At 53.7% G+C, this 142,906-nt stretch overlaps 3 protein-coding genes and 1 long non-coding RNA gene across 42 annotated transcripts; 1 reads left to right on the top strand and 3 right to left on the bottom strand.

Moving 5' to 3' along the window:
• Nucleotides 1-7,626: 7,626 nt before the first annotated feature.
• LOC103791701 (uncharacterized) lies at nt 7,627-11,196 on the bottom strand. The gene is made up of 4 exons (XR_013532375.1): nt 11,060-11,196; nt 10,314-10,347; nt 9,708-9,775; nt 7,627-8,359 (listed from the first exon to the last, which is right to left on the bottom strand). It is a non-coding gene; the product is annotated as an uncharacterized LOC103791701 (long non-coding RNA).
• A 12,407-nt stretch (nt 11,197-23,603) lies between these two features.
• Nucleotides 23,604-64,121, bottom strand: ZDHHC11 (zinc finger, DHHC-type containing 11). Its single transcript, XM_078365717.1, is given in 11 exon segments — nt 23,604-23,955; nt 26,324-26,364; nt 30,841-30,959; nt 35,757-35,912; nt 38,107-38,231; nt 42,435-42,536; nt 43,296-43,471; nt 52,352-52,564; nt 58,969-58,991; nt 60,276-60,375; nt 63,983-64,121. Coding segments are annotated over 10 exon segments (1,194 nt in total). The 5' UTR covers nt 60,295-60,375; nt 63,983-64,121; the 3' UTR covers nt 23,604-23,735.
• A 690-nt stretch (nt 64,122-64,811) lies between these two features.
• On the bottom strand, nt 64,812-103,197 carry BRD9 (bromodomain containing 9). 38 transcript variants are annotated; one of them, XM_035291826.3, is made up of 17 exons: nt 103,005-103,197; nt 102,101-102,315; nt 101,589-101,727; nt 100,015-100,075; nt 99,456-99,600; nt 97,561-97,671; nt 96,806-96,981; nt 96,068-96,145; nt 92,828-92,960; nt 89,748-89,823; nt 87,993-88,088; nt 86,502-86,634; nt 83,628-83,739; nt 79,472-79,510; nt 74,060-74,162; nt 68,065-68,232; nt 64,812-67,235 (listed from the first exon to the last, which is right to left on the bottom strand). In XM_035291826.3, the coding sequence occupies exons 1-17, from the start codon at nt 103,054-103,056 to the stop codon at nt 67,135-67,137; spliced, it is 1,938 nt and encodes a 645-aa protein (XP_035147717.1). In that variant the 5' UTR covers nt 103,057-103,197; the 3' UTR covers nt 64,812-67,134. The 38 variants fall into 38 exon arrangements, with proteins under 38 accessions (XP_035147717.1, XP_035147722.1, XP_035147726.1 ...); XM_035291831.3 differs by having other exon boundaries at nt 96,806-96,921; XM_035291835.3 differs by having other exon boundaries at nt 96,068-96,127; nt 96,806-96,921.
• A 58-nt stretch (nt 103,198-103,255) lies between these two features.
• TRIP13 (thyroid hormone receptor interactor 13) lies at nt 103,256-130,091 on the top strand. Of its 2 annotated transcripts, XM_035291853.3 has the most exons (14): nt 103,256-103,460; nt 105,962-106,127; nt 107,977-108,106; nt 113,716-113,771; nt 113,921-114,031; nt 114,360-114,450; nt 116,589-116,661; nt 119,548-119,611; nt 120,448-120,534; nt 120,768-120,874; nt 123,095-123,248; nt 126,457-126,569; nt 127,665-127,734; nt 129,133-130,091. In XM_035291853.3, exons 1-14 carry the CDS (start codon nt 103,369-103,371, stop codon nt 129,226-129,228), a joined length of 1,410 nt encoding a protein of 469 aa, XP_035147744.1. In that variant the 5' UTR covers nt 103,256-103,368; the 3' UTR covers nt 129,229-130,091. The 2 variants fall into 2 exon arrangements, with proteins under 2 accessions (XP_035147744.1, XP_035147745.1); XM_035291854.3 differs by lacking the exon at nt 113,921-114,031.
• The last annotated feature ends 12,815 nt before the right edge of the window (nt 130,092-142,906 follow it).

Here is a 142,906-nt window from a genome sequence, read left to right as displayed (position 1 = left end):
AAAAACGGCAGAAGGAAGTGGCAGGATTCAGTAAGCAAAGGAGAGCTGAGGTGTCACTAAAGTGACCCCAAAATTACTGAGAACAAGGAGAAAGTATAAAGTTAATTTGAAATGAAAATAAAAACATGACGAAGTATGACAGGCGAAATGGTGCAGGACTGTGAAATAGAGGTTGGTGTGGAAAGAATGTACATGATAGCCGTGTTGTAAAAGTGTTCCTAAGAATGTATATAAAAATGCAGAGGGAGTTTCCCTAAGGACAAAAAGGGATTGTAGAAAGCTACAGAGGCTGCTCCTTCCACTGGAGAACCATTCAGCTAGAAAGAGCAACTGCAATACATTATTTTGAAACTCTGGAACCCGGTCAGACATGTATGGGAGAATGCTTGAGGGAGGGAGGAGCTGCTGGTCTTCTGTGAGTGGTGTACATGAGCCAGCTACCACCTCCATTTCTTAGTCCTGCTGTGCTATAGGGGCAGCAACCCACTTCCTGGAGCAGCTGGCTGGTGTCGGAGTGAGCAGCAGGAACCTTGTTCTCAAAGGATGTGAGGTGCTACGTTTGGCTAGTCGGGTGGCGCCCTGAGGATGAACGCAGAGCCTTGCCTTGGTTTTGATCCACTTAGTGGCAGTGGCTTCCTCCAGCAGCACCTATTGGAAGATTTTAAAAGACAGACCTTCCCCCTTGTTTGTAGCTAGATATTTGAGGAAGTCTTTGTTAGTTCACTAAGTGGTCATGACAAATGAAGAGCAACTTCAGTGACAAGAAATACACATTTTGCAAAAGTGGTTTGAAAAGGTCACAGACTGATGGTTCCAGCCCGTAACAAGAGAAAATCCACAGTCCCGGAGGGGAGAAGCCCTTGATTTTGAGAGTTACCACATTATGATACTCAGAATATCCAGTTCTTAACAAAAACGTTATAGAACATATAAAGAAATGGAATAATATGGCCCATTCACATGAGGAACGACTTGGCATAAACTATGTCTGCAAAAGCTCAGACATTTGAATTACTCATGAAAGACTTTAAATCAACTGCTTTAAATGTGCTCAGTGAACTAAAGGAAGACACTGACAAGTAACTAAATAAAAGAGGAAAATGGCATGAGCATATTAGATTATCAATGGGTACAGAAATCATGTATTTCTATATCATATGCAACACAGGAGTCTCCAAAGGAGAAGAGACAAGGAAAGAGGCAGGAAAAATAGAGTGGTCCCCCATTATCAGCAGTTTTGCTTTCTGGATTTTCAGTTACCTCTGGGCAACCAAGGTCCAATAATATTAAATGGAAAATTCCAGAAATAAGCGACGGACAAGTTTTAAATTGTGTGTGGTTCTGAGTAGCATGATGAAATGTCATTCTGTCCTGCTCTGTGCACCCACGACATGAATCATCCCTTTGTCCAGCATATCCATGCTGTATACACTATCTGCCCATTAATGTACAGGAAAAAAACATAGTGTATACAGGGTTTGGCACTTTCTACAGTTTCAGATACTTACTGAGAGTCTTGGAACATATCCCCCAGAGATCATGGGGGAGCAGGAGACTACTGTATTTAAAGAAACAATGACTGAAAACTTTCTTAATCTGATTAAATAAATGAATCTACACATCCAAAGAACTCAATGAATGCCAAGCAGGATAAACTCTGAAAGATTCATACCAAGACACATTACAGTCAGATTGTCAAGACATAGACAACAAGAGAATTTCCAAGACAGGCAGAGAAAAGTGACTAATTACAATCAAGGGATCCTTAACAAAATTAACAGCTTGTTTCTTATAGAAACTATGAAGGCTCAAAGGCAGTGGCATATTTAAAGCCCTGGAAGGAGAAAAATACCTGTCAACCAAGAATTCTATATGTGACAAAATTATTCTTCAAGAATGAAGCAAAAACTAAGACATTCTCAGACAGATAAAAGTTGAGGGAATTCATTACTGGAACTGCCCTAAAAGAAGTGCTAAAAAAAGTGTTTGGTCTTACATGAAGAGACACTAGACAGTAACTCAAAACCATACACTGTTTTTGGTGGAACGATTGCTAGAGCCCAGGAGTAGGAGGTTGCAGTGATCTATGGTTGTGCACTCCAGCCTGGGCAACAGAGTGAGTCCTGTCTCAAAAAAATCTAAGTTGGGGCTGGGCATGGTGGCTCACACCTGTAATCCCAGCACTTTGGGAGGCTGAGGCGGGTGGATTAACAAGGTTGAGAGATTGAGACCATCCTGGCCAACATGGTGAAACCACGTCTCTACTAAAAATACAAAAAAATTAGCTGGGCATGGTGGTGCACACCTGTAGTCCCAGCTACTTGAGAGGCTGAGGGAGGAGAATTGCTTGAACCCGGGAGGCAGAGGTTGCAGTGAATTGAGGTCATGTCACTGCACTCCAGCCTGGCGCCTGGTGACAGAGTGAGACTCTGTCTCAAAAAAAAAATAATATATATATAAATAAATATATATATATATATATGTTGGTATTCAAACTAGGGTGTTATAAGTTTAAGACATTAATTATTATCCCCAACATAACCACTAGGAACTAGAAAGTGAACAAAAAAGGAAAGAACAAAGAGACCAAAATGGAACTTCATAAACATTCAACTAAAGATTTTAAAAATGGGCAGGAATTGAGAAATAAAAAATATGTAAGATATACAGAAGGCAAAAAGCTAAATAGCAGAAGTGAATCCTTTCTTATCAGTAATTACTTTAAACATATATGGATTGAACTTTTTATTAAGAGTCAGAGACTGGCAGATTGGATTTTTAAAAGGCTGAAGTGCCTGTGGATAAAGATGCTGAGTTATAGGAGGTTGTCTTCCCGACCAACTGGGAGAAGCTCCAGGACACCAAGATGTGGTGGGTCCCAGGGGCAAGGGTGAGGAGTGAGAGTGGGAGTGGGATGTGAGGTTAAGCACAAGGGTGGTAGCTAAGTGTCCATATGTGGAACATGTTGCTGACCCCACAGAGCAAGCAGCCAGCCTCTGCCACCCCACAGAAGACAAGGAGGGTCTGACATCAGGACACCAGAGGTGTGGCAGGTAGGAGAATGGAGGAAGCTCTGGACAGGAGAGAGTGGGGCTAGTGACCATAATACTGAATAACCAGAACCTTTCTTGGGAGAGAGAAGGGAGTACTTACTTTTTAGAACTTATGAAGCTATGGGAATTAAGATGATAAGAAATTAGTGCAGGGATAGACAAACTGACCAGTGGAATTGACAGCCCAGAAACACACTCACATATGTGCATAAATGGAGCTCTGGTACAGGACAGAGGTAGCTTTTCATGCTAGTAAGGAGAGGACCTCTTCAATGAATGGTGCTGGAAACAACAGGAATCCACAGAGAAAAGAATGAAGTCAGATCTCTACCTCACACCATACACTCAAATCAACCAAAGATAAAGAACAAAGTCAGATCTCTACCTCACACCATACACTCAAATCAACCAAAGATAAAGAATGAAGTTAGATCTCTACCTCACACCATACACTCAAATCAACCAAAGATAAAGAATGAAGTTAGATCTCTACCTCACACCATACACTCAAATCAACCAAAGATAAAGACTTGGCCCACAAAATCAAAAACTTAAAACTCTTAGTAGAAATAATAGATGGCTATCTTTTGGATATTTTGGTGGAAAGATTCATTAACCAAGACCAAAAAGCATTCTTATACAATATGTATAAATGTGACTACCTTTTAATGCATGCTCTATTTATAGAATGGTATGTTAAATTAAACACAAGTTAAGCTGCACATAGACTTTACCTGTAATTCACCCAACTGACAAAAGTTTTGTATGAAGAATATATAGAAATTCATATAAATCAACAAGAAAAGCACAAAGAGTCCAGTGGATAAATGGACTAGGAACATGAGCAAGTGCTTCATGGAAAAGGAAACTCATGTGGCTCACATGTGTTCAGCTCCATTCACAGTGAGGGAAATACTGAAATAGGCCAGAACAAGCTGCCAGTTCACACTACCTGAGAGTCAACTCCAAGTGTTGGCGAGGACACGAAGGGATAGGACTTCTTATACCTTGCAGTGAGAGTGTAACATGTGCAGCACCTTTAGAAAACAGTGGCCTTGTCTCTGTGAGCTGGACATTGGTATACCTAGCAATTGCACCCCTAGGAATAGCCCCAGGAGAAATGCTTGCACCTGTATAACAGGAGGTCTGTCAAGATTGGGCAGCACAGCTGTGGAGCAACAAATGGGAAACCGTCTCAATGCACAACCATGGCAGAGCGGGTAATTAAGTGTGGCGTGGTGTGGAACAGCCACAGAAGCAAACGCAAACAGACTACAGCAACGCACAGTAGGGACAGGCCTTTGCAATTTAGTATTAAGCAAAGAAGATGATTCCCCAAAGATTCCAGATATTACATATACACAATGATCTTTCTGTAAAAAAGAAAAACTAACCAATGTATTGCGTGTATGGACTTTTTAGGAATACACATCTGTATCTACATAGATATCTAAGGAACAAAATTTAAAAGAAAGCTAAAGAGTAAAGAGCATGAGCAGGTGCAAGGACTTGGGCCGGGGCCGCAAGCAGACAAAGGCCACCTCAGACTCTGCTTTTGTTCTTGGTACTTCTTTCATCATTGTAAATAAACCACACATGGAGTCAATGGAGAAAGCAGGTCACTCACAGATCAATGACGAATCCGTGCTCCCAATCCAGGACTGGGGATTCGTGTGATTCTGGGCACCTGAGGCCCAAGCTCAGGGAAAGAGGCAACCACCATTCACTGAGCATCCCTGAGCCAGACCCGGGCGGTGGCATTCGCAGCTCCAGGAGCACATACGACCTTCCCGGGAAGAGATGTTAATGTCCCCCGCTTCCTTATGCGGAATAGGGGCTCAGGTCTAAAAGCCTACTTGAGTTTATAGAACCAGCAGCATCTCCACGCTAGCCCAGAACCCAGGTCTGACTGGCCCCCAAGTCTAAATGCAAGTTATGCTGCCAGGTAGTTTCTAATCACTCTGCTAAGAGCTGCGGGCTTTGGATTCCTGTGAAGAGTGAGAGAGGTAGGCCTGGGAGGCCTCTGGGACATATCAGAGCAGCAGATCAGACACAGATGGAGCCTCACAGGCTTGGTCTGGGGTGCAGGCCAGTCCCCATCAGACTCTCAGTGACTGTGGCCACTGGGGTCAAGGGCCGGGGTGTGACCTTCCATGGCCAGAATGGGGCTCTCCCAAGTGGAGCAAAAGATAAAGCCTAGATCTTCGGGTGAGTCTTTCTGAATCTCTGGTGCCACAGAAGGAAAACTGGGCACTGCTGCCCAATGGGGACAGGAGGGGGTCAAGCTGTGCAGCGCCTCCTCTTGCTGCGCAGCCTTTTGGGAGGGAACACCCAGGATACCTGCCAGGACCTGCACCCTTAGCCTTATGCCCTTTGCTGGGTGTATGTGTGCTCAGCTCTTGGTGCAGAGACACAGTTCTATGGTAGCCGCACCTTCCCTCCTCTCCTCTCCAAGCTCCTCTCTGCCTGAGCTGCCCTCTGGGTGTGGGTCCAGACCTGCCCACACGTATGTGCTGTGTCCTCAGTGCTCCCGGCTGAGCCTCACCTGCAGGCCCCCTCACTCAGTTCCCCTTGGACGTCTGCATGTGTCCCCAACACACTCACATGCTCCATGTTTTACCATCAGTTACATACACACACACGCGCACGCGCACACACACACGCACACGCACACACACACGCATGCACACACACCATCTTTAATCCCCACCTGTCTCCTACATGCAGTTTTCCCAACATTTTCTTAAATTTCAAACATAAACAAGACCGGAAGGGGCTTTACAGAGAAAAAACCAAACCCTAAATCCAGCACCTGCATGCTGCCAGGGCTACTGTTTGTCCCCCGCCCCATCGCAGGACTCTCCCCCGCCCCGTCACAGGACTGTCCCCCCCCGACGCAGGGCTGTCCACCGCCCCATCGCAGGACTCTCCCCGGCCCTGTCGCAGGACTCTCCCCCGCCCTGTCACAGGACTGTCCCCTCTGCCCCCCGAGGCAGGGCTGTCCCCCGCCCCATCGCAGGACTCTCCCCCGCCCCGTCACAGGACTGTCCCCCCCCGACGCAGGGCTGTCCACCGCCCCATCGCAGGACTCTCCCCTGCCCCGTCACAGGACTGTCACCCCATTGCTCTGCAGTCGGCTGCTTTGCAGACATCCACACACCTCACCGAAACACACACAGCACTTCTGCCACAGCAGACCTGATTTTGCATTGTGTCTGCTTCTGTCTCTCTCTTACACACACACACACACACACACACACGCTTCACAGTTGGAAATATTTTCAGTCCCTGATGTTTTCTTGTACCACACCCACCTTTGTTGCTGGTGGCACGAAAGGACCCTTCAGGACCCTTCCCGTAGACGCAGTGTCTGTGTCCCCCAGATTCACATGCTCCAGTCCTCACCCCAGGGTGGCATGTCCTAAAGCAGAGCCTTTGGTGTCAGCTCCTGAGCGTGGGGTCCTGATGGCAGGATTTGTGACTGCCTCTATGAGAACAGGCACACGAGTCTGATCTCACTCTCAACGCCGTGCCCTGTGAGGACAACCAGAGGAGGCCGTCCGGGAACCAGGAAGTGGCCCTCACCAGATACCGAGTCTGCCGGCACCTTGACCTTGGACCTCCCAGGCTCTGGAATGGTGAGAAATAAATACCTGTGGCCTAAGTCCTAGAGTTGAGGGTTTTTATTTTTGTCTGTAAAGCCCTTTCCAGTCTTGTTTATGTTTGAAATTTTAATAAAATGTTGGGAAAATTGTGCACATAGGAGACAGGTGGGGATTAAAGATGGTGTGTGTGTGTGTGTGTGTGTGTGTAAGTGATGGTCAAAGACGGGCCTAAGCGTGTGGTATTTCTGTTGAAGAAGGCTGAACAGACTGAAACACCTATGCGTACTCACAATTAGTCAAATAAGCAACTGGGAACACCTTGTAACCCCACTGTGCAGGAACACTGGTGCTCCCTGCAGGGAAGAGGCCAGCGGCTTCTGGCATACCCCAGGCGACCAGGTCCTTTCCAGATACCAACAGCGGCAGGGCTCAGGCTCAAGCCCTGGGAGGGAGACAGGAGCTCCTCCTGACCCTCTCTGCTGGAAGCGCAGGAGAAAGGAAAGACACGTGCCAGCAAAGCGGGGTCTTGCTTTGGGGAGGAGCTCACAACAGGCCACTGAGGGCCGCAGAGTGCTGGACAAGCACCATTACCGTGTCAGTAGGAGCCCGGGAACGCAGCTCCTGGGAGGCCGTGTGAGTGCTCAGAGGTGTATTCCACAGCAGACACCACCTGGCATGCCACGCACATGGAAAGCACTCTGGATGCTGCTGGCGGGACCAACAAGACGGAAATAAATGTGTAGAAACAGATCTGAGTCCAGTGCTCATGGGAAGCACTAGAAAAGGGGGGCTTTGCATTAGATGGGGAAGGGTGTATTATTTCATAAATGAGGCAGTGACCGTTAGTTAAGCCTTCAAGATAAAGTAATGTTAGCTCTCTTATTGTATGCAAAAGTATGTTCAAGATGGCTTGAAAATCAAAGTATAAGGAAAACCGAAAGAGAAAAATTATGAAAACATCAACAAAGAGTTTTGATGATTTTTTTATAACCCTGGAGTGAAAAGACTTTTTAAAGCAAGACAGGGACATTTGACAACTTCGACTTCAGAAAAATGTATGACCTTCACATTGCAAAAGACATGATAAACACACACTTTTAAAAGACAGACTGAAAGAAGTGTTTGAAACACACAGATCAGAGAATCCTTATCCCCAATGTGCAAAGACCGCTTAATATTGATAATCAAACACCACTTTTTAAAAGTGCACAAAATCTGAAAAGCCAATTCACACAAGAAGAACTGTGAAATGGTAAAAAAAAAAAAAATGGCATTATGTCCAGTCTCATCAGTAATAAGGAAAATGCACATTGAAACAATTAATGTGTTATGTGGACAAAACTAAAAATAGCCTGTTAATATCTGGTGCTGAAAAGAGTGAGGAAACTGAAGGAAACTTTCACTGTTCCAAGCTTTTGGTAAAGTAAGCAAAAAGAAACTAAGAAGAATTAAAACGCAAATGCCCTTTGCCTTTCGAACGTTGTACAGAAGCAGAACAATGTTGTCAGTACCTGACTGCACAGGCACAAAGGCGCTTTTTGCCACGTTGTTTGCAAACCTAAAGTTGGTCGTAAACTGAATATCCCTTGCTGAACAATGGCTGACTAAGCCACGGTACATGTACATCATGGAAGAGGATGAAGCTCCCGACGAGAGGAAAGCACATCTGCATGAAGCGTCAGGAGCGTGACCCCTGCCGTCCTGTGGAAGAAGCCAGAAAGGAGGCTGCAGAATAGTTCACGTGGTGCACGTTAACCTCTCTGTGTGAGTGAATGTAATTGTGTATGCTGTATTCACCCTCTGTTATTAAAATGGCATTTGGAGGTGGTACTCAGAAAGGGGGCTGCAGAATATTTTTAACTTATGTACTATTGTATTCAAACTGACACAAGCAGCATGTGACAACGTTGTAGGTTCTAAGCATAAGTTAGGTATCGAATTCTCCCCCATCTAAACACGGCCAGACACGGTGGCTCACAGGTGTAGTCTCAGCACTTCAGGAGGCTGAGGCAGGCAAATTACTTGAGCCTAGGAGCTCGAGACCAGCCTGGGCAACATGGTGAAACCACAGCATGGTGGCATGAGCCTGTGGTCCCAGCTACTTGGGAGGCTGAGGCGGGAGGATTGCTAGAATCCAAGTGGCAAAGGCTGTAGTGGGCCGAGATCATGCCACTGCACTGCAGCCTGGATGACAGAGTAAGATTCTGTCTCAAGAAAATAAATAAATAAATAAATGCTGCTCCCCGATCCAGGGCAGCTGGGTTGGGAGGATGAAGCCAACTGGGAGCACTGATCTGTGAGGGGGAGACCTGGGAGCCATGTGGTGCCCTCAGCAGTCTGGGGTCCCAGGGGCCTCCAGAGGAACCCCAGGCAGCTCTGAGTCATAGGGTGTGGGTGCTTCTTCTCTCCAGCACGAGGAGCCTCCCTCACACACCCTCTTCAAATAATGTTTGCTCTGTCTCTGGGCTTATGTCCACTGGGACCTGCCCGGTTTGGTTGTCTAGTCGCCCTCAGCAGCATGACCTACTGGGATGGTGGCAGAGACCCCAGAGGTCCTGAGCCAGGACAGCTGCAGCTGCTGGGCACCCAGAGTGGAGGACAGGGCCATTCCATGCAGGCTGGGGCAGGTGCTTCCCCTGTGGGACCATCGGGGACTCCCTGAAGTGATGGGGGAAGTATGGCAGGCTGGGTGGGACCAGGACGTGATGGAGGGCAGGAGGGAGGCTGTGCCAGTGTGAGAGAGTGTGTGCATGCGTGTGTGACTATGCGTGTGACTCTGTGAGACAGTGTGTGTACATATGTGTGGTGGGCGTCCCTGTGTCTGCGCACCTGGGGTGGTTTGAGTCAAGGACTTACTTTTCCATTTCGTTTTATTTGAGATTGTATTAAATGGTTCTAGATGAAACTTACTGCAGAGGGTAGGAATGCAACATCCCTGAAACCCTGGGAAGTGTTGTACAAAGTTGCTTTGTAAAATGTAGAGTTAATATGTGTTCATGTTATGGAAAGAAAAACGAAAGGGTAAACAAGGAGTAAACAACCGACTCACCGTCATGCGTGAGTAGGTTTCCTGTCACTCCACCTTCTGTGAGAAGCGCATCCTGTACTTGAGGTTCTCTGGAAAGAGTACGTCCTTGTTACGCTGCACACAACTTTATTTCATTGTGGAACAGGGAACCCTTAAAAATGTGTGCTTAAAACTGGGTCAGGCAGCTTTCGTAGTTTGGAGGGGAGAGAAGTCACAGGCAGTTGAGCTGGATTTGTGCAGTGTTGGGGCAGACCTGGCATCAGGGACAATTTACAGGTGAAATGATAAGACCTGACTCTCGACAAAACACTATGAGAAACATTAAAAACCATTCAGACTCACACAGTGCACGTGTTGAAAGGAAGTCTTAGAAAATAACTATGCTTGGCCTTATTTTTGCTCGTGAATTCAGATGCTAGTTATGAAGAATTCTATAACGTTTCCAAGTAAAATAAGTGCGATGAGCTACATGAATACCTACAAACGTTAAGTGAAACCTTTTTATTTTCCATTATGTCATCGGTTTATGTGAACATGTTAAATAGATGACATATTTCCTTAAGTAATTTAAGACACGTGTACAACTATGTGACAGACAGAACATTCCCAGGAAGCTCACAAACGTACCCACATGAAGACGGACTCAGGGCACCCTCTGCTCCTGTGGGGAAATGAAGCAAAATTCATAGGATGAAAAACGACACTGTCGACATTAAACTTAAAATTCAAGCTCGTTGCTAGTCAGTTCTGGGTAACGCTCCTTCAAGGATGGCTGGATCTCAAGATAGGATTTAAGTGATGGCACAGCCCCCTTCCTCCCCATGCTTGTATTACGGGCTGAACTGTGTCCTCCAAATTCATAGGCCGACATCCCAACACCCAGCATCTTAGAGTGTGTTGTGTGTGGAGACAGGGTCTTCAACGAGGTAACGGACACATCTCTACTCCCATCTGCCTCCTACACACAGTCCTTCCTCAGCATTTATTTTTAAAATATGGCACATTGATTCTGCCACAGCTAACAATTTCTCTCCATCCTTTATCACAGAACTGTCCCAAGCTGCGTGTTCTGGGTCCTTTAGAGCCTGCCCTGGGCTCTGTGTTACCACAGCCTGATCAGCGCACTCCAGTGCTAGGGGCTCCCGCTTTGGCACCTGTCTGTCTCTCTCACGCTCAGCTGGGAAGCGTTCCTGCCTCTCACTGGATCTCTCTTCTGTGCTCCACCCACCATCATTCCCATGTGGGTAGCACCCTTGGACACAGAGTGCCTCCATTCTGAATGCTGCCCTAACCTCAGCCTGGGGGGACCTCAGACCACACATTCTGCACAGGGCTCTGTCCTCGGGGCCCAGTGCCCGGCGGCCATAACTTACCTGTGCCAACGAGACCCTGTCCGGGGTTACGGGAGTGGAGACGGGGCACAGGCAGTTGGGCATCAGCAGGGACTTGTTGGCCTCGACTCTGGTGGGACGGGCAGGAGGAGAAAAACCCATCTCAGCTTTGTGGGGGGCTCAGGACAGTGCTGGGGGCTGCAGTGTGTCCTGTAAACACCACTGCTGTGGGGCCATGTGTCTCAGAACCTGGAGACCAGCAGCTCCTAGGAGGTTGTGTGAGTGCTCCCGGGTTACTGTGCAGTGGGAAAGGGAAGGAGCTTCTCGTATAAAGGACCATGACTCCCTCCCACTGGGACACTGTAAAGCAGGGCCTCCTCCCACCGTGTGGGCCCCACCCCAGACCAGTGCCTCAGCCAGGTTCTGACGGGTGATGGCAGATAGGAAACAGGTCTGATGAGCACCTCCCACTAGGACAGAGGACAGCAGGTGGAGACTCACAGCGCGGACTTTCACTCTGGGAACCACATTACGGGAGTGTACCAGGAAAACCAAAAACATTCACAGAGCCTTTGGAAGAAGCTGCAGGCCGCTGTGAATTCCACAGGACGGGCGACTACTCTGCTGCTCTCTTAGAAGTGCCACTTCCTGGCTTGAGGCCACCCAGCTCAGGACATGACAGCAACTCATGACAGAACCACCCTGCTCCTGGGAAGGAGAAAACAAGAGCTAATTCCTCTGCAACAACCAGAATAACCAGAGGTCCCGAGTCTGCCCATGTGACAACTTCACTGCTAGAATCACCAGCGTCTGAGAAAGTCAGCACAGTAAACCCAACCACAGCCCAGGACCCCCACAGAGTCCACTTCACTCCCCTGCCACCTCCGCTGAAGCAGCTGCTGGCACCCACAGCTGGGAGACCTGAAGGCAGATCACATCATAGGACTCTGTGCAGACATCCCCAGCACCAGCCTGGAAGCCCTGATGGGTGGAGAGACCCAGAAGAACAATAACAATCGTTGCAGTCTCATTTGCAAGAAGCCCCATCCCTAGGGTAAGGGGGAGCGCCCCAGTCAAGGGACCACCCCATGGGCAAAAGAATCTGACCAGCAGCCCTTAAGTTCCAGCCCTTCCCACTGAAATAATCTACATGAATGAGAAGGAATTAGAAAATTAATCATTCTACCCTCAGAAGACCACACTGGCTCCCCAGCAATGGAACCAAACCAAGAAGAAAATCTCCGGATTGCCAGATAAAGAATTTGAATTATTCAGCCACTCAAGAGAATACCAGAAAAAGATGAAAACCAACTTAAATCAATAAAGGATATAGCTGAAACTTAATTCAGAAGAATAGAGATTATAAAGAAGAAACAATCACAACTTCTGGAAATGAATGACACACTTAGATAAATAGAAAAATGCACTGAAAAGTTTCAACAGTGGAATCGAACAACAACAAGAAAGAACGTCAGAGCTCAGAAACAGGCCTTTTGAATTAACCCTGTCAAATAAAGAGAAAGAAAAAATAAATTTTAAAAAAAGCCTCCAAGAAAATTGGAATTATGTTAAATGGCCAAACCTAAGAATAATGAGTATCCCTAAGGAAAAGGACAAATCTACAAGTTTGGATCCTCAAGGAAACCTTCCCCGGCCTTGTGAGGGTTCTGGACATCCAAAGGCAAGAAGCTCATTGCAGACAGATCATCACCCAGGCACACAGTCAGCAGGCGACCTACAGTCAAGACAAAGCAAGGAGTCTTCAGAGCTGTGTGAGGCAAAAGCAACGTATAAAGGAAACCCTATCAGATTAGCAGCACATTTCCCAGCAGAAACTCTACAAGCCAGAAGGGATCGGCCTCCTATCTTCAGCCTCCTCAAACAAGTTAACTGACAGCCAAGGATTTTGTATTCAGTAAAACTAAGCTTCATAAATGAAGGAGAGATCATGTCTTTTTCAGACAAACAAATGCTGAGGAAACTAGCCGTTACCAAGCCAGTACTATAAGAAATGCTAAAAGGAGTTCTAAATCTTTTTTTTTTTTTTGAGATGGAGTTACGCTCTTGTTACCCAGGCTGGAGTGCAATGGCGCAATCTCGGCTCACCGCAGCCTCCGCCTCCTGGGTTCAGGCAATTCTCCTGCCTCAGCCTCCTGAGTAGCTGGGATTACAGGCACGCGCCACCATGCCCAGCTAATTTTTGTATTTTTAGTAGAGATGGGGTTTCACCTTGTTGACCAGGATGGTCTCGATCTCTTCACTTCATGATCCACCTGCCTCGGCCTCCCAAAGTGCTGGGATTACTGGCGTGAGCCACCGCGCCTGGCCAGGAGTTCTAAATCTTAAAACAAAACCTCAAAATATACCAAAATAGGACCTTCTTAAAGCTTAAATCTCATGGACTTACAAAACAGTAACACAAAGAAAAAACCAAGGTATTCAAGCAACAACTAGCATGATAAATAAAACAGCAGCTTATGGAGTATAAATGGCCTCAATGCTCCACTTAAAAGATACAGAAAGGCAGAATGGAGAAAAATTCACAACCAAGTGTCTTCTGTCTTCAAGAGACACGTAATGTATAAGGATTGACAGAAACTTATGGTAACGGGTGGAAAAGATACTCCATGAAAACAGAAACAAAAAGCAAAGCAAGCAGGAGCAATTATTCTTGTATCAGACAAAACAGACTTTAAAGCAACAATTAAAAAAGACAAAGAGAAACATTATACAATGATAAAAGCATCACTCCAACAGGAAAATAGCACAATCCTAAACAGATATGCATCTAACATGGAGGATCTAAAATTTATAAAACAATAAGAAACTGGACATAAGAAATAAGATAGATGGCAACCCAGTACTCGTGAGGCACTCAGTACTCCTGACAGGACTGGACCGCTCATCGAGACAGACGGTCAAGAAGCAAACAGTGGACTTAAACTCTACCCTAGGACACATGGACTTGATGGGTATTTACATAACATTCTGCCCAACAGCTGCAGAATCTACATTCTTTTCATCAGTACATGGAACATTCTCTAAGGTACAGCATATGGTAGGCCACAAAACAAGTCTCGATGAATTTAAGAAAATCAAAACTGTATCAGGTATCTTTTCAGATTATAGTGGAATAAAATTGGAACTCCAAAAGGAACCTGCAAAGTTACACAAATACATGGAAATTAAATAATTGCTCCTGAATGATCTTTGGGAGGAAATTTAAAAATTATTTGAACTGAATGAGAACCGTGACACAACGTATCAAAACCTCTAGGACACAGCAGAAGCCATGCTAAGAGAAACGTTCGTAGCATTAAATGCCTACCTCAAAAAGTCCGAAAGGCACAAATAGGCAATCTAAGGTCACACCTCAGGTCACTAGAGAAACAAAAACAAACCAAGCCCACACCTAACAAAAGAAAAGAAATAACAAAGATCAGAGCAGAATTAAATGAAACTGAAACAAACAACACAAAAGATAAATGAAACAAAAAGCTGGTTCTTTGAAAAGATAAAATTGATAGATCATTAGTGAGATTAACCAAGAATAGAAGAGAGAAGATGCAAATAAGCTCACTTAGAAAGGAAATGGGAAATATTACAACTGACACCACAAAAATACAAAATATCATTTAAGGCTACTATGAACAGGTTTATGCACACAAACTAGAAAATCTAGAGGAGACACATATATATCTGGAAACATACAACCCTCGTAGATTAAATCAGGAAGCAACAGAAACTCTTAGCAGATCAATACCAAGTGGTGAGATTAAAACACTAATAGGCTGGGCGCCGTAGCTCATGCCTGTAATCCCAGTACTTTGGGAGGCCAAGGTGGTCAGATCACCTGAGGCCAGATGGGCAAGACCACTCTGGCAACATGGTGAAACCCTGTCTCTACTAAAAATGGAAAAAATTAGCTGGCCATGGTGGCACATGCCTATTATCCCAGCTACTTGGGAGGGTGAGGCGGGAGAAGCGCTTGAACCTGGGAGGCAGAGGTTGCAGTTAACCGAGATCATGCCACTGCACTCCAGCCTGGGCAACAGGGTGAGATTCCATCTGAGAGAGAGAGAGAGAGAGAGAGAGAGAGAGAGAGAGAGAGAGCGCAAAGCAAAGCAAAAAGAGAAACAGTAAATAAAAAGTGAAATGTCCAGGATGAATTCACAGCTGAATTCTATCCAGCATTCAAAGAATTGCTACCAATCATATAGAAACGATTCCAAAATTAAAGAGGGAACTCTCCCTAAATCATTCCATGAAGGCAGTAGCACTCTAATACCAAAACCAGGAAAGGACATAACAAAAACAGAACACTACAGACTGATATCTCCCACAAATATGGTTGCAAAAATCCTCAACAAAATACTAGCTAACTGAATCAACCAGCACAACGGAAAGATAATACATTGTGGTCAAGTGAGTTTCACACCAGGGATGCAGGAATGCTTTAACATATGAAAGTGTGTAAATGTGATACCTGACATAAACAGAATTAGAAACAAAAATCATAGATTATCTCAATAGACGGAAAAAAAAATATTTAACAAAATCCAGCACCCATTTTACAATTAAAACACTCAGTAAAATCAGCATAGAATGTACACGACAAGGTAATAAAAACCCTATAGGACAAACCCATAGCCAACATTATACTGAATGGGGAAAAGTTGAAAGCAATTTCCCCTGAGACCTGGAACAAGACAAGGATGCCCACTTTCACCACTTCTATTCGACATAATACTAGATGCCCTAGCCACAGCAATCAGACAAGAGAAAGGAATAAAGAGCATCCAAGTTGGTGAGCAGGAAGGCATACTGCCTCTTCTCTGATGATAGGATTGTATAACTAGAATACCCTACAGACTGAATGAAAAAGCTCCTAGATCTAATAAACGAATTCAGTAAGGTATCATGATGCAAAATCGGTGTACACAAATCAGTAACACTGCTATATGCCAACGATGAGCAAGCTGAGGAACAAATGAAGAAGTCAACGCCCGTCCCCACAGCTGCAAAAAACAGAGGCAAACAAACAGAACACTTAGGAACATACCTTACCCAGAAGATAAAAGATCTCTACAACGAAACTACAAAATACTGCTCAAAGAAATCATAGACAACACAGATAAATGGAAACACACGCCATGATCATGGATGGGTAGAATCAGTAGCGTGACAATGACCATATTGTCAAATGCAATCTACAAATTCAAGGCAATTTCCATCAAAACGCCATCATCATTCTTCACAGAACTAAAAAAAAAAAATTCTAAAGTTTATATGGAACCAAAAAAGACCCCATATATCCAAGAAAGACTAACCAAATAAAAAATGTGGAGGCATCACACTACCCGACTTCAAACCATACTACAAGGCTACAGTTTCCAAAACAGCATGATACCGATATAAAAATAGGCATGTAGACCAACGGAACAGAATAGAGAAGCCATAAATAAAGCCAAATACTCAGAGCCAACTGAGCTTCAACAAAGCAAACAAAATCATCAAGTGGGGAATGGACACCTTATTCAACCAACGGTGCTGGGATGATTTGCAAGCCACATGTAGAGGAATCGAGCTGTATCTTCATCTCTCACCTTATACAAATATCAACTCAAGATGGATCAAAGACTTAAGTCTAAGACCTGAAACCATAAACAATCTACAAGATAACATCAGAAAAACTCTTCTAGATGTTGGCTTAGGCAAAGAGTTCCTGACCAAGAATCCAAAAGCAAATACAACAAAAACAAAGATACATAGATGGGACTAAACTAAAAAGCTTCAGCAAAAGAAACAATCATCAGAGTAAACATAACCCACAGAAAGGGAGAAAATACAATCTATAAATCTAACGAAGGACTAATATACAGAATCTAAAAGGAACTCAAATCAGCAAGAATAAAACATACAGTCAGGTGTGGTGGCTCATGACTATAATCCCAGTACTTTGGGAGGCTAAGGCAGGTGGGTCACTTTATGTTAAGAGTTCGAGACCAATGCCCATCGATGATAGACTGGACAGGAAAAATGTGGCACATATACACCATGGAATATTATGCAGCCATAAAAAATGATGAGTTCATGTCCTTTGTAGGGACATGGATGAACCTGGAGACCATCATTCTCAGCAAACTGACACAAGAACAGAAAATGAAATACTGCATGTTCTCACTCATAGGCGGCTGTTGAATAATGAGAACACATGGGCACAGGGAGGGGAGTACTACACACTGGGGTCTGTTGGGGGGAATAGGGGAGGGACAGCCGCGGGGTAGGGAGTTGGGGAGAGATAACATGGGGAGAAATGCCAGATATAGGTGAAGGGGAGGAAGGCAGCAAATCACACTGCCACGTGTGTACCTATGCAACTATCTTACATGTTCTTCACATGTACCCCAAAACCTAAAATGCAATTAAAAAAACAAAGAGTTCAAGACCAGCCTGGCCAACATACTGAAACCCCATCTCTACTAAAAATACAAGAATTAGCCAGGTGTGGTGGTGGGCATCTGTAATCCCAGCTACTCGGGAGGCTGGGGCAGAAGATTCACTTGAACCCACGAGGCCAAGGCTTCAGTGAGCCAAGGTCATGCCGCTGCACTCCAGCCAGGGCAACAGAGTGAGACTGTCTCAAAAACAAACAAAGAAACCAACAAAAAACCCCAGCAAAAACTGGGCAAAGGACATAAATAGAAGATTCTCAAAGAAGATATACAAATGCCTAACAAATACATGAGAAAAGGCTCAATAGCACTAATTATCAGGGAAACGCAAATCACAACCACAATGCAACCTAACTCCTGTGGGAATAAAAACAGAAACAAACAAAAACAGAGGCTGGCACGGATGCAGTGAAAGGGACACTTTTACACCGCTGGTGGGAACGTCACCTAGTGCAACCACTGTGGAAAACAGTATTTAGACTCCATAAAGAATGAAAGGTAGAACTATCATTGGATCCAGCAATCCCACTACTGGGTATCTACCCAGAGGAAAAGAAGTCATCTTTTGAAAAAGAGACTTGCACCCACATGTTTATAGCAGCACAGTGTGCAATTCCAAGACTATGGAACCAGCTTAAATCAACCAGCCTATACATATATCACCTTTTCTCTATCCGCTGATTTGTATGTATGTATACACAATAGAATACTACTCAGCCATAAAAAGGAATGAAATAATGGCACCCACACAACCTGGATGGAGCTGCAGACTATGATTCTAAGTGAGCAACTGAGGAATGGAAATCCAAACATCACACGTTCTCACTTATTAGTGGGAGCTAGGCTACGAGGATGCAAAGGCATAAGAATGATAGAAGGGGCACTTGCTATTTGGGGGAATGGTGGGAAAAGGGTGACAGTCAACGACTACACAGTGGGTACAGTGTACATGGCTCGGGTGGAGGGGGCACCTAAATCTCAGAAATCAACACTAAAGAACTTTTCCATGCAACCAAACACCACTTGTTCCCAAAAACTATTGAAATAATAAAAAGTATGACTATATAAGCAAAGAGTATTAGATGATATTTGTTTACCCTTAGGGTAAAGAAGTTTTTCAAAAGACAGTCAAAAGGAAATTATAACAAATTTTGCTTCAGAAAAGCTGACGACGTCTACACTGTGAAAGACGCCATCGGGTCCCTAACATGCAAAGCGCTCTTACATTTGATAATTCAAGTAAGCAACTAATTCATGCAAGAAAAATTGTAAGATGGTCAAAGCATGAAAAAATGTCTTCCTGGTTGTAAAGAAATGAAATGTTACATTTCACTGAAATAAAACCAAATATACTTTTGTATCTCATGCTAAAGACTGGCAGAGTTGAAGGAAGTGCGAACTGACCTGATATTCCGGGAAAGTCATCAGAAATAGTCTGTGGAGATTGAAATGCATGTGCCCGTTGACTCTCAGCCTCCAAAATAAAATGACCTACATGGCACAACACTCGCTCAAATATGATATAGGAGTTCTTGAAACCATGTTTAAGAAGCCAACGGGACGAGTATATAACTATGTCACGGAGAGAGAAAACCTTCCCGTGAAGCCCACAAACTTACTCATGTGAAGATGAACTTGAGGAGGCACCATCTGCTTCCTGTGGGGAAGTGAAGCGAAATTCATAGGATGAACAAAGACATTACTGACATTACATTTCTTCTTAAAGAATATTCAAGTTCATTTCTAGTCAGTTCTCAGCAATGGTACCTCAAGGATGGTTGGATCTCAGGACAGGATCTCAGTGGTGGCACAGCACCCCTTCCTCCCAATCTCATTTAACAGGCTAAACTGTGTCCTCTTCTAAATTCATACATCGACATCCTAATACCCAGTACCTTGGCATGTGACTATACGTGGAGACAGCATCTTGAAAGAGGTAACTGATGTTAGATGAGGCTATTAGGGTGAGCCCTCATCCAGAGTGACTGGTGTCCTCATAAGAAGGGGAGATGACAACAGAGACACAAACAGAGGGAAGACTGTGGGAGGACGCAGAGAGCAGGCGGCCATCTACAAGCCAAGCAGAGAGGCCTCGGGAGACAGCAACCCTGCAGACACCTGCCCTGGGACTTCCAGCCTCCACGATGAGCAAATACATTTCTTGTTTCCACCCCATGTGTGGTTCCTGCTTGTGGAAGCTCTAGCAATGAAAAACAGCTGCTCCATGTGCACATGCTGTTTCAGTGCCCTTGGGAAAGAACCTGGGAGTGGGCGTGCTGGGTCATATGATAAGTGTATGCTCGCATCGGAAGCTTCGTGAAACTGCATCATTCATCTCCATTAGCAAATGGATGAGACTGCCAATTCTCCCACCTCTTCATCAACACTTGGTATTGTTCATCTTTCTTTTTAAGTATTATTATTTCTTTAGAGACAGGGTTTTGCTGTGTTGTCCAGACTGGTCTCAAAGCTCCTGGCCTCTAGGGGTCCTTCTGCCTCATGGGTCACCAGAAGCTCTGAGACATCAGTGGAACCACCATGCCTGGATGGTGGCGTTACTCATTTTTCTTGTGGCCATTCTAAGATGGGCAGAGCAGCACCATATTGTGGTTTAGCTTGTGGTTCCCTGATATCAAATGATGTTGGGCACCATTTTGTGTGCTTTCCTTCTCATCAGTATCGTTGCCTTGGAGAAGACTATGCTCAACTATTTTGCCCATTTAAAAACTGAACTGTTTCCTTATTATTGAGTTTTCATGATTCCTTAAATATTCTGGATATAAGTATATGACTTACAAATATTTTATTTCAATCTGTGGCTAATATTTTCACTCTCTTAATGGTGACAACTGAAGAAATAAAAGCAAATGCTTAAAGTCACATTTATCCTTTTCTTCTGAAATAGTGTCTGTGGTGTCTATAAAAAAATCCCCTAACAGAAAATCTCAAAGATGTTCTCTGATGTTACAGAAATGTTCAAGTTTCCCCTCTTACTACGAGGTCTGTGATGGATTCTGCATTGCTTGCTGAGGAGCTGAGCTGTGTGTGTGAGTGTGGCATGTGGTCATCCTGCTGCTGCAGCACGTTCACTAAAAACGCTTCCATTTCCCCCACTGCCTCGCCACCTTCCATTAGAGCCAAAGACCGGAAATGGAGAGAAGGGCTTGTTTCTGGAGTTTCCAGTTTGTTCCATTCACCAACTCAGGGTGTGTTCCCTGCGCGACGCTGTAGGCAGCTGGGGCCCACTCCGAGGGGAGGCCGTGGACTGCAGGTCTGTGGAGCTCAGCACTGGGCTGTGCCATGGACACGGGTCAGTGACGTTACGCTCATTTTCAGATGGAATTCTCCTCCCCGATGTGAACAGTGAACCAGCAGTGTCATTTCCACAGGATTCCCCTGGAGCCCACGGAGACACAGGGTTGAGATTCAATGCTGACAGACCTTCTCTGCTTCGGACCGGGCACCATATTGCTTCACACAAGGGTGACTATAAGTCGTCATCCACCCCGAGATGCTGCAGAGAGACCGAGGGGACTCACAGTTGCACCCAGGCAACAGGTGTCAATGCGGACGATCCCAGGCAGAGAAAATCCCATGAGTCCATGTGCCACGTGGAGGGAGGGAACTTTGGTGGCTGAGTCTGGGCTGGGGCTCCATCAGTTCCCACTGAGTGTGTCTCCCTCTTCGGTGGAAGTGCAGACAAGGGGCAAGGCTTGGACGCCAGTGTCACTGTTCCTCCAGGCCGGGGCTGAGCCGTTTTAATTTCCAAGTCTCTGGAGCCCATTCCCTGAAGTCATGGGGAGTACGGTGAGGTGGCACTGCCTGCACAGGGATGGAGAAGTCACCTGTCACCCCCAGAAGCTGAAGATGGCCTCCTGACAAAGCCTGCTCAAAAGGGCGCTCCCCACCCTGTGACCAGGTGCGATGGCTCACACCTATAATCCCAGTGTCATGAGGCCTGAGGGTTGCTTGAGACCAGAAGTTACAACCAGCCTGGGCAACAGAGTGAGACACCTGTTTATTTGTTAATAAAAAAATAAATTAGCTGGGTATGGTGGTACCTGCCTATGCTTTTGGCTACTCTGGAGGCAGAGGTGGGAAGATCACCTGAGCCCAGGAGATGGAGGCTGCCTTGAGCCCTGATCCCACCACTGCAATCCATCCTGGGTGACAGAGTGAGATCCCATCTCTAAAAAATAAATAATGACCCAGCAGAAAGAACTGAAAGCCGACCCTGCGCAGAAACAGAAATAGGTGGCCCTAAAGCCAGCAGCCATGCTGGGCTCTTCCTGTGAAGGACGGACACAAGTCCATGGAATAAACACACACCACTCACATACATATACACATGACCACACCCCACACACGTAACCACACACCACACACAAAACCACACACGTAACCACACACCCGGACACAAGTCCATGGAATAAACACATACCACTCACATACATATACACATAACCACACACCACACACGTAACCACACAGCACACACAAAACCACACACATAACCACACACCACACACAAAACCACACACGTAACCACACACCACACACGTAACCACACACCACACACAAAACCACACACATAACCACACACCCCACACAAAACCACACATGCAACCACACACCACACACAAAATCACATGTGTAACCACACACCCCACACAAAACCACACACATAACCACACACCCCACACAAAACCACACATGTAACCACAAACCACACACAAAACCACACACAAAACCACACATGCAACCACACACTACAGACATGCACATGTGACCACACACCTCTATTCCCACCTGTCTCCTACACACAGTCCTTCCTCAGCATTTATTTTAAAAACAGCACATTGATTCTGCCATGACTAACCACATCCTTTATCAGAGCACTGTCCCCTGCTGCGTGTTCTGGGCCCTTCAGAGCCTGCCCTGGGCTCTGTGTTACCACAGCCTGATCAGCTCACTCCAGTGCTGGGGGCTCCCGCTTTGGCACCCGTCTGTCTCTCTCACCCTCAGCTGGGAAGCATTCCTGCCTCTCACTGGATCTCTCTTCTGTGCTCCACCCACCATCATTCCCATGTGGGTAGCATCCTTGGACACAGAGTGCCTCCATTCTGAATGCTGCCCTAACCTCAACCTGGGGGGACCTCAGACCACACGTTCTGCACAGGGCTCTGTCCTTGGGGCCCAGTGCCTGGCGACCACAACTTACCTGTGCTGATGAGCCCCGTCTGGGTGTACGGGAGTGGAGAGGGGGCACAGGTAGTTGGGCATCAGCAGGGACTTTTTGGCCTTGACCCTGGTGGGACGGGCAGGAGGAAAGAAACTCATCTCAGCTTTGTGAGGGCCTAAGGGTAGCTGGGGGCTGCAGCGTGTCCTATAAGCACCACTGCTGTGAGGCCACATGTCTCAAAACCTGGAGACCAGCAGCTCCCGGGAGGTTGTGTGAGTGCTCCCAGGTTACTGCACAGTGGGAAATGGAAGGAGATTTGCGTGTAAAGGACCATGACTCCCTCCCACTGGGACGCTGTAAAGCAGGGCTTTCTCCCACTGTGCAGGCCCCACCCTAGACCAGTGCCTTAGCCAGCATGTATAGCCTGGCTCACTGCTACATGGCAGAATGGCGTCTTGGGGCCCACAGTGTTCCACATTTGTGGCAATCTCTCACAGCAGGCAGAGGACCCTAAGACAGGAGCAGGGACGTGGATTGTCCTCACAGGCCCCAGTAATCACCTGAGCCTCAGAAAACAGAAGTGAGAAGGAAGAACCCGGAGAATGAAAGCAGGAGGAGGATACTGCGACCCCCTGTGCTTATGGGGGCCTTATGGTGGTGCCTCAGAAAACCGTGATGCCCAGCGCATCCTGAAGGAGCTTGGGACAGATTCTTCCTCAGGAGCCCCAGAGAGCACTCTGGCCCCTGACCGTGGCTGCTGCCCTGCAAGGCCCTAGGCACAGACCCTCTGGGCCAGCCCAGGCCTGAGACCCGTGGAGCCGACATGCCTGGATCTGTGGTCATTTGTTGTGGCAGGTGGGAAGCTAACAGCAGCCACTTCGTGGACATGAGCCAATGGGAGCCCCCTGAGGCTGTACAGAAAGCCTGTGGGACCCTGCTGGGTGTCCGTGTTTCCATCCCACCCCCGTGTTTACTGATCCACAGTAGTGCAGAGCAACACAGGCAACGACAGACCGCTCTCGGTGGACTGGCCTGAGAACCACCATTGGAACAGACTGTCCCCTCTTCCCGAAGCTCCCACCTAGCTGTGCCCGGGCCCGAATCCTCGCTCTCCACAGGCATTTGGTGACTGGATTGTTCTGTACTGAAACAATGTCACGGGTGTAGATGACTTTCCCCATCTGGAAGAACTCTGACTGTGATGGGCTAGGTCAGGCTTGCACTGAAGACGAAGGCTGAGAGTCGTCAGGTGTCCATGTGGTCCACTGTTCCAAACGCCCAGGTGGCCCCGCAGGCAGTTCCTGTGGCAGAAGACGGGCACTGGAGTCCTGCTGCCCACCGCGCCTGGGGACTCATGAACTTGCATCGTCCACTATCCCATTCAAACACCCTAACCCTCCCACACAAGGCCAGCTCGGCAGTCTTTTGGAAAAGCACAGGATGACTGAAAGTCAAACACACGATTCCAGAAATAGGGACTATCACAGATCCCAAAGCTGCGGTGATTTATACCCACACAAGCCACTCTTTCTTCCTTTATCAGAACAGTGTTCACAGTATTTGAAGTTGAAAAAGCAGGCTCGGAAACAGTTGTACAAGGTGCCTGTGGTCGGATGAATCAGCACATTATGCACGTCAAGCACAGAAGAAACATTCCAAAGGACAACCTGAAAGAGGCCAGTCCAGATGCCCACAGTAGCTGCTGGTGGGTCAGGGACCCTGTGTGACTTTCACTTTTACCTGGGAATCTTTGCAATTCCCCAATTTCCTATAATACACACGATGATCTGGCAATCACTAAAATTTTTTTCATTTTGTTTTGGTTTTAGAGTGGAAGTTTACAATTCTGGTCATACTTAGGTTTCTATTAATCTTGCCCAAAATGCATAACAGAGAAAGCATTTTTGTATTTTACTTAAAGGACCATGGTTCCGTGATCATACAAAGTGAAATTCAAATGCTTTGCTGCCTCTCTGTGGGGGCTGGATGCGGGCCCCTCCCAAGGGCAGGCCTGTCGCTGATGTAACTCCAGTTCGAATTCCACGTTTCTTGGAACTAGACAAAGTGATTTTAAAGCTCATATTTGAAAATAGATGTGGGGCCAAGCGCGGTGGCTCATGCCTGTAATCCCAGCACTTTGGGAGGCCGAGGCTGGTGGATCACAAGGTCAAGAGATCGAGACCATGCTGGTTAACATGGTGAAACCCCATCTCTACTAAAAATATAAAAAATTTGCTGGGCACGGTGGTGCGTGCCTGTAATCCCAGCTACTCAGGAGGCTGAGGCAGGAGAATTGCCTGAACCCGGGAGGCAGAGGTTGCGGTGAGCCGAGATCACGCCATTGCACTCCAGCCTGGGTAATGAGAGCAAAACTCCATCTCAAAAAAAAAAAAAAGAAAAGAAATGTGTAAGAACTATCTAAAGTAAATAGAAAAAATCTTTAGACAGAGGTTTGCCTGCCAGATACTAAAATATGGTAGCTAAATGAGGCCCTGTAATTTAAAGAGGTGGTGCAGCCCCAGGACGCAGACCCACGAGACAGACATGAGCGCCCAGACAGACCTGGGCCTGTGCTTACGGGAACACAGAGAACCAGAAAAGGCCTTTCGACTTGAGGGCTGAAAAACCAAGCGTTACTTTGTTGGGATGAAATGACCTTCACTCCTCTGTCACCAAATACAAAGATCAATGCCCTCTGGCCCGAAAAGTCAAAAGGTAAAGGTACAAATAAAAAATATGACTATATTAACAAAGAGTATTGGAGGATATTTGTATAACCTTGGAATAAAGAAGCCTTTTTAAAGCAAGACGAAAGGAAATTGTAACACATCTGGCTTCAGAGAAGTCTACAGCATCTACACTGTGAAAGATACCGCAGGATTCCGAAAGCACCAAGAGCCGTTATGTTTGCTGGTCCAGTAACCCAGCTGCTGACCGCTAATTCACACGAGAAAGCTTGGAAACTGGTAAAACGTGAAAAAAGTTCAGTCGTAATGGTATTAAGGAAATGCATACTAAAATACTACATGTTTCATTTGCATAAAGCTAAATATACTGTTAGCACGTCATGCTGAAAGGGGGACAGAGTTGAAGGAAGTGTGAAGTGTGTCACCCTTTTGGGAAAGTCATCGGAAAGAGTCTGTGAAGACTGAAAATGCACATGACCTTTGACTCAGCCTCTAAAATAAAATGACCAGCACCACACAACACTGGCTCACAGAAGCTTCTTGAAACCTGTTTGGGAAGCCAAGCCTGGGCCTCCTGGGCAGCGCTCTGGGGTGAAGGCATCATCAGTGCCCACATTTACTCAGCATCTTGGCTCAGGAATGGGTGGACCCTCAGAGCTTACGATGGACACCAAACACTGCTAGAGGCCATAAGAAAAACACTGAGACTCACAGCTCCCACGGGCTCATGGAGAGACGTAGAAATGAATAAGCTGGTCTTATTCTTGCACCTACTCTAGATGTTAGTTATGACAAAGGGACAGAAAAACACAGTTTCTGCAAGTAAGAGAAGCGCGACGAGACAGAGGAATCGGAATAATTCAACAGAACTCTTTAAAATATCTCATCGTAGGTGAATTGTTTTCCAAAGTCATTCGAGGTAATAAAGGAACAGAGCTATCCTTCAGAGAGATCATGCACCTGCAGGAAGCTTACAACTTACCCCTGTGCGGAAGAGCCCAGGGCGCCGTCTCCTTCTCTTTGCTGTGGGGTAAACGAAAAGTTGTAAAATGAAAAAGGAAGATGCTGACATGCAGTTTACATTCTTACATAAAGGACAAGACTGTTAAGAGTGAGTTCTAATAGTACCTGGAGATGTCCTGAGTCCTGAGCCAGGATCTCAGAAACACTTACATGTGCACCTGTTTTCATTTCTCTCTGGTTAGAAATGGGAGTGGAATGGTGGTCCCATAATAAAACATTATCTTTTGATGAAATGCCAAAAACCTCTCCAGAGACCTGGCAGTTGACACCCTCATTTCACTTCCACTAGCCACATGAGACACTTTACACTCTCATTTCACTCCCACCAGCCACAGATGACACACTTAACAAACTCATTTCACTCCCAGTAGCCTTTTGTAAGACACTTTACAATCTCATTTCACTCCCACTAGTCACAGATGAGACACTTTACACTCATTTCACTCCCACCGGCCATAGATGAGACACTTTACACTCATTTCACTCCCACTAGTCACAGATGAGACACTTTACACTCATTTCACTCCCACCGGCCATAGATGAGACACTTTACACTCATTTCACTCCCACTAGTCACAGATGAGACACTTTACACTCATTTCACTCCCACCGGCCACAGATGAGACACTTTACACTCATTTCACTCCCACCAGCCACAGATGAGACACTTTACACTCATTTCACTCCCACCGGCCACAGATGAGACACTTTACACTCATTTCACTCCCACTAGTCACAGATGAGACACTTTACACTCATTTCACTCCCACCGGCCACAGAGGAGACACTTTACACTCATTTCACTCCCACTAGTCACAGATGAGACACTTTACACTCATTTCACTCCCACCGGCCACAGATGAGACACTTTACACTCATTTCACTCCCACCAGCCATAGATGAGACACTTTACACTCTTATTTCACTGCCACTAGTCACAGATGAGAAACTTTACACTCATTTCACTCCCACTAGCCACAGATGAGACACTTTATACTCATTTCACTCCCACCGGCCACAGATGAGACACTTTACACTCTCATTTCACTCCCACTAGCCACAGATGAGACACTTTACACTCGTTTCACTCCCACTAGCCACATGAGACACTTTACAGTCTCATGTCACGGCCTCCAGCCATGCTTGAGACTTGCAATTTCTCTAGTTTTACCCACCCTTGCTGGTGTCTGTCTTTTTGCTGACTGGCATTCTCCTGGGTGTGTGGTCATATCTGACTGTGATTAAGTTTGTGGCTACCTGATGTAGAATGATGCTGAGCATTTTTCCATGTGCTTATATGCCATCCATATATCTTCCTTGTTAAGGAGTTCATTCACATCTTTTGTCCATTTTACGTATGTTTGTGTGTATGTATTTTTATTTTTGTCGAGATGGGGCATCTCTCAGTTGTCCAGGCAGGTCTTGAACTCCTGTCCTCAAGCAATCCTCTTGCTTGGACTCTCAAATTACTGAGAATATAGATGCTTGTCACTGTGCCCAGCCCTGTTGCCCATTTTAAAAACTGGGTTTTTGGTGTTTTTTTTTACAATTGCCTTTGAAAGCTCTTTGAGTCTGTGTATTCTCGCATCAGCCTAAGACTTGAAAATACTTTGTTTCCCTGTAGCCTGCACGGGAATGAACATCTCACTTTCATGTGTTTGCTTCACCGCACTTCACAGATACTGTGTTTTTGTTTTTACAAATTGAGGGTTTACAGTGGCCCTGGTCAAGCAAGTGACCGCTATCCCAGCATATCGGTGCCATGTTCCTGGCAGTGTGCTCACTTCGAGTGTCTGTGTAAGCCGCTTTTAGCAATAAAGCACTTTTAAGTCAGACAGACACTGCTTTTCGACGTGACGTTGCTGCGCGGGGGTAGCGTAAACATGACTTTTACATGCACTGGGAAGCCAGAGAAATTCATGGGACTTGGTTTCCTGAGATGTTCACTGTATTGCGGTGTTTTACAGCAACACCTGCCATATCTCTGATGTGTGCCTGTATTTCTATTTTCTTAGTGGGGACTTTCGAAGAGCAAATAGTTTCAATTTTGATAAAGTCCAAACTATGATTTTTTTTCTTCCATAGGCAGTGATTTTGGTGTCATATCAAACAAAAGCTTTGTCTCACTCGAGATCACAGAGATCTCATTCTATGCTTCCTTCTAGAAGTGTTCTATGTTCAGCTTTTAAGTGTCAGATAGATTTGGGGCCAACTATTTGTGTGGGGAATGAAGTGGCCCTGAGCCATCTTCATACAGCTTTGAAGAACTCAATTTCCTTTTTTTGTTTCCCATGTGGACATCCAATTGTCCTAATATCACTTGTTAAACTATAATTTCTCCCCATTTAATTATTTTAGTGCTGTTATTTCACGTCAACTGGCCATAAATGAAATGTTTAATTTTGGACGTTTCTTCTGGTCCATTTATCTATGTCCCTCTCTTTGTCAATGCCACACTGTTTTTATTACTGTAGCTTTATGTCTGTCTCTATGTCAGTGCCACACTGTTTTTATTACTGTAGCTTTATGTCTGTCTCTATGTCAGTGCCACACTGTTTTTATTACTGTAGCTTTATAGTAAAATTTAAGGTCTGGCTGTGTAAGTTCCCCAATTTCATTTTTTCTCAATATTGTTTTGGCTAATATCGTAGAGTAGGTAGCCTAGGTCTTTTAAATTTGCATAGACATTTTAGCACCACCTTGCCATTTCTGCTAAAACAAAAGCCTGCTGGGGTTCAGCAGGGATTGTGGTGAATTTGCAGATCAGTTTTGGGGAAAATTGCTCTTTTAACAGTATTTTTTTCCAGTGTATGAATGCTGTGGACCTTTTCATTCGACAGATTGTCTTCAACTTCTGTCAGTGGTGGTGTGTAGCTTTCAGCGTATGTATATGCACACAGTTTGTTGAATTTATTCTTTTTTATAAGATTGCGAATCGAAGTTATAAAAACGTAACCTGGATTTTTCATTGCTGGTGTACAGAGATCTGTGAGTGTGTATTTTAATATGTGCCCCACATCCTTGTTAAGTGGTTTTATTATCTCAACTAGGTTTTAAAACATAGTTTTTAGGATTTTGTTGCCTGCAAATAGACATGGTTTTACTTTATGTTCTGCGTGCCTTCATATTCCCTGCGGCACTGGGCTGGCCAGAATGTTCCTGCTAGGTCAGAAGTAGGGGGAAGGGGTGTCCTTGCCTGTCCCCAGCCTCGAGGAGAGCGCCCTCAGCCTTTCACCAGGAAGTGTGACATCAGGCGCGCAGAATGCTTTCCTATCATTCCGAGGTCGCCGAGATTTAAAATCATGAATGGGCACTTGAGGGTGGCACACCTTTTCTGCACTGATTGGCGTGATCACATGGTTCCTGTTCTCTGTTGTACTAACATGCTGAGCTACAGTCACTGATGTCCAGGCCTGAAGCCACTGTAGCACCCTGGAGTAACAGCACCTGGCTACGGTGCGTGAGCCTGCCCTGTGCTGCTGGGATTGGTTTGCCAGGGTCTCGTCAGTGACCTTTCCTGTGTTTCTGGAGGTTACTGGCTCATGAATATCTGGCTTTGATGTCAGGTTGGTACCGGCACTGCCGAGTGAGTGGGGAAGTGTTGCTTCCCTCTCCATTGTCTGAAGGAGTGTGTATGTAGTTGGTATTACATTTTTTCTTAAAATCTTTGCTACAATTCATCCATGAAGACTTCAGGGCCTGGAAATTTTTCTTCACTGGAAGATTTCAAATCAATAGTTCAGTCTCTTGGCTGTTCTATGTCTATTGAGATTTTCTATGTCTTCTTGAGTTAGTTATAGTAATTAGTGTCACTTAACTGGAAAAAAAACTAACTACCTTAAGTTAAAAAGCATTGCTTCGGGCCAGGCACAGCAGCTCACGCCTGCTATCCCAGCATGTCGGGAGGCCAAGGTGGGAGGATAACTTGAAGCAGAAGTTTGAGACCAGCCTGGCATGTCAAAACCGCGTCGCTACTAAAAATACAAAAATCAGCTGGATGTAGCTAGATCTGCCATCCCAGCTAGTTGGGAGGCTGAGGCGGGCAAATTGTTTGAACCCGGGAGTCAGAGGCTGCAGTGAGCTGAGATTTCACCACTTCACTCCAGCCTGGGCAACAGAGCGAGAGTCTGTTTCAAAACAAAATGAAACAAAACACGCAAAAAGCATCTGTGTGCTGACACTACGGCTGGTGAAGAGAAAGAAAAGCACACTTCAACCTTAGAGGGTCGATAATGAAGCATAGAAATGTTTAAGAAACCCAGTTCCATTGCTACATTTGCACTAGGAAGTCATCTGTGCATGTTGGGTGTTTATGTTCACAAAGACACATCACGCACAGCCTCACACACACTCACAGCAGAGTCCATGGGCCACACCAGCACTGAAGCACAGGAGAGTGGCTGAGAGCTCCCAGCCACAGAGCAACTTGGACATGGTCCCAGGCCTTGACAAATGGAGCAGAGAGACAGGTGGTACCTGAAGATATCCTTCCCCCATTTGCACGGATGGATCTTTCCTCTCTGCTTAGCATTTTAAACTCTCTTCATTTTCACGGGTCTGAGTGAGATAATCAAGGGTGGTCAACTTCTTGACCTCTAGAAAGGGGAAAGGAGGAACAGGACAAGTCACCCACCCTGCCACCTTGCACTGTGCCCACACAACAGCTCAGCAGGGCGGCCAGCGCCCCACCTACCCACCAGGGAGCACTGCTCTGCCCACCATGCAGGCCCTGTGAGGCCAGGGTAGATACAGGTACCTTGTGGGCCCAGCTCTGCAGCTGGCTGATGGTCAGCAAGAGAGGTCTGCAGGTGTTAGGTGGGGACCGGCGCTGGCCTGCGTCCCACCGCCCACCAAGGCCTCACTGAGCTGCATTGTCAGTGGGGTCAGAAGAGAAGGGGCCTCTCATGGGCCTGGGTCCCCCCACACCACACGGCCTGAGAGGTTGCTCCGGATCCCCCGGGGATTGCTGATGGGGTGTGAGGCAAGCTCCAGAGGGGCCACTCTGTCTGAGGGTCCAGTGCCCTGTGGGGGTCCTTACATCTGGACAATGGATGGGCACACTTTGGGGGAGGCACAGAGACCCCAAAGTCAGAGGACCATGTGGTACAGCAGCCACCCCTATGCGCTGGCCGGCGGGTCCTGGGACCACACACTCCTGCGGGTGCTCGGAGCCCCAGGCCCAGGAGGTGAACCCAAGTGCCACAGGTGTCACTCAGCACAGCCTCTGATGGGGCTGAGACAGGTTACCACAGACAGCTCAGCAGGGTGGCCAGCACCCCACCCACCCAGCCAGCCCTGCAAGCAGCAAAACAGCCCAGGGAAGCAAAGCAAAACTCGAGACGCCCATTTATCTAAAAGCCGTGTTAATAAATGTTAATAAAATGGGCTCTGCATCAATTTCAGCCACGAGCTTCCACAGAGGGGCCAAACTCTCCATGCTGCTTTCCTGAAACACCAGCACCGTGAGAGCCGATGGCTCGTGACTATTCCTGGAGAGCCAGGTGGCCGTCCAGGGAGGAGCAGATGGCGGCAGTGGGTGCCCTGAGGAGCTGCCTGTGGTGGCACAGCCCTGTTGCCTGCAGCGGGTGCTCTGCTCTGGCCGGGTCCTGAGCCACTCGATGTGGCTCTGGCTAGTTCTCCATACTCCCCAGAACCTGTCGTGGTTTCAGCACACAACCTCATGCTTGTTTATATTCGAGTTAAAATATATGTACTTTTGCCCAGGTTTGCAGAAACACATCAAGAGCACATCTTCAGTGTGCTCCGTGCTCCCGGGGGCTGCATGGTACGGGCCAAGCTCCATAGAAACAGTTAACCTGAGTGTCACAGTGACCTTGAAGGCTTGCAGGGCAGCCGCAGAACCTCCAGGCAGGACCAGGCTCTCCAGCGCAGCCAGTGCTCCCTGGCGGGCCGAGCGACATGGGGAAGGCTATGCTTCCTGGACCTCATTCAACAGGTTTTCTCTGCTGTCTGCCGTGCACGTGGCTTCCACCCACCTCTGGAAGGCAGCCCCACATCACACGCCTGCCCAGGAGATCACATCCTCACCACACACACTGAGCACTCATCAAGGTCTGTCCTCCAAGCTTCAAAACAGAGACTGAGTGAGCAGCTGCTTCTGACCCGGCTCCCCACAGCCTCCCATGGGGCTCAGGCAGAGCAGGGGCCACACCCAACACCTGCCCGCAGATGAACAGAGCACGCACACATGCCAGGATACGCCTCCAGGAGCCTGCATGGGAACTGGCGACCTCACCCTGAGGACCGCCCTCCAGAGTTGCCTCAACCTCATGGAACAGGAGGCAGACTGCCCGTCGGGCCCCCGGATGAGAGCGCAGCGCAGTGCCCAGGGGGACGACTCTCCAGGGACCCTGGCAGAGACCCAGCTCAGAGGTGCTGCCCTCCTGACGACAGAAGCTGAGGTGATGAGGTGCTGTTCTGAGCACTGAGTTTGCGGCAGTTTTACCAGAACTAACAATAAATCTCCGACATTTTCCTAGATCTCTGCTCTTTGAATCAACACATTCAGCCCTGGCTCCTTCGGGGTCTGAGAGGCCCCTGGCCCTCGTTCGGCTCAGGGAAGCATCCAGTCCCAGGTGCCTGGGTTGGGACCCAGGGGCCCACGAAGGCCCTGTCCTCACGGCGACCTCAGTGGGCCTTTAAGTGCCGTTGGTTTTGCGTCCAGGACAGCTCCCAGCCCACCCTTCCTCATATCTGAGAGCTTGCCATGACGTCTGGATGACCGAGAAGGCTGCCTGCCAGCTCCCTGGCCCTGGCTTCTCTCCCGGCTGTCGGGCACAAGGTGGCCAGCACTCCTCACTGCCTGCCCTGCCCACATCCAGACCCTTCGGGAGGCATCTCAGCTCCTCGCTGCCCCCATGCCCGCCGCTGCACCCCCCACAGCCTGAGGCGTGGGCCAGCTTCTCCACAGCACGAGGCCATCCACACGCATTCACGCCTCATTTTTTGTCCCCTCCACAACGTGCAGGCGACCATGCCCAGTCCACAGAAGCCTCAGCCCCTATGCACTCGGCACACAGTGGGTATTTGCCCTATGTTAACCCGGGAGTAAGTTTTGTGCACAAAGTTGGAAAAAACTGACAAGTACAGACTTTGTATGCCTGGGCAGTCTGGGCATGTGTTCACCTGTAGCACAAGTGGAAAAAACCACGTGGGCCCCAAGACGCGCCCCGTGGACGGCCTGAGCCCAGCTGAGTCTTGTGTTGTGGGGAACTTGCTCGACTCTGGGCATCTGAGGGGCACAGATTTTCTGATAATGACAGATGATAAATTCTGGGTGAGGTGAAACTCCAGAAAAGCTTTCAAAAAAATTAAACAGAGATATTTCTAGATAATTCTAGAAAGTACTTTAAAAACTATTCCTGGTTCTAAGAGGGGTGGACAGTTTTGAACAAATAGGCCTCGCTCTGAAGGGTTTAAGCTGCAGGAAGGGGCGGCCCGTGCACCTCTGTGAAGTCACAGCTGAGACTTCCGTTCCATTCCGTTCAGTAAACATACCCCAAGCACCTGCTTGACGCAGGCACCAGCCTTGACACCAGAACTAAAACTCTGAAAGCATCACACTCAGCACTGCGTCCATAGGGTTTCATCCGTTCATCTTCACTGCACTTTCTTCCTTTTTTTTTCCGAGACAGAGTCTTGTTCTGTCACCCAAGCTGGAGTGCAGTGGTGCGATCTCGGCTCACTGCAACCTCTGCCTCCCGGATTCAAGAGATTCTCCTGTCTCAGACTCCCACCCCAAGTAGCTGGGATAACAAGCACACATCACCATGTCCAGCTAATTTTTTGTATTTTTAGTAGAGATGGGGTTGCACCATGTTGGCCTGGCTGATCTTGATTTCCTGACTTTGTGATTCCCCCGCCTTGGCCTCTCAAAGTGCTGGGATTATAGGCGTGCACCACTGCGCCTGGCCCACTGCACTTTCATTAAGAAACAATTCAAGCCTCAGGCAAGACAACAGTGACTTGCTAGAAAACATTCCCAGGGCCGTGTGCCACCGTGGGTTGTGGGGTAACCTGTGGTTCGAATAGGAGCCTCTTGGTGGGGCGTGCTCATTTTGAGCTGGGCCTTCTCGCCACAGGCGCAGGCAGGGGCTGTTCCGGAGATGCAGTGGTCTTGGTGAGCCCACCCGACTCCCTCTGCTCTGAGCTGGGGTTGGCCAGGCTGTCAGGAACAGGGTATTCTCGGGGGCTGGGCCTGGACACACTCTGCAGCCCATGCCGAGAGATACCCCCTGAGATGCCGCAGCTAAGGGCAGCCACTGCCCAGAGAATGGAAGACACTTTACGGGTGGCCTGCCATGACCAACAGCTGGTGCCAGGAGGAGGCAGGTGGCCGTTTCTTCCAACAACAGGTTTCCTTGGGGGTGGGGAGGAGGTTGCCCTCCCTCATTCAGGAACATGACTGACCACCTGCCACTGTGCCCGAGGTGAGACAAGATGCAGCAAGACCGGAAGCTCTGGCCTCAACTGCCTACCGCTGTGCCCATTGTAAGACCCAGCAGGACCAGAAGCTCTCACTTCAACCACCTGCCACTGTGCCCGCCGTGAGACTCAGCAGGACCAGCAGCTCTGGCCTCCACCACCCGCCGTTGTGCCCGCCGTGAGACTCAGCAGGACCGCCAGCTCTCACCACCACCCGCCACTGTGCCCGCCGTGAGACTCAGCAGGACCGCCAGCTCTCACCTCGCTTGTGTGGTTAGTGGGCAACCTGCTCGTACTTTCCGTCATTGGAATTTCTATTTGGTGCTCTTCCGAGTCCACCTGTTCTTATTTCATAATGTCCTGTTCTTGCCTAAGAGATGCCATTCCTTTGTCTCTGAACATTTTAAACTTGTTACTTCAAGCACCTGGCACCGCTCCTGAGGTCTTGGGTGTGAGTTCAGTTCCTTGCTGGGTCTGCTGGGCCCTTACGGATTTCATTTCTTCCTGTGATTTGCCCTTTTTGCCCATGATCTCATTTCTGGCAGAGGCTGACCGTGAACACGGTCAGGGGAGGTGGCAAAGAATCCAGCCCCAAGTGTCGGGGGCTCAGGGCAGGGGATGTACTCAGGTGGATGTGGAAGATGAGCAGCTCTAACCACCCAGGCTCAGGGGTTTTGGGGGGCTTGGGGGGTGCAGGGGACGTACTCAGGTGGATGTGGAAGATGAGCAGCTCTAACCACCCAGGCTCAGGGGTTTTGGGGGGCTCGGGGGGTGCAGGGGACATACTCAGGTGGATGTGGAAGATGAGCAGCTCTGACCACCCAGGCTCAGGGGTTTTGGGGGACTTGGGGGGTGCAGGGGACGTACTCAGGTGGATGTGGAAGATGAGCAGCTCTGACCACCCAGGCTCGGGAGTCTCAGGGGGTCCGGGGGTGCAAGGGACATACTCAGGTAGATGTGGAACATGAGCAGCTGCCCTAGCTGGAGCAAGCCAAGCAGGTCCAGCAGGAACACAGCCGCCCCGATGACTATGACCATCGGGGTCTTCAGCTTCACTGGGAACAGCGGGAGGAACAGCAGCCACGTGTTCGCACTCCTGACATCTGTGGAGACAAGGGAGAGACACCATGTCCGGCACCTGCTGATGGGCACTGCATCGGGTGGACATCGCAGACCAGAGCTAGCTGGGGATGGGGCAGCGTGGGGACAGGGCAGCGTGGGGACGGGGCAGCGTGGGGACGGCCTCCCGAGTAGCTGGGACTACAGGTGCTCGGACTTTGTCCCTGCCCAGGTGGACGGCCCCCTTACCTGAGTGCCCCTCAGGCCCGCTGCCTGCAGGTGGTTTCTATGACCCCAGCTTTACGGATCTGGAGGTGAGGCTGCAACAAGGTCACTAACTGCAGGGGTCACCATGTCTGCCGGCTCCGCTGGCCCCAGCACCCACCCCTTCTTCACTGGCCACACTGCCTCCCTGGACCCTCTGTACCCTAAAACCGCTGCCTTCAAACAGAACAGGAAAGTCAGAGCTCTCGCCTGGGGCATTTCTAAGATACGGTCCTCTGTGACCTGGGGCTGCCAACACCCAAAACAACACTTCCAAAAATCAGGCATGAGAAAGATGCTGAGGGGCTGTACGAGGCTGGATGGCAGAAGGTGGATTCAGCCTGGATATGTCTGGGTGACAGGTGCTGCCTGGAACTGGCGGCCTTGGGGGCCATCCTAGAGGCAAACACCACACTCGGCACGACGGGGCTGCAGCGGCACGTGCACAGCCAGGCTGGACCCACGCTGCCCTCTTAGCCAGTGATGTCATGAGGCGTTCAGCCCATGAGAGCGAGGAGCCCCACTGGCTTTGAAGCCCTGCAGAATCTTCCAGAACAGCAAACCCAGCAAACCCAGGAAATGGCTCAATCCACGGTCCATGCCTCTGCCCTGCCATGCAGAAGCAGCGTGTTCCAGGAGAGAAGCCGGTGTGGCCGCTCCAGCTGCCTCTGCCCTCTCCCTCTCCTGGCATCCCCTGGAGTGAGTGCCCAGACAGCACGAGGCTGCTGGGGAAGGTGAGTTGCCGTAGAGGGAGGAAGGCAACAGCTGTGGTCCTGGGCTCAAGGCCGCTGAGGTCAGGGCTCATCAGGTGGAGCTGGCTTTCAGAAAGTGCTTCGGGGCGCCTGGGAGGCCCTGGTGGCACCCATCACGATTCAAGGTAGACGGAGGAGCTTTAGGCCTTTACTACAGAGCTGGCAAAGCTCATTCTTGAAAAACACGGAATGTTCTGGAACGAGGGCCACGTGAGTGGTCCTATCAATACCCAGGCCATGTGCAGTGTGGGCACAGCCACACCTGGAGCTGAGACTGGCAGTCTTGACCCACAGCCCGAGGGCTGTCTGGCCCAGGTCCTCCTGGTCAGGGTCCCGGCGCTGCAGCCATGAGTATGTCAAGCGACGTGGGGGTCGGGGGCAGCTTCCACAGCAGACGCTTGCAGTCCCACACAGGGACATTCTGCTGCCGGCCAGGCACTGCCTCCAGAGGCTCCAGGGAGGTCCTCCCACCGCTGCCAGCTCCTGTGGCTCCGGCCACCCCGGGCTGTGGCCATGTCACTCCACTGTGCCTCTGTCCTCACAGGGCTGCCTCCCTCTGTGTCTCTCCTTTCTCTTATAAGCACACTCGTGGCTAAATTTGGGCCCCTGGGACAACCCAGCACAACCCTCTGACCTCAAATCCTAAGTCACAGCCACAGACACATTTCCCGGGATGCTGGCATCATGGGATCTGGGTTAGGTGTGGACTCGACTCTGGAGCCCACAGTCCACCACTGCCACTTCTTTCCTGTGGCTCAGTGCAGGCAACAGTTCCTAAGGGCCCACTTGGCCAAGAGCCTTAGCACCCCACGGCCTACAGCCCCCACCCCTAGACCCACCTCCGCTCTCCCCTCCCCACGTGGCCCACAGGGAAGGCATGGCAGGCACTGCAAAGCTGACTGTGGAGGCCTGGGCAGCAGTGACCCACACTCTCTTGCCTGACATGACCTGGAAGCACCCACAGAGGAGCGTGGCCAGCGCTGTCCCAAGCCTGCCTCCTGGGCACTGGGGGCTGCTGGACTGTGTGGGCCTGGGCTGCTGCCTTTGGCCCAGGCCAGAGTCTGCCTGGGGCTGCGCACTCCGGCCTCTCCCTGGGCCAAACGGGGCCAACCATCCCCAGACCCGATACTACCACCTGGAAAGACGGCTGGAGGCGAGGCTGTGGCCAAGCCGGCTCACAGCAGCCCTGGCAGAGGCCCCGCCATGAGTGGCAGCCACATACCTTCATACTTGGGGTCTGTGCGGAGCACCCAGGGGTTCACGAAGTACTGGATGAGGATGTACAGCAGGATGGCGATCACGCAGAGCAGGCCAGCCACGGCTGAGGCCACAGTGCTGAAGAAGAACCTGCAGGGAGACACACAGGCAGGCATGGGGGGGCCGTGCTGGGGCAGGTGAGGGCACGTGGGGGAGGGGGTACACATGGGCAGGTGGGGGTGAGCACTGAGGGCAGCGCAGGGGGGCATCTGGGGCCTGCACGGTGGAAGTGACAGGTCAGTGTGGGCGTCCACTGAGAGAAGGCGCCTGGCCAAGGCCCGATGCTGGCCCCAAACTCCACTTTCAACCACACTGGAAGCTCAGGCTCCCATCTCAGTCCCATCCTGTGGCGCTCCCCAGGGTCTCCAGGCCTCCCGCTGGGGAGGGATGGCCATGGCCCACTCTCACCAGCTTACATGCCTGACAATTGACGCAGCGCTTCTTGCAAACGTGATTTCATTTAATCCCCAGAAGGAACAAGGAGGTTGTGAGGAGGGGGAACCAGCCCTTCTCAAAAGTGAGGAAACTGAGGCCAGAGACACAGTATGAATCGACCAAGCCCACCTGGCCAGCAGAGCGTGAGGGTCACATGCATCCCCAGCATCACAGTTCTGGGGCCTCTGCCTGCACCTCTCCACCCCACCTCATTCAGACAAGGGCTCTCTCCCAGCCAAGGAGCATGTGGGCTGAGTCCACTTGGGGGCCCTGAGCCTGGTCTGTGTCAGGGTCTCATGGCACCGCTCAAGGCAAGGGCACTGAAGCCAAGGAAGGTGAGGGCCGCAAGAGCACCGTGGCACCCGAGAGGGTCTGTGGGCACCTAGGAGGGCAGGCACACCATGGGCCTGCAGGCTCAGGGAATTGGATCTCTGCACCCAAAGGGAACTTGGGCTGAGGAGGCCATGGAGGGGCTGAGGCACAGCCTCTTTCTCCAACCGTCCTGTGCGCATTTGAGCCAGAAGCCACATCCACGCTGTGGACCCAAAACCACCCAGTCTCTCGTCTTTGCTAAAAGATGCCGTGAATGATCCACCCAGAAAACCCAATTCTCCGCAGCAGTTCCTGGAACACCCTCATCCACATCCCGGAACACCCTCATCCACGTCCTGGAGCACCCTCATCCACGCCCCTGAACACCCTCATCCACGCCCCCGAACACCCTCATCCACGTCCCGGAACACCCTCATCCACGTCCCCGGAGCACCCTCATCCACGCCCCGGAGCACCCTCATTCACGCCCCTGAACACCCTCATCCACGTCCCCGGACACCCTCATCCACATCCCGGGACACCCTCATCCACATCCCCAGACACCCTCATCCACGTCCCCGGACACACTCATCCACGCCCTGGAAGACCCTCATCCATCCACGTCCCGGGACACCCTCATCCACACCCCGGAAGACCCTCATCCACATCCCGGGACACCCTCATCCACGCCCGGAAGACCCTCATCCACGTCCCCAGACACCCTCATCCACGTCCCCGGACACCCTCATCCATCCACGTCCCGGGACACCCTCATCCACACCCCGGAAGACCCTCATCCACATCCCGGGACACCCTGATCCACGCCCCGGAAGACCCTCATCCACGTTCCCGAACACCCTCATCCACGTCCCGGGACACCCTCATCCACACCCCAGAAGACCCTCATCCACATCCCGGGACACCCTCATCCACATCCCGGAACACCCTCATCCACGCCCCGGAACACCCTCATTCACGCCCTGGAAGACCCTCATCCACGTCCCCGAACACCATCATCCACATCCCGGAACACCCTCATCCACGTCCTGGAGCACCCTCATCCACGTCCCGGGACACCCTCATCCACGTCCCGGAAGACCCTCATCCACGTCCCCGAACACCCTCATCCACACCCCGGAACACCCTCATCCACGTCCTGGAGCACCCTCATCCACGTCCCAGGACACCCTCATCCACGTCCCGGAACACCCTCATCCACGCCCCCGAACACCCTCATCCACGTCCTGGAAGACCCTCATCCACGTCCCCGAACACCCTCATCCACACCCCGGAACACCCTCATCCACGTCCTGGAGCACCCTCATCCACGTCCCGGGACACCCCCATCCACGTCCCGGAACACCCTCATCCACGCCCCCGAACACCCTCATCCACGCCCCCGAACACCCTCATCCACGTCCCGGAAGACCCTCATCCACGTCCCCGAACACCCTCATCCACGTCCCCGAACACCCTCATCCACACCCCGGAACACCCTCATCCACGTCCCCGAACACCCTCATCCACGTCCCGGAACACCCTCATCCACACCCCGGAACACCCTCATCCACGTCCCAGAACACCCTCATCCACAGCCCGGAACACCCTCATCCACACCCCGGAACACCCTCATCCACGTCCTCATTGCGCCAAAGTGTCTTCCGTTGGTCTTTCCATGAATATAATATTTTTTAAAAGGTTCCTCTAATCTCCTTTAACTTCCTCCTATATATTCTGTTCACCTAAACGTATGAAATTCCTTTTCATGCTTTCAGCTGGAGGCCAGAGTATGAATCCCACAGTCTTCTGAGGATGTTAGTGGGGGGTTGGGGGGGCCAGGCAGCTGCCTTCCAGGCACTCCTCCTCCCTCCAAGAGTCTTGAGAGTCTTCCAGAAGATCCAAGGGCAGGGTGGCTCCAGGTGTGAGGGGGCTCAGGGGTGGGGACGACTCTGGGCAGAGGGGCTCAGGGGGTCCCTGACTCCCGCTCCCTCTCACTGTCTTCCCTCCCACAGTGACAACCAGGCGGATGGTCCCGAGCACTCCCTGATGTCACCAACACGCTCTCCGGTAAGTGCCGAGCCTGGTATCCTGGCCTGGATGTGGCCGCGCAGGGCGAGGACTGGCAAGGCCTTTCATGCCTGGCTTTTGTTTCCAAAGAAGCAATCCCTCCAGGCAGCGGTGCCCTACCCTGCCCTCAGTCCCCCAGGGTCTTAGCCCACTCAGTGAGTAAAGACCCCATGTCTTTACCCTGCTGTCTGTACAGGACTCCCCTCTTCAGCCAGTAAAAAAAGGTGGGTCTCCAAGACCGCAGAGCCCAAAACCCATGAGGCCGGGCAGAGCCATTCACACAGGGCTCCTCTTCCCACTGCCACCCAGGGCCGCTCTCCTCTCTGTCAGCAGGTCAGCACCCACAGTTGGAGGCCAGCACTCTAGGTCTGAGGACGCCAGGGCCACCCGCTTCCTCCTCTCCATCTCCCTTCCTCTCTCATCAGGAAGCAGCAAACAGCCTCCCTCTCAGGGGCTCTGCCTTCAACTCTGTCAACTTCCCAGGCCAGAGGGCACCCGTGCCCCCAGCCCTGCTCTCCTGACGCCCCTTTCCCACGCACAGGCTGCGGCATCTGTCTGCACTGGGCACCCACACAGCGCCTCTCCCTTACCCCTCCTGGGGAAGGCAGGCCCTCTCCTTGCCACCTGCCTGTGGGCCCTTGCCCCTCACCTTCCCCACCAGGCCTCATGGACAAGCCAGCTCAAGGCACCAGAGCACAGAGTCCAGAAGGAAGCGGTGCCCAGGGCTCCCAGAGGAGCTGGCCCTACCGTGGCCTTCAGAGCTGCTCTTCTCCAGTGGGGAGGTGGGTGGGTCTCCCCGGCCCTTCCCGCCTCACGTGGCCTCTGGCCTTGCTCTGCAGTGGCACAGTCTCTCTGTCCTTGCTGGGCTGAACACACTTTGTGCTCAATGCAGGAGGGCAGGGAGGCAGGTCAGGTACCCCACAGTGCATCCCGTGACACCAGACAGCGTTGGTCCCCATTCCCGCCCACACCAAGGCCTCTTACAGCTCAGCACAGAGTAGCTGGGGGCACGCATGGCTCTTTTCCCTGGTGATCTTCACAACTCAAAAGTGCCACGGACAGCCAGGGCTCAGAACATGGGGCCTTGAGAGTCCCTGGATCCTCCACAATGCTCAAAGAAATACCTCTCTTCCATGCGCTGGGTGCCCACTGCCCCTCCGTGGCCCCACCACTGTGCTCCACAAGCCGGCAGCCTTGGCAGAGAGAGGGCAGCCCGGCCCAGGACAGCACAGGCAGGCCACCTCAGCCAATGTGCCCAAGGGGTGCCCACATGGGGGCCTCCAAGGGACTTCCCCTGTGGACAAGCCTGTCCAGAGATGGCTGCACCACAGCCCCAGAACCAGACAGGAGGCCGGGGCATGCAGGCACAGAGCGCCAGCATGCCAGGACAGGGATGCGGCCCCAAAAGGACCCCTGCCCACAGACCCCTCCTTCCGAATCCCCCCGCCCAGCCCCACCTGGCCCCGCTGTGCACCTCACCAGTAGTTCCGGCTCCCCACACAGTTGTTGAGCCATTTGCAGTGGTGGTCAAAGCCGGACACACACTTGTTGCAGGCAATGCAGTGCTTGGCTTTCTTGGTCCTGGAGGGAAGAATCGGGGAGCAGTCGTCAGGCCCCCAGCCTGCAGCCTGCAGCCTGGGGCAGGGCTACAGCCCCATCACGGAGGGCCAGGCACCTCTAGGGAACCAGGCCTGTGCGGCGTGGGGAGGGGGCGTCCGGTGGGAACAGGAGGCTGGGGGAAGGTGCTGAGGCCCGTGGGGAGGAGGAGAAGCAGGACAGCTCTGGACGGAGGCAGCCACAGAGCAGGAGGAGGTGTGTCTGCACTGGGTGTGGCCACCTTGAGTGCAGGGGGCCCAGGAGCTGAGTGGGGTCTTGGATTCCACCTGTGCGTACAGGTCCCCCTTGCAGCCAACAGCCCTGCAGCTGCCCCCTAGGCCACCATGGACCAGGGCCCCTGCAGACATGGGGACCATCCTCCCTCTTTCTTTAGGGCTTGTCTTGAAAATCCCCAAGAACAATAGCACCCTCTTGCCCCTGGGCCCCAGGGGAGGGACCTGTGTGCACAAAATCCACTGGGGATCAACCGTGCCTGAGTGCAGACATAGCCTCAGCCTCAGCCCTGCCTGCAGAGCGGGGGCGGCCCAGCACTGTGTCCCCTTCACAGGGGACTAGGGGCTGTTCACCTCAGTCACAGACTGTGGCCAGGGCCACTACCCAGAAGCCCCATTAGCACCGGCTGCAGCCATGGCAGGGGCCCTAAGGGACGGGCAATTCCCTGAGCCCCTGCACCCCTGGAGCTGACCCTGACAGCGCGGGGCCTCAGCAAGGGCGGGAACTCACACAGTGACCTTGCACAGATTGCAGTAATGGTTCTGGATCACGTGTGCGTGTTTGGATCTGTCGAAGATGGGCAAGGGCTGAGAATAGTCCTTGAGTCTCACGCTGGGGTCAGCTGGGTCGATGCAGCAGGCGATCAGGTGAAAGATGAGGTGGAAAAAGAAAATCCCCCCGGCCACCTGGCACGTCAAGGAAGAATCGGCCTGGGTCCTGTCAGCCTGGCTCAAGGCATCCCCTTGAGGCCCAAGAGCCCAGAGGAGGTGAGGACGCAGATCAGTCTGGCTCACCCAGCCCTGCTCACCCAGCCCTGCACACCCAGCCCTGCACGCCCTGCTCACCTCAGCCCTGCACACTCAGCCCTGCTCACCTCAGCCCTGCACACCCAGTCCTACTCATCTGAGCCCTGCACACCCAACCCTGCACACCCAGCCCTGCTCACCTCAGCCCTGCACACCCAGCCCTGCTCATCTGAGCCCTGCACACCCAGCTGTGCTCACCCAGCCCTGCTCACCTCAGCCCTGCATACCCAGCCCTGCTTATCTGAGCCCTGCACACCCAGCACCACATACCCAGCCGCGCTCACCCAGCCCTGCTCACCTCAGCCCTGCACACCCAACCCTGCTCACCTCAGCCCTGCACACCCAGCCATGCTCACCCAGCCCTGCACACCCAGCCCTGCTTATCTGAGCCCTGCACACCCAGCACCACACACCCAGCCGTGCTCACCCAGCCATGCTCACCCAGCCCTGCACACCCAGCCCTGCACTCCTTGCTCACCTGAGCCCAGCTCACCCAGCCCTGCATACCCAGCCCTGCATTCCCTGCTCACCCAGCCCTGCTCACCTCAGCCCTGCACTCCTTGCTCACCTGAGCCCAGCTCACCCAGCCCTGCATACCCAGCCCTGCATTCCCTGCTCACCCAGCCCTGCTCACCTCAGCCCTGCACTCCTTGCTCACCTGAATCCAGCTCACCCAGCCCTGCATACCCAGCCCTGCATTCCCTGCTCACCCAGCCCTGCTCACTGGAGCCCTGCACACCTGAGTCCTGTATTCCCTGCTCACCTGAGCCCGGCTCATTCAGCTCTGCACACACTGCTCTGCACACCCAGCCCTGCAGACCTGGCCCTGCACCCACAGCCCTGCACACCTGGCCCTGCTCCCTCAGCCCTGTTCACCTGGCTCTGCTCCCCAGCCCTCCTCACCTGGCTCTGCTCCCCCCAGGCCCAGAGGAGGTGAAGCCACCCAATAGCCTTGCACACACAGCCCTGTGCCCAGCAGGGGTGGGGACCAGGATGGCTGCCCCCACAACCCTTTTGGTTTATCCCTGTTGGACACAGGACAAATTCCTGACAGAAGGCCCTGTACCCCAAGAGGCTCAGCCAGGCCAGCCAAGCACAGTGACCTCAAAACCCTTTACACCTGAGAGACAGAACAGGACTGCAGGAAGGATGCCTAGGTGTGAACATGGCCAGATGCAGCCCCTACAGCCCTGGGGAAGCCTGGGTTGCTTCACACCAGAGACCACTAAGCACCAGGAGAGAAGCACAGACTCAGCAGGAGCAGGGAGAGGAGGAAGGGAGCTGCACAACCTACCCACTCCCTCCAGACCCCAGACGGCTCATCAGGGAACCCCAACTCCCTCCAGACCACAGATGGCTCATCAGGGCGCCCCCCCGACTCCCTCCAGACCCCAGATGGCTCATCAGGGACCCCCCTGACTCCCTCCAGACCCCACACAGCTCATCAGGGACCCCCCCCAACTCCCTCCAGACCCCACACGGCTCATCAGGGACCCCCCCCGACTCCCTCCAGACCCCAGACAGCTCATCATGGACCCCCCCCCGCCTCCCTCTAGACCCTAGACAGCTCATCAGGGACCCCCCCGACTCCCTCCAGACCCCAGACAGCTCATGAGGGACACCCCCCAACTCCCTCCAGACCCCAGACGGCTCATCAGGTACCCCCCCAACTCCCTCTAGACCCCAGGCAGCTCATCAGGGAACCCCCCCCTACTCCCTCTAGAACCCAGACGGCTCATCAGGGACCCTCCCGACTCCCTCTAGACCCCAGATGGCTCATCAGGGACCCCCCAGACTCCCTCTAGACCCCAGATGGCTCATCAGGGACCCCCCAGACTCCCTCTAGACCCCAGATGGCTCACTTAAGGCCACCCTGAAGACTTGCTCAGGGACCCCAGACTCAGGGCCCCCCAGACTCTCTCAGGGGCTCCAGACTTGCTAAGGGACCCCCAACCTGCTTGGGACCCCCGAGACTCTTTCAAGGACCCCAGATAGCTCACTCAGGGACCCTGGGCCTCTATCTTGGGCCCCCTGGCTTGGAGCCTGGCTGCAGGGGCCCTGGGGAGAGAGCCTTTGTCCCCTGGAGCCAGCAGAAGCTGGGCTCCCCATGACTGGGACGTCCGCTCCCGCCTTCAGATCCTGGCTCCCTCCTCCTCTTGCCCTGGGACCAACACAGCCTCCCCATGACAACCAAACAGATGGGGTGGAGCACGGGGCCTCCCATCATCCTGCCTGTCCCCTGGGCTGCCTTCCAGCCAGGAGTTCAGGGTTGACGGACATCTCCGCAGGGCGACCCAGCAGCCCTCATAGTGTGGCCTGAGTTTGGCATAGAGACGTGGGCCACCTGCCCTTGGGACACAGTGCCGTCCTCCTTGGCACCAGGGGCAAAAGACCCTGCAGGGATTTCAGCAGAAGGAGGGCTGCCAGCAGGGCAGCAGGGATTTCAACAGAAGGAAGGCTGCCAGCAGGGTGGGTCCTGTGCTGGGCCAGGGGCTCCATCCCTCCCAACCCAGCCCCTCTCTGGAGCCCCCGCAGGCAATGCTGGACAGCTCCGCACTGCTGGGATCACACTCAGGCTCTTCCTGGCACCACCTTGGGGTGTGGGGCTGGGGTTTCTGTGTAGTGGCCCTTCCCCGACAAGGGTCCCATAAGAAATACACTGCAATGTCCAGGAAGCCTAAGTGTGAAGCTGCTTCCGACTGAAACCCAAACACAGGTGCCGAAGCCCTCAGCGGGCAGGCCGTACACCCTGCATCTTCTAAGCACCCATGTGGCCCCAGGCCCCGGGTGCTTTCGGGCATGAGCTTGGGAGGAAGCTCCGAGGGCGCAGACCTGGCCACAAGGAAGACAGACAAGAACAATCTGGATGTCAAGGGGATGGGATTGGGAAGCTCCTGCCCAGGCCGGGGCGAGGGGGAGCTGGACGGTGGCGCGGGGGACCAGCCAGGCCTTGGGTGACTCACATGGGGCCAGGACTGATCGGACTCCTGCAGTGGCCACTCTGATCCCAGCATGCTAGAGGAGAGGGCTGCAGTGGGCCCACCTGGCTGGGGAGTGAGGCTGCAGGGTGTAGGTCAGCAGGGCCAGGCGCAGGGCTCACTGTGCAGCTGGTGACACCGACGTGACCGAGCCTGCCTCCTGGCTGCTGTCTCCCGCACCCGCTCCCCTTCAGGCTGAGCCGGGGACGCAGCACTGTTTGTGTGGTTGCTGGGGCAACAGGGAGCACATCCAGAGCCTTGGGAGGCTAGCGGGTGGCAGCTGAGGACAATGAGATGGGGCAGGAAGCTGTGCAGTGGCTGGGGGGCAGCCCCTTCCTCTGAAGAGCTGGAGCAGCACTTCCTTCACTGGAAACCAGCAGGCGGGGAAGGTGGGGCCAGGTGGGGCCTCTGCCTGGGTAGCAGGTGAAGCTCAGGCTGAAGAGACCCACCCAGGCCCTTGGCTGCCACGGCCGGCAATAGCCTCACCCTTGAGGCATGGCACACACAAGCCTGCTGCTAGGGAGACAGTGCAGGGGGCCACCAGCAGACAGCCTGGGGACAGAGTGGCCCTAACCGGGACCCTGCGACCTCCACGTGGAGGAGCTCAGGGCTGTCCTGAGGCTGACCCTGCCAGGCAAACCCCGAGGAGCTGCCCGAGCCCGTCCTCGAGCTGGTTCCCAAACCTGCAGGTGCCAGGGCCAGGCAGCCACCCTGAAGGCATCTGCCCAGGAACAAAAGCATTCAGCTGCCAAGGGATCCCCAGAGATTCCGGGGCAGCGACTCCCCTGGACAGTTCCCTGGGACACAAAGCTTTCTGCACGAGAACCGGGTTGACGCGGATCTTTCACCGCACACCCCGGTGCTCTGCTGTCCCTCAGCTGCGCGCTGGCCAGGGAGGTCCACACTGCGTAGGAGCTTGGGTCGTCCTCCTGGGACACCCATCTCCCACAGGAATGGCGCTGGTGACCTTAAGCCGGCCACGTTTTGCCCAGGCTGACCTAGCTAGCCACTGTGCCCTTCATGCACCTGAGTAACCCTCCCTGAGCTGGTGGGGAGCCCAGGATAGAGGTGACATGGGGCACCGTGTTCTCAACTTTCTCTGCTCTTACTTTCACATTTAATTTTATCCCTGTAGTGTTTTATGTTTCAGTGAGCAATCAAAAGCAAAAGCAGCAGAGTCAACGTCTCCCTTTCATCATGCAGACCGCCTGCCCTCTGGAAGTTTGGGCTCAAGCTGTCCTGAGCACTGCAGCTACGCCGGAACCTCCCCTAGCAACAATCTGTATTTTGTAAATAAACAGTGCAGCCGCGCCAGCCCAGGATACACACCCCGGCGCCCTTTGTAACACTGCTAACCTCTCCCCGCCCAGTTCTGCAGGCTGGAAGCGAGGGGGCGCAGAGCAAGCCACAGCCCCTGCTCCTGGTGCCCAGCGTGGCCATGTCTTGTCGTTCTGTCAATCCCCGTGGGACTTGAAGCTGACACGTGTGGCTGAAGGCACAGTGCCACTCAATGCTGGCGAACTTCCCGCTGTGCTGCCAAGCCCGTGCCGCCCTGGGCCACAGGACTTTGCTGGGAAGAGATTTCTCCGGACTAAACAGCTATCCAGATTCCAAACCCTTCCACGCGGCGGGCCCTGTGGACGCAGCAGTGACAGTGGAGCCTGTTTCCCTCTGCAGAAGAACAGATGCGGGCGCCTGCACCAGAGCGTGCTCCAGAAGGGTCCACGTACGAGGCTGCTGGACAGCAGGCTGCGCCTGGCAGTCAAATGTCCACCTAACCAGGGGTCTTTATTCCATTTCTTCCCTGGTCTCTACAATGCAGTGTCCCTTACCCTGATCCTGATCCTGACCCTGGACGGTGACCTCTCCTGGGGTCGGGGGCTGCAGCCACTGGGCCTGGGCAGTCACTTCTCAGACACACCGGTTCCTGCAGGTGCCACATAGCATGGGCACCCTCCAGTGGCCACAATGCAAGGCCACATGCTGCTGGCCCAGGGACCTGAGGGGGTTGCTGAGTGCTACCAGGGATCCATCCTGAGCCCAGTGCCGGCCAGAGGAGGGGCAGCATGGATGAGGGCTAGGCCACCGAGGGCTGGGCTGGGGCTCCTTGAGAAACAGGTCCAGGTGTGAAGTGGGGGTGCAGGGGGGGCCACAGAGGGTTCACCTACCAGAGAGCAGGTGACAGCTCAGAGGCAGACACGGTGGGAACACAGGGCCGAAACAAGGCCGAGCCAGAGGCAGAAGGGAGAATACAGGGAATGGATTCCAAAGGCACGGTAAGTAGCCCGGTGCTGAGGGGCAAATCCACCCCCTACACAGGTCCAAGCCCAACCCCTGCACCTGTGGATGTGACCTGACTTGGAAATAGGGTCTTTGCAGATGACCAGTTAGGCCAATGTCGTTTCAGGCGGGGGGGCCTACTCCAGTGACTGGTGTCTTTACCAAAACAGAAACTGAACAGCAGCAGACACATGCAGAGGAAAGACAGTGTGAACACGAGAAGGTGAGCCATGGAGCATGGCCAGAACCGTTCCCTCCAGCAGCTTCACGGGGAGCAGGCCAGCACCTGATTCCAGACCCCGGGCCCCAGAACTGTGAGACCAGAAGCATCTGCTGCTGTAGGCACCCGGTTTGTGGTGCTTTGTGACGGCAGCCCCAGGACGCACCGCAGCCACCCGGTGATGCTGGTGGAGAGGGAGATGGTGGACGGGGCAGCGGGGCAGGGCGCCGCCCTCTGCAGAGCGTGCATGGGGCCATGCGGTAGAATTGCAGATGGAAACACAGCATTTTACACCGCCGCGTAACTGTGATTCAGGCAAGCGTTACAACAGAAAGAAACACACTTCAGAGGCCCAGAGTCCACCCCTGTGCACTGCTCTGGACTGGCAGGGGCAGGGACCCGCAGGGACCCAGGCTCTGGGGGTGTGGGGGCTGTGGCTGCAGGTGGAGAACTCGGAGGCCAGTTACATCAGAAGCTGGGTTAGTGCCAGGGGACCTGGCGATGCCAGCAGAGGTGTACCTCAGGCCTGGCAGACAGGTCACCACTCAGAACAATGATCTGTCCTGACAAGACGAGGGGTGCCAGGCTGGCAGTGTGTGCTGGGTGGAGACACGAGCTGCCACCTTCCAGCCCTGCCAATGTCAAACCCCAATACCCACACGTGTGTCCAGGCATGGCCTTAGACCCCCACAGAACCCCCACTCTGGCGACTGATTACACTCAAGGCCTCTCGGCAAAGGCCTCCTCTTGGGAAGTGAGAACCATTTCCCTAAATCCCCTAGGATTGGGGAGGCCAGGGAGCAGATGGGGGACACAAAGTCTTTTACTCACAACCTGGCCAGCCCTCCCAGCCAAGATGGCCACTCCCAGCCCCAGATGGCCACTCACAGCCCCAGACGGCCACTCCCAGCCCCAGATGGCCACTCCCAGACCCAGACAGCCAGTGGCTGAGGTGCTAAGGCCAGCGGGCTACGGTCCCCATGGCACCTGCTCACTCTGCATCCGGTCCCTGAGCCTCCCTGCCTGTGTGGCAGCAACACACACCAGGCTCGCCATTCACCTGCCCAGGATGGCCCAGCCCTAGGAGCATGTGGTGGTGGGCCACTTCCCCACTGAGGAAGGCTCCACTGGGGAGTGATGCGTCCCACTTTAGAAATATGGCTCCAGTGCCCCTGGGCACTGGACGCAGCCCCACCATCCTCAGATCCCTTTGTCCCCACACACCCATGTCTCAGCCACCCTAGGGGGCCCGGGGTTTCTCAACTGAATGCCATGGTTGGCTGGGGGTACTGCAGAGCCCACATGCTCCACGGACATCCACGCTGGAGACAGGAGCGGGCACGGGCCCCCACCCACTGCAAGACGGGAGAGGAAGCCCCCCCGCCCACTGGGAGATGATGGGAGAGGCAGGCCTCCCACCGCCCACTGGGAGACGATGAGAGTAGACACAGACCACCACCCATTGGGAGATGGGAGAGGAAGCCCCCTCCCCACCTGCTGGGAGATTATGGGATCAGATGCCGGACCCTCACCTTTTTCTGCACTGCATCCCTGGGGACCCACGTGAACTCCCTCTGCCATGAGCCAGCCAGGCAGGGCTGACCAGGACACTCTGTTGCACCTGCAAACAGATGTCACAGCACACACTGGCCACATCGGGACAGAACCTTCAGCTGTGCCTCGCCCAGGCCTTAGTATTCTCCTTAAGTCCCTTTTCATTAAATTTTCAGTCTTATTCACTGAACAACACGGATTGGCCCCTTAGCCGAAATGGCCAAAGTCCTCCACCATGGCCTTTGTGCTCCCCGCATGGCTCCCCTCCTCTGCCTCGGCATGGGTGCTCCCCGCATGGCTCCCCTCCTCTGCCTCGGCATGGGTGCTCCCCGCATGGCTCCCCTCCTCTGCCTCGGCATGTGTGCTCCCCGCATGGCTCCCCTCCTCTGCCTCGGCATGGGTGCTCCCCGCATGGCTCCCCTCCTCTGCCTCGGCATGGGTGCTCCCCGCATGGCTCCCCTCCTCTGCCTCGGCATGGGTGCTCCCCGCATGGCTCCCCTCCTCTGCCTCGGCATGGGTGCTCCCCGCATGGCTCCCCTCCTCTGCCTCGGCATGGGTGCTCCCCGCATGGCTCCCTTCCTCTGCCTCGGCATGGGTGCTCCCCTCCTCTGCCTCGGCATTGGTGCTCGCCGCCAGGCCCCCTCACGGCTCCCCCCAGGCATGTCCCCCTCCCCTCCTCTGCCCCGGCCTTCCTTTGTGCTACCCCAATGGCACATGCCCCCTCCCCACACCATCCAGCAGGCTCCCCTCCGCAGTGGCAGAGGCCAGGGGAGCTCCAACATGAGGCAGGTGCTTCATGGGTGGAGGGTGTGGATGTGCGTCCTGTCCACGTCTCCAGGGTTGCAAGCGGGCCTGATGGGAGGTGTTTGGGTTGTGGGGTGGGTCCCTGTGAGCGGCTCGGTGCTGTCCTTGTGGTAGTGAGTGAACTCCCAGAGTTCATGAGAAATCTGGTCATTTAAAAAAGTGTGGGACTGGCCGGGCGCGGTGGCTCAAGCCTGTAATCCCAGCACTTTGGGAGGCCGAGGAGGGTGGATCACGAGGTCAAGAGATGGAGACCATCCTGGTCAACAAGGTGAAACCCCATCTCTACTAAAAATACAAAAATTAGCTGGGCATGGTGGCGCGGGCCTGTAATCCCAGCTACTCAGGAGGCTGAGGCAGGAGAATTGCCTGAACCCAGGAGCCGGGATCACACCATTGCGCTCCAGCCTGGGTAACAAGAGCGAAACTCCATCTCAAAAAAAAAAAGAAAAAAGTGCGGGACCTCCCTCCCCCTCATCTTGCTTGAACCTGCTCTGGCCACGTGACCTGCCTGCTCCCCTTGACCTCCCACCACAAGTGAAGGCTCCTGAGGCTTCCCCGGAAGTGGAGCAGATGCCGGCCCGCAATTCCTGAAGAGCCCACCTCACTGTCAGCTGATTAAACTTCTTTTCTTCGTAAATTACCCAGCCTGGGATCTCCTTTACAGCCGCGCAAGAACAGCCTGATGTGGGGTCAACGGTCGACCCTGAGTCGTGTGGGAACAGCCTGACACAGACTCAGTGGCTGCCCTGTCCACCCCGACCCTGAGCAGGGGCTGCAGGAGCATGAGTGCCCATGGAGCCCACCCGCAGGCGCTGGGCATATGTCTGGTTTAGGGCAGGTGACTGGTGCCACCGGGCAGGCATGGCCTGGACCCCAGACCAGGTCCATTGCAAGGTCTAGACTGCGCCACGGTGAAAAGGATACCACGTAGGCGATGTATTTCCACGTGTGAGGCAGGAAGGGAATGAAGATTCCGAAGATGGCCAAGGACAGGGTCAGGAAGATGGCCCAGGACACTGACTGGAAGGCATTCCTAGGCGGTGAACAGCCATTCACTCGGGAGATTCGGGGTGGCAAGGCCAGCTTTGTGCTATTGCCTGTGGCTTCAGGGGGGCCGGAACTCTGGGGAGTGTCCATCTGCAGGAAGAGAAGGGGAGGACCTATGCCATCAGCCCCAGGGAGGGCCAGCCCCACCTGCCTCTGTCAGGGGAACCACAGGGGGACTAGGAACACAGACCCCAGGACCAGCACTGAGAACCCACAGCCCAGCACTGCCCAGGGCCACATCCCAATAGAGCGAGCTGGGCTGGGCTGCAGCCAGAGCAGGGCCCTGCATGGGGAGTGAACTGCCATGCTGCAGAATCTGACCGTGGCCAGAGCCATGCGGCTGTGGGAAGTGGCCCTCCAGGGCTGTGAGCCTGGCAAGGCCCCCGATGCCCATGCTGCCACCCCTCAGTAGACCCGAGGCTTTGATGGGTTCTGCAGAGCCCTCAACGACCCCCACACAGCGAGAGGTCCTGGAACTCATCCATGCATACACAGGCTCGCCCAAGACTCAAGTGGGAAAGGAAAACCCCCATCAGAAAGAGGCCACACTGAGCAGAGGGGTGCTCCTGGGGGAAACTGAGGCAATGCCAGAAGAGCTCATAAGCCATTGCTAACAGGTGCAACACTTAAATCTGCCAGATCCTCACCGAGAACCTTCTGTGAGTTTCCCAGAGGAGCAGAACCAGAGAGCTCACTCTACAGGGTCCTGTGTGTCTCCCCTTCCACAGGACAGGAAGCCCAGATGGCCTCTCGGGGCTGGGACCTCAGCACGGGTGGATAGTGACTGGGAGGGAACTCCCTGCGGCCGCTCCTGGCCAGGCAGTTAGGGAGGGCAGTGGGGAAAGAGGTGTCACATTGGGGCAGGGAAAGGTGGTCAGCAGCCGCTGCGGGTGGGGGGATCCTGCGGGCCGGGGAGGTCTCTACCAGGAGTTTTCGGAAAAGCCCTGCCACATTATGCCTCACACAAAGTCCTTGTTGTGTCTTTGGGGAAAAAAAAAACAAAGAGAAAATGAAGTTGATATAAATGTATTACTTTGGGAAGAAAGACATTGAGAAATAGTTAAAAATTCTTCTTCCTTGCAGTCGTGAAAGTCAACACCTCAGTGCTCTGCACTGCCTCTCGCGGCTCCTCCCTGGTCCTTGACTGTGACACCAGGCGGATGTGGGGCTGCGGGACCCTGGGCTTGAGTCACACAAGAATGTCTCAGGGCGACCTGAGAGACTCGCAATCATTAAACAAGACCGAGGCACCTCGGCAGGGCGTGGGGCTCACACCTGTGATCTCCAGCTCTGTGGGAGGCTGAGGCAGGTGGATCATGAGGTCAGGAGTTCCAGACCAGCCTGGGCAACATGGTGAAACCACATCTCTACTAAAAACACAAAAATTAGCCGGGCGTGGTGGCGCATGCCTCTAATCCCAGCTACTCAGGAGGCTGAGGCACAAGAATCCTTTGAACCCGGGAAGTCGAGGCTGCAGTGAGCTGAGATTGCAGCACTGCATTCCAGCCTGGGCAACGGAGAGAGAGAGAGACTCCATCTCAAAAAAAAAAAAAAAAAAAAGACCAAGGTGCCAAGGAAGGAGAGAGAACAGAAAGACAATTCTGAACATTAAAAACACAATTCCCAACTAAAACAAAGTCCAAATGGAAGTGCCAACACACAGAAATGCTGCTGCCAAAAACCAGACTGGTCACGTGGACGCTGAAGGACGATCACAGATCTCAGAGCAGAGAGGAGAGGAAGGGAGTCCTCAGTGGTGTGGAAACGTGGACGCTGAAGGACGATCTCAGATCTCAGAGCAGAGAGGAGAGGAGGGGAGTCCTCAGTGGTGTGGAAACATGGACGCTGAATAATGACAGATCTCCGAGCAGAGAGGAGAGGAGGGGAGTCCTCAGTGGTGTGGAAACATGGACGCTGAAGGACGATCTCAGATCTCAGAGCAGAGAGGAGAGGAGGGGAGTCCTCAGTGGTGTGGAAACATGGACGCTGAAGGACGATCTCAGATCTCAGAGCAGAGAGGAGAGGAGGGGAGTCCTCAGTGGTGTGGAAACGTGGACGCTGAAGGACGATCACAGATCTCAGAGCAGAGAGGAGAGGAGGGGAGTCCTCAGTGGTGTGGAAACATGGATGCTGAAGGACGATCTCAGATCTCAGAGCAGAGAGGAGAGGAGGGGAGTCCTCAGTGGTGTGGAAACGTGGACGCTGAAGGACGATCACAGATCTCAGAGCAGAGAGGAGAGGAGGGGAGTCCTCAGTGGTGTGGAAACGTGGACGCTGAAGGACGATCACAGATCTCAGAGCAGAGAGGAGAGGAGGGGAGTCCTCAGTGGTGTGGAAACATGGACGCTGAAGGAACGATCTCAGATCTCCGAGCAGAGAGGAGAGGAGGGGAGTCCTCAGTGGTGTGGAAACATGGACGCTGAATAATGACAGATCTCCGAGCAGAGAGGAGAGGAGGGGAGTCCTCAGTGGTGTGGAAACGTGGACGCTGAAGGACGATCACAGATCTCAGAGCAGAGAGGAGAGGAAGGGAGTCCTCAGTGGTGTGGAAACATGGACGCTGAATAATGACAGATCTCAGAGCAGAGAGGAGAGGAAGGGAGTCCTCAGTGGTGTGGAAACATGGACGCTGAAGGAACGATCTCAGATCTCCGAGCAGAGAGGAGAGGAGGGGAGTCCTCAGTGGTGTGGAAACATGGACGCTGAAGGAACGATCACAGATCTCAGAGCAGAGAGGAGAGGAGGGGAGTCCTCAGTGGTGTGGAAACGTGGACGCTGAAGGACGATCACAGATCTCAGAGCAGAGAGGAGAGGAGGGGAGTCCTCAGTGGTGTGGAAACATGGACGCTGAAGGACGATCACAGATCTCAGAGCAGAGAGGAGAGGAAGGGAGTCCTCAGTGGTGTGGAAACATGGACGCTGAAGGACGATCACAGATCTCAGAGCAGAGAGGAGAGGAAGGGAGTCCTCAGTGGTGTGGAAACGTGGACGCTGAATAATGACAGATCTCCGAGCAGAGAGGAGAGGAGGGGAGTCCTCAGTGGCATGGAAATGTGGACACTGAAGGATAATGACAGATCTCAGAGCAGAGAGGAGAGGAGGGGAGTCCTCAGTGGCATGGAAATGTGGACACTGAAGGATAATGACAGATCTCAGAGCAGAGAGGAGAGGAGGGGAGTCCTCAGAGGTGTGGAAACGTGGACGCTGAAGGACGATCACAGATCTCCGAGCAGAGAGGAGAGGAGGGGAGTCCTCAGCGGCGTGGAAACGTGGACACTGAAGGATAATGACAGATCTCACAGCAGAGAGGAGAGGAGGGGAGTCCTCAGAGGTGTGGAAACATGGACGCTGAAGAATAATGACAGATCTCAGAGCAGAGAGGAGAGGAGGGGAGTCCTCAGTGGTGCAGAGCCTTGAGCCTGGAGACACGTGATCATCTGCTGGGATTTCAGAAGAGGAAGGTGGAGAGTACATGAGAGAAACAGTGAGGAACTTTGAGAAGACAGAAGCCTTCAGCTTAACACTGCACCGAGGGCCTGAAAGGACAACTGGAAAAGGAAATACATCCATGCCAGTGAAAACATGAACCACAGGATACAGAGCAAAATCCTACACAAGTTCTCAGGAGAAAACAAGAGATTAATTACAACATATGAATACCTACACATTGTACTGCATCCGTGTTTTAAAACAATACAACATAAAACAATTCTTCAAGTTCTGAGAGCATTTTAATCTAAAATGGACCTGGCCAAAGGACAAAGTTTGAGAGAAAGCAGATACTTTTGGGACATGTGAATATTCAAAGTACACCAACAATTAATCATTTCCAAAAGAATCATGGAAAGAATAGTACCCTGACAAATTATCACAGTTAAACATTGTGAGTCAATTGATCTAAAATTATATCTACATTAAATCCAAAACAAAACAAATCTATGTGACAGACGACAGAGCCATGAATCTGTGCAACTGGCCGCAGGCGCAGTGTCTTGGGGACGGGCTGTTCTGCAGAGCCGTGCACAGGGGCATGGGAACCGCAAGCTCACCAGCCACAGACGTCTCCGCACGGGATCCGCACGGGTGCAGGACAGCCACACCACCCAGCAGCAGGCGCAGGTGATCACCTCAAGGAGGACGGCGAGGGCAGGGCAGGGCGGGGGAGGAGGGTACAGACCTCAAGACAGCCATGGAAGATGCCAGGACAGCTCCTTCCCTTCAATTCACACTCAGCCTCCATCCCACCATGGCCTGTGAGAACCCTCACACACCACACACACACACCACACAGACCACACCCACATGCCACACACTGTGTGGTGTGTTTCTGGTTGGCATCTGGTACGTGTCGTGTGGTGCACGTGCAGTGTGTGGTGTGTGGTGTGTGTGGGGGGGTCAGAGGGGGACGAGGACACACTCAGGGTCCAGAGGGGGACAAGCCCCACACAACACACACACCACAGAACACACAACAGACTACACTCCACACAACACACAACACACACACACCAGACACCACACATCACATACAGCGCACAACACATACCACAGTACCACACCACACACTGCACACAGCACACATACCACACACCACACATATCACCACACACAGCCCACCTCACATACCACATAGTATACAGCACACACCACACATCACCACATACCACACCACATACACCACACACCACACCATACACACTAAACAACACACCACATGTCCGTACACAACATACCAATGTCTGTACACTACACATGCACATGTACCACACACCACACAGCAAACACATACCACCCACACACACTTCACACCACACTGCAAACACATACAGAACACACACACATACACACATATGTACCACATATGCACTACACGCCACACAAACCACACACACCATACTCGCACCACACACACGCACCACACGACACGTACCAGACGCCAACCAGAAACATACCACACACCACACAGGCACCACACACACCACACACTGCACGTGCACCACACGACACGCACCAGACACCACACACACACCACACACCATATAGGCACCACATGCCACACACACCAGATGCTGCATACCACACACCACACACAGAACACATTGCACATCACACACACTGCACAGACCACATACTCCAAACCCCCCAGAAAATACCACACACACCACAGTGCACACACTCCCACACACAATTCAATTCAAGTGAAAGGAACATCTGTGTGTCTTGACACAGAAGACATGTAACGTTTGGTTGAGGAAGCTGGCATGGCTGAGGCAGGATGGGCACCCCGTGATTGATGCCACACGATGCCCAGAGAACTCACTGTGCTGTGTGGTGGGTTTGGGAAGTTGGCATGACTGAGGCTGATGCCACCCCCCACCATTTTATGACACCAGACTGATGCCCGGGGAACTCGCCATTCTGCCCAGGGCTGCAGCACAATCCTGCATGGTGAACCCAGGCGTCTCTTGTCTGCCCCCATCTATGAATGGGGTGACAGCCCCCTTCCCTGACTGGGCCTCCCTCTACAACACCGCACGTGAGAACCAGCCTTACACGGACCCCAGAGAACACAGGTGCCCATCCCACCCTCTCAGGCCTTTAAGACGCCATGGTCTCCCAGGTCTTTCCTGCTCACACGCATGTATATGACACTGTGGTCCTGAGTCTGTCCTCCTCATCCCCGTTCCCGCCTTTATGACACTGTGGTACCTGAGTCTGTCCTGACCCTGTCCCTGCCCTTGACAATGTGGTCCCCCTGAGCATGTCCTCACACCCCTCATCCCCCTCCCAACCCCGAGCGTGTCCTCAACCCCCTCCCGACCCCGAACATGTCCTCGTCCCCCTCCTGCCCCCAAGCATGCCCTCATCCTCCTCCGGACCCCAAGCGTGTCCTCATCCCCCTCCCGCCCCCGAGCGTGTCCTCATCCCCCTCTGGACCCCAAGCGTGTCCTCGTCCTCCTCCCGCCCCCAAGCGTGTCCTCATCTCCCTCTGGACCCAGAGCATGTCCTCGTCCCACTCCAGACCCCGAGCGTGTCCTCATCCCCCTCCTGACCCTGAGCGTGTCCTCGTCACACTCCGGACCCTGACCGTGTCCTCATCCCCCTCTGGACCCCGAGTGTGTCCTCAACCCCCTCCCGACCCCGAGCATGTCCTCGTCCCCCTCCTGACCCTGAGCGTGTCCTTGTCTGCTTCCAGACCCTGAGTGTGTCCTTGTCCCCCTCTGACCCCGAGTGTGTCCTCATCCTCCTCAGGACCTGCTCAGCCATGCTTACTCCGAGGGGAGCCTTGGATGCCACCCCACCTTGGCGAAACCTCCCAGTACCCTACTCCCCGCAGTGGAAACGTCTTCTCTGAGCCCCACATGAGACACAGCCTCACAGCCTGAGCCCCGGACAGCCTTGCTGTGTTCCATTTACTGCTTGACTCCTTAAGGAGTGCAGGGATTGCATCTGCCTTCTGGGAACACGGGAAGGTGAGCCCCCACTTACCTTACCGCCAAAACTCGCAGGTCCTCGTCTCACAGGTCAGGAAAAGAGCAAGGGAGGCCACGTCCATTGCAGGTCAGGGACAAAGAGCAAGAGAGGCCACGTCCATCGCAGGTCAGGGACAAAGAGCAAGGAACAATCAGTCCCTGCCCTTGACAATGTGGTCCCCCTGAGCATGTCCACTCCAGAAGTGAGAAGTGAGTGGCATCCCTGGTTGTCATGGCAGCCACAGAACCCAGGACACCTCATAAAGCCATGGTGGTTGGGAGGAAGCAGAGCAAGGGGGCATGAGGAGGGAGGAAAAACATGAAACCAACTCGGGTGTAGGTGAAAGAAAACGTCAACAGTGGTCCATTTCCAGGACAAGGTGCCTTGAACTGGCCTAGGTCAGCGAACTCCAGAAGCCTGCTTGTTGGCCTCCCCTCTGTGCCTTCCCACCTTCCCACCTTCCCACCCATCTAGTTGCCCTCACCTGAACCAAAGTAGTTTAATGTCAAAACTCACTAGCCGGCAAAATAGCTCCTTTTATCTGTTCTTATCAGCCTGCCAGCGACTTAGGTCATAAGCCAAATACCTGAAGAGCCCCGGAGCTGACTGGGATTGCAGTGCTTTGTGGGGGGCAACGAAATGCAGCGGTACACCCCTAAAACAAACACCTAATGCCCCTGCCCAACAGCTAACAGGCGAGGTCTGGGAAGACTGCGGCAACCTTCAAGGTACTCAGCCTATGAGGAACCAGGGGAGGGGCCCACACATGAGGGGATCAATGGCGTGTTTCTGACCCAGCGGGACATGCCTGCCACTCCCACACCCGGTCCTGCAAAACCATAATTAAAAGTCTCGCTTTGCTGTTCTCCAGGTCTGGGAGTCCGTTCTTTGGGTGTGAACAGCTGAGTCTGTTCTCACAGTAGGGCACTGCTCCGGCCCTGCCTCGTGGGGGCGGGGGCAGGGGATGGTGGGGGCAGGGGCAGGGGCAGGGGTAGGGTAGGAGTGGGGCACTCTGAATCAGAGCCGCCTCCGCTGCCGCCCACCGTGAGTGATGCCCCAAACACTAGACGCAAGCACTGGTGCAGGGAGAGGAAAGAAAAGCTTTATGTTGAAAGTTGACCCCCAGGGAGACAGAAATCCCACTCAAATCCACCTCCCTGCGCTGTGCTGGGTTCAAGGCACTATTGCTACGGCCAAAGTCTCAGGGTAGATTCTGAGATTGGTGGCTGACGGATGGAAGGAAAGGGAAGGCCTGGAAAGCCCCTGGACCTGGGCGGTTCTCTTCATGCTGCCTCATGGACCACATGGCAAATTCGGGCAGACTTACCATGAAGCACATGTGACATTCAGGCTGTGACATCAGCGAGCTGGTTCTGGGCAAATGCACTGGCTCCATTTTTCCTTAATCTCACAAGCGGAGGGAGTCTCTGCATTTGAGCAAGTTGTTTCATTGGCAGTCCTGTAAGCTCAGGACTTCAGTCACTGCCTTAACTCGGGGCACAGTTTCACCAGGACCCACGCCAGGGAAGGGACTCTCCTGAGAAGGGTCAGCCTGTTTAACGGCATCCCCTCCTGTCCCTGCCGCCCCATCCCTCAGAACTCGAGGCACTTCCAGTTCCCCTGGGCGGGGGTCTCCAAGGACTCCTATCTGAGTGCCTCTGATGCCGGCCAGCTGCTGACATTGCCTTTGGGGCGAGGACAGGAAGGTGGGTAGGGATGAAACAAACACCCCATCTTGTAGCCTGGAGTGGCTATGAAGAGTCTCTACCAAAGGTTTTCTTGCCAAACTCAGGAACACTGGCTTTTATTCACCAAGGTCTGAAGTTAATGTCCCCTGACACCTGCAGGTATCCTGGCCCCAATGTGGTCTAAAAATTGAGGCAAACACCCTCCAACACCCTTGCACACGCCCACCTGCACGCCCAGGCTTTGTCCTCATGTGCTGCTGTAACAGAATACCGGAGAAAGCATCATTTTAAAAAATAGAATCTGTCCGGGCGCGGTGGCTCACGCCTGTATTCCAGCACTTTGGGAGGCCGAGGCGGGTGGATCACGAGGTCAAGATATCGAGACCATCCTGGTCAACATAGCGAAACCCCGTCTCTACTAAAAAAAAAACAATACAAAAAATTAGCTGGACCTGGTGGCGCGTGCCTGTAATCCCAGCTACTCGGGAGGCTGAGGCAGGAGAATTGCCTGAACCCAGGAGGCAGAGGTTGCGGTGAGCCGAGATCGCGCCATTGCTCTCCAGCCTGGGTAACAAGAACGAAACTCTGTCTCAAAAAAATAAAAAATTAAAAAAAATTAAAAAATTAAAAAAAAAAAGAATAGAATCTTATCTCTTGCCGTTCTGAAGGCTGGAAGCATAAGATTCAGAAGCCAACAGGTCTGCTGTCTGGTCAGGGCTATGCTCAGCTTCCAAGGTGGCATCTTTCTGCAGCATCCTGCGGAGGGGACGGATGCTCTGTCCTCACGTGGAGGGTGGGAGGGTGAGAGGACCCTGCTGCCTGAGACCTGGTCTGCAAGGACCCTCATCCCCTTCACAGGCTAACCTCTCCTAACACCATCACCTCTACTAAATTTTGGTGAAGACAAAAACCACAGCACACTCACTCACACACCCCCACCGCTCACACTATACACCAGGCAATAGCACACCCACACACCGATACCTGTACCCCATATGCACCTGCACACCCTACCTGTACCCCATATACCTGCACACCCCATACATGCACCCCAAACACCCCTGCACACCCCCATACCTGCACCCCATATACACCTGCACACTCCCATACCTGCACCCCATATACACCTGCACACCCCATAGCTGCACCCCATATACACCTGCACACTCCCATACCTGCACCCCATATACACCTGCACACTCCCATACCTGCACCCCATATACACCTGCACACCCCATAGCTGCACCCCAAACACACCTGCACACCCCCATACCTGCACCCCATATACACCTGCACACTCCCATACCTGCATCCCATATACACCTGCACACTCCCATACCTGCACCCCATATACACCTGCACATCCAATACCTGCACCCCATATACACCTGCACACTCCCATACCTGTACCCCATATACACCTGCACACTCCCATACCTGCACCCCATATACACCTGCACACCCCATAGCTGCACCCCACACACCTGCACAACCCTATACCTGCACCCCATATACACCTGCACACTCCCATACCTGCACCCCATATACACCTGCACACCCCATACCTGCACCCCAAACACACCTGCACACCCCCATACCTGCACCCCATATACACCTGCACTCCCATACCTGCATCCCATATACACCTGCACACTCCCATACCTGCACCCCATATACACCTGCACATCCCATACCTGCACCCCATATACACCTGCACACTCCCATACCTGCACCCCATATACACCTGCACACCCCCATACCTGCACCCCATATACACCTGCACACCCCATACCTGCATCCCAAAAACACCTGCACACCCCCATACCTGCACCCCAAACACACCTGCACATGCCCATACCTGCACCCCATATACACCTGCACACCCCCATACCTGTACCCCACATACACCTGCACATCCCATACCTGCACCCCATATACACCTGCACACCCCATACCTGCACCCCATACACCTGCACACTCCCATACCTGCACCCCATATACACCTGCACATTCCCATACCTGTACCCCAAACACACCTGCACATATCCCCACCTGCACCCCACATACACCTACACACCCCAGACCTGCACCCCACATACACCTGTACACCCCCATACCTGCACCCCATATACACCTGCACACCCCCATACCTGCACCCCATATACACCTGCACACCCCATACCTGCACCCCACATACACCTGCATACCCCCATACCTGCACCACATATAAACCTGCACACCCCATACCTGCACCACATATAAACCTGCACAACCCATACCTGCACCCCACATACACCTGCACACCCCATACCTGCACCCCATATACACCTACACACCCCATACCTGCACCCCATATATACCTGCACTCCCCCATACCTGCACCCCATATACACCTACACACCCCAGACCTGCACCCCACATACACCTGCACACCCCCATACCTGAACCCCATATACACCTGCACACCCCATACCTGCACCCCAAACACCTGCACACATCCCCAACTGCACCTGTACCCCATATACACCTGCACACCACCATACCTGCACCCCACACCTGCACACATCCCCACCTGCACCTGCACCCCATTCACACCACACACACCCCATCACACTACACACCCCATCACCCACACCTGCACAACCCCCCTCACTTGTACCCCATCAACACCTACACACACCTCCCCACCTACAGCCCATGCACACTTGCACCCCCTGCCCACAGACTGAGGGCCTCAGAGGAGACCCTTTGCCCCTCCTCTGCCTCCAGATTCAGAACAGGAAGCTATGAGCTCGGGGAGGACTGACAAGGGTCCAAGGTTCACAGCTGGTGGGGCAGGCTCAGCCTAGGGTAGCTCTAGGTGATGGGGCATCTGCTTCAGTTTCCACATCCGAAACAAGGCCCTGAGGGCACCGCAGGGTGAGCAGATGCTGCGTCCCACACAGCAGGTCCCACCACCCTCCTGCTTCCTGGCTGAGACACGCACAAGCTCACAGGGCACTGGCTAAGGGTGCACAGCTGCGGGCCCTCATGCCCCAGTCTGCAGGTGGGGGTGCACGGATGCGGGCCCTCACGCCCCAGTCTGCAGGTGGGGGTGCACGGATGCGGGCCCTCACGCCCCAGTCTGCAGGTGGGGGTGCATGGATGCGGGCCCTCACGCCCCAGTCTGCAAGTGGTCTGTCACTGCCGCCCTCTGCTCCCAGTTGCCTCCCTGTCCCCTGCCCAGGTTCTGCCCAGGGAGCCAGCGTGGCAGTGGTGGTGGCTGCCCCAGCCTGCACAAGGGAAGTTGGAGCCACACCCCCAGCTGTCCCCCAGGCTCAGACACAGCCATGCCTGCGGAGCCTACCTGAAAAGCCCTTGTGTCTTGTCAGAGACACAGGTATGGCGGTCTGTTCACCTCTCCGCCTCTTCTGGCCTCAACGTGAGATGGCTGTCACAGCAGCAGCAACTGTGTGATGAGGGAAGGGTCCATGGACCAGAGACATGCTGAGCCCAGCCCCTACCCCCTTCACCATGGTGGCTCTGCACCCTGGCACATGGGCTTGGGGACATCCAAAGGTGGTATACCCGCAAAAGTGGGAAGGGGGCCCACGGGCTGCCAGCCAGAGCAGAGGCTGCTGGAATCCTGGGAGACCATGCATAGCTCCCCCCGGGAGCTCTGGCCACCACCAGGGCCCTCTAAGTCAGGCAGGTCAGCTGGCCAGGGTTGCCTGCATCTGTGCAGCCCAAGGGGAGTAGGAAAAGCCCTGGCCTCTACACCCCATTCCCATTTCCTGACCCAAGGGGTCGTCGGCCTGTAGACCGCCTGTAGGCCTCTTCCAAGACGCCCCCTCACCACACACTCACGCAAGCCTGCCACAACTTGGCCAAGTGGCAGCTACTGCCCAGTGCCCCTACTGGGACCCTGTGGACCAACAATACCACCCAGACGGACAGCCAGTCTCGGGGGCCTCAGGGAGCAGGAACAAGGGCCAGACCCCCAGGAAGGGGGCAGGGCTGCTGCCTCCCGTGGCTCAGCACTACCTGTGGGCTGTACCTGACTTGCCCCAGGAACTGCTTCAGAGCGAGCCTAGAGCCCAGAGGACGGCCGCCCATGCCTGCCCCACCACGAGGCAGGCTGCGTCATCACAAGGCAGGCTCCTTTGTGCTGCTGTAATAGAATGCCTGAGACTGGCTAACTTGAAAGAAACAAGGTTTATTTAGCTCATGGTCCTGGAGCTGGAAAGTTGAAGCCAGGGCCCCAGCATACGGCGAGGGCTCCTCCACTCACAGCAGGTACAGAGGGGAATTCAGAGCTTGGATGAAGGAAGCCCATTCCACAGCAACCCGCTCTCAGGAGCCAAATTGTTCCTGAGCCCAAGCTCCCCAAGGCCGTACCCCAGGACCCATCTGTGGAAAGCGTCTGTCCTGTTAGCCCAAGCTCCCCGAGGCCATATCCCGGGACCCGTCTGCGGAAAGCGTCTGTCCTGTTAGCCCAAGCTCCCTGAGGCCATATCCCGGGACCCGTCTGCGGAAAGCGTCTGTCCTGTTAGCCCAAGCTCCCTGAGGCCATACTCTGGGACCCGTCTGCGGGAAGCGTCTGTCCTGTTAGCCCAAGCTCCCCAAGGCCATATCCCGGGACCTGTCTGCGGGAAGCGTCTGTCCCGTTAGCCCAAGCTCCCCGAGGCCATATCCTGGGACCCATCTGCGGGAAGCGTCTGTCCTGTTGAGGTAATCCTGGCCTCTGGAGCCCTGGTGGAAGAGGGCATGGCACACCACCGCACCAAACTTGGGACTCCGGATGCTGCCTTTCCCAGCCTCCGTGCAGCCAGGGCACCCTCCCAGAATTGGGGTGGGGTGCAGAGCCTGCAGGCAGCTGTAGGAATGGTGCATGTGGCAGCATCCAGGGCCAGGATGGTGGCTGCAGCTCTGCTGACGCCCATGGGGCCTGCTTCCTGCACAGTCCAGGCTGTGCCCAATGTCTGAGCCCTGTTCACAAACTCTTCCTGTGAGTCCATTGCTGTGGCTTCCTCATGCTGTCCAGAGGCAATGGCTTCGGATCCCCTTCCACCAGGCCCAGGAGAGACTTGAGAACCCTTACCCAGGCCACACAGAGCACCGGTCACCCCGCTCGCCACTGTCAATAGCCAGCGAGAGTCAGCCCCGTGGCTGCATGTTGTCAGAGCCCAGCCACTGCATGCTGGACACGACCCCCAGGGCTTTTTCAGTCACAAACGCCTGTGTTCCCAGGATGACTGAGGTCCCATCTGCGCCCGGCCTCTGGAAGGTGTGGCTTCTTAACTCGGTCCTGGAGCAGGGCACCCTGCAGGAGGTGCTGCTGGGTGCACAGGAGCACCAACATCCCTGTGGGCATGACAGCGGGGCCAGAGGACCACCCCCCAGCTGGCGGGACACAGCACCCTCCATGCAGGGAGCGGTCAGGCATGCTTCGGCGCTGTCTTGTGACTGGGGCCATGCTCAGGATACTCTGCAGAGATTAATATCAATGGGCACCCAGTAAACACACCCGGTCAGGAAACGTGTTATGGACACGGAACCTCCATGGTAACAGGCAGGCAGAACACACTCCTTTCTCAGGCTCACCAGTTACACAGAAAACGGGAGCAGCCCTCACCCCAGCCTGGCCCAGTGCTCCCACTGGCCTCTGCCAGGCCCCAACCACGGCCTGCCTGGGAAACACACACTATGTCAGGAACACAGGACTGACGTGGAATGAGGCCAGACACACTGACGTCTGTGCCTCCCAAGACTGACCCCAGAACAGTGGTGTCTACAACGGCAGCAACTAGGGCTGGACCCACACATGATGCTCACACTGCAGGCAGCTCTGCAGCCTGGATACCCTTCACGTGTGACTCCACTCCTCAGGGCTCACGGGGCTGTGGACAGGGACACGCTTCACGTGTGACTCCACTCCTTGGGGCTCACGGGGCTGTGGACAGGGACACGCTTCACGTGTGACTCCACTCCTCAGGGCTCAAGGGGCTGTGGACAGGGACACGCTTCACATGTGACTCCACTCCTCGGGGTTCACGGGGCTGTGGACAGGGACTCTCTGCAGCCTGACCACGGGTTCACAGGACTGTGGACAGAAACACGCTTCACGTCTGACTCCAGTCCTCAGGGCTCATGGGGCTGTGGACAGGGACACGCTTCACGTGTGACTCCACTCCTCGGGGTTCACGGGGCTGTGGACAGGGACTCTCTGCAGCCTGACCACGGGTTCACAGGGCTGTGGACAGGGACTCTCTGCAGCCTGACCACGGGTTCACGGGGCTGTGGACAGTGACTCTCTGCAGCCTGACCACGGGTTCACGGGGCTGTGGACAGGGACTCTGCTGACACGATACCACAGACAATTCATGACCATGATCTCCCCGGGGCTGCTTCCTGCAGGCCAAAGGGGACAAGATAAAAGTCCTTGTCTGATGACAAAAACTCCACACATGCAAATGAAAACTTAAAAAGAAAACAACAACAGCTGAAGCTGGCCCAGAGCTAGGTCTTGGCAGAGGCCGCAGGCTCTGGAGACTGAAGAAACTCATAGGGGTCGTGGGTTACGTCTGGCTGCTCCCCGACACTCAGGTGAGAAGGGCTGCCTGCAATTTTCAGAACACAGGACTTCAATACACAGGACAGACCCACAGCATGCATGAGCCCAGTGACTGCCCCATGACCACTGCCAGGACACGGGGCACCTCACTCACCCCCAGGGAGGGCTGTGTCTGGAGAGCTGGAGCAAGGGGCCGGCCTGACCGTGCATACATCACCAATGCTGCTCCTGAAGGGGAGAAGGCTCCTCGGCCAGGGGTCCCGCAGACACAGCCCAGACCCCAGGGCAGCTCCCTCAAGGCATACTGGGATTTCGGGCCCCTCTAACTTTGACCCACGGCCCTCCAGGGCCTGCTCCATGCACTGCTAATGCCCTGATCATGAGGTTAATAGGACCAAAAATACCGGTCCTTTTCCAGACAGTTGGAGCTAAACCTCTGTAGCTGAAAAACTGTCAAGATTCACTCTGCTGAAAGAGTGATTCAGTGCTTATACGTGAGAACAAAAAACCCCAAAAAACCGCTCCAGAACACGTGGCCAAGGAAGCCACTCTGCAGCAGAAACGCTGGAACCACAGTCCACAGACGCCACAGGGGTCAACAGAGCTGAGGACGGAATCTAGCAGAAAGCCTGTCATCCAGCATCCAGCCAGCCCAGCAACCCAGCTCCTGCTCTGCACCTTGAGGCTGGGACCGGATGTCTGTGGATACAGGCACGGACTGCCCGTCACAGAACTAACCGAACTCCACAACAGCCCAGTGGACTCCACAGCCTCCCAGCTTTTCTGCAACTCAAAGGCTGCCTACTGCCTTGTCAACACGCCACACGGACTGTGCTGGGGTCTCTGGGGACCCGGCATGGGTGCGGGCGTCTTACCCAGGTGGTGCTGGTCCCTCTCGGAGGCGTTGGACAGGGAGCTGAGGTTGGACGAGGGCCGAGAGCCGCCACGCTCCGCTTGGGCTTCCTGCAGGTCCTGAAGGAGCTTGGTCGTCTCATCCAAGTTCAAGTGGCTGTCGTCGGGGTCCAGCTCCTTCTTCACCTTCCCTGCGTCAACACAGAAACAACCACGTCGGCTGAGCTCAGGAGCACACTGGCTGTCCCGATCTGACCTCTCCACTCAGGACAGTGATTGCTCTGGAAGTGGAGTGGGACGAGCTCACAGCAGACCAGTGGACAAGCCTAGAGGACGGACATTACCCTCGTCAGTGAGCGGAAGGGAAGGCAGACACCCAGGGTCCTCTGCTAAGCAACGCGTCTGCCAAGACCCAGCACCGCACAAAGTCATGCCACACACAGACTCCGTGGAGGGCTCCAGCCACAACCCAGGATGGGCCTGTCCTCAACATACGGAGGCCGGACAGCTGGATGGAGGGTGCAAGAGGCCTGCAGACACTGGCACCCACCCAGCTCACCGTGGAGCAGGCTGCAGGCCACAGTCACAGTGGACCCAGCACATCCAGCTGAGAGGCAGAAAGGACGGGCTCCCTAGAGAGCTCCCGGCCCCCTCCTGGACTGTGCGCTGGACATGCCAAGAGCCTGCACACAGGTCTCTGGTGACCCAAGCCCCACCAGCCAGGCCATCCAGTCAAGCCTGGGACCCACCCAGCTCACCGTGGAGCAGGCTGCAGGCCACAGTCACAGTGGACCAGGTGCAGCCTGACAGGGGCCTGGCTTTACCCTCTGCTGGGGAGGCTCTGGGCTTATCCTGACAATGCCTGGGGAAGGTCCCACAGAGTCTGAGCCACTTCTCAGACTCAGAACAAAGGCCACCAGGTCTCAAAGGTGAGTAAGCAGACCCACCACCCCACCGCGTTAACTACAAACTCCACCTGGCATCCAGTACACAATCCACACACACACAAAGGGGCAGGAAGACACAGCCCCAAACCAGGAGAGAATCAGAAGACAGGGTGAGAACGGTACTACAGGCGTGCTCCACGTTCCGAGAGGTGGAGGACACTGACTGTGAGGCAGGAAGGGAAGACAATGCGGGAAGCCAGCGGAGTTTCGAGATGAACAGAAACAAGCATCTGCAGCAAAAGCCCCATGGAGCAGGCCGGCCACAGATCACCCGCGAGTGGGCACGGGCGACAGACACAGCCTCGGTCCAGGACGCGGGCAGGGGCCACACATGGAACCAGAGTCCCAGAGAACAGGTGCGCTGGTGATGTGGAAGAAACCGTAGCCGGAATGTCTGCATTTGGTCCAGGCTATAACTCCGCTGGCCCACCCAGAGGGCAGGAGCGCAGGCTGTGGTCACAGGAGGGTGGCACCCCTCATCCGTGTGGAACCTCTCACTCAGGACAGCATTTGGCCTGCGAAGCTAAACAAACCCAAGGATAACAGACCTAAAGAAAAGCAATCGATGCAATATGGTCTGGCTCAGGGTCCCCACCCAAGTCTCATGTCTAATTTCCCCATGTTGGGGTAGGAGCCTGGTGAGAGGCTGAATTTCCTCCTTGCTGTTTTCATGAGATCTGGTGTTTAAAAGTACGTGGCAGCACCCCCTTCTCTCTCCCTCTCTGTCCTGCTTCTCCGCCTTCCACCATGACTGCAAGTTTCCTGAGGCTTCCCCAGCCATGCCTCCTGTGTAGCCAGTGGAACTGCTTTTCAGGAGAAAAATCAATTGTACTGCTTTTCTTCATAAATCATCCAGTCTCGGGTAGTTCTTTATAGCAGTGCAAGTACAGACTAATACAAAAAACTTGTAATGAAATGTGGGGCATTGCTATGAAGATACCTGAAAACGCTGAAGCAGCTTTGGAACTGGGTAACAGGCAAAGGTTGGAACAGTTTGGAGAGCTTGAGGACAGGAAGGTGACGGCACGTTTGGAACGTCCTAGAGACTTGCTGAATGGCTGTAATTCAAATGCTGACAGTAATATGGACAGTGAAGTCCAGGCTGAGGTGGTCTCGGAGATGAGGAACTCACTGGGAACTGAAGCAAAGGTCACTCTTGCTGTACTGTAGCAGAGACTGGCAGCACTGTGCCCATGCTCTAGAGATCTGTGAACTTTGAACTTGAGAGAGATGAATTTAGGGCACCTGATGGAAGACACTTCTAAGCACCAAAATGTTCAAGAGGTGGCCTGGCCACTTCTAAAAGTCTATGCATGAAGAAAACAGTGACCTGAAACTGGAACTTACATTTAAAAGAGAAGCAAAAGTTTGGAAAATTTGCAGCCCAGCATTGTGGTAGAAAAGAAAAACCCCTTTTCTGGGAAGGAATTAAAGAAGGCTGAAGACATTTGTTAAATAAAGAGGACCCCAAATGTTAGTAGCCAAGACAATGGAGAAAATACCTCAGGGGCATTTCAAAGATCTTGCACAGCCCCTTCCATCACAGGCCTGGAGGTTTAGGAGGGAAAAATGGTTTTGTGGGCCAGGCCCAGGGACCCGCTGCTCTGTGTAGCCTTGGGACATGGTGCCATGGTGCCCTGTGCCCCAGCATGGCTAAAAGGGACCAAGGTACAGCTTGGGCCAATGCTTCAGTGGGTACAAGCCCCAAGCCTTGGCAGCTTCCACATGGTGGCAGAAAGCAAGAGGTGAGGTTTGGGAGCCTCTGCTTAGATTTCAGAGATCTATGGAAAAGCCAGGGTGTCCAGGCGGAAGTCTGCTACAGGGGTGGGGCCCTCATGGAGAACCTCCGCTAGGGCACTGCAGAGGGGAAATGTGGGGTTGCAGCCCACACACAGAGTCCCCATTGGGGCACTGCCTAGTGGAGCTGTGAGAAAAGGGCCATCATCCTCCAGAACCCAGAATGGTAGATTTGACAGCTTGACAGCTTGAACCAAGCATCTAGAAAAGCTGCAGGCACTCAACACCAGCCCAAGAAAGCAGCCACAGGAGCTGTACCCTGCAGAGACACAAGGGTGGGGAGCCCATCCCTTGCATCAGTGTGGCCTAGATATGAGACAAGGGAATAAAACAGATTATTTTGGAGCTTTAAGATATAATGAGCACCGTGCCGGGCTTCAGATTTGCACAGGGCCTTTGTTTTGGCTGATTTCTCCCTCTTGACATGGGTCTACTTACCTAATGCCTGTACCGATTTGTATCCTGGAATTAACTAACTCCTTTTTGATTTTACAGGTTCACAGGCAGAAGGAACTTGCCTTTTCTCTGATGAATCTTTGGACTGTGGACTTCTGAGTTAATGCTAGAATGAGTTAAGACTTTGGTGGACTGTTGGGAAGGCATGTGTTTTGAAATGTGAGAAAGACAAGAGATTTGGGAGGGGACGGGGGCAGAATGATATGATTTGGCTCTGCATTCCCACCCAAATCCCATGCTGAATTGTAATTCCTGATGTTGGGAGAGGTTCCTGGTGGAAGGTGACAGGATTGTGGGGCTGGCTTTCCCCACTGCTGTTCTCTGTTCCTGTGATCGTGAGTGACTTCTCGTGAGATCTGGGTTTTTAAAAGTACTTCCCCCTCTGTGCTCTCTCCTGCTCCGCCATGTGAAGACATGCATGCTTTTCCTTCATCTTCCGCCATGATTGTAAGTTTCCTGAGACCTCCCAGCCACGCCTCCTGTAGAGCCTGAGAAACTGTGAGTCAATTAAACCTCTTTTCTTCACCAATTACCAGTCTCAGGTGGTGCTTTGTAACAGAGTGAGGACAGACTAATACACCATAGCACATCAGCACCAAGCTGCTGAAAAGTAATAATAAGGACAAGATCTCAGAAGCACTGAGAAAAACAGCTGCTGGGCAGAAAAGTGCTGTCACAGTAGCCTGGGGCCAGGGTCTCCTAGAAGGCAAGGCCACCCAACGCGGGCAGCAGGGGTCCCACCCAGTGCTAGGAGTATTCATAGCTCCAGCTACAGAACCAGGGTGGTTTATGCTAAAGCTCACCTTCCCTCTGGGGTCTGGATTTTGGTACCTGCCTGACAAGGGGGTACCCTATGTGATCAGACCCCAGTGATCCTGGGCATGAAGCCTCTGATGAGCTTCCCTGGCAGGCTTTGCACACGTGTTGTCACAACTCACTCCTAAGAATTAAACATATCCTATGTCCCTATGCTGGGAAGGGTTGGGCCTCACGCTAAATTCCCTGGGTGTCACCTGAACTCTTGTCCCTATGCTGGGAGGGGTCTGGGCCTCACTCTGGATTTCCCTGGGTGTCACCTACGCTCTTGTCCCTATGCTGGGAGGGGTCTGGGCCTCATGCTGGATTCCCTGGGTGTCACCTGCACTCTTGTCCCTATGCTGCTGTTGGTGCCCTTTCCCTACAATAAATCATGGCCCTAAGTGCCAGAATAGAGCCAGCAGAGGCAGATGCAATGTCACCATGGGAACTAGGGGGATGTGTGGCTCCAGGCACCACAGACGCTGTTGGCAGTCAGAACAGCTGGGAGGCTCTGCACAGGCTGCCGTGTAGCTCCCAGAGGAGGGCTCCATCTCCAGGAATGTGCCCCCGCCCCACCCGATGCCAGGCTGGGGTCCGTGCTTCTGACTGAGCAGCTATAAAATGGGGTTCTCACAATACCTTACTTGAGTTCTATGAATTTGCTACTGTGACTCACAGAAGTCATGGCAACATCTGTAAGATTAAAATTCTAAGACCCACGGATCCAACGGATTCCCACTCTTGGCCAAGGGTGCTCCAAATTGAGTCTGGAAAGTGGTTCAGGCCATGGCATGAAGCAGGACTGGACTTGCCTCTTTATCCTTCCATTTTGGAACTCAGGCACCGCTGATCAGCAGTAACATTAAACAGAGATCTTAACACTGAGAAAGCGGACCCTCTGTGGTCACAAGACACCACATTCCAACCCAACTCTAGTGCAGCATCACGCAACAGATGGCAGCCCCGAAAGAAACTCAAGTATTTTACCTCAAAATGTATTTCTCTGACATATTTTGAAATGGCTGCAAAGCTGTCTCTTGTGGGGGAAATGTACATTCGGGAGATCTCCTTCCCCTTCCAAGTCTCTTCCTGACCCAGGAGAGACATAACCAACAATCTGGTACCTTTCAGGAGCTGAGGAGCGATGCTGACCATCTACTCCATTCTTTTCGAAGCCTGCGACCTGAAGGCTTCATCTATGTGACAAGAACCTTGGCTTCCACAGCCCCTTGTCTTAACCACACGCACACTTCTCGACGACTTCCGCTCTTCAGAGCTCAACCAAATGCCAATCAGGATATCTCTGAATCCACCAATGACCTGAAGTTCCTCGCTTCAAGCTGTCCTACCTTTCCATCATGAGCCAATGTTAACACCTGACACATACTGATGGATGCCCTGCCTCCCTGGAACATATGAAAAGCCCAGACCTCTGGGCAAATGCTCTCAGGACCTCTTGGGACTGTGCCACAGCCACAGTCTTCGTATTTGACTCAGAATAAACCTCTCTAAATACTCTGCAGAGTCTCACTCTTTTCTGTCAGCACACTGGACTTACATTTACCCATTTACTACGCGGAGTGTCACCTAGGGTACAGATGAGCCCCGGGTGGGAGCGATGCAGAGAGAACCGTGGGAAGGGGATGCCTTCTTCTTGGAGCCTCAAGGCATCCAGCACTGAGGCAGCTCCTGAGGGAACCCCACCTTTTGGGATTTCACAGAAGCAGAAGGCAACATCCATGAAGTCTACAGGTACTGGGGATCAGCCAGACCCCATCCTGATACCCAGGGGCTGCAACCACTTCTCATCAGCTTAAAAGAGATGCCTAACTCAGGAGATTCCAGGGGTTTCAGGAGCCATGGGCCAAAAACCAGGGACAAAGACCAAATACTAACAAAAGAGTTTCCCTGCATCCCTGTCTAGTCTGGAAGGGAGAGGAGGTGGAGACCAAGTGTTTTCTTCTTACATCACACCCGCTCTGGGCCCTGTGGGAAAGTGCTATCACCTGTTACCACTCACCCAGAGAGCTGAGCATGGAGATGTCCAGAGACACGTCAGGATACGGTTTCATCGACATGAAATCCAGAACAGAGCCACCACCGTCTCCAAGGGCGTCCCCAACCTGTGGAAGACAGACATGTATCAAGCTCGAATGAAACATCAAACAAAAAATGAAATGCTACTTAATCCTCAATTCGAAATCACTCTAATTATTTGCTAAATGTGGGTCCACCCCTCAGTATGTGACAAGACCAAGCCCTATTCACTGAGACTGCTGTTAAAGGGACTATCAGGTTTGAGCTCATGACCTGATGTGCAAATCTCCCTCAAAGAAATCTTATACAGATTGACAATGAGAACCATGATCCTCCACTGAACCAACAGTGCAGACCATGATCCTCTGCTCACACCAGCAGTGCAAACCATGCTCCTCTGCCAACTGAAAACTCCACTCACACCAATGCGAACCATGATCCTCTGCTCACACCAACAGTGCAGACTGTGATCCTCTGCTCACACCAACAGTGCAGACCGTGATCCTCTGCTCACACCAGCAGTGCAAACCATGCTCCTCTGCCAACTGAAAACTCCACTCACACCAATGCGAACCATGCTCCTCTGCTCACACCAACAGTGCAGACCGTGATCCTCTGCTCACACCAACAGTGCAGACCGTGATCCTCTGCTCACACCAACAGTGTGAAGCGTGATCCTCTGCTCACACCAACAGTGCAGACCGTGATCCTCTGCTCACACCAACAGTACAGACCGTGATCCTCTGCTCACACCAACAGTGTGAAGCGTGATCCTCTGCTCACACCAGCAGTGCAAACCATGCTCCTCTGCCAACCGAAAACTCCACTCACACCAATGCGAACCATGATCCTCTGCTCACACCAACAGTGCAGACTGTGATCCTCTGCTCACACCAACAGTGCGAACCGTGATCCTCTGCTCACACCAACAGTGCGAACCGTGATCCTCTGCTCACACCAACAGTGCGAACCGTGATCCTCTGCTCACACCAACAGTGCAGACTGTGATCCTCTGCTCACACCAACAGTGCGAACCGCGATCCTCTGCTCACACCAACAGTGCAGACCGTGATCCTCTGCTCACACCAACAGTGCAGACCATGATCCTCTGCTCACACCAGCAGTGCAAACCATGCTCCTCTGCCAACCGAAAACTCCACTCACACCAATGCGAACCATGATCCTCTGCTCACACCAACAGTGCAGACTGTGATCCTCTGCTCACACCAACAGTGCGAACCGTGATCCTGCTCACACCAACAGTGCAGACCATGATCCTCTGCTCACACCAACAGTGCGAACCGTGATCCTGCTCACACCAACAGTGCGAACCGTGATCCTCTGCTCACACCAACAGTGCAGACCGTGATCCTCTGCTCACACCAACAGTGCAAACCATGCTCCTCTGCTCACACCAACAGTGCAGACCGTGATCCTCTGCTCACACCAACAGTGTGAAGCGTGATCCTCTGCTCACACCAACAGTGCAGACCGTGATCCTCTGCTCACACCAACAGTGTGAAGCGTGATCCTCTGCTCACACCAACAGTGCATACCGTGATCCTCTGCTCACACCAACAGTGCAAACCGTGCTCCTCTGCTCACACCAACAGTGTGAAGCGTGATCCTCTGCTCACACCAACAGTGCAGACCGTGATCCTCTGCTCACACCAACAGTGCAGACCGTGATCCTCTGCTCACACCAACAGTGCAAACCATGCTCCTCTGCTCACACCAACAGTGAGAACCGTGATCCTCTGCTCACACCAACAGTGCGAACCGTGATCCTCTGCTCACACCAACAGTGCGAACCGTGATCCTCTGCTCACACCAACAGTGCAAACCATGCTCCTCTGCCGACCGAAAACTCCACTCACACCAATGCGAACCATAATCCTCTGCTCACACCAACAGTGCAGACCGTGATCCTCTGCTCACACCAACAGTGCAGACCATGCTCCTCTGCTCACACCAACAGTGCGAAGCGTGATCCTCTGCTCACACCAACAGTGTGAAGCGTGATCCTCTGCTCACACCAACAGTGCAGAACGTGATCCTCTGCTCACACCAACAGTGCAGACTGTGATCCTCTGCTCACACCAACAGTGCAGACCGTGATCCTCTGCTCACACCAACAGTACAGACCGTGATCCTCTGCACACCAACAATGCAAACCATGCTCCTCTGCCGACCGAAAACTCCACTCACACCAATGCGAACCATGATCCACTGCTCACAACAACAGTGCAGACCGTGATCCTCTGCTCACACCAACAGTGCAGACTGTGATCCTCTGCTCACACCAACAGTGCAGACCGTGATCCTCTGCTCACACCAACAGTGCAAACCGTGCTCCTCTGCTCACACCAACAGTGCGAACCGCGATCCTCTGCTCACACCAACAGTGCGAACCGTGATCCTCTGCTCACACCAACAATGCAGACGGTGATCCTCTGCTCACACCAACAGTGTGAACCGTGATCCTCTGCTCACACCAACAGTGTGAACCGTGATCCTCTGCTCACACCAACAATGCAGACCGCGATCCTCTGCTCACACCAACAGTGCGAACCGCGATCCTCTGCTCACACCAACAGTGCGAACCGCGATCCTCTGCTCACACCAACAGTGCGAACCGCGATCCTCTGCTCACACCAACAGTGCGAACCGCGATCCTCTGCTCACACCAACAGTGTGAAGCGTGATCCTCTGCTCACACCAACAGTGTGAAGCGTGATCCTCTGCTCACACCAACAGTGTGAAGCGTGATCCTCTGCTCACACCAACCGTGCAGACCGTGATCCTCTGCTCACAACAGTGCGAACCACGATCCTCTGCTCACACCAACAGTGCGAACCGTGATCCTCTGCTCACACCAACAGTGCGAACCGCGATCCTCTGCTCACACCAACAGTGCGAACCGCGATCCTCTGCTCACACCAACAGTGCGGACCGTGATCCTCTGCTCACACCAACAGTGCGGACCGTGATCCTCTGCTCACACCAACAGTGCGAACCGTGATCCTCTGCTCACACCAACAGTGCGAACCGTGATCCTCTGCTCACACCAACAGTGTGAACCGTGATCCTCTGCTCACACCAACAGTGTGAACCGCGATCCTCTGCTCACACCAACAATGCAGACCGCGATCCTCTGCTCACACCAACAGTGCGAAACGCGATCCTCTGCTCACACCAACAGTGCGAACCGCGATCCTCTGCTCACACCAACAATGCAGACCGCGATCCTCTGCTCACACCAACAGTGCGAACCGCGATCCTCTGCTCACACCAACAGTGCGAACCGCGATCCTCTGCTCACACCAACAATGCAGACCGCGATCCTCTGCTCACACCAACAGTGCGAACCGCGATCCTCTGCTCACACCAACAGTGCGAACCGCGATCCTCTGCTCACACCAACAGTGCGAACCGCGATCCTCTGCTCACACCAACAGTGCGAACCGCGATCCTCTGCTCACACCAACAGTGCGAACCGTGATCCTCTGCTCACACCAACAGTGTGAACCGTGATCCTCTGCTCACACCAACAGTGCAGACCGTGATCCTCTGCTCACACCAACAGTGCAGACCGTGATCCTCTGCTCACACCAACAGTGCGAACCGTGATCCTCTGCTCACACCAACAGTGCGAACCGCGATCCTCTGCTCACACCAACAGTGCGAACCGCGATCCTCTGCTCACACCAACAGTGCGAACCGCGATCCTCTGCTCACACCAACAGTGCGAACCGCGATCCTCTGCTCACACCAACAGTGTGAACCGTGATCCTCTGCTCACACCAACAGTGTGAACCGTGATCCTCTGCTCACACCAACAATGCAGATCGCGATCCTCTGCTCACACCAACAGTGCGAACCGCGATCCTCTGCTCACACCAACAGTGCGAACCGCGATCCTCTGCTCACACCAACAATGCAGACCGCGATCCTCTGCTCACACCAACAGTGCGAACCGCGATCCTCTGCTCACACCAACAGTGCGAACCGCGATCCTCTGCTCACACCAACAGTGCGAACCGCGATCCTCTGCTCACACCAACAGTGCGAACCGCGATCCTCTGCTCACACCAACAGTGCGAACCGTGATCCTCTGCTCACACCAACAGTGTGAAGCGTGATCCTCTGCTCACACCAACAGTGCAGACCGTGATCCTCTGCTCACACCAACCGTGCGAACCGTGATCCTCTGCTCACACCAACCGTGCAGACCGTGATCCTCTGCTCACACCAACAGTGCAGACCGTGATCCTCTGCTCACAACAGTGCGAACCGTGATCCTCTGCTCACACCAACAATGCAGACTGCTCACACCAACAATGCAGACCACGATCCTCTGCTCACACCAACAGTGTGAACCACGATCCTCTGCTCACACCAACAGTGCAGACCGTGATCCTCTGCTCACACCAACAGTGCAGACCATGATCCTCTGCTCACACCAACAGTGCAGACCGTGATCCTCTGCTCACACCAACAGTACAGACCGTGATCCTCTGCTCACACCAACAGTGCGAACCGTGATCCTCTGCTCACACCAACAGTGCAGACCGTGATCCTCTGCTCACACCAACAGTGCAGACCGTGATCCTCTGCTCACACCAACAGTGCGAACCGTGATCCTCTGCTCACACCAACAGTGCGAACCGTGATCCTCTGCTCACACCAACAGTGCGAACCACAATCCTCTGCTCACACCAACAGTGCAGACTGTGATCCTCTGCTAATGTCCTGGTGCTAAAGAAACTGGGGAGAGACATTACGAAGCCAGAACATATATGAGATTTCAGGGTCCACGACTATTTTTCAGGAACCTCACAGAGCACACCACTTTCCCTTTCCTTTCCTGGGAGGGGTGTCCTGAAGGCCTGACTACAGCACCCTAAGGCGCACTCTCCTCAGCTCCCTGCAGCCCGACCTCTGCCCTCTGCCCTCACACAGATGTTAAGGGGTCTCTCCAAGTTCCCAGGGACTGTAGACCAAAGCCCATCCTGTCCATCCTGCCGATGGATGGAGACACATGCTTCCCAATGGGCTGGTGCAGCCGTCTGAGCTCACAGCACTGCCTACTCACCAAGCAGGTCCCAAGCAGGCCCCTCCTGCCCACCCCCTGCTAGGGTCCCGCAAGGACAGCACCCGGGGCCAACTGCTCTGAAACTACCAATTCTGGATTTGGAAGAAGGTACTGCAGCTTCACACTGCTCACCCCAAGTCATGAAAAAGCAGAGCAGGAGAAACACTACGAGTTAATCTCATCGGCCAGAAACAGACCGTTTCCCAACCGCAATGCAGTCTCTCCCACCTCAAAGGCTAAACATGACCTTCCCAACGAGAATCCCAACCTAAGGCTTGCACTTCCATGTGCAAAACTCACCTTGGCTTCATCTGGAGGTTTCATGGGAACATTTCTTCTCTGCAAAGTAAATGAGGACAGAAACTAGTCTTTCCAGAGCAATTTTATATAAAAGGAAAATTCACTGACATTACACACACATCAAAATGGCTTGTACGCTTCTGCGAATTCTGCTCCTCAGTCACACCATCTTAATGAATTCAGGCTAGGGGTCCTGCAAGCCTTCTTTGTCACCAGCAGCTGACCCACCAGCAGCCAGCCCACTCCTCACACCAGCCCTGTGTGAGCCAGCCCAGTCCTCACACCATCCCTGTGTGAGCCAGCCCAGTCTTCACACCAGGACTGTGTGAGCCAGCCCAGTCCTCACACCAGGACTGTGTGAGCCAGCCCACTCCTCACACCAGCCCTGTGTGAGCCAGCCCACTCCTCACACCAGCCCTGTGTGAGCCAGCCCACTCCTCATACCAGCCCTGTCCTCACAGCAGCACTGTGTGCCAGGAGAACACTCCACAGGATGAGATGGAGAGGACAGAGAGAGAGGACACTGATGCTGCTTTGGCAGCCTTGGGTAGATTAAAACAAAAGAAAATGAATGTGCTTAGATCCTATGGGCAGCTGAGGATAAACAGGCCTGGTGGGTTCCCCCTGGAATATGACCAGGTGCCTGAGACCAGCTGGAGTCCCGCAGGGGCAGGTGTGCGCAGGAGCAATGAGGCAGACACCGCCTGGCAACACCTGCGGCAGGTGGGCTGTGCGCATTGCTCCCTGCCACAGCCGTCAGCCTCCAGGGCACCTCCGTCCTGTGCTCCACTGGAGCAGTGCCTTAGAAAGGCCGAGTTTTGTGTATGTGCCTCAAAGGCAGTCATTTGTATACACTCTTATCATCTATGATCTTTGCTCAAAATAATGTTTCTCAGATTCACTGATTTTCACAAGTTTTGAATTAGAAAATGAATACTGCCATTATGTTTGCGTGTTTCTGCACACAAGCCTTCTGTCCACATTAGAGCTGAGCATCCTCTACTGCAGGGGTGCACCTGGGGTCACTCAACTCTATATCAACGTTCACTGTCCTGGAAGGAACCCAACCAGAACCCAGACAGGAAACCCACGGAGCCATCCCATTTCCGGGCTCTGAAAGGGGTCACTTTCCCTCCCACACAGCAATGCTGCTTCTAACACCGTGTGGAGGAGCCGGCTTCCTGCCTGGAGGGAACCCACAGGCCATGACACGGGAGGGTGACAGAGCTCAGTTAGAACCACAGGCTGGTGGGGCAGGTTCTGCAGAGGGGGCTGCTGCTCAGAGCTGCAGAAACCTGCGTGGGGGCTCCCGCCTTGCTGCAACCTCATCTGTGCAAGTGAGGCAGTGCAGGGACCCTCTCTCCAGGAGCCTGCGGGCCCCCCAAGCATGGAAATCAAGGAAAATCTTGAGCTCCTTCAAGGGACATTCCAGGTACCTAGCTAACCCAGAGAAGTAAATCAGCAACTTGATAAGCAAGAAGGTAACAGTATCCTAAAACAACAGCCAAGGAAGCTGGAGTCAGACATTTCTAGGGACAGAAAGTAAAGACAACATCCCAGCACTCTGGGAGGCCGAGACAGGCAGATCATTTGAGATCAGGGGTTCGAGACCAACCTGGCCAAAATGATGAGACCTCGTCTCTACTAAAAATACAAAAATGAGCTGGGCGAGGTGGCGCAGGCCTGTAGTCCCAGCTACTCGGGAGGCTAAGGCAGGAGAATCGCTTAAACATAGGAGGCGGAGGTTGAAGTGAGCCAAGATCGCGCCACTGCACTCCAGCCTGGATGACAGAGTGAGATTCTGTCTCAAAAAAAAAAAGTAAGTAAAGGTAACATCTGAATGCACATCCCTGAGTTGTCTTTCAGAAACCTAGACCCTCCACCTAGGACCCCACCAAACCAATCTACTGGCATGCAGGCCTCAGATAAGGAGAAACTGAAGACTGAACCCTGACCCCATTCTTTGTTCTGAATTTCTTCCTGAGGGGCCCGGAGAGAGCCACACCCACAAGCCTAAGCTAACATTCTTTCCTTGTCACCCCAAATTTTTAAACAAAGCTTCTCCTTCTTAACAAACTGCCTCTGAATCCACCTATAACCCGTAAGGCCCTGCCTGGAGATACGCCACCTTACAAGCCAAACCAACGCATGACCTCTGTGTACTGACGCCCAATTCTGCCTTTTGGTTCTGCTTTCTAGAGCTCTACCCCTGCTTTAAAAACCTTGCCTGTAGCCAGTGGGGGAGGCCAGGATTTACACACGAGCTTCCCGGCCCTCCTTGCTTGGTGCTCTGCAAATACATGTCTTCTTTTCTACCACGACAAAACCTCTGCATGGAGGCCTGGGTTTACTACACCAGGCAAGTGGACCCAGTTCCTCTGTCACAAGCACAGATGAAATCGTGAAGTCAACAGACTGACTACCCCTGGGAGCCACGAGCCAAACGTCCTCAGAGCTTGGGCAGGACAGAGACTCATCCAAACTCCACCCATAGCACAGACTGAGAGGAAGAGTCAGGGCCAAGAGCTCCCAGGAGAGACACTCCTTAGCAAGGCCATGCCAACCCTAGAATAAGGCTGCCCTGGACCAGGTAAGATCAGGTGATCCACAGGTAACAACTGCCAAAATGATGGTCAATACTCTCTGAAAGAGAGCAGAACCCTGATCAGCCTTGCCTAGCAGACATAAAGTGAGCACACACCTCATTCTAAATGTTTTCTGAGACAGGGTCTTGCACTATTGCCTAGGCTGGAGGGCAGTGGTGCAACCGCAGCTCACTGCAGCCTCGACCTCCTAGCCTCAAGTGATCTTCCCACCTCAGGCTCCTGAGGAGCTGGGATGACAGGTGGATGCTACTGTACCCAGCTCTTCAATTCAGCTGCCACATTAAAGTTACTCTTCACATTCTGCCAGGCACATGCTCCCAGTGCAGTGAAGCGGCAAACAAACAAACAGGAAACAGTATAGAGGTGACAGTCAGTGCCCAAGGACTCTGAAAGAGCTGCAGTAAGTACGACAAACATGGCTCAGGATTTCAGGGAAAACATAAACTAATATGAGGGAGAAGAGGCACAGAAGCAAATGGAGCCCCAGGGATGGGCAGCACGGGGCAGCGTCACCAGCAAAAACTGAACTGGGATGATAGGTTCAGGTGTGCCCTTGGGGAACAGGTCAGTGAACTTAAAGCCACAGCGTTAGAAACGAAACTAATCCCACCTGCCGTGTGCAGCAGCACACAGCATCAGAGCCACGTGAGATAACACAAGCCGTCCTCAGCCGCCACAGTCCAGCAGGAAGAGGAAGAGGCAAGGGCGGAAAATGGCATTTGAGGAACGGCTTAAAATCTTCCAAATTTGATATGAACTACAGACGAACAGACCCAAGAAACAACAAATGCTAAGCAGGACAGACACAAAGAGAAGCCCACCAAGGCACCTGAAAAAACAATGCTGAACATCACTGACGGAGTTTAACAGCTGCCAGAGCACCGGCCAGCAGCCCAACCTGCCGAGGGCCAGGAGCGACCATCTGAGGCCTGCGAGCCGCACACTGCCGGCAGCATCTTCTTCTTCCCTTCCTTTAAACCACCTTTTAAACATGTCAAAGGCATCTTGGCTTGTGGTCTGTGCAGAAGCAGACTGCAGGGCAGATCTGGCCTATGGGCTGCAGTTTGCCAAAGACACGTCACATGTGGAAAACAAAGATGAACATGACTTCAGATGCTGTTTTACGGACACGATGCAAGTCAAACTTATTTTACGGTAGAAGAAAAAAGGTCATCTAAACTTCCATACCCAGGGAAAGGGGATTTCCAAAATGAAGATGAAATAAAGACTTTAGACAGACAGACACTGAGAGCTCACTGTCAGTAAATCTGTACTACAGGAACTGTCTTTAAAATTCTCCAGGATGAAGGAAAGTGTCAGCAGGTGAAAGGCATCTGGGAATAGAGGTCGTTACGAAGCACGCCAGGATGGGGAGCAGAGATGGTCTCTGAAGGATGCTGCTGTGCAGAGCAGCGCACAGATGCTGACGAAGAGCCGGCAGCACAGTTCCTGTGACAGCTTCTTGTCCCCGAGAGCCTGGTCGGGCTGCAGGCTCTTCCCATCAGGACCACCCCAAGGGCACCTACCCACCCGGCGCAAGAGCAGCCCACCTGCTTCAGCTGGAAAAGCGTCCTGGAGTGGTCTCCACCTGTAATCTGGTCTAGGAGGTCGTCCACCACTTTCTTGCTGTAGCTCCCAGCATCCTTCACAAACTCCTGCAGGCTGGAGGGGCCAAAGGAGAAGGCGTACTGAAAGGTATGCTGTGTGCTCCACGCCAAGCCCGTGTTGCCTGGTCCTCCCAAAGGCTCTGATCACCACTGGCCGTGCCAGCCCAGCTCCTCAGATGGTCCCATGATGCTCCCAGAGTGGGTATTTCTAGAGGAGTGACTGATAGTGTTCATGAGATTTTCAAAGTGGTCCATGACCCAAAAAGATTGAAAAGATCTCTGGGTGAGAGGGGAGAACAGTATCAATGCACACGCACACAGTCTAGGAACACACAAGCTGTACGGTGCCATCATCTGTAACAAGACAGCCTGATCTATGCGTTTAAAGACAGAAGTGGGTGTCGATGGAAGCACAGTGGTGGACAGTGCCTGCTGGCGAGGAAGGGGTGGGCGGGGCAAGCGTGGGGCAAGACTTCCAGGGTACCCCTTTAAGTATCACCCTGATTCTTGGCCATATAAATGAAACAGCTTACAAAACTAAAATATAATACAATTTTAACAAAAGGCCAGGAACAAAAATGCATAGTCTTAGAATCAAAGCACCAAGCAAGGGCCTCCGAAAGGCTCCTCAGACTCCAAAGACCTTTGCATAGAGGAAAAGGGCGGCTGCTGGTCAGCTCAACCACGGTCCCAGAAGGCACTAAGGAGACTCCATGTCTTTGTTAAAATGCCCACAGCCCAGGACAGGCCAAGCTCTGCAATTAGAGCGTGCACAGGAAAGCACTCAGGGGCAGAGGATCTGGGTGCCTGTGCGCCGAAGCAGGTGTGGGACCACACAGGCCCATGCCACGCCCCAGGGACATGCAAATACATGGGCCCATGCCAGGCCCCAGGAGATGTGCTACACGTGGGCCCACTCCAGGCCCCAGGGGATGTGCTACCATGCGAACCCACGCCAGGCCCTAGGAATTGGCTACCACACGGCCCACGCCAGGCCCCAGGGATGTGCTACCACACGGCCCACGCCAGGCCCCAGGGATGTGCTACCACACGGCCCACGCCAGGCCCCAGGGATGTGCTACCACACGGCCCACGCCAGGCCCCAGGGATGTGCTACCACACGGCCCACGCCAGGCCCCAGGGATGTGCTACCACACGGCCCACGCCAGGCCCCAGGGATGTGCTACCACACGGCCCACGCCAGGCCCCAGGGATGTGCTACCACGCAGGCCCACGCCAGGCCCCAGGGATATGCTACCACACGGCCCATGCCAGGCCCTAGGAATTGGCTACCACTCGGCCCACGCCAGGCCCCAGGGATGTGCTATCACTTGGCCCACGCCAGGCCCCAGGGATGTGCTATCACTCGGCCCATGCCACGCCCTAGGGATGTGCTACCACACGGCCCACGCCAGGCCCTAGGGATGTGCTATCACACGGCCCACACCAGGCCCTACTAGGGATGTGCTACCACGCAGGCCCACGCCAGGCCCTAGGAATGTGCTACCACACGGCCCACGCCAGGCCCTAGGAATTGGCTACCACTCGGCCCACGCCAGGCCCTAGGGATGTGCTACCACACGGCCCACGCCAGGCCCCAGGGATGTGCTACCACTCGGCCCATGCCAGGCCCCAGGGATGTGCTATCACACGGCCCACTCCATGCCCCAGGGGATGTGCTACCACTTGGCCCACGCCAGGCCCTAGGAGACATGCTTCTTAGTGTTGCCCCTGCAGTTGCGAGGTAGGTGAGGTATGATTGCTGGGGCTGGCGAGGGAGGGGGCGACCAACTCTTTAATTTCCAAGTTATGATGCCATCATCTCCTACCAAAATTTCCTCTTCATTTTCCACATTTACTTCCTTTTTTACCACAAAAATCAGGGTCAGGTATTTACTCATTTTATTAAGCACTAACTGGATTCTTGTTTATTTTTCAAATATATTCTGCATTCGTGTTGGAATAAAATGAAGAACTGACATCTCAAGATTCCATTTCTTAGAGGCTAGCAAAATCAAGTTACTTTCCCCATAAAACACTGCTAAAATTTTACAGAAGTGAATCACTTTTATTTTGCCACAGAAACCAAAAAACACGCACAACAAAGTTTTATGGAAAGGCAGACCACCACACTTGTGATTTCAGGACCATACTTTAGCCTGCCATGGCCTGAACTGTGTCTCCCACTCAAAGTTCCTAAGCTGAAATCCCGACCCCAGTGCCTCTGAATGTGACTGTACTCGGTGCTAAGGCCTTTAGAAGTAACTGCGGTGACCCGAGGTCATTTAGGGTGGCCCTGATCCAATATGACCAGTGTCCTTGTAGAACGGTCAGTTCTCCAGGAGAGGTGAGGACAGACATGCATAGGACGAGCCCGGGAAGGCACAGGGGACGGCACCTGCAGGCCCAGAAGCAAGGGCTCAGGAGGAAGCAGCTCTGCACACAACTTCACTGCAGACACCAGCCTCCAGGACTAGGACCCCAGTCTGTGGCACTTTGTCATGGCAGCCTGGGCTAGTATGGCCACTTAAGAAACACAATTCAGTATGATGCAGTGGGCTGAACACGCCCCAACCCTTCACAAGCTTCGCCTGATCACCGCCTTCTTGCAACTCTGAGTTACCCAAATTTCAGGACTGGGCTGTGGCAGACCAGGGTGGAGACTGAAAGCAGTAGGAAGACCTATCTGCCATCTGGACAGCTGCCGGGTGGCTCTCTCCCCACCTGCACACACGCGGGGCCCCAGGCTCCGGGTCCCACGCCAGGACGCAGCTCACACTGCACAGCAGGCAAACGCTCCTCGGGGCCAACACTGACCTCAGCGCACACTGCACGCCCGTCTCATCTCCGTAGGCTGAATACAGCAGCTCCATCTCGTCCGACTTCAAGTCGCCAAATACTGAATTGTTCTGCATTGAAAGTGCAGTAGTGGCACTGGAGAGAAACGTAACTGGGAGGAAGAGGAGAAAGAGCATCACTGGGCTCCTGAAGGACTTGGAGCACAGGCCCCACCGCGTCTCCAGGGGCTGAGGGACAGCCTGGCTGGCAGCCAGCACCGCAGTCCCACCTCTCTTGGCTCTCCACAAATTTCTCGCTCCCGCGTGTAAGTTTTCCATGTGTAACCAGCAGGTGTATAATTCACCACCCCTTGTTTTACTGCTGCAGGCCAAAGACTGCAGAGAAATGAGCTTTCTGCAAAGGGGTGAGCTCTACAAGCAAAAGAGCTTCGTGGGGACTCGGGCAGAGAGCACTGTCCAGCAGCACCTAGCATCCCAACCCATGCACACTGCAGGGACCAAGCCCACCCAGGGCCAGCTCTCACTGTAGGGACACAAGAGTCAATCAGACAGTCCATGCTAGCACAGGGCTTCTCAACCTCCACGAAACGACACCACGGGCCAGGTGTGCCATGCGGTGTCCCACAGGGCATGGAGCAGCACCCCTGGCCTCTCCCCACCAGATGCCAGCAGCACCCCCACCCCAATGGGACCATCAACACATCCGGACATTGCCAAATGTCCCCAGGGACAGAACTGTTGTGGCTGAGAGCTGTGTTAGAAGGTGAGAACAAGGCTTGTGTCAGACACAAGAAAACTATCAATAGCCATGAGAGGCCCAAGAGAAAGAGGGACACAGGGGCTGAGGAAGGCAAGAGGATCCTTCCCTGTGGAGGGTGTCCTTCAACAGGAGACCCCGACCAGGCAGCATTCCAACCCTGGAGCTAGAGGAAAGAACATTCCAGAAAGAAGGACGCTCTTGAGCCAAGACCATGGTTTGGAGGGAAAAGTGAGCTGTCCCATTAGCAGACGGTGTGATGGCTGAGGCTGAGGCAGGAGCAGTGTCCCTGCAGACGTCTGCATGGGAGGGACCCAGCAGAGGTGGAGAAGTGGAAGGCAGGACTGTGCAGGAGGTCCCAGCCGCAGTGCAGCCAGGAGGGAGCAGTGCAGAGGGAGAGGGGAACACACAAGGCTGGCCAGAGCCAGGGATCAGAGGCCACACAGACCCCTGAAAGGATGTTTTGTAAACGCGACAGGGACACAAACACAAGGACAGCAAAACACTGACCAAGGTGAAGTCCCGTGACAGCAGCCAAGGTGCTGTGCGTTTCACAGCAAACTCAGCCAACACAAGCTCTACTCCTGTCACCGTGACTGATCTCAGCCTCCCCCATGTGAAAATACAAATCCAGATAGAGGCACAAAAGCACAAAGGAAGCCCTGAAGTAGGTCAGTGGCATTTGCCTCCCCTCCACGAAACACCCCCACCTTCCTGGGCTGGCCAGCTCCTGGGACGGGACTGTGGATTTACCTTTGTTTCTTCTTTCATCTTTGAAGCCCAGCGTGGTGAAGCCTGGGAGCAGCTTACTGGACAGCGAGCTCAAGTCCACTGGGTGGGTCTCCTCCTCTGCATCATGGACAGGGCAGACATGAGCAGCAGCATGACCCCACATGCACCCCCGTGCAACGCCAGGAGCCCCAGTGCAGCGCTGTGAGCAGCAGCATGACCCCACACACGCCCTGCGCCACACCAGGAGCCCCAGTGCAGCGCTGTGAGCAGCAGCATAACCCCACACACGCCCTGCGCCACACCAGGAGCCCCAGTGCAGCGCTGTGAGCAGCAGCATGACCCCACACACGCCCTGCGCCACACCAGGAGCCCCAGTGCAGCGCTGTGAGCAGCAGCATGACCCCACATGCACCCCAGTGCAACGCTAGGAGCCCCAGTGCAGCGCTGTGAGCAGCAGCATGACCCCACATGCACCCCAGTGTGACGCCAGGAGCCCCAGTGCAGCGCTGTGAGCAGCAGCATGACCCCACACACGCCCTGCGCCACACCAGGAGCCCCAGTGCAGCGCTGTGAGCAGCAGCATGACCCCACACGCACCCCATGCAGCACCGGGAGCCCTTTCTCCACATCACAGTGGGTCTGACTGTGGAGGGCGGGGGATTTTATACTGATCACCTGGAAACGAATCTGCAACACCAACTGCCATTCTCAAAACTAACTGCAATTTCCCTTCTCACCCCAGTCAACACAACAAAAAATACCGCATCTTTGGCCACCACACCAGCAATACTGTGAACATTCTCAAATGGATCACTCAACACCTCCAAGAAGAAATCTTGTCCTCCGTGCTCTCACAGTGAAGCGTGGCACATGCACCCAGAAGGCATGAATCTGACAGGCGTCCCCTGTGCTAAGTCACCACCCACATGCCACTCACAGGGTCAGAGCAGGAGTTCCTCGGGTCCCAACCAGAACCTGTCTCGATACTCTCTTTCTGAAGCTAAATATGGACCAACAGTCTGTCCCCTTAAGGAAAATCAGCTGAGGATTAAATAGGTCAGCTAGTTTACATTCTTCACACACTGGGGAAATGAGGCTGGCACGCTGGAGCTGGATGAAAGACCATCTTAGCTTCACCCGCCAGCAGGCATGTGGTGGGAGCGAGGGAAGTGGAAGATGGAAAGGCAGCCCTTGCCAGACGGCATGGTCCTGTGTGTGCCTGCGAGTGTGCTTCAAAGCCGACTGAGTCACACTTTTATTCCAAGGACAAGCCTCTTAGTGACTCGCAGGCCATGAAGGCGCCCACGACAGGCTGGACAGGCCTAGGGTGCCGGCCGCCTCAGCATCTTCCTTGACATGATCACCAGACAGGCCTTTTCTTCTAAGGTCACTTCCCAGACTCAAGGAGCAGGGCGGGTCCGCACTCTGGTCTTTGCTGAAGACTGATGTGACCCATTTCCGACGCTGGCGAGGTTCAGCCTTAAGGGCTTCTCGGCAGCTTTTCAGGAACATGCCCAAGTCCCGCTGCTCCCAAGGAGCCCTGACGAGAAGGTCCACCTGGCACCCCAGCCTGCGGGACGGCCGTCTCCGCCTCCACTCGGCACGCATGTCACACCAGAGCATGCAGGGACAGGAAGCCACGCAGCTTCTCATGCTTCCCCCAGCCAATGGCTCAGGCTCTAAACAGACAACATGCTCTTTTCATCACAGAACATGAATGGAGACCCGAAAAGCAGTGTACAGAGAGCAGAAAGGCAGCCGCAAGCGGGCACCCACCATCGGCGTCCGGCTCGGCCGTGTTGACCACGCTGTAGAGCAGGCTGCCATCCCCGTTCCTCTTCAGATAGCCCATCTGGAAGGAAGCACGGCCTGAGCATCTGTCCCCGCCAAGGGGCAGCGCAGCACAAATGAAACGAAGGCCAATGAGCAGGACAAAACCAAGTTTGTCCAAGAATGAATGCCAGAGGCCCCTGCACGGCACCCCCGGGAATGTAACACTCACTGGCAATAGCAGAGTGCACCCTGGTGCCACAAGAACCTCTTAGGCTCCCTGTGGCCCTGCTGAAAAGGGCACCACTGAAACACAAACCTTTACCCAGAACAAACATTTAAAATTGCTTGTGAGCCTGAAGAAAATGGAATGGTCAGCAGGTTAGCACAACACCACCCTAACGGGGGGCAGCTCCAGCTCTCAAGCATGTGGGGACTGGTTCCCGTTTAAAAACCCACCATCGGGAGGATCCAGGATGAGGAGGCAGTGGTGTGTGCAGTGTGGGGGTTGGGGGAGGAGGGCTGTCATGTGGGCGTGGCTGGGCTCCAGTGCAGGGGTCAGAGCAGCCACCCGGCCAGAGGGGGAGGAGCAGGATGTTTGTGTGGGGGCAGCCCCCCAACCCATGCGAAGTATCAGAGTCCAGACAGGATGGCCAGGGCATTGGGGTAAAGACAGAATATCAGGTACAACGGGGCACTGATGTGATACATAGATTAAGGGAAGTGAGTCAGGTCCTCACGGTGCAGCTACAAAACCAAAAGGGAAGAAGTGGGGTGGACCCACGGTACGGGATGGAACTGGAAGTTTCACTGTAAACAGTTTTCAACACAGTCAACACAGGTGCCAACGGATTCCTTCTACACACAGTGTCCACATATGTGGTGCAGAACACACACAGGCATTTCCCAGGTCTATATGCTGAGAGGGCTTCACTCAGCGCCTAGGTCTTGGCTTCTAAACAAGGTTCTCTAGCAAAGAAACCAGGGTTCCTTGGAGAAGGTGACAATTCCAAGGCTGAAGCACAGAGTGCAGAGCTAGGTTATCCAACAGAATTACAGTGCAAGCCACGCAGACCACAATTTCCCCAACACGCAAGCCACGCAGACCACAACTTCCCAACACACAAGCCATACAGACCACAACCCCCAACACACAAGCCACTCAGACCACAACCCCCAACACACAAGCCATACAGACCACAACTTCCCAGCACACAAGCCAGAGACCACAACTTCTCAACACGCAAGTCACACAGACCGCAATTTCCCTAACATACAAGCCACACAGGCCACAACTACCAGCATACAAGCCACACAGACCACAACTTCCCAACACACAAGCCAGAGACCACAACTTCCCAACATGCAAGTCACACAGACGACAACTTCCCCAACACACAAGCCACGCAGACCACACCCTCCCAACATGCAAGGTACGCAGACTACAACTTCCCAGCATGCAAGCCACATAGACCACAAACCGCTAGCACACAAGGCATGCAGACTACACCCTCCAACACACAAGCCACACGGACCACACCCTCCCAACACACAAGCCACACAGACCACAGCACCTCAACATGCAAGCCACGCAGTCCACACCCTTCCAACACAAAGCCATGCAGACCACGCCCTCCAACACACAAGCCACGCAGACCACGCCCTCCAACACACAAGCCACGCAGACCACGCCCTCCAACACACAAGCCACGCAGACCACGCCCTCCAACACACAAGCCACGCAGACCACGCCCTCCAACACACAAGCCACGCAGACCACACCCTCCCAACACACAAGCCACGCAGACCACACCCTCCCAACACACAAGCTACGGAGACCACAACTTCCCAACATGTAAGTCACACAGACCACAATTTCCCAACACACAAGCCACACAGACCACAACCTCCTAACATACAAGCCATGCAGACCACACCCTTCCAACACAAAAGCCATGCGGACCACAACCTCCCAACACACAAGCCATGCAGACCACAACCTCCCAACATACAAGCCATGCAGACCACAACTTCCCAGCATGCAAGCCACACAGACCACACCCTCTATCACACAAACCACAGACCACCCCCTCTAATACCGAAGCCACACAGACCACAACTCTCCAACCACACAAGCCATGCAGACCACAACTCCCCAATACGCAAGCCATGCAGACCACACCCTTCCAACACACAAGCCACACAGACCACAACTTTCCAACACACAAGCCACGCAGACCACAACTTCCCAATACACAAGTCACACAGAACACAACTTCCTAACACGAAAGCCACACAGACCACCACAACTTCCCAGCAGGTGGAGGCAAACAGAAGCAGACGCATCTGAAATGCCACTTCAGCGTTTTCTACATCTCATCCTATGTGCATTTCGGAAACTGTGAAAAAAAAATGTAAAGTTCAAATTAACATTTTCTACAGACTACATGTTGAGATTCAATGTTGGATCCAGAAGTAACTAACACCTGCTAGGATTAATGTCACCTGCATCAACTACTTCTGTTACCAGGGCTACTAGGAAATCTGAGACTGCAGATAGCCTGTGCTCTGTTTCCATTGCATGCCCTGGGTCTAAAACATCTCCTGCCAGAAAGGAGAGCACAGTCAGCTGAGTGGGCCTCACCACCACACAGACCATCTGTGGCAGCCACGTGAACACAGTAGGTAGTCTATCGTGGACCATCTGTCGGATCCAACTCCAGCCCTCGCTGGAATAACAAGGGCGGTGCCTCCGTCAACACTCGGTTACAGAGACACAGAAGTAACACTCAGTCCAAGGGAAGGGTTTAGCCTGCAGCAAGGCCTCCGTCCAGGAAATGGGGTCAGTGACTGCCTGGCCTCCACTGTGTGTGAGACGCATGCCTGCCGCGGCCCTGCCAGAGCCACCGGCCCCTGTGTGAAGGGACCATGAGCCTCGTATGTGTCTGACCTGGATCCCCCGTCAGGGCCCCAGTGACCTCCTGATGCCAGTGGCTGTGCTAGATTACATGGCACTGTCTCTGAGGTGATGCCACAGAGCGTCTGGGGCTGAGCGGCACCCTCTTGCGGGGGCCACGGAGCACTACCTTGCCGCCTGGGAGGAAGCGGTTGATCCTGTCCCGAGCCTCGTCAGCTGCGTGCTCCACCAGCGCCAGCACGTGCTCCTCTGCAGTGCTGTCTGTCAGGCTGCAGGCGCTCCCTTCCGGCTCAAACATACAGCTGCGAGGGGGGAACAACCAAGTCACCTGGAGGCAGCGTCCCCACCACATACCGGCTCCCCACACGCTGGCACCTAACCCCGCCTCTCCCCACCCTCCCCTCAGACACAGAGCAGGCAGAGAGTCCCCACTGCACACCTGCTCCCAACACATCAGCACCTAACCCGGCCTCTCCCCACCCTGCTCTCGGACACAGAGCGGGCAGAGAGTCCCCACTGCACACCTGCTCCCAACACATCAGCACCTAACCCGGCCTCTACCCCTGCTGCCCTCGGACACAGAGTGGGCAGAGAGTTCCCGCCACGCACCTGCTCCCAACACATCAGCACCTAACCCGGCCTCTACCCCTGCTGCCCTCGGACACAGAGTGGACAGAGAGTTCCCGCCACGCACCTGCTCCCAACACATCAGCACCTAACCCGGCCTCTACCCCTGCTGCCCTCGGACACAGAGTGGACAGAGAGTTCCCGCCACGCACCTGCTCCCAACACATCAGCACCTAACCCGGCCTCTACCCCTGCTGCCCTCGGACACAGAGTGGGCAGAGGGTTCCCGCCACGCACCTGCTCCCAACACATCAGCACCTAACCCGGCCTCTACCCCTGCTGCCCTCAGACAGAGTGGGCAGAGAGTTCCCGCCACGCACCTGCTCCCAACACATCAGCACCTAACCCGGCCTCTACCCCTGCTGCCCTCGGACACAGAGTGGGCAGAGAGTTCCCGCCACGCACCTGCTCCCAACACATCAGCACCTAACCCGGCCTCTACCCCTGCTGCCCTCGGACACAGAGTGGACAGAGGGTTCCCGCCACGCACCTGCTCCCAACACATCAGCACCTAACCCGGCCTCTACCCCTGCTGCCCTCGGACACAGAGTGGACAGAGAGTTCCCGCCACGCACCTGCTCCCAACACATCAGCACCTAACCCGGCCTCTACCCCTGCTGCCCTCGGACACAGAGTGGGCAGAGGGTTCCCGCCACGCACCTGCTCCCAACACATCAGCACCTAACCCGGCCTCTACCCCTGCTGCCCTCAGACAGAGTGGGCAGAGAGTTCCCGCCACGCACCTGCTCCCAACACATCAGCACCTAACCCGGCCTCTCCCCCTGCTGCCCTCGGACACAGAGTGGGCAGAGGGTTTCCACCACGCACCTGCTCCCAACACATCAGCACCTAACCCGGCCTCTCCCCACCCTGCCCTCGGACACAGAGTGGGCAGAGAGTTCCCGCCACGCACCTGCTCCCAACACATCAGCACCTAACCCGGCCTCTCCCCACCCTGCCCTCGGACACAGAGTGGACAGAGCATACTCAACTCCTTTCAGGTCTCAAAGCATTCCTTTCCACCCTCAACAAAATAACAAAACAAGAGGCTTTTATTAAAATAAAGAGCAAGTCTAAGCCAAGTAGCCAGGCTCCCTGGTTTTGAAAGCAGTTAAAACCTAGTCACTCTAGCAACAAAAGAAAGTAACAGATAAGCCACAGGTTAATCATTAAAGGACCCATCAGAAACGGGGACCACAAAGCGCCCCTGTGGCTCCACGGGGCTCACAGGAACTAGGTGGCGCTGGTGGGGCGGGGCTGGGTGGAGAGCAGCCCCTCTGCTGTGGCCAAAGAACATACAAGGACTTCAGCCAGGGGCTTGGGGTTCCACCTGAAGCAGTTGTCAAACAGCTGAGGGGCACACGCTGCAGCACCCACGGAGTGTGGAAGGTTCTGGAAGCAGGCGCGTGGGCTCCTTCTGGGCACTTGCCTAGGCGTGGGTCTGAATGGCCTAGGGCCAGGTGCAGGCCTGGGACAAGCCCTGCTGGTGAGCATGACCACGCCCTCGCCTGACCCACAGCGAACCTTACACAGGAGTCAGGGCCCCGTGAGTTCGCAGGGAGGATCCACTGAGGCAGCTGCGCAAGCCTGCCCCACACATGCTGCTGTGGCCCTAGGTGAAGGTGAGCCGGAGCTCAGCACGCTCTATGGACCACAGATTGATGGCTGGGGACCCAGTTAAAGGGTCCGGATCCACAGGCAACCGCGGAGCCACAGCACCAGGGTCACCCAAACCCAACCTGGGGTGAGTCTGCCAGGACACGGCCCCACCACAGTGGAGATGGCGAGTGACACCAACTTCAATTCACTCCTGATGCTCGGCCACGAGGAGATGGGCAGCCATGAAACCCTGAACCGAGGGCCAGCAGCACACTCAAGTTGCGGGCTGAGGCCGGACACAACACCACGCGGTGAGTGTTCATTCGTGAGGCAGCAGGGTAGGAAACGTGCCGCACGTCGGGAGACCACCTCGGGGACTGTGAGCCCTTCCCAGGCAACACGCTCTGGCCACACAGAACACCCTCGTCTCCTCAGCTGAGGCTACAGGACCGGAGGGGCTGGTCCCAAGACCGCTCTCCCTTTGACTGCTGGAGGAAGCTGCCCAGAGCAGACAGCACCAAGCCCAGCACCCCTGTCGCCCCACCTGTTCAGTCCACATGGGTCCCACACACACTCTGGGAAGGAACAGACGACAGAGGGCCGCGATCATCAGAATTTCCTCAAGGACATTCAACACCAACTCAACGGTCCCTGACTTTCCACAAGACAGTACAGCAACACGGTTCAACAGAAACCATCCTTCAAATCTCATCTGTCCCCAAGCTGGCAGCAGGCCACAGTCCTCTCAGGATGCTGGGAACACCACAGGCCACAGTGCTGTCAGACACACAGACACAAGGGTGCTGTCCCAGGACCCGCTCCCTGGGGCCTGCACTCAAGAAGTGACACAACACACACGACACCTCGTGATGCAGCAGACTCTGTGCCAGGTGCCTCTGGCTGGCTGGAAGCTGCGGTAAGTGTTCTCAGTGCCTTAAAGCCAGCTGGTGATACCCCCACTTTGTCTGGCTTTATTAGGAGGCCGCCTCACACGTGTGGAGGAGCGTCCACAGGAATGACGAGTGATAGAGACTTTAGTAAGATCTCAATGCTCAGCCACCATGAGACAAAGAGGCCCCATGAAAACCACTCTGGGCTTTAGAGAAAAAGGAGGAAGGTTCCCTGAAGGACCACCGAGTCAGCTGCTCCCACAGGAAGGGAAGCTGCGGCCTGCAGTCCTCACCTGCTTCTGCTGCAGCATCCACACCTCCTGACCCCGGGGCTGCAGCTGCCACTCCAGCATCTACAGACACAGAGGCATCTACACAGACACAGAAGCATCTACACAGATACGGAAGCGAGCAGGTCAGGGGTGTGCACCCACCCCGTGGCAAGAAAGAAGCCCCTGCCAATGCTGGCTGCCCAAAGTGGGCCCATCTGTGCTGCAGTCTGGGACAAGGGCACAGCCTCGGCTGCCAGCAGGCACAGTACAGGGGAGGGAGGGGCTGATGAGTTTAAACAGCACTCATGTGGAGACAGCAACCACCAGTCAGCAGCAGATGCAGGGCAGAGAGTCCGGAGGGGCATGGGGTACCACACCCGGGTCAGAGAGGGCACGTGGCCGATGAGTGGGAGGGGCTGTCTGACCATGCTCCTCCTGCCTGGATAAGCTACACCAAGGCTGTCTATGTGATGTGACGTCGTCCCTCACTCACTCTCCCCACAAAGCACCTGCTTTGCAAGGCCGTGTACGTGACGTGACGTCGTCCCTCACTCACTCTCCCCACAAAGCACCTGCTTTGCAAGGCCGTCTACGTGACGTGACATCGTTCCTCACTCACTCTCCCCACAAAGCACCTGCTTTGCAAGGCCGTGTATGTGACGTGACATCGTCCCTCACGCACTCTCCCCACAAAGCACCTGCTTTCCTGGAGGTGGTGCTCAACTCCACAGGCAGGCGCAGCTGCTAAGGAGCCTTTACCTGAGAGCTTCTCTACTCGGCTTTCTGGATTTCTTGGCAGTTTCTACTTGCACAGGCACAACCTCAGGAACAGGCTCCTCAACAGCTGTGTCTTCGCTGCCCAGAAGAGCTGCCTGCTGAGAGAAATCCATGTCCTGCATAAACGACATGCTGCGCTTCAAAGCTAACAGCCGCTCCTGGAACCAGAAAGGACAGAGCAGCAGGGATTTACCTCTGCCTCACAGCCAGGCGCATGACGATGGGATGGGATGGGGATGGCCACAGCCTCACCTGGCCTAACAGCTAACTTTCCACAGCAGAGCAGCGGGAGGCGGATGCGGGCCTGACCCGCCGCCAGAGCGCAGCAGGTGCTGCACCCCAGCTTCACCTTCACCTATGTGGGACGCATGCAGCCTGGCTCACGGCACAGATCTGGGAAACCACTCAGGATGGCCAAGGAAGACAAGGATGTCCCGTCTGGATTCAGTGAGGCAGCCACGCAAAACAAGCCCGCAAGGCTGGCTGCAATCCAGCAAGACGGACACCCAGGCTTAAGATCGAGAGATGCGGAACTTTCCACCAACCCTAAATGAGACATTACAGCTAGGTCATGAGCAGAAAGGGCGGCCGGAGAGGGCGGCCGGGGACGTCTACCCTAGAGCAAAGGGGCAACTCCATGAGGGCGGCAGTGGATGAGCATGTGTTCACGGTGAGGCTGCCTTCGCGGGGCAGAGCCCCTGCTCTCCGTGGCTCGCTGCTGCCAGTGGGTCTCTTACTTTGCTCATCATCTTAAAGCCTGCGTGAAGGATCTTCTTCGCCAACTTGTAGTACACGGTATCCGGTCTATTGTACGTCATCGCGTTATCACACATCAGCTTGAAATCTGCCTGAAAAAAGGAAAGACTCACTGAGTTTGAAACGCCACACAGACAACACCAAAGTTCCAGATTATTTTCACAAGAGACAAAAAGGAAAAAGCCACAATTTCGTAGAACACAATTAAACTTGGCTCTCTGATCCAAAAACAATGTCTAAGAACTTAGATCTTCTTAGCTGCTCATTGGTCTTGCATAAAAAGTTTTACAGTGAGGAGCTGGCCGAGCCCGTGAGTTCTAAGCATCACGCAAACGCTATGCGAGGACAAAGGAGCCTTACAGCCTGCGCTTCCAGCACTTCTGCAGAACACGCACAGGAACAAGAAGCAACAAGTAAAAGTCGAGGGAGAAAGGCAGGTGCGGGGCACAGCGATATCCTCTAGCTCTAGAATTTTTCCACAGAATACAATTCAAAATTTTGTCTACAAATAGTTCCCTCAAACTATTAGAAGACTTTGTACCCAAAAAGCAGATGCTTATTTCATAATTTATGCTAAAAATACGGAAAGATCGGTATTTTATCATGACAACTAGTTTCCTCAGCACAGGCCTCTCAAAGTGAGTACCAGTATCAGGCTGGAGTCACCCTGGAGCCAGCACCCTAATGGGAATGTGCCCTTGGGACTTCACCAAGTCCTGGTTCCGGAGCCAGCAGCCCCAGGGCCCGGCCCGAGGCTGTAGAGCCCCTCCCTGAAGACCCTCATTCAGGATACTCCCCAGAGTGAGCGCTGCTCCCCTGCTTACTTTGTTGCTAGGATGAGGAGACTGGGGCCCGAGGCTGGGAATGCAGGGGGCTTTAGGGCACGGAGCACTCCACAGCCGCCCTCAGGCACTGCCTGACCCTCTCCCAAGTTTCATTTTCTCCCACTCTGCCTTCAGTCTGTTCTGTAGTGTTTCTGTGAGTCAGCAAACCCTTCGGTCAATGTATAACAAAAATAGAGAAGTCAAGCTTCTCCAAAGCTAATGGATCCTAAGACAGAAACCTAATGCCTTTCTAAACTACATTAATGCCGATTTTATCAGGCGTCCATTTTGCTTTCTTCCCACGGGGGCAACACCAATGCTAATTTTCATAGCCAGGAGAAAGAAACAGAGTTAAGAGCAAGGTATTCAGGAGACAGAAAAACTTATGCTAAAAAAATTAAAAGCTCAACTATTATAAGACAAAAATAAGAATTAAAAAGAAGTGCTTTTTTTTTTTTTGAGACAGTCTTGCTCCGTCGCCAGGCTTGAATGCACTGGTGTAATCTGGGCTCACTGCAACCTCCGCCTCCCAGGTTCAAGCAATTCTCCCGCCTCAGCCTCTCTAGTAGCTGGGACTACAGGTACGCGCCACCACGCTCAGCTAATTTTAGTATTTTTTAGTAGAGACGGGGTTTCACCATGGTCTCGATCTCTTGACCTTCTGATCTGCCCGCCTTGGCCTCCCAAAGTGCAGGCATGAGCCACCGTGCCCAGCCAAGAAGTGTGTTTTTAAAAATGTCTAGCCTCAAGCCATGCCACAAAGGACACCTCATTGCTTAAGACAACATGTCCTGTTCACGCCAGCACAGTAACTGAGAAAGAAAAGGCAGGCTTCTAACAGCGCTGCAACAAGGTCTCGTTTCTAGACCGAGACACAGAGAACGCTCACAGCCAATCATTTCCTTAATGCGGCATTTGTAAAGCGTCACCCAAACACAGAAACGCTGGTGAATGCTCAGAAACTACAAATGGCCTGAGGTGAACCAAGTTTTCACTAGACACAAATATGCAGAACGAGGCCACGATGACTTCGGGCAACGAAAGTAACTTACCTTAAATTCCGTAACTGACTTGTATTCATTAGCTACAATTTTGTCTTTCATGGTGCCAAAATCCATGGGATGTTTTATTATCATTGAATATCCAGGAGCAATTGCATCCGTGACAGGAAAAGCAAAAAATCCATGGGGATCTTTTCTGAAAGCAAAGACATCTCTGTGGAAGAATCTAGATTTCTAAATGAAAAACCTCTTACAATCTAGAAATCTGATTCAACTGACAGAATTTCGTTTCTTAAAAATAAAAAGTTCCTAGGGTCTTTCAACCCATTGTGATAGGTATTTCAGATATAATAAAAATTCCCTCAACGTGTCCTGGCGGCTGTCATCGCCCCCGCTCTGCCTTGACTTCCCTCACCCTACTCTGACTTCAGAGTGGGCCCCTGGGGAGTCCGTGAACTCTTCCCATCCACCCCAACATGGACCAGGAGTCACCAAGAGAAGGTGTAGGGTCTGTTTCACAGCTGATGCAGCTGGGGTGCGGGATGAAACCTCAGAAAATAAAGATGGCGCCACCCCCCCAGACACAAGCTCTTCAGAAACACCCATTTACCTCTGGAGCTGGCGGAGGAAGTGCTCCAGGAGCTGCTGAATAGGTGTGCTCTCATTTTCGGCTGACAATTTAAGGAAAAAAAAATTGAATACAAAGACTTTGATATCCCTTCAATAGAGAGCTCCAAGTTCACAGAATCTGTCTGTTTGGTGTCTCACAGCATTTTAAGTTCCAGCGAGAACTGGGGATACAAAGACACATCCGACTCAGCCTTGGCTCCCACGAAGCTCAGCCAGGCGGGAAAGGGCACCCACATGCAGTGGGAATGGTGAAAGCCCCGTATGACACCCGGTAGCCCTTACATCAACAAACGTAGGGATCCCTAATCCATGCTGTCAGCTCCTGGCACTATTCTAGGCAGGGGATGAAGGACAGAACAAAGGCTCTGGGCATAAAGCTTGATCCTGTATTCACCGATCATTATTTCAGTTGAGGTCCCTCAACTTTCCACAAAAAGTAAATAACTAAATGGCTGGCCTGCTGGGGTGTGCCTGTAGTCCCAGCAACGAGGGAGGCTGAGGTGGGAGGACCGCTTGAGCCCAGGGTTATCCGAGCCCAGGAGTAACCATGACACTGCACTCTAGCCTGGGCGACAAAACAAGACCTCATTTCAAAACTAAATTAAGAAAAGAAAATGCCTGAAGAACAAAACGACCACAGAAACTCAGAGACCAGCAGTATTCCAGAACTTTCCTTTGGTGGAGTCAGCAGGGCTCAGACGGTTTCTGATGGCCTGAACCACCGTAGCACTAGCCTCCCACTCCCTGAGGTCCCACGGCCCAAAGCCCAACTGCCCCAGTTTCCCCACAATCCAGGAACCACTGGACACTGAGAGTCACCGGGAAGAGACACCGCTTGTCTTAGGTACAAATGCCTCGTCACTGGGATTCGTGCACACAAAGGTTGGGGACAAGGAGAACCCAGAGGGCATGCCCTTACTGGCTGGAGATTCCAGCCAAATGCCATCCTTGGCAGCCGGTGCCCATGAAAGAAATTCTACGGAAGGTCTCTAACTCCCTTCGCCTCAGCCTATGGTCACTTTCAGCTTCAGACCCACTCTTTGGGCCTCCAGGTCCCTTCTTCTAAGGGGAACTACCTGCGGTTTCACTGACATGCATCTCTCTTACCAGTCTGACCCTGTGGGGCAATTCTTTTGACGCTGTTCTGTTTGGTGCTAAGCGCGGACAAAACCAAACTTTTTCAGAACCAGGGATGGCAAACTTTTTACGTAAAGGCCAGAAAAAAATAGTCTAGGCTTTGCTGGTCACATATGACTGTTCTCTGTGGATACGCCTTTTTGTTTCTTTTTACAAGCCTTTAAAAATCATAGAAACCATCCACAGCTAACAAGTTAAAAACAAATCTCAAGGGCACCAGTAGTCACCAGCCAAGCGGTGCTCCAGACATTCAAAGATACTGGAGGAAACCTCAGATCCAGAGGACACCTGGAACGAGGCCCCAGAAATACCAGTCCTCCTCCCTCCCATGCTTCTCCCCAAAGCAAGATGACAGGGCTCCGACCCCTAATTTACAACAAGCAGCAGTGAACACCAGGAGAGTCTCTAAAAGCCGACCCTTGCCTGGCTGTGTCCGGCAGGCTCTGATGGGCCGATCTGGGGGCGGCTCCACCTCCACCTTCTTCCCGGGATCAAAGTCATCAGCCTCTCCCTCCGTGTCGCAGTGCTCCCGCTCGCGCTTCCGCTTCTTCTCTTCCTGGGAGGCAGAGTCAAGGCAGTGAGGGACGGGAGTAGGTGGGATCCAGACACCTCCGCCCAATCCCCTCTCAGTTCTCAGGAAGGACAGAGCTAAGGGAAAACCCCTCAGAGACCCTTCTCACAGAGACCCAGGCAGCTATAGAAACGCCCCTTGGCGACCCTCCCGACGTCAGGCCCCCTCCTCACAGAGACGCTGGCAGGGTCTGCAGAGGAACCACAAACCAGGTGCCTGGAACTGAGCCTATTGGCCTCAGCGGTTTGCATTCTGCTCCTCACGGAACCCCGTCCTCCGCCACACAGGTGCACTCTGCCTGCTGGGACCTGGTACCCGTGGGCGGGTCGGGGTCCCCGGGCTGCTGCTACTCCTTCACCTTTCGCTTCCTCCTCTCCTCATCATCCAGATGCTTCTCCTTCTCGGACTTCTTCTTCTTCTTCTTCTTCTTTTCTTTGTGCCTCTCTCGCTCATGGTCTGACCTGTCATCATAGTAACTGGAGTCGTGGCCAGATCCTGAGAGCTCGGTCACTTCGCTTCCTCCGACCTTGAGGACCAGCTTCAGGGGCTTCTCCAGGGGCTTGTCGGCATAATCTGCAGACACAGACAGAGTTTCAGGCGCAAACGCCCCCCAGTCAGGCGACACGTGAGGGTGCCAAGGGAAAAGGCCTCCCTCGGGAGCACGGCGGGGCTGCCAGCCATCGGGGAAAGCCAGAAGGGAAGACCACGGGGGCTGCCACAGTGCCTGCGTGTCGCTGCCTCCTTTTTCTCCCTTCCAAGCCAGTGTCCTCACCGGGGAAGGCCCTGTGGGATATTGTTCACTTCACTCGTCCAAGAAGATCCATGAATCAAGAGGAACCTGGAAGCCCGGAGCCTGACCTCCCTCCCAGAAGCCGCCAGCACCGCGGTTCACCCTGGCCTGACTTCCCGCTGACACCCACCGAGCTGCTGCGGGGACTGGGCAGAGGAAAGGCGGGAGAAGGGGCAGCCGAGCGCCACACAAAAGCCAGCACAGACGCTTCCCTCGTCTCCAGGACCGGGGAGGGTGGACCTGCAGCCTCCAGCCCAGAACCCCCTCCCAGAAACGCAGGCGCGCGGCAGGACCCCTCGCGCGAGCCCGGTGCCCTGCCCGAAACCCCAGGCCCCCCGTCCCGCGTACCCGGAACGCCGCCCCCGTGGCCGAGACTTCGCCAGGTGCCCAGGATCCCGGCCCGCGTGCCCAGAACTCCTCCCCCGAGCCCGGGACCCCGCCCGCCGCGCGTCACAAAGCGCCGCCGCCTCACCCTCGTAGGACGAGCGCCACTCGGCCTTGTGCTTCTTGTGCTTTTTGCCCATGACGACGCCGGCGGCGGGCCCGGGGCGAGGGCCAGGAGCAGTGGGGACCCGGCCGGACCGCGGCCTCCGCCACCCCCTGGCCCTGGTTGGCCGCCCTCCGCCGAACCCTCCGAACCCTCCGGGCCGCGCCGGAAGCAGGGCGGGGCGGGGCGGGGCCGCCGCAGGAAGTGACCCTGCCGGACCCGAGCGCTTCCGGGTCAGGAGGCGGTGCGCCTCGCGCGGCAGATTCGAAGCTCGGGCGGGGCCCGCGGGCTGAGGCGGCGGTTGCGGCGGCGACGCTCCGGTCGGGTCCCCACTGCTCCCGGGGGCGCCATGGACGAGGCCGTGGGCGACCTGAAGCAGGCGCTTCCCTGTGTGGCGGAGTCGCCGACGGTCCACGTGGAGGTGCATCAGCGCGGCGGCAGGTGAGCGGGACCGGCCAGTACCCACCTCTGGGCGCCCACCCGCGGCGACCTCAGCGCGTGCACCAAGCCCCAACCCAGGGGCACCGACCCGCCCCGACCCCAGCGCACTGATTTCGATGCGCCTCCACCCCAGGGTATTGACCCGGATCCCACCCCAGGGCGCTTACCCTGCCCGACGGGACTCCAGCCACAGACCCAGCCCGGCCCCGACCCCGACCCGATCCTAGCGCACTGACCCGACCCCACCCCAGGGCGCTTACCCTGCCCGACTGGACCCCAGCCACAGACCCAGCCCGGCCCCGACCCCGACCCGATCCTAGCGCACTGACCCGACCCCACCCCAGGGCGCTTACCCTGCCCGACTGGACCCCAGCCACAGACCCAGCCCGGCCCCGACCCCGACCCGATCCTAGCGCACTGACCCGACCCCACCCCAGGGCGCTTACCCTGCCCGACGGGACTCCAGCCACAGACCCAGCCCGGCCCCGACCCCGACCCGATCCTAGCGCACTGACCCGACCCCACCCCAGGGCGCTTACCCTGCCCGACTGGACCCCAGCCACAGACCCAGCCCGGCCCCGACCCCGACCCGATCCTAGCGCACTGACCCGACCCCACCCCAGGGCGCTTACCCTGCCCGACTGGACTCCAGCCACAGACCCAGCCCGGCCCCGACCCCGACCCGATCCTAGCGCACTGACCCGACCCCACCCCAGGGCGCCGACCCCGACCCGATCCTAGCGCACTGACTCGACCCCACCCCAGGGCACTGACCCAGCCGACCTGATCCCTGTGCGCAGGATCCCAGCTCACAGTGTGGCCCCCATTGCCAAGGGGCCACACGTCACCTGCCTGGCTCTGAGGGCCTGTCCAGGAGGGCTCAGGGGGAGGCAGACACTGACTAGAACCTAAAGCGTGACTGCAGCTGATGAGCCCATCTGACCCCAGCCCACTGACCGTGGCCCTGAGTCCCACGTTGGAGGATAGGCTGGCAGCATTACAGAGAGCTCAGCCGAAAGTTGGGTTGTTATTTTTTGGGCCAGTGTTTTTCAGACTCTTTAATTATTTCCTGTTCCCCACAGATGTTAAGTTTGTAGGGTTCAAGGCAAATCCCACTCATTTGTGACCAAGCCAGTTCATGGTATGGTGGGGCCTGTAGGCTGCTAACTGAAGTGAAGGGAACTCAGCAGCAGGGCCAGATCTTCACAGACCCTCCTCATGTCTATGGAGGGTGGCCCGAGGTCAGGTGAGACTCAGACCCTCACAGACCCTCCTCATGTCCGTGGACGGTGGCCTGAGGTCAGGTGAGACTACCAGTCTCAGAGGGGATACAGAGGAAGAGACCTTTCCTTTGGCAGAACAGCTGTTGACTGGGCACCTTCTAGGTGCTGGAGTTCAGACACCTCAGTGTAATTGTGCCAGGGCCCAGAGACACCTGCGCAAAGCCCCACCACAGCCTTGCAACACCTGCATGAACACTTTCGAGCCCAGAGACACCTGCACACAGTGCCACTGCAGCCTGGAGACACCCAAGGACAACCACATGTGGGCTCAGACACTAGGCATAATCACACCAGAGCACAGCCGCACCTACAGGACACCTGTGCACAGCCGCACCTACAGGACACCTATGCACAGCTGCACCTACAGGACACCTGTGCACAGCCGCACCTACAGGACACCAGAGCACAGCCGCACCTACAGGACACCTGTGCACAGCCGCACTTACAGGACACCAGAGCACAGCCGCACCTACAGGACACCTGTGCACAGCCGCACCTACAGGACACCTATGCACAGCTGCAGCAGAGTTCATAGGCACCTGCATCAACCACACCATGCACTGCGGTCACTGCCTTATAGGCTGCTGGGACGATTGCCAAGGGGCCACACGTCACCTGCCTGGCTCTGAGGGCCTGTCCAGGAGGGCTCAGGGGGAGGCAGACACTGACTAGAACCTAAAGCGTGACTGCAGCTGATGAGCCCAATAAGCTGGGACCGTGCACGGGGGACACAAAGGTGAGATCCAGGACCAGGTCACTGTCGTAGAAAGAGGAGCTATCAGGACTACAGTGGCAAGGTGGCTGCAGGGAGCACTGGATGCCAAGCTTAAAGCATTAGGTTTTCTCAGCACGAATCACAGGACTCCAGGCCTGACTCCACAGCTGTGAATTTCAGTAATATCAAAAGCCAACATTTATTGGGTGCTTCTTATGTGCCAGATATCGTCCTAAACACTTTGAATGTATTAACGACTCTTCACAGTGCATAGCAAGAACGCTTACGGTTGCTGGGAGCTGAGGCACAGCTTTCTCAGGGCACAGCTGGCAGACCCCACATGCAAGGGGTGGCCCTAGATTTGGCCCCCAGGCTGGCCAACTCCAGCCTGGCCTCTTAACCACCACACCTTCTTATATGTTGTCTAAGTTTTCAAAAAACACTTAATTGTAACATCTTGTTTTTGAACTAAGATCTTTTATGTGTGTTTTGGGTTTTTTTAGCACTGCAAAAAAAGAAGACATAAAGCTGAGTGTTAGAAAGCTACTCAGCAGACACAATATTGTGTTTGGTGACTACACGTGGGCTGAGTTTGATGAGCCTTTTTTGACCAGAAATGTGCAGTCTGTGTCTATCGTTGACACAGAATTAAAGGTTAAAGACTCACAGGTAAGTTGCTAATTGCTGGGCCAAGTAACAGCTGAATGCAAAGGCTGTATCATAAATGTCTTTTCTGTTTTCATAGAGTATTGTCAGAAATGGGTTCACATATCTGTGGGTCTGGGTGATGAGACTAGTTTTTCTCAGCATCTGTCAGGAGCGAGGTGCTGGGAGTAGGAGGTGGCCCTGACGTCAGGGTGCTCTCAGTACAGCAGGGGACAGACTGGGAACCAAGAAAGATAATGCAGCACTGTAGGACAGTGGGCTATGCTGGGGAGTCCTGTGCATTGTGTCTCATTCTTTCAGGGAAGAAATGTTTATGAAGTGCTCAGTGTGTGCTAGGGCCATCGGAGGTGTGGGGGCTCCAGGGATGAGGAGGTGGCATCGGAGATGTGGGTGCTCCAAGGATGAGGAGGTGGCATCGGAGGTGTGGGGGCTCCAGGGATGAGGAGGTGGCATCGGAGGTGTGGGTGCTCCAGGGATGAGGAGGTGGCATCGGAGGTGTGGGGGCTCCAAGGATGGGGAGGTGGCATCGGAGATGTGGGGGCACTAGAGAGCAGGTCTTCATCTCATCCCACACATGGCCACCTCCCCCACCATCTGAGTTCCTGTGTGGGAGTTGAGGAGCTTTGTGTGAGGGCGTGGATGCACTGGGGCAGTCCTGGCACCAGTGTAAGAAGACTGGAAATGTATTCCCGAGGAAGAAGGATCCCTTCAGTGTGCAGTCCCTGCCCTGTAGAGAACAGTGGTGCAGGACAGGCCTGGCACTAAATTCTGCTCGTGAGGTGGACCTCCTCAGTCATATGCTGGGACGTGTGTTTGTTCATGATCACTGAGAGCTGACGCTCCGTGGGTTCAGCCAGTCTGAGGAAGGAGGATCTTCCCACACTGGTATGGACGGATGGACAGCTAGCTGGAGGGCACCGGGGCTGCCCAGGGAAAGTTGTAATGTCCCGTCTTCAGCTGCAGATTCACTTGTAGGAATTTTTCTTGGCCGATAGTTCTGCAATTTCGTGGGTCTTTCTGAACAGATGTTGGTTAGATGTTGCTAATAGCCAACAATTTGAAATTTTTTTTAACTGATCTCTGTCCACCAGAGATCAGTTACTAACCGTAAGAATTCCACGCATCTGCACCATGTACAATATAGCCATGAAGAAGAATGAAATAGATTTCTATCTACTGCTGTAAACATTTCTCCGAGTTGAAACAAACACAAAAAGGCGCACGTGAGGGACCCGGCGGCTGAGGAGGCTCATGCCTGCAGTCCCAGCGCTGGGAGGCAAGACGGAAGGATCACTTGAGGCCAGGAATTGGAGACTGGCCCGGGGAGCACAGCAAGAACCCGTCTCTAGAAAGAGTTTTTAAAAATTAGCCAATGTGGGGGCACACACACCTAGTGCCAGCTACTCAGGAGGCTGAAGGTGGGAGGATCACTCACTTGAATCCAGGAATGTAATCTTGCTGCGAGCTGTGGTCTTGCCACTGTACTCTATCCTGGGCGACAGAGCAAGATCCTGTCTCAAAAAATAACCTAATTAAAAAAAAACACCCATGTGGTGAAAGTCAACTGCGATCGTGTTTCCAGAATCCAGTGACATCCCAGAGGCTGGACATAGGCACTTGCTCTATCCAGGAAGTGGGTGTAGGGCCCAACAGGCCAGGGATGGGTATACACTTTTAAAAGAGCTAATTCTCAATCCCAAGTTAATTCATAGCCTTCTCATCTAATGTGAAAATTACTTTATCATACTATACATTCAGCTTTTATTTGTGGATCTTAGCATCTAATGTGTATGGGTAGAATTGAGTGACATACCTTAAACGTGTGTCAATTAATGTGGCTTTTCTCTCATAGCCTATTGATTTGAGCACCTGCAAGGTTGTGCTTCACATCTTCCAGCTGAATGAAGATGGCCCCAGCAGCGAAAATCTGGAGGAAGAGACAGAAAACATAATTGCAGCAAATCACTGGGTTCTGCCTGCAGGTATGGGGGTGGCGCTGAGGCGCGGGTGTGATGCTGAGATGTGGGTGTGGTGCTGAGACGTGGGGGTGATGCTGAGACGTGGGAGTGATGCTGATACGTGCGGGTGATGCTGAACGTGGGGGTGATGCTGAGACCTGGGGGTGGCGCTGAACGTGGGGGTGATGCTGAGACCTGGGGGTGGCGCTGAGGCGCGGGTGTGATGCTGAGATGTGGGTGTGATGCTGAGACGTGGGGGTGATGCTGAGACCTGGGGGTGGCGCTGAACGTGGGGGTGATGCTGAGACCTGGGGGTGGCGCTGAGGCGCGGGTGTGATGCTGAGACGTGGGGGTGATGCTGATACGTGGGGGTGATGCTGAACGTGGGGGTGATGCTGAGACGTGGGGGTGATGCTGATACGTGGGGGTGATGCTGAACGTGGGGTTGGCGCTGAGACGCGGGGGTGGCGCTGAGACGCGGGGGTGGCGCTGAGACGCGGGGGTGGCGCTGAGACCTGGGGTGACGCTGAGACCTGGGGTGACGCTGAGGCGTGGGGGTGGCGCTGAGGCGTGGGGGTGGCGCTGAGGCGTGGGGGTGGCGGTGAGACCTGGGGGTGGCGGTGAGACGCGGGTGTGATGGTGAGACGCGGGTGTGATGGTGAAGTGCGGGTGTGATGAGATGCGGGTGTGATGGTGAGGTGCGGGTGTGATGGTGAGGTGCGGGTGTGATGGTGAGATGCGGGTGTGATGGTGAGGTGTGGGTGTGATGAGATGTGGGTGTGATGGTGAGGTGCGGGTGTGATGGTGAGGTGCGGGTGTGATGAGATGCGGGTGTGATGGTGAGGTGCGGGTGTGATGGTGAGGTGCGGGTGTGATGGTGAGATGTGGGTGTGATGGTGAGGTGTGGGTGTGATGGTGAGGTGTGGGTGTGATGGTGAGACGCGGGTGTGATGGTGAGATGCGGGTGTGATGGTGAGGTGTGGGTGTGATGGTGAGGTGCGGGTGTGATGGTGAGGTGCGGGTGTGATGCTGAGGTGCGGGTGTGATGGTGAGACGCGGGTGTGATGGTGAGACGCGGGTGTGATGGTGAGACGCGGGTGTGATGGTGAGATGCGGGTGTGATGGTGAGGTGTGGGTGTGATGGTGAGGTGTGGGTGTGATGCTGAGACGTGGGTGTGATGCTGAGGTGTGGGTGTGATGGTGAGGTGTGGGTGTGATGGTGAGGTGTGGGTGTGATGGTGAGGTGTGGGTGTGATGGTGAGGTGTGGGTGTGATGCTGAGACGCGGGTGTGATGCTGAGACGCGGGTGTGATGCTGAGACGCGGGTGTGATGGTGAGGTGGTGAGATGTGGGTGTGATGGTGAGGCGTGGGTGTGATGGTGAGGCGTGGGTGTGATGCTGAGACGCGGGTGTGATGCTGAGACGCGGGTGTGATGGTGAGGTGCGGGTGTGATGGTCAGGTGCGGGTGTGATGGTCAGGTGCGGGTGTGATGGTGAGACGCGGGTGTGATGGTGAGACGCGGGTGTGATGCTGAGACGCGGGTGTGATGGTGAGGTGCGGGTGTGATGGTGAGGTGCGGGTGTGATGGTGAGGTGCGGGTGTGATGGTGAGGTGCGGGTGTGATGGTGAGGTGCGGGTGTGATGGTGAGGTGCGGGTGTGATGGTGAGGTGCGGGTGTGATGGTGAGGTGCGGGTGTGATGAGGTGCGGGTGTGATGGTGAGGTGCGGGTGTGATGGTGAGGTGCGGGTGTGATGGTGAGGTGCGGGTGTGATGGTGAGGTGCGGGTGTGATGGTGAGGTGCGGGTGTGATGGTGAGGTGCGGGTGTGATGGTGAGGTGCGGGTGTGATGGTGAGGTGCGGGTGTGATGGTGAGGTGCGGGTGTGATGGTGAGGTGCGGGTGTGATGGTGAGGTGCGGGTGTGATGGTGAGGTGCGGGTGTGATGGTGAGGTGCGGGTGTGATGGTGAGGTGCGGGTGTGATGGTGAGGTGCGGGTGTGATGGTGAGGTGCGGGTGTGATGGTGAGGTGCGGGTGTGATGGTGAGATGCGGGTGTGATGGTGAGATGCGGGTGTGATGAGGTGTGGGTGTGATGGTGAGATGCGGGTGTGATGGTGAGATGCGGGTGTGATGGTGAGATGCGGGTGTGATGGTGAGATGCGGGTGTGATGGTGAGGTGTGGGTGTGATGGTGAGGTGTGGGTGTGATGGTGAGACGCGGGTGTGATGGTGAGATGCGGGTGTGATGGTGAGGTGTGGGTGTGATGGTGAGGTGTGGGTGTGATGAGACGCGGGTGTGATGAGACGCGGGTGTGATGAGACGTGGGTGTGATGAGACGCGGGTGTGATGAGATGCGGGTGTGATGAGATGCGGGTGTGATGGTGAGACGTGGGTGTGATGGTGAGACGCGGGTGTGATGGTGAGATGCGGGTGTGATGGTGAGGTGTGGGTGTGATGGTGAGGTGTGGGTGTGATGAGATGCGGGTGTGATGGTGAGATGCGGGTGTGATGGTGAGATGCGGGTGTGATGGTGAGATGCGGGTGTGATGGTGAGGTGTGGGTGTGATGGTGAGGTGTGGGTGTGATGGTGAGATGCGGGTGTGATGGTGAGGTGTGGGTGTGATGGTGAGATGCGGGTGTGATGGTGAGATGCGGGTGTGATGGTGAGATGCGGGTGTGATGGTGAGGTGCGGGTGTGATGGTGAGGTGCGGGTGTGATGGTGAGATGCGGGTGAGGTGCGGGTGTGATGGTGAGGTGCGGGTGTGATGGTGAGGTGCGGGTGTGATGGTGAGGTGTGGGTGTGATGGTGAGATGTGGGTGTGATGGTGAGGTGCGGGTGTGATGGTGAGGTGCGGGTGTGATGGTGAGGTGCGGGTGTGATGGTGAGGTGTGGGTGTGATGGTGAGATGCGGGTGTGATGGTGAGGTGTGGGTGTGATGGTGAGATGCGGGTGTGATGGTGAGATGCGGGTGTGATGGTGAGGTGCGGGTGTGATGGTGAGATGCGGGTGTGATGGTGAGGTGCGGGTGTGATGGTGAGGTGCGGGTGTGATGGTGAGGTGTGGGTGTGATGAGATGCGGGTGTGATGGTGAGGTGCGGGTGTGATGGTGAGGTGTGGGTGTGATGGTGAGATGCGGGTGTGATGGTGAGATGCGGGTGTGATGGTGAGATGCGGGTGTGATGGTGAGGTGTGGGTGTGATGGTGAGGTGTGGGTGTGATGGTGAGATGCGGGTGTGATGGTGAGGTGTGGGTGTGATGGTGAGATGCGGGTGTGATGGTGAGATGCGGGTGTGATGGTGAGATGCGGGTGTGATGGTGAGATGCGGGTGTGATGGTGAGGTGCGGGTGTGATGGTGAGGTGTGGGTGTGATGGTGAGGTGTGGGTGTGATGGTGAGATGCGGGTGTGATGGTGAGGTGTGGGTGTGATGAGATGCGGGTGTGATGGTGAGGTGTGGGTGTGATGGTGAGGTGTGGGTGTGATGGTGAGATGCGGGTGTGATGGTGAGATGCGGGTGTGATGGTGAGATGCGGGTGTGATGGTGAGGTGTGGGTGTGATGGTGAGATGCGGGTGTGATGGTGAGGTGTGGGTGTGATGGTGAGATGCGGGTGTGATGGTGAGGTGTGGGTGTGATGGTGAGATGCGGGTGTGATGGTGAGGTGTGGGTGTGATGAGATGCGGGTGTGATGGTGAGGTGTGGGTGTGATGGTGAGATGCGGGTGTGATGGTGAGGTGTGGGTGTGATGGTGAGGTGTGGGTGTGATGGTGAGGTGTGGGTGTGATGGTGAGATGCGGGTGTGATGGTGAGGTGTGGGTGTGATGAGATGCGGGTGTGATGGTGAGGTGTGGGTGTGATGGTGAGGTGTGGGTGTGATGGTGAGATGCGGGTGTGATGGTGAGGTGCGGGTGTGATGGTGAGATGCGGGTATGATGGTGAGGTGTGGGTGTGATGGTGAGGTGCGGGTGTGATGAGATGCGGGTGTGATGGTGAGGTGCGGGTGTGATGGTGAGGTGCGGGTGTGATGGTGAGGTGCGGGTGTGATGGTGAGATGCGGGTGTGATGGTGAGGTGTGGGTGTGATGGTGAGATGCGGGTGTGATGGTGAGGTGTGGGTGTGATGGTGAGATGCGGGTGTGATGGTGAGGTGTGGGTGTGATGGTGAGATGCGGGTGTGATGGTGAGATGTGGGTGTGATGGTGAGACGTGGGTGTGATGCTGAGACGTGGGTGTGATGCTGAGACGTGGGTGTGATGGTGAGATGCGGGTGTGATGGTGAGGTGTGGGTGTGATGCTGAGACGTGGGTGTGATGGTGAGGTGTGGGTGTGATGGTGAGATGTGGGTGTGATGGTGAGATGCGGGTGTGATGGTGAGGTGTGGGTGTGATGCTGAGACGTGAGATGTGGGGTGTGGTGGCAAGGTGTAGTGTAGGCTGAAGTCAGAGGACTGCATACTCCCTGCCGTGTCACTTGTTCTGTTGGATTAGAATGTTTTATTTCTTACCGAATGGAGAGTAGATGAGAACAGAGGGAAGTTGACATTTCCAGTGTGGGACCATACTGTTCCTTTGGTGGGTTCCTCCGTCACAGCCAACAGAGAGTGCCCGTGTGCTCCTCTCACGTGCCCCGTTGGCCTGTCCTGCGGAGCGGCTCCCGCCCTTCTCACGTGCCCCGTTGGCCTGTCCTGCTGAGCGGCTCCCGCCCTTCTCACGTGCCCCGTTGGCCTGTCCTGCTGAGCGGCTCCCGCCCTTCTCACGTGCCCCGTTGGCCTGTCCTGCTGAGCGGCTCCCGCCCTTCTCACGTGCCCCGTTGGCCTGTCCTGCGGAGCGGCTCCCGCCCTTCTCACGTGCCCCGTTGGCCTGTCCTGCGGAGCGGCTCCCGCCCTTCTCACGTGCCCCGTTGGCCTGTCCTGCTGAGCGGCTCCCGCCCTTCTCACGTGCCCCGTTGGCCTGTCCTGCGGAGCGGCTCCCGCCCTTCTCACGTGCCCCGTTGGCCTGTCCTGCTGAGCGGCTCCCGCCCTTCTCACGTGCCCCATTGGCCTGTCCTGCGGAGCGGCTCCGTCCTGTCTTCCTTATGCTTCTCCGTGGGTGTGGCCGATGGGCTCTAGCAGGCTGGGGCCAGGGCTAATTCCGTCATCTTCATCATCGTGTGGAGAAATGGGTGGATTTAGTGTCTGAGCTTGTGTTGAAGCATGGCTCCACAAAAGACAATTATCAGTGGTCATGATCATAAATGTTATGATGTGTTGTGTACCACAATAAAAATTGATAGTTTAATGAAAACATTGCATGTGGTGGTTATAATACACATAAATGTAAAATGTATGACAACAGAGCAGAAGATGGGTAGGAAATTAGCTAGAGTTTCTTGAAAGGATCATTGCGCATGATAACGAGGCATCCAGTTGTCTGCCAAAAGTTATACGTGACTGGCATTTGTTTTGCAATCAAAAATACTTAATACGAATTAAAATTTGAAGAAAAATGTGCAGAATTTACACTTTCCTGCAACCACAATTGTGGTCTTAGCTTGTGTGGCACAGTGGGAAGCTCGGGCATAGGCTCAGGGCAGACTGGCTGGTGGGTGTCATTGCCTGCATGCCTGAAATCAGGCCTTTGTTTGATTCTGTCACAGCTGAATTCCACGGGCTATGGGACAGCTTGGTGTACGACGTGGAAGTCAAATCCCATGTAAGTTGCTGTCCTTTTCCCAGAATGCCCTGTTATTTGAAGAAGAACCATTAGGGTTTGCTCTCCAGCACCCCTGAGCAACTTGATCCAGATGGGTTTGGGGAACCCCTGTCTGCTGGCAGCTCTGGTCCTGGACGTCTGTCCTCTAGGTTTGCTCCAGGGTAGAGCTGGCCTCTGGGGAGCGCCCTGCGGGAGAAGAGGGAAGGAGAAGGGGAAGGCAAATTAGAGAGCTGAACCTTCTGGAGACGGGAGGAGGGAAGGTGAGCAGGCCTGGTCCACACGGAGGAAGGCCAGCGTCTCAACCCCTGCATCCTCTTTGTCGGGAAGGGTCTATGTTGGCACTTAAATAAAAGGGATCATTTTGTTTCTCTTCTTATATTTATAATAGCAATAGACCGTGTTTTTCCTTTTACCTCTTTGAGGCACCTTCTCTTGTGAAATGAAGCGTTTGGAGGTGATGATCTCTTAGGAGGCGGCCTTGCTCCCTTTGCTCCCTCTTCTCCTGTAGGACTAGGCCCTGGGGGTACATTTGTTGGGAGCCCTGCCTTGTAGGCACCCTTATGTAACTTCTTCTCTGTCTCCCATCAGCTGCTTGATTACGTGATGACGACGTTACTGTTCTCAGACAAGAAGGTCAACAGCAACCTCATCACCTGGAACCGGGTGGTGCTGCTCCACGGTAACGCGTGCAGGCTTTTTATTTACCCAGATAAGGCTCACAGATCAGCCTTCACTGTCCCTTTGACCTTTTGTCCTTCTGCAAGGAGTGACAGGTCTTTGTTTTCTGAAGGAGCCAGAGCTGTCCTGGAATGTCCCTCTTTGAAGCAGATCCAGCTCTTGACACTTGGGGCATTTATTCTTTTTTTTTTGAGACAGAGTCTTGCTCTGTTGCCCAGGCTGGAGTGCAATGGCCCAATCTCGGCTCCCTGCAACCTTTACCTCCTGGATTCCTTTTGGGTTCCAGCGACTCTCCTGCCTCAGCCTCCCAAGTAGCTGGGATTACAGGCATGTGCCACCACACCCATCTAAGTTTTGTATTTTTGGTAGAGACGGGGTTTTGCCATGTTGACCAGGCTGGTCTTGAACTCCTGACCTCAGGTGATCCACCCACCTCAGCCTCCCAAAGTGCTGGGATTACAGTCATGAGCCACCACGCCTGGCCTTTGGGGCAGTTATCACTTGGCACTTCATCAAGTCATCCTGTGGGGGCCACATTCCAAGACATTCCTCAGATGCCGCCAACGTGGAACGTGGCTAGTACTGAACCCTACGTAGACTTTTCCTATACATATGTTTCTGTGATAAAGCCTAATTCATCAATCAGGCACAGTAAGAGAGTCACAGTAATGACTAGTAGAAAAAGGGAACAATTATAACAACTCGTTAAAGTTATTTTAAACTTACGAATTGTTTATTTTTAGAATTTTCCGTTTAATATTTTTGGACTGCAGTGACCACAGGTAACCGAAACCTTGGAAAGTAAAATCTTGGATGGGGGCGATTGTGTCGTTAGACTGTCCCGGTAATTGTGCCTCGTTTCCCCAGCTGGTTGTGACTCTTCAGGACAGCAGTGCCTCCTATTTCTTTGTAGTGCTCAGAGCTTCACTTTGTGTGGAGTGAACTGGAAAAGCCTTATCTTAAAGAATTCTGTCTGGTTCGTCTCAGGAGAAAATGTTGATGGTTTGTTGTTTTGTTTTGTTTCCGGTGTCACGGGGTAGAACAGTGATGCAGGGACTGAGTGGACTAGAGAGAACCAAACTAGCAAAGCATTAAATAGAAGCTGGAAGAATACTTAGCTTCTTTACACGGTTAAGATTGCGTGATGGCGTGATCTTAATGACGTTCTTTTAAAGAGCAGGTTTCCCCAGCACACTGCCCTCATAGCACCGTCAGAGTAGGCAGCGATTTCATTAGTGAGGTCAGTTGTTTCTGTTTGGAACTACTGATGTATTTCCTCTTTAATTCTTGAAAATGCTTGCACAGGGCCAGGCACCATGGGGATCACCTGAGGTCAAGAGTTCCAGACCAGCCTGGCAAACATGGTGAAACCCTGTCTCTACTCTTAAGTACAAAAATTAGCCAGGCGTGGTGGCATGCACCTGTAATCCCAGCTACTGGGGAGACTGAGGCAGGAGAATCGCTTGAACCTGGGGGGCGGAGATTGCAGAAAATGAAAGTTGTGTGTCTCCATTTTTCTGTTAGATGCTTTCCTTTTCCACATTGGTCACCCCACAGCTTCTGTGCGGCATCGTGCCGGGGGACCCTCGGCAGGCAGACATGCAAGAAGAGTGCTGGCCTCCACCACCCTTCGAGTTTAGTATGGGGTCTGAGCCCACTGAAAATTGTCTGTAGGAGAGGCTGGTTCTGGGGGCGACAGGAACAGCACTCGTCAGTGCCTGAGGAGGATGGGACCCTCCACCTCCATTGATCAGGAATGGTGTGTTGAAACTCTGAAAGGTGCTTTGATGAGTGGATTTCATAGAGAAAGCGTGGGGACAAGGACAGTGTCAGCAAAGACCTAGGCTAGAAAATGCAGTGGTCACTCCCAGTGCTGAGTGGGACTGCAGGCCACGAAGCTGTGAGCAGTGCCGGGGTGGGGAGGCGATGGAGGCTGGGACCAGAAATCAGAAGTTGAGTACAAATTAGAAAGAAAGGGGAGACGTAAGTGTATTGGTAGTATTTTACAGCATGTAAGCTTCTAAGCAGACTTCATTGTAGTGATGATGTTAGTAGCTTGTAACTGTTCTTTGCATGTTATTTGAAGGAGTTTGTTGCAGCGCTGACTTACACTCGCATTTGCTTGGAACTTTGTCACAGGTCCTCCTGGCACTGGAAAAACATCCCTGTGTAAAGCGTTAGCCCAGAAATTGACCATTAGACTTTCAAACAGGTAACTTTACTAATTTGTGAGAGGAGAGGAGTGGGACTGGGATATCTAACAGAAGGTCCTTTTTAATTTTCTATTCATTTTACACAAATAATAGGTTCTTCTCCTTCAGTGTGAGTCAGTTGAGTCTTCTACATTCACTGTAGTTTTGAGTATGATTTCAGTCTTTTGAGATGTGAGACTCATCTTATTGCCAGCATGTGGTCTCTGCTGGTGAGTTGCTTCAGAAGACTGCTTTCTGCCCCTTGCTGGATGGAGCGTTCTGCAGATTGCAGGTCAGGACGCTCGGCAGCTTTGCTGATTTTCTGTTCACTTGTTTTACCCATTGCTGAGAGAAGAGTGCTAAGTTCTCTAATAATGGATGTGTTTTTCCCTCTGGAGTTTGGCTCATGGTTCTCGTCACATTTGGAAAATAACTGGTCATTGTTTCCTCACCGAATTTCCTTGCCCCTCCCCTGTATCTGAGAATCCATCTATTTTCATGTTAAACTACTTGATGTTCCACAGGCCATTCATGTGTTTTTCTTTTTTATTTTTTGTTCCAGCTTTTTAGAAATCTCTGTTTTTTTCAAAAGGTTCTATTGCTCTGTTTTCAAGTTGACTGATTTTCTACATCGTCTAATCTGCTTTTGATTGCAGTCAGTGAAGTGTTTGTTTCTGGTGTGTATTTTTTTGCTCCAAATGTTCTATTTGGTTCTTTTGTATTTTTCTTTCATTATGTTCTTGTTAAAATCTTGAACAACTTACACCTGTTTTAATGTCTGTCTGCTAGTTCCATCGGGATTGTCATTTCTGATTCTGTTTCTTTTGACTGGTTTTTCTTCTGGTTATGGGTCACATGGTTTTGCTTCATTGGCATGTTTAGTGTTTGATTAGATGCTGAATGTTGTGATTTGAAGCGTTTGGATTTTGTCTTCCTTCAGTGAGTGTTGGGTTTTGTTCTGTTAGGCATTTCTATTACTTGTGATTCGGTACGATCCTTTGAGGTTTGTTTTTTTTTTAAGCTTTGATCAGGAGGGGTTTAGGTTTAGTCTTAATACTAAATCGTGGGCCTCTGGGGTCTCCACTGAGTGTTGGAGTGCGCACTCCTCCCAGCCTGTGTGAGCTCACAGATCCACAGGCGCCCTTCACACAGCTGCATGGACTGTCCCCTGCTCACAGACACCTGAGTATGCATCCAAGACACCAGGGACGTCCCGAGGATTCCCGGACACTCCCTCAGGTCTTTCTTCGTCTTTGCTTCCCCTCTGGAGTTCTGTTCTGCAGCCTGAGTATTCATCCAAGACACCAGGGACATCCCAAGGATTCCCGGACACTCCCTCTGAGGTCTTTCTTCGTCTTTGCTTCCCCTCTGGAGTTCTGTTCTGCAGCCTGAGTATTCATCCAAGACACCAGGGACATCCCAAGGATTCCCGGACACTCCCTCTGAGGTCTTTCTTCGTCTTTGCTTCCCCTCTGGAGTTCTGTTCTGCAGGCTTCAGTCACCTCAGACTCCCTGAACCCCAGTCTCCGTCTCCCCGGCTCAGCAAGTAGCTGTGCTCCTCTTGGGCTCCTCCCAGCAGAACGCCAGGAGTCCCAGCCCTCACTGCTACATACGGTTTCATTCATTTTGCCAGGTTTTCTCATTGTTTAAGATTAGATGGTAAATCTCCTTCCTGTTACTCCAGTATGACTGGAGGAAATCCTGTGAGGTCTAATTTCATATACATACATTTTAGTCTTCAAAAATGTGCTGTCAATGTTTTTACCTAGGGAAGTTCTTTATTTTGACACCTTGGGTTATGTTTAGCTTGCCCTTTGTTTTCACATGTTGAAATACATGTGTGTTTTCAGGATCTCCAGGAGCATCCTGGCATGGTGGCTTATGCCTGCAATCCCAGCACTTTGGGAGGCTGAGGCAGGAGGGAGGTCCAGGCCGTGGTGAGCCTGGTGTTAGGAGTGCATTCAGCCTGGGTGACGGGACGAGAAAAGAAGAACCAGAAAAGATCTTGAGGGGCAGAGAGGGAAACTCAAGAGAAGGAAAATGTGAATATGCCTTGGTTTTATGGCTTAGAAATGGCAAAAGGAAGCCTTAGCAAGCTTTTGTTCCTCACTCTGTTAAAGAAGCAAAATGTTTTATAATTAATTTTAATATTCAACTCAGTCTTTATTTTGTTAGATTTTCTGTATCCCTCCCCTGTTTTATAAACAGTCTGAGTACATGGTCTCTTTTTCACGTGGAATGCCAGTGAAGCTTTCTGAAAGTAGTTATTTTTCTTTTGTGGACTTCCAACCTGGAAGAAACTGAAAAGGGGACCTGGGAGTCAGCGTCTCTCTGGCCTCAGCCTTCTCTGGTGATGTAGTCAGCGGCTGGGCGCGTCCGCACCTGCCTGTAGTCCTGTGAAGGGATAGAGGCGTGTTTCCGGGCTGCAGTCAGTGTGTGTGTGTTGAGGTGAGCTTTAGGCCACCTGAGCATTCCTGAGCTCTCGGGTCTGTGCTGGAAAGCAAATTATCCTGCTCTTCAGGGTCTGTAGAAGGAGGGAAAATGCTCAGCTCCTGCCGAAAGCTCTTGATGCTTCTATTTTGTTTTGTTTTGCATATTATATAAGTACTGGTAATACTTTTTAAACATGGAAATATAATTTGTAAATGGATTTAAAATGGGAGAGTGTTTATTCTTTAACTCAGGTAATTTAACTGGTACAGTCTAGAACTGTTGATTGAATCTTGTTAGACTGTTTCATAATTATTCAGTACACGGAAGGCTAGATTCCTCAGATCCTCGTCAGTAACTGTAATTCCCCAGACACTGGGCACTGGAGACGTTGCATTCACGACGCACGAGTGGCTGCCGTGGAGGACGCCATGGGACTGATGAGTAATTTTCTCAATCCCTTTTTTATGTCTCAGGTACCAGTATGGCCAATTAATTGAAATAAACAGCCACAGCCTCTTTTCTAAGTGGTTTTCAGAAGTAAGTATTATATATTAATTGTGGGTGTTTAGATTGTCAACTTTGTAGCTAAAAAAATGTCTTGTATGTTAGGCAAATCCTCCTCCAGAAGCTTCAGCAGAGAACCAGGTGGGATAGGAGGGTGAGGATGGGGGCTGACTGTGATCAGAGAAGGTTCCGGAGCTGGGGCCTGGGGACCCTCGCTTGGTCCTCCCCAAACGTCTAGGTGGGACAGGGCATTCGACGGACTCTCAGGAGGTCAGCCCTGCCACACACACCCTTGATGCTCATGTACCCCAGCGCTGTCTGTGAGCTGAGGGGGTCAGACTGGGTGATGTCACAGGTGACCCTTACCTCTGAGGAGCTGTGCCCAAGTCACCTGGCATCCGCATGTCCCTCTGGTGAGGTGAAGTGAGGTGGGACCTAGCTCATTGTAAGGAGAGCACCCTAGCCTGTTTCCATCTGTTGTCTGTCACTTTCCTCGTCAGAGAGGACAGACAGGTGAGCAGAGGTCCAGGCTGCCCTCGCTGTGCCACCCCAGGCAGGTCAGGTGGGAGCTCAGGGCTAAGCACTCTGGCATTCAAATTAGAGCAGGGGAGTGTTAGGCAGACCTCCTCCCACGCCACCCTTGGGCATCAGCACCCTGGCATTCAAAGCAGAGGGGAGAGTGGTAGGCAGACCTCCTCCCATGCCGCCCATGCCACCCTGGCTCCTCTGACTTAGGGAGCTTTCTGAGGGGCCGTCAGGAGACAGTGGTCTTGTGGGGACAACTGGGACAGCAGGCCATGTCAGGGTCCCCCATGCACCTGGCAGTGTGGTCTCTGCACATTGACGCTGAAAGGGTGTTTCGGTTGCAGAGCGGGAAGCTGGTAAACAAGATGTTTCAGAAGATTCAGGATTTGATTGATGATAAAGACGCTCTGGTCTTTGTGCTGATTGATGAGGTAGGCATTTCCAGACAAGGACATTCATGACAATTGCCGATGGCTGTTGCGGGGACACAGCCTGCTCCTGATGCTCCTGGCCTTCGCCTCACACAGCCGGGCAGCCCTCCAGCCCTCCCTGTGCTGGATGCCTTTGCCCAGCATCCACAGGCTAGGCGGGGGAAACCCGCTCATTCACTTTTTCACAGGTGCCAGGCCCTGTCCTTTTTGACCCCCTTGCTCCATCCCCACAGGTGGAGAGTCTCACAGCCGCCCGAAACGCTTGCAGGGCGGGCACCGAGCCGTCAGATGCCATCCGCGTGGTCAATGCCGTCTTAACCCAGATTGATCAGATTAAAAGGTAACCAGGACACACAGCAGTTTGCCCTGTGACATGATAGAGAAGTTTGTTCCAAAGAAACGCGTGGAAAGTGCACAGCCGTAGGTCTTCGTGCCCAGCTCTTTAGCTAAAAGTGCATTTGGCATTGAGTATTGGCTCCTTTTCCACCTTGGAAGCAGAATATCATAAATGCTTTTTAAAGGAATTGTTTTTAGTTTGTTAAAAATGTGAAAGAAAACTTGGGCATGGTAAGAATTTTACGTAGCACAGAAAAGCATAAAAGGAAGAACTTCTGGGTTCCGGCCTTGGTGTCAGCACCAGCCAGTGCTGCCTGTAGGTGATCACAGCTGTGCCCTGCCGGCCCAGGGCAGAGGGCTTCATGGGCGGATTTCCACATCTCCACAGTATAGCCTCGCAGGGCCAGGGCCTCTTGTCAGCATAGCCCACGTTGATCAAGCCTGGGGAGGGACGGCTGCTGGCACAACTCACGAGGAAGCGATGGGCCTGCCAGAGCCTGTCTGTTCCTGTGTGGCGCTCAGCCAGGACTCAGCTTCCTTCTCTCAAGTGCTCTTTCTGCCCTCAGGGTACCTGGGGAGTCCAGGGCCTTCTCGGAAGCTGGATTGTTGAGTGTGGGGTGACAAGAAACTGAACCGTGCAGAGGAATGTTTTGATCAGGCCTTCACCACTGTCTCACCACAGGGAGCGTCTCCGGCTTCCTGAGAAGTGCTCATTTGGGGTCAGCTGCAGGAGAGTGCAGGTCCTGGAGGGTGCTTGCCTGCCTCTTGCTTCCTTCTCCTTGTGTCCACTTCCTTCCCTCCTGGCTCGTCCTTCAGTCTGCAGTGATCTGGCTCCTACCCCTGCCACAGCCCCACAGCCCCCATTCACATGAGTACTCACTTTTCTCTTTCTGGAACGTGGCACAGCGCTGATGCCCTGATGCCCCTTCCCTGAATCTCTTTGTGCCTCCCTCCCCGGCCTCCACTCTCCTGGCCTCCTTCTCAGTTTACGCTGTGCTGGTATCTCTCAGCAGGGAAGGGTCTACACGGCCTGTCTGTGGCCTCCTCTCCTGGCATGCGCATACTCCTGGCATGTACCCCTTTCCTCCAGCGTCACTCAGGGTTCTGTGGGGGGGGGATTCCAGACCTGCACATTCACCTGTGACCAGACATCACAGTTTTGATGCCCGAGGCACCAGGCACACTCCCACGCTGCTCATGGGGCCCCAAATCCCTCGCTTCCTGGGATTCCGCATTTCACCAGTGCCCTCACTGTGCACTCCTGCTCCAGCCACAGGGTGGGCGTCACCATGACCCCTCCTTCCCAGCAGACACAAAGGCATGTGGCTCAGGAAGAAGCAAGGAGATACTCTTGCCTCTCGACCTCATTCCCTCGTGTTCCTGGTTCTGGCCCCTCTCTAGAGGACTCTGCCGGTCCCCCAGCATCCCTGTCCATGCCTGCATCTCTATGGAGTGTCAGCCCCTGGGTGGTGATCTCCAGGCCTAGACCTCCCTCTGGCCCTTCCTGCAGCCCCACTCTCCTGGTGCTGGACTGAGTATCTGTGAGCTCAGCCGACCTCTGTACCGTCTTCCTTCTGCCAGGGACCCACGTGCTCCCTGCCCTGCCTTTGCTTCACTCACCCCTGCTCACAGGCACAGGGCCTGCCCTCACTTGGCCAGGGTCTAGATAAAGCGGGCCTTCCCCAGGCTCCCCCGTCACTGAGCACCCTGCTCTACCACCTGCCCAGGAGGTGGCGCTGCCGCACGTGCAGCCAAGCCCCACCAGGCCGGTAAGGCGAGCTCCCCAGGGCACTGTGTGCCCACTGTGCTGGCTCCTGCTGAGCCCTTGGGGGACATCCATCAACAGGCCAGACAACAGGGGCTCTTTCTGTGGAGTTTAGACCTAGAGGGGAGAGCAGACCATGGATGCAGTAAGCGATCCAGCTCCACCACGTGTCCAGGGACGATGAGCGACTGTGCCCAGGTGGTGGTGGGCACCAGGGCGTACAGTAGGTGGCACAGTGAGGGACGCAGTGCAAAAGTGAGATCTCAGCCAAGGTTGAAGGCAGTGAGGGAATGAGCCAAGTGGGGCTTGAGGAGCAGCTCAAGCAAAGGCAGTGGGGTCTGTTTGGCCTGTCAGCAGTCTGCGGGCCATCGCCCTGCCAACCCTCTCGCCCGGTGGGCAGGATAGAATCGGGTCACCGACAGCCATGCTGACTGTGGTCCTTGCTCCACGGCCAAATAGGCATTCCAACGTGGTGATTCTGACCACCTCCAACATCACCGAGAAGATCGACGTGGCGTTCGTGGACAGGGCTGACATCAAGCAGTACATCGGGCTGCCCTCTGCGGCGGCCATCTTCAAAATCTACCTCTCTTGTTTGGAAGAACTGATGAAGGTACCTTTATTTTTTTTCCTCCTGATAAGTAATTTCTTATGTGTTCTTCATTAATTGAGATAGCTTAAAATAAGCTCGTCCTAATATGGAGGGTTTCAACATACGCATTTGTTACACCCTACCCGAGCAGTAAAGGAATATGCCACACTGAGGTTGAATCGGGAGTCCTTTTATTGCCGGTGACCGAGAGACAGCTAATGCTCAAAATTCTCTCGCCCCAAAGAGTTAGGGGGTTTTTTATGCCCTAGTTTGAAAAAGGCGAGGGGCAACCTATCTGAAGCAATTTTTCACAGATGCAGAGCAAGCAAAAAGTTGAAAGATACACAAGTACATAAGAAGTAAACAGTGCCAGGGGCAGTGCCAGCTGCCGCAGAAGACCTACACATACAGATACGGGGCTCTGGGTGCTTAACATCTGCGTTCCCAGGGTCTGCTGGTACCGCTTGACTCGGTATCTTACCAGCACATGCAGTCCTGGACGTGCCTGGTGTCGTCCTGCCGCAGCCACACACTACAGCTACATACTTAATGGGGGAAAATAACCATAAGTGAAGAAGCTAAGATGGGCTTTGTCCGGCTTCTGCAGTGAAGAATGACTTGGTTAGGCCAACACAAGGTCGGTTAACACACACTGACTCCCGTCTTAAAATGAACTAGTTTTGTATGTGGCCGGTTGAACTGACAGTTGAAACCAGGGCCACCGACTCAGTCTTGTTCTTTTGGCACAGTGCACTCATCATTGTTCATTATTTGAGGTTCCAGTCGATGTGGGGGATGTTAGTGACTGGCTGTGGTCACCCCACTGCGCAAATCCTAGTCCTCAGCTTACTCCAGGCTTTTCCAGTGCCTGGCCTCTTGGCCTGGATCCCTACCTGAAAGAGGAAGCATCATGGGCATAGTGCGGACTGGCAGTTGTGGTCATGGGGCCGTCACCCGATCGGAGGTCGGGGTCCACGTGACCTCATGTTCTTGAGTCATCTATTGTCATAACAGGCACGAACATGGTGGCCATGAGCACAGTGACGCATGTGGTGAGTGTATTGGGCTAGCAGCCCTGTGATAGGCACGAACATGGTGGCCATGAGCACAGTGACACGTGGCGAGTGGGTGAGTCAGGCTAGTAGGTGTGGTGAGTGTGTCGGGCGAGCAGTGTAGTGTGTCGGGCTAGTGTAGTGAGTGTGTCGGGCTAGCAGCCCTGTGATAGGCAGGAACATGGTGGCCATGAGCACAGTGACACGTGTGGTGAGTGGGTGAGTCAGGCTATCACGGACCTGCCCTGCGACTAGGCACTGGCAGGGTGGCCATGAGCACCCTGGCGTGTGAGGTGAGTGTGTGAGTGTCAGGCTAGCTGGGACCTGCCCCGTGCTCACGTTTCTGCTGCTCTAGCACCCGTGGGAACAGGCCTGTCCCTGACAAATCCTCCTGTAGGGGCATCCCTGGACCCTTCGTTTAGGGGAGTTGGGCAGTAACCAAGCAAATCAGTGAAGGGTGATTTTTGTTTTTTGAGATGAAGTTTCCCTCTTGTTACCCAGGCTGGAGTGCAATGGTGCGATCTCGGCTCACCACTTCTAGGCATGAATGGTGATTTAAACAGTGCTAAGTTTAACGCGGTTGTTGTCACCTCCACCAGGGCGGCACAGGCTGCTTGGGTTGGGGTCGGGAGAGCTGGTCTCAGCCGCGGGCCCACTGGGCCTGTGCAGGTCAGCACTGCCCAGGCATGGTTTTCTGTGGGGTGGGGGAAGGAGGCGGCGCTCTGTGGAGCTTTGGCTGGAGAAAGCCAGTGATCTGAAGACTGATTCTACAGCAGTTTTGCTGCCCAGGAGCCCCACGTGATGGCAGATCTGGCGAGGAAGTCATGTGTGGGAGATCCTCACGCACCTTCAGTGTGGGCTCCGGCCCGCAGTGTGACATTTGTACACTTGTGCTGTGAGTCTAGGGGATGTGTAAAGTTTTAGCTAAGAGGGATAGACTTTTTCTGGGACAGCGTAGGACAGGGGTAGTTTTGTTTCCTTTTGGGTTTTTTTGAGAGAGTCTTGCTCTGTTGCCAAGAGCTGGAAAGCAGTGGTGCGATCTTGGCTTACTGCAACCTCCGCCTCCTGGGTTCAAGCAGTTCTGCCTCAGCTTTGTGAGTATCTGGGATTATAGGCACACACCACCACATCCAGTTAATTTTGTACTTTTAGTAGAGACAGGGTTTTGCCATGTTGGCCTGACTGGTCTCAAACCCCTCACCTCAAGTGATCCGCCCGCCTCAGCCTCCGAAAGTGCTGAAGTTATAGGCGTGAGCCACCATGCCCAGTGATGGGTAGTTTCTTATTTCAGGCAGTTTATATGAAATTAAGACATGCAGATGTCATGGTGGATACTGAACGGGTTTCGAAACTGTCGGCATGGAAGTGGGACCCCGCCCTGTTGACGCCCTCTGGACTGTGTGGCGAGCGTCACTGGAGGGGCAGAGCAGGACAGGCCTGAAGAGGCTGCAGGGAGGCATGGTCAGCAGGGACCCTGAGGGAGTGTTGGGGAGGTCCGAACACCCCAAGCACAAGCAGTGTGTCTTAATTTTGCTCATAACCCTCAACAAACCTCCAAAACGTGCAGAGAATGCTATTTGCTTCCTTCTCTTGGTTCCTGAGTCAGAACGGTTCATATTAGAGTGCAGTCATAGTCAGTGTGACCACCTGACAGTGGGCAAGGCTACTTAGCATGACATCCCAACAACTGGTCTGTGAAGTGGACTTATGGTACCCAGCTCCTCGGTCAGTTAGACACTGTCACGCTGCCAACCAAGCTTTGCCTTTCAGACAGACCAGCTAGGACCCTGCTTTGGAATTCAGCCGAAGTCCTGGCTCCAGCAACCAGCTCTGCTCACTGTGGGTTTTGGTGTCCCTCCGAGGTGAGATAACGGGCTCACTGGGTGCCTCCAGGTCCCTTCTCTTCCGACACACAGGGAGGAGAATTTTTGGCCCAAAACAGCAAAGATGCTGGGTCACTACTGGTTTCTGAGGCACGTTCCATTATTTGTATGCTTTGTTTGAAGAAGCAGGATGTGTACGTTGACGCGTGGGAGAGTGAGCTTGTTCCCTGGTGCCGCCGTGCAGTTTGAGCCGTCACCGTCGCGATTTCTCTGGGCCGTGACGTGGTGTACAAGTGCTGACCCTCTTGCCGACGGTGCCCGGACCCCGCTGACCGCCTGTGCCTTTCTCCCCAGTGTCAGATCATATACCCTCGCCAGCAGCTGCTGACGCTCCGAGAGCTGGAGATGATCGGCTTCATCGAGAACAACGTGTCAGCATTGAGCCTTCTGCTGAGTGAGATTTCAAGGTGCGAATTGACCTCACGTTTGTAATCAAGAAGAATCCATTTGCTGTATTAACTAGGGACTCACTGCTTCCTCTGAGGAGACCAGGGAGGGTCCTGGTGCGAACTCCACACAGAACAGGTGTGAACATGCATGTTTGTGTGAGTGAGTGTGTGTGTGCACGCGCTTGTGTATGTGTACACGTGTGAGTGTGTGTTTGTGTGCAGAAATACACAGCACAGCCACCTCCTTCCAAAGGAGATGTGAGCAGGGAGGGCTGCGGCTCACGTGCTGGAGGTGTGCGGCCCGATGGCTGACAGCACTTCCAAGGATTCGCAGAGCCAACGGAAAGGAAATGGCTTTGGGTATCCAGGGAGGGTGGAAGGGAAGGTAGGAAAGGAACCAGTGCCTGAAGGATAGACTTTGGTTCCAGCTGGCGAGAAATCGGGAAGGCTGCTGGAGCGGTGTGTGCAGGTGACCTAGCGGGTTGCCATGAGGAAGCTGAGGAGGGGCTGGAGGGAGGGTGGAGCGGGCAGAGCCTCAGGTTTCTGGCCAGAGTTTCAATTTTATTTTGAAGCTGGCAAGAGTGTGGAAGGTTTTAAATGACGAATAACATGAAGAATGCAGTATTTTTTTAAGGATTTGGATTATCTGTTGGAGAGATTTAAATCACTTAAGATGGTAACAAAGAATAGTTCAGAGACTTCTACAAACATTGAAGATGTGAGCCCGCCCACTATCTGGGGAATCTGTGCCTACTGGCAATGTGCCCACTGCGTTATGCCCACACCTGGAGCTCCCAGGCAGCGGATGCGTTCCCTGAGTGCGAAGACGCTGGCCCTGGGCTGTGCCTTGGGTGTGCTTCGGAGGAGCGAGGGCACTGCGGGGAGCAGGAGCTGAGGACAGGGAGAGACCAGCCCCACACAAGAGGCTGTGGGGCAAAGGGGTATTCAGAGCACAAGGCCAGGGAGACGGGCAGGAAGTGCCCTGTGGGGCCCAGGGTGTACCTGAGAGCACTTAGGCTCGTGTTCCCATGGGTGCCTCAGCCAACAAGGAAAATTCCTCCTGAAACATGATCTTGTGAATTACTATCTCTGAACTGGGTTTTCTTTATACAGGAAGAGCGAAGGCCTCAGTGGCCGGGTCCTGAGAAAACTCCCCTTTCTGGCTCATGCGCTATACATCCAGGTGAGTCTCCACTGCTGTCCCCAGCACCCACCCTGTCCATAGGTCTCAGCCTCACTGGGGATTCCACTTACAAGCCCTGGGGTATCAGCCTTACTTTATCTCAGTTTCTTTTTTTTTTACTGAGACGGAGTTTCGCTCTTGTTACCCAGGCTGGAGTGCAATGGCGCGACCTCGGCTCACCACAACCTCCGCCTCCTGGGTTCAGGCAATTCTCCTGCCTCAGCCTCCTGAGTAGCTGGGATTACAGTCACACACCACCATGCCCAGCTAATTTTTTGTATTTTTAGTAGAGATGGGGTTTCACCATGTTGACCAGGATAGTCTCGATCTCTTGACCTCGTGATCCACCCGCCTCGGCCTCCCAAAGTGCTGGGATTGCAGGCTTGAGCCATCATGCCCGGCCTATCTCAGTTTCTAAACCACAGGGTCCTGGGGCAGGAGGAAGAGCTGACCTTGACACCCAACCAGTGAGGCTGTCTTGAGGCCTTTGGGAAGAGGCGGCTGTGCCACTTGCCTCTGCTCACACGCACGCACACACATGCACATCTGCCTCTGTGGTGCTGAGCTCATGGCCAGGGCCCTCGCTGGCCTCGTCAGAGGCTTGTGCTCTTTGAGCGTGGGCTCAGCTCACAGAGCAGCGACCTGGAGCCATGCCCTCACCCACTGGGTGCCACGCCTACTGCAGACTCTTCCGCCCAGGGCACTCACCCCTCCCCTTCCACCTGGGGCACTCACCCCTGCAGGAGAGGGGCACTCTTCCGCCCGGAGCACTCACCCCCTCCCCTGCATGGTCCCCAGCAGCTGGTGCGGTGAGGACTCTGGGTGTCTGGCAGAGCAGATGCACTTACATCTGAGAAGAGAAAACGCCCATCTTGGAATGGTTCCTTTCAAATTAGAAATGACCCAGGCTCTGTCTGGTCAGTAGCAGCCTCTGTGCTGGACACAGTGCTCAGCACAGAGGTGACAATGGCCATGGACCATGATGGCAGCCTTTTGATGCAGGGAGGTGACAGCTCAGGGCACCGGGCCATGGTGATTCTCTGGTTCTAAGCCCCAGACATAGGGTGGGCCCTTTGGAAAGGACTCCAGGGTCTGCTCCTGAAGCTTCTCATCCTTCTCAGTGTGTGGGTGGCTGCACTGGTGCTCCCCTACCTGCCCCCGTGGCCGTTTCTAATCTGCAGGACATGGGGGTCACATAGCCACCTTGCACGCCTTTTCTGAAGTAAAGAGCAGGGCTCATCTGCCCTGGACGTGTGTGGTATGCACTCACTGCTCAGCCTGTGAGCTGCAGCCCCCTTCTGGGCTGTCTGCACTGTGGGTGGCAGCAGGGGTGTGGATGCCAGGTGGCCCCACTGAAGGTGAGGCGGCCCCTCCAGTGATGACCTTGTACCCTTCCAGGCCCCCACCGTCACCATCGAGGGGTTCCTCCAGGCCCTGTCTCTGGCAGTGGACAAGCAGTTTGAAGAGAGAAAGAAGCTCGAGGCTCACGTGTGAGCCTGGGCTTCCCCGTCTGGTGCTTTTCCCACGGAGAACACGCAGCCAGGAAGTGAGGTGGCCCCGCACAGTGTCTCCCCGGGAGTCCCTTCTGCAAACACTGCTCAGACCGCAACCCAGAAAGCCACCAGGCCAGGCTTTGTTAGAAGAAGTGTGTTGCATTTATGTTGTTTCAAAATGCACACAGAGAGACAAACGGCTTGTCATTTTCACTGTTTGTAAAAGATGACTCAGAGGGTTTGTCTCCTTGTGGAGACGTGTTTGTTCCCAGCCTGCCCACAGTGGCTGGGACACATGACACCAACAAGTTTCATTTAACAGCAAAAAGGGAGATGAATGCAGTTGCCACAGCAGAAGAGACTGTGTCCCCCAAGGAACGTGTAATCGTAGCGTTCAGAAATGCACACACCGCTCCGGGTGGGAGGCAGCAATTGCTCTCCGGTAACAGCTCGTTTGATTTTGTGCAAAAATGTTTTCGAGACTAGGTAATGGGTAAGAAAAGCCTATTTCTACCTTATACCAGCTGAGAAAAAGGGGTCGGTAAAATATTCTTTTGTAATAATCAGACCTGGTCCCGTCTGCAGGAAGTGCAGGCGCTGAGTGGTCAGGGAGACGCATGACGGTCGTCCCGTGACTGAGCGCGGGCCCCTGCACTGCTGCCTTTTCCACCCTTCGTGCTGTGTGCAATAGTGTTACCACGTCTCTAATGAGCATTCCCGACTCCATTACTGGTTTCTCAAAATATTGTGTTTTGCTTTTATGCTGAAATAAATGTCATTAATGTTTTGCATGTGAAATTCACTTTTGAAAGACATTACCTTTTGTTTAGAACTTTTTAAGTATTAAAATATTTTTCAGAATTTTCTTGTTTTGATTCTAAGTATCTCTTCGAAGTGCTTTGAATTTTACTAGGAATTAACCCACACAGTTACTCAATGTTAAGCCTCATTTATGCTCCTAGGACCTTATGGTGTAACTGCATCATCCAGAAGGAGCTGGGAACGGTGCCAGCAGCCACAGGTGCACATTCAGGAAGGGGATCACCAGGGCTGAGATGTGTGCCAGTTTTGGTCACTGCCATCTGCTGGGCCTTAACTCCAGATTCAGGACCTGGAGCCACTCCCGTTGTGGAAGCAGAGCCTGGCTCTTGGGGTGGCAGATTGAGGAGTGGGCCCAGCCCTTGCATGTCAGTGCAGTTAAGGGATCTTCTCACCAGTGGGCACAACCCTAACAGCTCCCCACCTCCACTCTCCAGGAGTCAGCTGGGGGGCCACAGTGCCACATGGCCCTCGTACTCACAAGTTCTTCCAGAAACAAGTGGAGCATTTTAGAACAGTTGGGGTGGAGTATAACAAATGAAGCCCAAGACTCCTCTGAGAGGAAAGGCAGCGCATGAGTCAGGGTTCCCCAGAGGGACAGAGCTAACGGCACAGATAGATATGTATGTAAAGGGGAGTTTAGGAAGGGTTAATTTGCATGATCACAAGGCCCCACAACAGGCAAATTTCAAAACTGAAGAACCTGGAGTCTGATGTTCGAGGGCAGGAAGCGTCCAGCACGGGAGGAAGATGTAGGCTGGGGGCCAGGCCAGCATCTGCACATTTTTCTGCCTGCTTCTATTGTAGCCGTGCTGGTAGCTGATTAGATTGTGCCCATGTAGACTGAGGGTGGGTCTGCGTTTCCCAGCCACTGACTCAGATGTTAATCTCTGACAATGCCCTGGTCCTGGGATCAGTGCCTTGTATCCTTCAATCCAATCAAACTGACACTCAGTACTAAGCATCACAGTCTGGAAGACAAAAGGTTCAGAATTCTCGCTGCAGAAGGAAAAAAACTGCCGAACCTTAATGGCCGAGCAGGACATGGCTCGGAAGGCGTGACACAAAGCTCCCTGCAGTTGTGGAGGACGAGTGTGTGAGTGACTGCTGTGGACCGCGGCTCCCGTATCACCCGGAAGTCTTGCCAGGACACCAGGGTCAGGGAGGTCAGCCCTGTGGGGCCCGCACTGCACAGAGGAGCTCTGCTGAGTCCAGACAGCCCAGGCTGTCTGAGTTTGTGCTGTTCGATTTGCTTGACAGATAAAATCAATAGATAAATGATAAACGTGCCGTTTCATTGATACCACTTCTGAAATCACACTTGAATTCTGGAGGCCGCTGGCTCGTGTGTCTCAGGCGGGCCCACTCAATGTGGTGGGGCTCTGCAGTGACGGGCTTCTCAGGGACTCATCGCAGGGGTCAAGTTCCTGAAAACAAGATACCTGTGGAGGGAAGACTGGGCTGTGACCTTGAAGTCCTTCAGGCGATTAGCAGAGTGGGAATTCAGGGAGTTTCACGCCAGCAATAGGGTGAGGGTTGTGCTTGGCTGTGTGACCTCTGCAAAATGGGGACGAGAGAGCAACGGACAACGAAGGACTCGCCCAAGCTCAGAGACCTACCCCAGTGCAGCCTCACGAAGAAACAGAAGTTGAAAACGGCAGTTTCAGTATAGAAATGCAACTTTTAAACATGTTCATTCTAATAGCTTTTTGATAGAGTTCTTAGGATTTTTTATGCACTTGATTGTGCCGGCAGTGAGGAAAGACAATTTGCCTATTTTTCATCTGTCCGCTTTTTTTTCCCCCATGTTCTTGGCTTGCTGCATAGGCCAGGACAAGCGTGAGGTGGAATAGAAGATGCTGAGGGGGACACTTGGCCTCTAATGTCTGTAAGCTCTGGAGCCACGTGCCACTTTCATCCAAGTACCAGCTTTAGGTTTCACAGGTTTTATCTGTTGTTTTCTATTTTAATTTGGCACTTAACTTTCTTTTCTTCTTTAATTTGTCCCTTTCCCAGCTTCTTAAAGTGGAAGCTGAGCCCCTTCTCTGAGAGCTTTGTCTCAGCATTGAAAACATTCTTTTTGCCCATCGTGTAGCTGCTGCCCACAGACAGATGTAAACGTGTGACTTTTCGCTCATCCTGTTCAAAATATATTCTAATTTCCCATGTAATTTCTCCTTGGACCCACGGGTTATTAAAAAGAGAATTATTGCATTTCCAAATATTTGGGGATTTCCCAGGTAGCTGTCTGTTACTGACTTTCTCTAAATTGGTTGTGGTCAGATAACATATGCAGTATTATTTTAAACCTTTTAAATGTATTGAGACTTATTTGGTGGCTCAGCACGTGGCACGATCTGGAAAGAATCCTGCAGTCAGATGCAGTGGTCTCTACACACCAGTCAGCTCTTGTGGCCTGTGACTGATTTTTCTCTCCCCTACTGTCAACTGCTGGGAGAGAAGTATGGGAACCTCCACTGGACGTGTGAACTTGACTGTCTCTTCTTCCAGACCCGTCTGCTCCTACAGTGTATTCTGGAGCTGCTGGGGCGCAAACATGTGGGACTGTTGTCTTCATTGTAAACTGGTGCTTTCTCGAGGGATTTCCTCTCTTATCCCCTGTTCTGATGTCTACTTCGATGCCAGGTCAGCCATGCTGGCTTCTGATCAGCATTTACATGGTATAGCTGTTTCCATCCCTTGACTTTTAACCTATCTGTGCTCCTGTATTTAAAGTGAGTTTGTGACAGCATGTAGCTGGGTCTCATATTTTTATTCAGTCTGACACACTGCCTTTTATTTATTCACCATTTTTGCCATTCATTGTTCTTTGTTACCTTTTCCCTCTTTTCCTGCCCTCTGTATGAGTTGAATATTTTAAAGTATTCTATTTTATCTCTGCTACGGATTTATTTCCTATATATTTTGTTTTATTATTTCCTGGTTGCTGTAAGACTATCCTGTCTGATGTGGAAGCCACTGGCCACAGGTGGCTGCATAAATTAATGAAGTTCAATTTCTCTGTCACCCTGGCCGCATCTGAAATGCTCACATGTGGCTGTCGGCCGTCACACAGGTCCTGGAAACTGTTCATTTATCCGTCCTCTTTGCTTCAGTGTGAATATATTGTCTTCAGGTTGACGATATTTTTTCTCCCTACAGCATCTGTTCTGCTGTCCTGTAAGTCCGTGACATTTACATTCTGTGTAGTTGACTTTTCGTTACCAGAACTTCTGGTTTTTTGGTATGTCTCGCTTTTTACTTGTATTCATGCTTTCCTTTATATCCACCAGCATAAAACAAGCGTTTCTCTAAGCTCCGTCATGTCCTTGTGTTCTCATCTCATCATCTTCATCCTTCCTGGATGAATTCTGCTGACTGACTTTTCTTTCCTCCAGTTTATATATCACAGTTGGCTGCTTCTCACACCTGATAATGTGTGACTGGATTAGACATTGTGACCTTATACTGCTGAGTGCCCGTTTTGTCTTCCTTTAGAGAGTGTTCCGCTTCGTTCTGGCAGGCAGTTAGGCTGCTTGTGGGTCCATGTATGCCCGTGAGGCTCCTTTCAAGCTTTGTGGGGAGGTCTCAGGTCGCTTCTCCACTGGAGCTGCTTTAGCCCACTTTGAAGACGCGGCTCCTCCGGGTGTCCGCTCCGAGCCTCGTATGCTCTTGCTCTTGGTATACGCCGAGCCCGCCTCTCTCGGGCGGCAGGACCTGGAGTGCCTCCTGCGCTGTGTAAGCTCAATGGATCACTTTGCTTACCCACTTCTTAGGACATCATCCTCCATCTCTGTGGGTTCTGTGTCCGTGGATTCCGCCAACCACAGACTGAAAACATTTGGAGAAAAAACAATTAAAAATACAAAATGCAACAGTAAAAACAATACAAATTTAAAAACAGCATAACCACTATTGACATAGCATTTACACTGTGTTAGGTGTTAGCAGTGATCTAGAGGCCATATAAGGCAGCAGTCCCCAGCCTTTTTGGCACCAGGGAACCAGTTTTGTGGGAGACATTTTTCCACCAACCTAGGGTTTGGGGGTGCTGGGATGGTTTTGGGATGAAACAGTTCCACCTCAGATCATCAGGCATTAGATTTTCGCAACAAGCACCCACCCTAGGTCCCTCGCATGCACAGTTCACAATGAGGTTCACCCTCCTGTGAGAATCTAATGCTGCTGCTGACCTGACAGGAGGCAGAGCTTGGGAGGTAACACTCACCTGCCGTCGCCTGCCGCTCACCTCCTGCTGTGTGGCCCGGGGGCTGGGGACCCCCGGTATAAGGTACATGGGAGGATGCGTATATGTCATAAGCAAATGCTACACCACGTTATAGCAGGGATTTGAGCATCTGTGGACTTGGTACTGGAAACCCCTGTGACACTGAGGACCAGTTGTAGCTGTTCTTTTCCCAGGAGCTGTTTCTGCCCAGCCTTGAGGACTTTTATCCCATTCATTCACAGGTCGAGGTGCAGCCTGATCCCCCAGAGGGCCCATGACACTGCTGGAGCTCACTCTCTGGTATTGTGTCCCCCACGTTCCAGCAGCCCTGTCCTTGCTGAACTCTGACCTCTGTGCCTCCTCTGGAGGGACTGCTGGGCTCTGCTTGCCCCTCTGCATGAGACCAGAAATCACATCCAGGCAGTGCGATGGTAGGACCTTCCCGTCACAGGCCTGTCGGTGCTGCCGGCGTCTCCAACAGCTTTTCCGTGTGTCTGCCCTGGGTTTCTGGTTGTTGCTGGCAGGGAGGTAAGTCTGGACTCTGGACTTGCATGGCTAGGAGTGGGAGCCCTCACTGTGTTTTCTTTGGTGAGATGATGGCGTTTCCGGGTGCACTTCCCTCCACCTTCATCCTCAAGCTGGCCTTGCTCATGGTCACTGTGGTGGTCAGCAGCCCCAGGGCTCCATGCTTCCTTGCTCGTGTCTTGGGGTGGAGGAAGGAATGCTTGAGACCCCTCAAGCTAGACAGGCCACCTGTGAGTCCAGAATAATGCACACCTCAAGTCCCTGGACCAGCCAGCATCGGTGACCTACAGCCCTGGGCCTGAGTCTGGCCTGTGCCAGGTGTGGGGACACAGCAGCAGCCCAAGGTGTCTGGGTGGCTCCAGGGTGGAGCTGGTTCCATGAGCAAAGTTTTCCAGATACAGCCACACTTGGTTTGGATGACAGCAGCAGGCTCAAGGGGCTGAGACAGAACCAGAGAGTGGGAGCCAGGACTCCTGTGTTCCTTGGCTGACCTCCCAAACCTCACTGATTTCAGGATGGTTGACACTCAGAGGCATGGTGTCCATGTGCTGGCCGAGGAGGACTCCAAACCAGCACTCCAGGGCCAGGGCCAGGGCTTCTTCCTGATGCTTCAGAGGGGCCTGGGAGACTCCCCAGCCCAGCTCAGCTCCTGGGCTGTTCCTGGGCCGTCCTCCCTGCAGAGGGTCAGAAGACTCTGGGGAGGTCTGGGACATGGGGGGTTGGTGGGGGGGCGCGGGTACTGGTTCCAACAGACCGGGAGCCCCGAGGGTGGGGCTTCTGCTCGCAGCCCGGTACTTTCTCCATGGAGAGAAGTGTGCAGGTGGCCGTCATAGTTGGTAAATACCTGTGACCACAGAGACAGATACTGGTAAGCAATGCTCACAGTGGCCGTGGGCAAGTGCTGGGCACCTGTTCCTCAACATGGCCTCAGAAGAGCTGCCATCCAGAGGTGCCTGTGCTGTTCCCTCCCAGCCCCTCTGCCTCCCATGGCAGTCAAGGCCCCATCCTGCACCGTTTGCCATGGCGTGCACAGGGTGATCACACCTTTCCCACTATGCCCTGTGGTCACAGGTCAGGGACGAAGTCACGTCCTCAGGCCTCAGGCACACCACTGCTGAGGCCACAGTCCTTAAGGAAGGCCCCACCAGAGTGGCCTTCGGATGTCCAGGCAGTTCTGGAAGGAGCCCAGAGCTGCTGCCCTTGAGAGGGAGGTGGGTGCCCTGAGGAAGGGCAGGAGAACGGGGTGCTGGGGGGCTCTAGGGCAGGGCCAGCCCCATGTCCGCATGCATGGGCCCAAAAACCAAAACCAACTTGCATCCCGGCCACCCAGGCCCTCCCAGCCAATGCCCAGCCCTTGGCACTGCCACCTGCGAGTTAGGACAGTGACACCAGCCGGAGAGCACATGGGATGCACAGGTAGTTCCTGTGCCCCCCACAGGAATGAAAGAGGGGTCTGAGGGCTCTCTTGCCAGAGATGAGGGGCACCCTATGCTGCCCAGGTCCTAGAACCCAGGTGGAAGGAGGAGGCCTGGGGACTGAGGGGAGGAAGGAAGAGACAGGAGCCTGCCGATAGACAGGTGGACCAGGATGGGCAGCGAGGTCCGGAGCCAGGCGGAGATAGGAAGCGTGTTCTGATGATTCTTTCTTTCTTTTCCTTTTCTTTCTTTCTTTTTTTTTTTGAGACAGAGTCTCACCCTGTCGCCCAGGCTGGAGTGCAGTGGTGCCATCTCAGCTCACTGCAACCTCCACCTCCCTGGTTCAAGCAATTCTTCTGCCTCAGCCTCTGAGTAGCTGGGACTACAGGTGCCCACCACCATGCCGGACTAATTTTTTGTATTTTTAGTAGAGACGAGGTTTCACCATGTTACCCAGGATGGTCTCGATCTCCTGACCTTGGCCTCCCAAAGTGCTGGGATTACAGGCGTGAGCCGCTGTGCCGGCCACATTCTGGCCTTTCTGCTGCAGCAGGACTTATTTCCTCACCCGCTAGAGGGCGGTGCCGCTCCAGGGACGCACCGTCGGTGCAGCTCAGCCGGCGGCCCCCGGGCCCTCCCCTGACCCTGCGCGGACTCTGCCGCCACCTCAGCGCCGAGTCTGAGTCCCAGTGTCTGTCGTGGTTGAACCTTTCCCTTTCCTGTGAGTCCCCTGTGACTGGACACCTTCTTTCTCTCTCCCCGCCGACTTGTCATTTATGACTAAAACCCTCGTCTCATCATTTTTTACCAAAACCTTTCTCCGTCACCTGAGTTATTTAATTTGGATTGAAACCTCTTTTTATAATATTCATAATAATCATAAATTATCATTTATGACTGGCAGCTTTCTCTGTCCCCTTAGTTGTCGTTTGTGAGTGAAATCTTTTTATCTTTATCACCTGAGCTGTGATTTACGGCTGGAAAGCTTTCTTCTCTCGCCTGGGCTAGCTGGAGTGGAAGGCTTCTCTGTATGACCTGAGCTACTTACGACGACACGCTCCGTCTCTAGCACCTGAGTTGACACTTATTTATGACTGGCAACCTTCATCTCTCTCACCTGCTATCATTTCTGACTGAAACCTTTCATTCTCTGTCACCTGAAGTGTGACTGCAAAATGTCTTTCCTCATCATCTCGTTGTCATTCGTGACCTACACCTTCTTTTTCAGTCATCTCAGTTCTTTATGACTGGACATTTTCTTCCTTCATTGCCTGAATTATCATTTATGACTAGTGTTTCTATCACCTGAATTGTCATTTATGACTGGGAACGTTTATGAAGGAAACCTTTTCTCTACCACTGGCTCTCTTTGTATTTTTTAGTAGAGACAAGGTCTTGCTATATTGCTCAGGCTGCTCTTGAACCCTTGGCCTCAAGCAATCCTCCTGCCCCAGGCTCCCAAAGTACTCGGATGACAAACGTGAGTGAGCATGCACAGCCTTACAGAGCATCTCGTCCTCATCATCTGAGTCCCCGTGCATGGCGGGCAGCAGCCTCACAGAGCACCTCGTCCTCATCATGTGAATCCCCGTGCATGGCCGGCAGCAGCCTCACAGAGCATCTCGTCCTCATCATCTGAGTCCCCGTGCATGGCCGGCAGCAGCCTCACAGAGCACCTCGTCCTCATCATCTGAGTCCCCGTGCATGGCGGGCAGCAGCCTCACAGAGCACCTCGTCCTCATCATCTGAGTCCCCGTGCATGGCCGGCAGCAGCCTCACAGAGCACCTCGTCCTCATCATCTGAGTCCCCGTGCATGGCCGGCAGCAGCCTCACAGAGCACCTCGTCCTCATCATCTGAGTCCCCGTGCATGGCCGGCAGCAGCCTCACAGAGCACCTCGTCTTCATCATCTGAGTCCCCGTGCATGGCCGGCAGCAGCCTCACAGAGCACCTCGTCCTCATCATCTGAATCCCCGTGCATGGCGGGCAGCAGCCTCACAGAGCACCTCGTCCTCATCATGTGAGTCCCCGTGCATGGCGGGCAGCAGCCTCACAGAGCACCTCGTCCTCATCATCTGAGTCCCCGTGCATGGCCGGCAGCAGCCTCACAGAGCACCTCGTCCTCATCATCTGAGTCCCCGTGCATGGCCGGCAGCAGCCTCACAGAGCACCTCGTCCTCATCATCTGAGTCCCCGTGCATGGCCGGCAGCAGCCTCACAGAGCACCTCGTCCTCATCATCTGAGTCCCCGTGCATGGCGGGCAGCAGCCTCACAGAGCACCTCGTCCTCATCATCTGAGTCCCCGTGCATGGCCGGCTGCAGCCTCACAGAGCACCTCGTCCTCATCATGTGAATCCTCGTGCATGGCGGGCAGCAGCCTCACAGAGCACCTCGTCCTCATCATCTGAATCCCCGTGCATGGCGGGCAGCAGCCTCACAGAGCACCTCGTCCTCATCATCTGAATCCCCGTGCATGGCGGGCTGCAGCCTCACAGAGCACCTCATCTTCATCATCTGAATCCCCGTGCATGGCGGGCAGCAGCCTCACAGAGCACCTCGTCCTCATCATCTGAGTCCCCGTGCATGGTGGGCAGCAGCCTCACAGAGCACCTCGTCCTCATCATCTGAGTTCCCGTGCATGGCCGGCAGCAGCCTCACAGAGCACCTCGTCCTCATCATGTGAATCCCCGTGCATGGCCGGCAGCAGCCTCACAGAGCACCTCGTCCTCATCATGTGAATCCCCGTGCATGGCGGGCAGCAGCCTCACAGAGCACCTCGTCCTCATCATCTGAGTCCCCGTGCATGGCCGGCAGCAGCCTCACAGAGCACCTCGTCCTCATGGCCGGCAGCAGCCTCACAGAGCACCTCGTCCTCATCATGTGAGTCCCCGTGCATGGCCGGCAGCAGCCTCACAGAGCACCTCGTCCTCATCATCTGAATCCCCGTGCATGATCGGCAGCAGCCTCACAGAGCACCTCGTCCTCATCATCTGAATCCCCGTGCATGGCCGGCTGCAGCCTCACAGAAGCACCTCGTCCTCATCATCTGAGTCCCCGTGCATGGCGGGCACCTTCCTTCTCTGTTCCCTGAGTTATGTGTGACAGGAAAACGTCCTTCTCTCTCACCTGAGATGCTTGTTTGTGATGCGAGGCTTCTCCCTGTCTTACAGGAGCTATTTCTGAGTGAAACATTCTATCACCTGAGCTAACGTTTGTTTCTGACTGAAACGTTATATCTCTGTCACCTAGACATCCTTTATGACAGAAGCCTTTCCTTCTGCCATTTAGGGCTGTAATCGTCTTTCTCTGTTACCTCAGTTATTATCGCCCCAGACCTTCTTTCCCTAGCACCTGAGTTACTACTGCAGCTGGAAGGCTTCGTCACCTGAATTATCATTCGTGACTGACACCTTTTCTGTCACTTGAGTTATAATTTATGACCAGAAATCTTTCTTTCTCTCACCCAAGTTATCAATTATGACTGGTAGCCCTATTCTTTCTAGCAGCTGAGTTTTATTTATGACTAAAAAGCTTTCTTCCTGTAGCATCACCTATGAATAACTGAGACTGTTTATTAATAACTAAGACTGCCTAGGAATAACTAAGATCCCCTATGAATAATCAAGAGCCCCTGTGAATAACCGAGGTCCCCTGTGAATAACTAAGGTCCCCTGCGAGTAACCAAGAGCCCCTGCGAGTAACCAAGAGCCCCTGCGAGTAACCGAGGTCCCCTGCGAGTAACCGAGGTCCCCTGCGAGTAACCGAGGTCCCCTGCGAGTAACCGAGGTCCCCTGCGAGTAACCGAGGTCCCCTGCGAGTAACCGAGGTCCCCTGTGAATAACCGAGATCCCCTGTGAATAACCGAGGTCCCCTGTGAATAACCGAGGTCCCCTGTGGATAACCGAGATCCCCTGTGGATAACCGAGGTCCCCTGTGGATAACCGAGGTCCCCTGTGAATAACCGAGGTCCCCTGTGAATAACCGACGTTCCCTGTGAATAACCAAGGTCGCCTGTGAATAACTAAGGTCCCCTGTGAATAACCGAGGTCCCCTGTGAATAACCGAGGTCCCCTGTGAATAACCGAGATCCCCTGTGGATAACCAAGGTCCCCTGTGAATAACCGAGGTCCCCTGTGAATAACCGAGGTCCCCTGTGAATAACCGACGTTCCCTGTGAATAACCAAGGTCGCCTGTGAATAACTAAGGTCCCCTGTGAATAACCGAGGTCCCCTGTGAATAACCGAGGTCCCCTGTGAATAACCGAGGTCCCCTGTGAATAACTGAGGTCCCCTGTGAATAACTAAGGTCCCCTGTGAATAACCAAGGTCCCCTGTGAATAACCAAGGTCGCCTGTGAATAACCAAGGTCGCCTGTGAATAACTAAGGTCCCCTGTGAATAACTAAGATCCCCTGTGAATAACCGAGGTCCCCTGTGAATAACCGAGGTCCCCTGTAAATAACCAAGGTCCCCTGTGAATAACCGAGGTCCCCTGTGAATAACCGAGGTCCCCTGTGAATAACCGAGGTCCCCTGTGAATAACCGAGGTCCCCTGTGAATAACCGAGGTCCCCTGTGAATAACCGAGGTCCCCTGTGAATAACCGAGGTCCCCTGTGAATAACCAAGGTACCCTGTGAATAACCAAGGTCGCCTGTGAATAACCAAGGTCCCCTGTGAATAACTAAGATCCCCTGTGAATAACTAAGGTCCCCTGTGAATAACCGAGATCCCCTGTGAATAACCGAGGTCCCCTGTGAATAACCGAGGTCCCCTGTGAATAACCGAGGTCCCCTGTGAATAACCGAGGTCCCCTGTGAATAACCGAGGTCCCCTGTGAATAACCGAGGTCCCCTGTGAATAACCGAGGTCCCCTGTGAATAACCGAGGTCCCCTGTGAATAACTAAGGTCCCCTGTGAATAACCAAGGTACCCTGTGAATAACCAAGGTCGCCTGTGAATAACTAAGGTCCCCTGTGAATAACTAAGATCCCCTGTGAATAACTAAGGTCCCCTGTGAATAACCGAGGTCCCCTGTGAATAACCGAGGTCCCCTGTGAATAACCGAGGTCCCCTGTGAATAACCGAGGTCCCCTGTGAATAACCGAGGTCCCCTGTGAATAACTAAGGTCCCCTGTGAATAACCAAGGTCCCCTGTGAATAACCAAGGTCGCCTGTGAATAACTAAGGTCCCCTGTGAATAACTAAGATCCCCTGTGAATAACTAAGGTCCCCTGTGAATAACCAAGGTCCCCTGTGAATAACCAAGGTCGCCTGTGAATAACTACTATGGTTATATCTCTAGTTATTTTCTTCTTCATTATTTATATGGGAACAGGCTGAGGCTTCTGACTCCTGCCCCGGCACTTATGGGGTCTCCCCCCACCCTCTAAGGCTTCTCATTTTGCCTGGAAACCTCCTTGCTCTCCCCGTCCGGGTTGTTCCTGGGCGGCCGCCGCCCCTCCCGCCCTGCAGGGGCCGCCACACCCTCTCCCTGCGCGCCCTTCCGGCCCCGCCCCCTCCCGTCACCCGCGCCCTCCCCGCCCCCTCCCCTACCCGGCTCCGCCCCCTCCCAGTCACCCGCGCCCTCCCCGCCCCCGGCCCCGCCCCCTCCTCGGCCCCGCCCCCTCCCCGTCACCCGCGCTGCGTCTGTCACCCCGTGTCCTCCATGGAAACCTTCCCAGCGCCCTTCACACGCCGCACGTGGCTTTGATTGAATGTTTTTCCTGCCTCCACCGCGTCTTCCCGGGAAAGAAGGCGGCGAGAGGTTGGAAGGGAGGCGGTGCGTCCCGCGCCCCCGGCTCGCCCTGACACGGAAGGTTTATCTTTTCCTACTTCCTGCTTCTCTGCCGCCAGCTGGAGAAGCGCCTCCGACTATTTCCCACAGAACAGGGACCGGCCGAGCGGGCGGATGGGAGGGGCGGCTCGGTGGCGCCCGCGCCTGGCGGCCCGTGTGTCCGAAGCGGGGACGGACCAGCCGAGCCTGGGCTGCTCCGAGGCGGCTTCGCGGGGACTCCGGCCCTGCCCCGGGCCGGGCAGGGTGTGGCCACCCCTAGAGGGGGAGCCACATCTACACCCGCGCCAAGGCCCCTGGAAGCCGCGGAACTGGCCCCACCCCGCGCACTGAGGCCACGAAGCCCATGGCCCCAGTGTCGCTGGCGCCCAGACCTGTCTGGAGCCCTGTGCTTCGCAGCTCTAGGTGAGCGCCAGTGGCTCTAGGGCGACCCCAGATCCAGGCCAGGACTCTTCATCCAGCCCAGGACCCCTCATCCAGCCCGGGACCCCAAATCCAAGCTGGGACCCCAAGTACAGGCCAGGAGCACAGATCCAAGCTATAACTCCCAATCCAGGCCAGGACCCCAAATCCAAGCCACAGTCCTGGCCCAGCGTCCTGGGGCTTCCCTTGGGCCAGTGACTGACTCTGCGCCAGCAATGCCGTTCCAGCCCCTCCTGGCCTCTCCACCGCCCTCTCCCCCTGTCTCTCCCCCAGCCTCCCCTGACCTCTGGCAGACTCTCCTCCCGGCCTTTGTCCAGGCAGCCTTCAGGTGCTTGGGGGCCAGAGCAGGGATGCCTTCTCTGAGAGAATCTGCTCAGAGTTGATTCAGCTGTTGATGAGTCTTTCTAACAAAATATTATTATTATTATTATTTTTGAGACGGAGTTTCGCTCTTATTACCCAGGCTGGAGTGCAATG

Source organism: Callithrix jacchus, chromosome 2 (genome assembly GCF_049354715.1).
Source record: "Callithrix jacchus isolate 240 chromosome 2, calJac240_pri, whole genome shotgun sequence".
Taxonomy (NCBI): Eukaryota; Metazoa; Chordata; class Mammalia; order Primates; family Cebidae; genus Callithrix; species Callithrix jacchus.
The sequence above is the reverse complement of the archived record's forward strand: the minus strand, read 5'-3'. Positions and strand labels throughout refer to the sequence as shown.

What these genes read in the sequence shown, in the direction of transcription:
- TRIP13 (XM_035291853.3), top strand. Translation starts at nt 103,369, where the DNA reads ATGGACGAGGCCGTGGGCGACCTGAAGCAGGCGCTTCCCTGTGTGGCG. An exon ending in TAAAGGTTAAAGACTCACAG is followed by an intron (nt 106,128 to 107,976) that starts GTAAGTTGCTAA and finishes TTTCTCTCATAG; the next exon opens with CCTATTGATTTGAGCACCTG. An exon ending in TCACTGGGTTCTGCCTGCAG is followed by an intron (nt 108,107 to 113,715) that starts GTATGGGGGTGG and finishes ATTCTGTCACAG; the next exon opens with CTGAATTCCACGGGCTATGG.
- BRD9 (XM_035291842.3), bottom strand. Translation starts at nt 103,056, where the DNA reads ATGGGCAAAAAGCACAAGAAGCACAAGGCCGAGTGGCGCTCGTCCTAC. An exon ending in GCTTCCTCCCAGGCGGCAAG is followed by an intron (nt 89,824 to 92,827) that starts GTAGTGCTCCGT and finishes GCTTCCTTCCAG; the next exon opens with ATGGGCTATCTGAAGAGGAA. An exon ending in AGATGAAAGAAGAAACAAAG is followed by an intron (nt 86,635 to 87,992) that starts GTAAATCCACAG and finishes TCTTCCTCCCAG; the next exon opens with TTACGTTTCTCTCCAGTGCC.